The following is a 144,179-nucleotide window of genomic DNA, read 5'->3' as shown; positions in this document are numbered from 1 at the left end:
GTTTTCACCAAGAGTTTTTAAATGAAAATCTCACATATGTCATTACTGATGGCATGACAGTTATGTTATGGTAAAAGAAAGGTGCAGTTGAAGCATGCAAACAAGCTTTTCCACAAATTTTAAGTCGGCTCTCTACCAGCCTTAAGCTAGAGCTATCTGATGGTGATGATATAAAAAAGATATTCCTTAGGAAATAAATCATTTTAAATCTTTCTGGGATAAGCTCTACCCTCTACCATTAATTGCCAAAAAATGCCAGAGAAGTAAGAAGATATACAGAAGGACCTACAACCCAAATTCGTAAAATTGGCAGAGACTTGGATACTTTGTGGGTTGCCTCTAGCTTTAGAAGTGTTTCTTGGAGAAATTATGAGGCACTAGTTTCACATTTTACTAGTACTGAGAGTTTTTGACCAGACAGCACTGATAGGAAAATGTATGAAGATCTTGTAAAGAAAGTCATTAGTATTGACTTTATTTTGGATCTGGGTTTAATGATTGATGGGCTACAGGAATTATCTGACCTTTGTTTAGAACTGCAGGCTCTTGATTCTTCATACTGCCAGCAAAAAAATGAAAACACAACTCAGAGTGCTTGAAGAGAGCAAGGTAAACAGAGGTCCATGTTATAATGAAGCTCTCAAAGCAAAGAAGCAGTTATGGCTTAAGGAGATTCCTGTTGAGAAATGAAATGAAGAGAGGTGTACTCCTAGGCATAGTTGCATTGACCCAACATTATTTTATGAAAGGTTATGCAATCAAATGGAAAATAGACTTTAATGTGATGAAAATGACAGTTATTCATGCATTAAAGTACTAGATCCTTCTTACTGTTTTGATGATCCTGTCATAACTTCTGGTGAGAAAGAAATAAAAATTATGTTAAAGATTCAGATTTCCTGAAAGAAAAGTAATCGGAGATTGGCGAGAGTTCCTAGGAGAAAAGAAATATCCAGCTTCTCTACTGCCTCTGATAAACATGATTAACTGCATACCAATATATACCAGTGAATGTGAGAGGGAATTTTTACAAATGAACTTTATTTCAACCTCATTAAGAGCATCACTGCATCAGAAGACTGTTGCCAACTTGATGCCCATCAAACTAGCAGGACCTCCTTCACAACTTTACGCTTTATTTGGAGGCCTGGTTCCTAAATGGAAGACAGACAGCAAAAGTAAGGAGCAGATGCAGGAGAAATACTCATACAATATTCTGATGTCGATTCGGAACCTGCGTTAAACAACCAGCTTTATCTGGAAAGTATCTCTTTTAACCTTAGTTGTAGGTATTATATATAAATCTGAATTATTTGCTTATTTTAAAGTATGTGTTAAAAGTATGTTATAATTCCTTACAGCAATAATTTGTAAACATTAGAAATTGGCAACATGCCACTCAGAGTACCAATTAACTTTCCCCAGAAAATAAGCACTGGTCATGACAATAATAAAGTGAAGATCCTTGTAGCATCTACACTAATTTTGACATCTGTAGCTGATATTATCAAATTCACGAGAAGAAAACTTTGCAGTTTTGTTGTTAATACATATAAACTGTCGTGAATGTGATCATGGGTAATAGAATACATTTTCACCTAGAGGAACTGTAGTGTTTTGAAAGACCTAGACAATGCAGGATATTATACTGGTCATACAGTCAATGACGTGCTCTGAATTGCTCTTTTCTTGCAATCCACAGAAATTAATATGTAAATAAGTAAACAGTAACACATAGCAATATAAAACATTGTTTTTTGGTATTTGGTTTATGTTAGTTCCATAATACAACATGACACTAGCTGAAAGAAGCAGATAATTCATTATTGAGAAGCCTCTCATCTTTAACTGATATTTGCATCATATGGAATACTTTATCAGTTGTCAAATTTTCAATAAATTTTCATTAACACACAAAGAAATTATAAGCAAAGGTAGTGCATAGGCTAGTTTCAATAGGGTCACATTGATTAGTTTCATGAGCATGAGAGTGCCCTTGCTTGTAGTATTTTTCATCCATTACCACACCTTGTGGGTAAGTGTAAACACTAGTTGATCATTTCTACTGTGTATTATACTGACAGTGTGTGCTATTCTCTCCAAATGTACCACTGTTTGGTGAGCATTGCTGCATCTGGTGACATCCATTACTGAACAATTGAGAAGCTCCATCCATCTGCAATGTATATCCTAAACTTGCAGGTTTCTGTGAGATGGTGCAAAATAAGAATACCAAAGTAATTGCAAGTTATTTACAGTCATTCCTGTTTGTGCAAAATTGTTTAGAAATGGAAGTGAGAGGTTTTTGAGCATAAATAAATAAAGAGATGGAACTGAAGCTGCAGATAATGGAGGAAAATACATAAATTTATTTCTAAATTAAGGCTTAACAAAATTTTAATATTACTACTAAATTAAAAGAAATATTAATATTGTGTTTAGACATATGTGCCACTTTATTAAAATGGACCTGGTGAAAACAAAATTGGAGACTCAAATACATCTGAGAAAATGCAGCTATTGAACACAGATATTACACAAAGAAAAGTTCTTGAAATGTTAGGCTTCAGATACCACCCCACGTACTGTGTGTGTTCATAAATGTGCTGTAGCTAACATCATGAGTGACATCTGTAATTTTATATGTAGCTATTGACACCTTAGCGTAAGAGAGATCCTTGACTGGAAGAAAGAAGACTGGGTTGATAATAGATCAGTGTGTCAAGGAAAATACTTTCTACATCACTGTACCGTATTCAGAGAGTTTTGTAGTTTAACTTCAGTGTCGGCATATGCATAAATTTACCACAGCAAAACTACACATGCACATTTGTGCATGTGTAATTTCCAGGAAATGGATGCCATGTGTATAGTGCATTGGTGTCTGCCTTCTTAGTGTAACTTGTGTTTTTAACAAATGACCAGTTGGGCCCCCATGTGTGTGAGGTTGTGTAGTGTGTTGAGATTATAGTGTGAAGCAATTTATATGCAATAATGTCTGTTGACTCCAAAGGAAGCACGCTAAAATTTATAGATAATTAGAGACAAAGAAAAGTCATATGGAATGCCACTTCTAATATTATTTCAATAAAAATTTGAGATGTGATGCCCAGAGCATTGTGAAAAGTGCATATGAAATGTGGATGAATATTCATGCTGTGGCGACTTAATAGTGCAACAACTGTGGAGCCTGACATCTGAACAAAAGCAATGATCGAGTATGTGTAGCTCCTCAACAAACTATTTTATAATTCCTTCAGGAGTTATAATATGACCCAAGAATTTATCTGATTTCTTCCAAATTTGGATTTTGCTAAATTAATCGTGACTCCATATTCTAGGAATTTCTCATTAGCTCAATGTACTTCACAGGTCTCTGTGGCGATCAGTAAGTTATCAACATATACAGTGACCCGCTCTAGCAAATCCGGACCGATTACTGTATCTAAAGCAGTTATAAAAACACCACCACTAATGTTCAGTCCAAACGGCATTATTTTATATTGGTAACTGCGTCTCAGGTAAATGAACGCCGTATACTTCCTTGATTACTTAGATATTTTAGTTTGCCAGTATGAGCTTGGGAGGTCAAGGACTTCACCCCGTGAAATTTCTGTAATAGTTCTTCAGAATTCTCTGGACGAGTCCTCACAGGCTTAATAATATTATTAATATCAAGAGCGTCTAAGACTAACCGAATGTCACCATTCTGCTTAGTCACTGTCTATAATAGGCTTGAGTATTTGGACGTGGAAGTCTCAATAATTCCCCAGTCTATCATCTTTTTGATCTCTTTAGATAACTTACAGCTTCTATTTTCGACCAAGGGACTGAATACGTAGTTTTACAAAAAGTGGAATGAGGGTATGTTTCGATACAATATTCAAAGTCCTTAATTACGCCTGATTTTTTTAAATTAAATACAGGCAAAAATAATTGCAAGACTTCTCTTAATTCAGTTCGTTATTGGGGAGATAAATATTTCGATTCTCGTACTTTTTCAGGGATGCTCGATACATTGGTCTCAGCATCAGTTTGCCTAACACAATCATTATTCTTGAAATACAAATCATTTACAGGAAGACAATTAACGGTTAGATTCTGGCAATACTTTCATAAAATAATCTTCTTCTTCAACAAAGTTACCTTTAATGGTTTGCCTGTAACTATAAAAGTACACACACCTTCCTTAATATCAATCACTGCACCATAATCATATAAAAAATCCATACCCCAAATACACGGTGTTGACATTCTAGACACTACCAAGAAAGTGCATTCTATGGGTACTCCTTGTAGTTCCACTGTCACCCGTATCTGCTTAATTATGCGTTGCGCCTTCGCGCTAAACGCCCCTGACACTGTGCAGTCTGTTACTGGTAAGGTGAGTATTTTTCGTTGCTGACTAACCATATTCAAGCAGCCCATTGTCATCACACTAACAGTCACCCCTGTATCTATCAGTACATTAACCGGTAAATTATTACTCTTTACTACTACAATCGCTTGCAAAGTATGCTCTTTTTTCATTCGTTTCATTTCTTGGTTCTTTCATGAGATCTTCCAGAATATCCGGTTCCATGTTATATTCAAAAATATTACTGACTCGCGATGTTGCCTCCCACCTCAATACCAGCCACCCGAGGAAGGCCTAAAATGACTGGTACTAGTTTGACCATCCGTCATTTAGGTTCCTCGGCGGTTCATGTAACTCTACTAAATGAATTTCATTTCCTGTTGGTGGATATGTATTATCCGCAACTACATTTCTCCCATCTGTCAACGGTATGGGTCTGGTAGATCCAGAAGACGTAACTGTAGTAGTAGTGTTTGTCCAACCTACATTATTCATCTGATACGTTCCCCAATTTGATTTATTCGGTGGCTCCATAGGAGTGCAATTATTCCCACGGCCATCGTCGCAACATGGATTGTTTGACGACTGCCGCCCGCAAACTTTCTTTACCTATTTGTATTTACAACGTTTACCCGTTGAAAACCTCCTGCTCCTGGTATTTGGCTATTATTTTCAACGAAATTCCCTTTAGTGTATCTGTAATTCATATTCCAATTTTGTTTATTCTTTTGTGCGCGATCCACATGTTACTTCAGTTAAAGTCTGGAGAATGACTATTACTTTATCATTATTCCACTGATTGATACACACATTATTCCTAGAATAATAATTACTATTATTATTCGGCCATTGTCTCGCATCTTCTATCAGCATGTCGATCGAATAGATTACAGATAGAAATTGTTCTACATCACTATCGGGTACATGAGTAAGTTTCTCTCTGATATTAAAAGGTAACCTGCCTTTTAATATTCTAATAACCTCTCTACTCATAATCGGATGAGACCAATAACGTGTCTTGTTGAAATAACGTTCAAAATATTGTCTCAATGTTTCTTTCTTTGAATTGTAAAATTCAGGCTGATAAACCTCTTTACGTAATCTCTCTTGTCTACTTATTGACCCATATTTTGCTAGAAATAGTTTTTCAAATTAGGAACACGTGTTGCAGGTTTCGCTTATCTCAGAGGCCCACAATGCTGCTTCTCCTACAATTTTTGATACTATGAATTGTAGTCTGCCATACTCTGTCCAACTATGTGGAAATATCCTTTTAAAAGAATTAATAAATACTTTGGGATTAATGTTATTCTTTTCACTCGAAAAAGTAGGAAATTGTCTACTTTTGAAAATACTATGTTCTACGTTTAATGATTAAATACAACTTCTTTGAACATAGGGATCATCCTCGTCATCCGATTGGCTGTTTACTTCCTATGGTTCACCTGTATACGCACTATGTTGTACTCGCAGATGTTTTCTCTCACAGATTTCGTATGGCTACCTAAATAGGTACTTGATTGTTGCTCTGATGAGCGAGCGAAACTAATTGCCGAGTGACACCCTTTGGTGCATTCATCAACAATTTTGTCTTTAATCCGTTTAAATTCTTTAACAAAAGTTTCTTTTAAATAATTATCCCTCGGTTTCTGTTCTAGTACTTGCTTCTGTGCGCTCTCGATGGCATATCTCACCTTGCTGTCAGCTTCTATAGTCTTATGTTCTATCCATTCAGATTGATCCTCTTCTAGCTTCTTACTTTGGTCTAAGAGGTAAATATCTATTTTAATTAATGAGCTGCTCTCTAAATCATTTAGACAACCAGTTAATCCCTCTACTTTTTTGGTAATACTGCAATTATTCTCAGTCAAGGTATTAACCCTTTCCGATACGACCCCAAACTGTTCTCAAAACTTACTAACACTCTCATGGATCTTGTCTATATGGTCAATAATTTTAACTTCTTCTTTTTCTCGATTAACTAATCTGGATTCTATATTATAAATTTTGTTATCAGCGTTAACCTGCTGTTGAATAAACTTGTCCTCCCAAGCAGTGATCATTTTAGCCTGTTGTTCTGCAAATTTATTTTCTAAGGCCTGTTGTTGATCCCTAAATTTGGCATCGATAGATGCTTGCTGCTATATTATCCTAGCATCGATGTCAGATAATCTATTTTATAACATCTCCCGCTGTTAAGAGAATTTGGTATTTAAAGTTGCTTGTTGTTCAGCTACATCAGAAAATTTAGCATTTAATGTCACTTTTTGTTCAGCTAGCTTAGTATTTGAATCACCCAACATATTTAGCTTTGATAGTATAGCACTAAGTACATCTGTATTGCCTGAACCAGTTTGTGCAACATTCATTACGCATTCATTGCCTGCTTTCTCCTTGGGATCAAAATTATCATCATCTAGTTCCATAACCTTACTTTCCATTCCAGAACCAAATACACTAGGAGTAATAGTTTTGTCCGACTCTAAACGATTCTCCTCCTATGTTAACGATTGTTCTGTTAATCTCCTAATGTTCAGATTATTTACTTAGTTCATCATCAGATTCTGGAATGGTTTTGTCAAAATCGCTACATAACCTTCTACTTCGCTTTGACGTGATCGAAAATCTTGTTAACTACGCGACTTTAAGTTTCCACAAAGTTTGTTAATTGGGGTTTTCTGTCCTTGGAGCGTTATAGTCTGCAGAGAGAAAGAAAAGGTTGATGGTGCTTCGATACTGGCGGCATCAGTAATTCGGCAGGTAAATTCGATAAGAGACCATCATAATGCTCGATTCATTCACAAGACATCATTTGTGCTGGGATATCGGAGTCTCTACATAGCGGTGGGAACGTTTGTGTGTGTTGAAAGCAGGAAGTGTAACACGTGATGAAAGGGGTATCACGTTAGGACCGCTGGGAAGAGTGCATTCGATGTTGTTCTGCGCTATATTCGTAAACAGGTTCTGTTAGGGCCAGAATTTCCGTGCTTACAATCTGAGACAGAACGAAAACGCCTACAAAAGTGCATGTTCAGTATTTCTGGGACACTATGCAATTTACTAGAGTTCGGCTTGGTTATTGTTTCAGATAGCCATGTGGCTTCACTATAACATTGAGAACGTTGCTAGATGTACGAGGGCAGTTCAATAAGTAATGCAACACATTTTTTTTCTGAAACAGGGGTTGTTTTATTCAGCATTGAAATACACCAGGTTATTCCCCAATCTTTTACCTACACAACACTATTTTTCAACGTAATCTCCATTCAATGCTACGGTCTTACGCCACCTTGAATGAGGGCCTGTATGCCTGCACGGTACCATTCCACTGGTCGATGTTGGAGCCAACGTCGTCCTGCATCAATAACTTCTTCATCATCCGCGTAGTGCCTCCCACGGATTGCGTCCTTCATTGGGCCAAACATATGGAAATCCGACGGTGCGAGATCGGGGCTGTAGGGTGCATGAGGAAGAACAGTCCACTGAAGTTTTGTGAGCTCCTCTCAGGTGCGAAGACTTGTGTGAGGTCTTGCGTTGTCATGAAGAAGGAGAAGTTCGTTCAGATTTTTGTGCCTACGAACACGCTGAAGTCGTTTCTTCAATTTCTGAAGAGTAGCACAATACACTTCAGAGTTGATCGTTTGACCATGGGGAAGGACATCGAACAGAATAACCCCTTCAGCGTCCCAGAAGACTGTAACCATGACTTTACCGGCTGAGGGTATGGCTTTAAACTTTTTCTTGGTAGGGGAGTGGGTGTGGCGCCACTCCATTGATTGCCGTTTTGTTTCAGGTTCGAAGTGATGAACCCGTGTTTCATCGCCTGTAACAATCTTTGACAAGAAATTGTCACCCTCAGCCACATGACGAGCAAGCAATTCCGCACAGATGGTTCTCCTTTGCTCTTTATGGTGTTCGGTTAGACAACGAGGGACCCAGCGGGAACAAACCTTTGAATATCCCAACTGGTGAACAATTGTGACAGCACTACCAACAGAGATGTCAAGTTGAGCACTGAGTTGTTTGATGGTGATCCGTCGATCATCTCGAACGAGTGTGTTCGCACGATCCGCCATTGCAGGAGTCACAGCTGTGCACGGCCGGCCCGCACGCGGGAGATCAGACAGTCTTGCTTGACCTTGCGGCGATGATGACACACGCTTTGCCCAACGACTCACCGTGCTTTTGTCCACTGCCAGATCACCGTAGACATTCTGCAAACGCCTATGAATATCTGAGATGCCCTGGTTTTCCGCCAAAAGAAACTCGATCACTGCCCGTTGTTTGCAACGCACATCCGTTACAGACGCCATTTTAACAGCTCCGTACAGCGCTGCCACCTGTCGGAAGTCAATGAAACTATACGAGACGAAGCTGGAATGTTTGAAAATATTCCACAAGAAATTTCCGGTTTTTTCAACCAAAATTGGCCGAGAAAAAAAATGTGTTGCATTACTTATTGAATTGCCCTGGTACTTGCGATGGTATGCAGCTACGCACGGCGATGCGTCAGCCACATGCCACGCATGGTCCGTTATAATCGCTAAGGAGAAAGCAGCTTTTGCTATTCTGGAACGGATTTCTGCAGCGTCTCCGCCGGGCCGCTGGTAAGAGGGAGGGTAGCGGCGAACACACGCGCACGCAGCACAGCTTAGAGCGTCTGCGCTCTGTAGATAAGCCTTCACTCCAGTCCAGTCGCGTCAGCAACGGTGCCTAGGTGAACTCGTATTTCGAGAGGAACTTCTCAGCCACAAAGTATGAAAGGAATGTCACTTCCTCATGCGTGCAGGACTTGAACGGGCACGTGTGTGTGGTTTGTGAGCTGACGGCCGCGTCACTTTGCGGGGCTGTCAGTATCCTCCCGTGCAGTCTAGTGGACAGGCGACGGCGGGCGGTGTCTGCGTACTTTGTTTGGGTGTCTGTTGCATTATTTTGGGAGTGGGTCTCTTGGCTGCGCTATGCATTATTTGAAAAGTTTATGAGTTGTCTTCGTGTCTGCACATCTGTGTACTGCATTATTTAAGAGGAGTTTGCATGTCTGTACTGAAATTATTTCGGTATTTTTCGAGCTGCTTGCATGTGTGCAGAGCGTTATTTAGGAGTAGTTTACAGGTCTGTGGGCTGTGTGGGGTGACCTCAAACGTGTCAGAGCGTGTGTTCTGTATCAGTATGATAAATATTCTCCATCCCTAAATAAATTGTTCCAAAATAGAGTACACTCCTTCCTTACTCTTCCCAGCAGCGCAGCGCAGGCTGAGTCATTTTCGCGCCATTTTTCCCCCTCCAGACCACCATCTCCGATTATGTCACATGAGGAATTACAGCACTCTCTGGTGGCAGTACTGTGTACTAATTCAGTTGGACTCTAGATCGCATGGTAGAGAGTCTGCCTGCAAAATATAGACTCATGTCCAGCACAAGCAGAGTCTTTTTCCCATCATTTTCTCCCACCCTGGACCGTCATCTTGGGTTACGTCGTGGAACAGATGACAGCGAGCTCTGAAGGCAGTACTGTGTACTAGGTCAGTTGGACTCTAGATCTCTTGGTGGAGATACTGTCTGTCGCCATTTTCCCCCACCATCTTGGATTATGTCATGGATGAGAGCACCGTCTGGATGCAGTACTGTATACTAGGTCCAGACCTCGTGGTGAACACACTGTTTGCTGCCATCTTCGATAACGGTACTTGCGTCATCAGCTGACATCATGTCCGTCATCTTGGATGACAGCACCCTCTGCTGGTGGTAGTGTGTACTAGGTCATGTGGAGTCCAGATCTTGTGGTGAACACACTGGATGGCTGTACTGCATGGAATTGTTTAAATAAAGACTGGTACATGCAAAATAAAGACTAATGTCCAGCACTGGTCGAGTCCTTTTCCTACAAATCCCTAGGAGGAGGCGGTGCTCAGGTGACTTAAGTTAGTGGGGGTAGCCCAAGTGACCTATTTTCCCGCGATTTTCTTACGTTAGTTGAGATAACCATGGTGTGATGCATTATCCTGTTTGGAATTTGAACTTTCTGGAATTTTTCTGGGGGAGGGGAGAGGAGGAGGTTAGGTTAGTGGAGGTAGCCCAATTGACCTATCTTCCCGCCAAAATCCGTCATATTGGATAACGTCACAGCCACCATCTTGGATGACATGATGCGCTGTTGCCAAGTCTACACATCTTGTATGACGTCATCACCGCCTTCTTGGACGCATTTGGCGACATGGCAGAATGGGCCTGAACATAGGATGTCCCAGTACCAACCTCTGCTAACGTCACCCAGTAGGGAACTCGATAAGATATTTCCGCATTCCTCTCTTCCAATACATCGAAAACAAATACTGTCCTCGAGCTGGTATCGAGCATTTGTGGCGCTCCTGTTAAATATACAGGTATTGATCCACTGGAGCAGGTGACCAGTGATCGAAGCCGCTTCCCAGACCAGTGTAAGTTTTCGTCACCTGTACTATAGGAGGATCATATCCCACAGACAATCAGTCATAAGATAGGACCCCTTCGCTGTGACTACAGCTGTGTACACTGCCATACATTTTGTTTTTTTCCACCATGAGTTCGAGGTCTGTGTCAGCAGCTAAACTGACATTAACACGTTTCAGTCCACTGGCTGTCACAGAAATCTGGACACTACGTGGTGTAAACTATGCTGCTTCCACAACACAGAGGATAACTGAAATAAAACACAGGAGCTGTGTTTTTTATTGGCAAAAATGAGGAATACATCGCAGCATATGGAAACTGGAACAGTTTGCGACGTTGTGGAGCGTTTCCAAACAGCTGCTCGAAGGCGATGACCTCTAAATTTAATCTCATCTTTCGTAGCAGATGTGTAGGTGTTCCTTTTCGAAGAGACTAAGGGTATTGTTTCCTCATATTGCATCTATGTGTGCGATCACTGTTTTGGTGCTGGCGATTCCCAGATGATGTTCCCATTAATGCTCTGGCGATTCCCAGATGATGTTCCCATTAATGCTCTCTCCATCTCAAACTAGTGGTGTGAGTCAATATTATGAGGTAATCAACAGCATACCAGTGGACGAATGAGATGGAAAAGACATCGTCGATGTACTGCAATAAGACCCACAGTTGATACTGCGACAAACTTTAGCAATTTTTCCACAATTTCAACGCCGGCCAATGACGTGGCAGCTAGCTTCCCAGTTTCTGTATCATCTCGAAACCACCCCTCCACTACTTTGTGTGTACCATATACTAGATTGGGAATGTCGATAGATGACTATGCAGTACGTCCATTCATAGTTAATTCTCGAACACATATATCAAGGTATACCAGACAGCATCTGATACTGGCATAGTTAGATTGTTTACACATTTCTAGCACTTCGCTCATAGTGCCTAATTTAAGATTATGATTGCCCATCTTTCCCTGTGTGGATGGGAGACATAGAGTATTGGTTCAAATGGCTCTGAGCACTATGGGACTCAACTGCTGAGGTCATTAGTCCCCTAGAACTTAGAACTAGTTAAACCTAACTAACCTAAGGACATCACAAACATCCATGCCCAAGGCAGGATTCGAACCTGCGACCGTAGCGGTCTTGCGGTTCCAGACTGCAGCGCCTTTAACCGCACGGCCACTTCGGCCGGCCATAGAGTATTCTCGCATCTCGTGACATCTTATGAGGAAATAAACGCAACGAGCAGTAGCCAGAGGAGATGTAACAGTCTTACTGCAGTTTACCACTGCCTCTGTTAACCTCCCTCTTGCGCACAGAATTCATGGTCCAATGTTAAGTTGTATTGCTCATGTGCAAGATTATCGTTTTGCCCTGACACCACGTCTCTAGAATGCCTCCTTCTTCCTCTGTTAAGGGATGTATATGTAGCACCAGTCTAGTCTCCTCCTCAAGAATACTCAGTTTTATTGATTTCGCTCAGTACTCATTTATGGTATTTTTCTCTGATTGCATATATCCTCAATCAATTTTTGTTATTTTACTACGTTTCGCGATTATATATATTTCATCGTACTTCCCTCAAATGGCTCTAAACACTATGGGACTTAACATCTGAGGTCATCAGTCCCCTAGACTTAGAACTACTTAAACCGAACTAACCTAAAGACATCACACACATCCATGCGCGAGGCAGAATTCGAACCTGCGACTGCATCAGCAGCACGGTTCCGGACTGAAGTTCCTAGAACCGCTCGGCCATAGCACCGGCATACTTCCTTCAATCTTTACGTATTTCACATCAATTTTTCGTAATAATACCAGGTTTTCCTCGAATTTTGCCGATTGTATGTTATTTTTCTTATTTTTTTCCACAGTTTTCCATACATATCTGGACATATTTCTAACATACCCATGTGCTGTTTGAATTTGTACGAGACTTGGAAGCCAACGATGTTATTTACAATGCTATGCTCTCGCAAGCGAAAGCGATAATTCTGGTTATGAAGTGATCCTATATATATATAGCCCCTCTCTGGCACAAAATTTTGTGATAACATATTTTGTTGCCCCTCGTTAGCAGTTTAGTGTGACTGCTGACATATATACAGATGAGTTTACAATTAACAGGATACCAACTATTTTTGGTTTCCAGTTGGTTGAAAAAGATTCAATCCGCTGGATTAATCCTTTACAATGATTCAGACCAACCCATTCAGGAGCTGCTGGCAAGGAAAACCAGCAAATAAAACCTGCCAATGAGTCTGCCAACCGGTGGATATGAGATTTAGGTTACATAGTAATAAAGTTTACATTTGACAAAAGGAAAGAATTAAGTGTCCCAGATCATCAAATACACATGTCACAGAACAAATACATTGAAATAGTGGTTATTAGTTCGTTGATTATCAGTCTTTTTGATTTTAGTGTACACAATGCATATTATCGTAGTGTGTGTTTTAAAGTTCGTACATGTTGTAAACAATTGCAAGTAATACAATGACCACGATGGTGAGATGCTGTCAAAGAATGCGAAGGTTCCAGAGACGGACATCGGGATGAGGTGGTTGGTTGAGACGATGATGATGGTAGAACAATGGAACAGTGGAACCGGAGGTGGGAATGGTCTGGACCCAAGCCTCACAGCGCCAAGATTGACGTTCTCGCCGAATGAAACAGAATACAACAAAAATAAGCAAAGCCACATACTAATAATCCGACAGCCCCTAACTGAAATGAAACGGATTAGCATTCAATTTCTAATTGGTCGCTGTAGGAATCAGTAGTTTTCGGTTTGTGTATAGTTGCACCTGTTTCTGTCCACAAACGAAAAGAAAACACACACACACACAAAAAAAAAACGCGAACGAGCCATGTAATCTGAAGATATCACTTTAACAGCACCACTGTCTTTAATATTCACAGATACATATACTCCGGCACAAAAGTCTTCAAAGAAGAATTGGTACATTCACTGTACATGTTCCTCCTACCAGCTGAGCAGTAGAGCACTGTCTATGCTTAGTCACATGTCTGACAAAAAAAAAAAAAAAACACTTGCGTCACAACAACAAAATCATTGTCCACAGCATAACAGTCCAGTTGAAGGTCGTTGCATGTCAGGATAATTCAGCATCACAGGAATAAGTATTCATCGTTCATGACAGTTGACTCATGGATTACCTAATCACAAAGAACACACATAATAAAACATTTCATATGTCCAACTAAAATCATATACATTGTAACTACATAAGAAACTAAAATTTACCATCTTTAACAGTCATTTGTAAAATCGTTTCACTTCTTGATGTGGGTAAACACCTTTTCTCTTCATAGTAGTAGGACCTGCTAATACATGTGCCCCTGGATGTGGTATATTTACAATCATATATGGGCCTTTAGACATCACTTGACATTTGCAGTGCTTCTTCGCCAAGACTGAAGGTTGAACATGTGATTTCAGCAATACAACGTCACCTTCAGCATATGTTTGTCTCCTCTTCAGCTTTCTATCATGATCAGTCTTCCTTGTTATGAGTTTATGCTTCATATTCAGGTAGGCTGACCTAATCTTTTCTTCCCACATAACTTCCTTTTGAGGTAATCTTGGTAAAGTCTTGATCCATTCATTATCTTTTGTTTCTTTAAACATTAGCTCCTATGGCGTGTAACCTGTGGTTGTGTGCTATAAGTTGTTCACGATTTATTCAAAATCCTCTAAGAAGTCTATCCACTTCGTTTGTTTTGTGGCACAATATGTCCGCATGAATCTGTGCAGTTCGTGAAGCACTCTACCTATAGGGCTGGCCTGAGGATGGTAACACGATGTTCCCTCAGAGCATTCTTCCATACATGATGGGTAAACACAGTAGAATTATATGTTAAAATAGCCTTAGGTTTTCCAACGAGTGGAACATACTTCTGAAATAGTTTCTTGAGGATAGTCTTCGTAGTTGCTGATTTTCCTGGATATAACTTAACATATTTAGTGAATCCATCGTGAAATCCCATGATGTACCTCCAACCACCTCTTGAACAACGTACAGGTCCGCAGATATCAAGCAATATTAAAGCCAAAGGTTCTTCCATTACAGTTGAATACATCAGACCTTCGGTTCCTCTATTGATTGGTTTTGTTAGTTGGCAAACTTTACACTTCCTTAAAACTCTTTGAACTCTTCGTCGTAAACTGGGGAAGTAAGAGTACTCTCCTATCTTCTTAAAACGTTTTAAAACTCCGAAATGTCCCCACGTTGAATGGAGTACAGAGAATTAATTTGTCAATATATTCTTCAGGGGTGTATATGCACCAACAATCAGAGGTTGCATTTCTATGGAAAAACAAAACATTGTCAACAACTTGATAAAATTGTTTCAGTCTGCATTTCTGTGGCTGACTTAACCTCTTCAGAATCGATGAACAGCGTGTGTCCTTCTGCTGTAATGTAGACGTGTTATTGCAAAGGTCTAGATAATATCTCCTGCTCTCAACATACTTCATCAATAGTACCATATGCTCCTGTTCTTCATTTGTAGTTCCAAGATCGCATTCCATGCCTTCTACCTAGACTAAAAAGCCATGTGCACTCCACAAGTTCTCTGCTATCCAAATAGGTTCTTCCTCTGTGTAGTGCACCTCCGATTTATCATGGGGAGTCGTACAATTCTCCATCCCATAGCACAGGTCCAGAAATCTGCTGGCAAGACCATCACAGATTCATGTATCGTATGGTTGAGACCCTCTACTTAGCTCCACATCAAAGTATCCTGCTCAGTTTTGGGAATGATGCTGTAAATTGTGAGCTCTGCTTGCTACCTGAGAGTGAATCCAACAGTCTTTACTACCTCCACCAGCAGCCTGTATGAACTGATGCTGACCTTAGAACCCAACCAATAGCTTGGTCTCTCTAAAGAGTCAGCAGTGTGACATTGTATTTGACAGAATTCTGCATAAAAGTTCATCATCAATTGTACTTTGTGAGGAGAGACTGCTGGGTGAGCTGGTCGTAAAATGAACAAGGGTGCCGCAAGTCTCGGTTAGGGTTTTAACAAACAGGAAGTGAACTGACACCCACAGATCAATGTTATGTGGTCGGTGGAGCTAAAATGTCAAACCCAGGAATTGATGAATGCCACAGCAACTGTTTCAGCCAAAATGTTCTAGATGTTAATGGCCTCCAGCCTGTGTAGAAACTGGTCTCTCATCATGAGAATGGCAGGTGACCAACAATATCGAAGTGAACGTGGAAGAACTGGTGCATGGCGGGGGAAGTGGGGCAATGGGCACACGTTAGTGTACTTGCATGGAACAAAGGTGTGGGTCCAAATATGAAAGTCCCATTGAATGTGAGGCCAGAAGAAACATTCCTGGATGAAGGATGCGACTGCCAACTCTACTTGCAAATTTATGTGCCATAATGTTGGAACAAATGGCAGGATTTCGGATGGAGGGGTCATTGCGAACTCCAAGTTTTATGAAAAATTGTTACAAGATAGCCTCAAGATTCCAAAATTAGAGACAGTTTGAAATAATAATCAAGTACTTCCGTATGTGTTTGGACTGCGATGTGATTTTCTTAAACCATGTCCTAGAAGCAGCTTAAACCGGGACACCCCGGTTTTTAACTATCGTTTGCCAAGAGCCAGACGTGTCGTTGAAGACACATTTGGAATAAAGGCATAACGTTTTCGAATTTTGCATACTGCTATTAGTTTGGAAGTAAAAAATACTGTAATCTTAGTGTTGGCTTGCTGTGTATTGCACAATTTCTTAAGAAGTCTATGTTCTCAAAACTATTTATCATCTCAGATACTCGATGCAGGAAATATAGAGCGTGGTTCTGTGGTATTAAGAGCGTGATGTAATCCCAAAATTATGCATGATCAACAATTTGGCAGGTGTGGCTCGTGTTCTAGAAAGTGTAAGAATGGTAAGGGATACTTTTAAAATATACTTCAACACTGAAAGATCAGTATCCTGGCAAGACAAAGCCATCACGTAATTTAAAATGTTCATGAAACGGCGCACTTCAAATGGGTGTTTACATGTGGCACCCTAAGAATATACATATTGATCTTTGAACATCTAGACACTAAATAGAAAAAAACGCTGTAGAGATTAATTTTGTCGGTATTGCGTTACTAACTGCGCTGCACATTATTTTTCTTTTGTTGAAAATACAGAACAACCTCCTTATACCTTATAAAAATTATAGTACACATAATACTTGTAACAGTACTTACAAAAACTCATATTGTTTTATTTTGTACGGGAGACGCCATAAATAATGGTTGTTGGCCACGAAAATTAAAAGTGATTTTTGTTACTTACCTCCTTTCCGAATCTTCTATGTTTGATCGTGACATTTTCAGATATTGCTCTTCGACATCCAATAAGGAAAGTTAATCAAAGTACCACAAATAAGGTCTATAAATTTATTCTGTTCCTGCTCCAGATCGCGTAAACGCCTTTACTTTCGCTCTCTCTATGCGGTAAACTGATCGAAATGAGTTGATGTTCCTGGTGAACAATTCTTTTGTTGCTTCAGGATCCACTTTCTTGTACTTATTAAGCAAACCGGCGTATACCTGTTTTTCTTGTCTCAGTTGCTGTAATATTTGAATTTTAATTGCCAGAGGCAAGGTACAGCTCTATGAACTCCTTGAAAAATTCATGAGTCCAATGTCGTACGTCTGCAATTTTTTTTCGCCACTACACACAACAAAATAACAGTTGAAACCCTCTTGCGCCACCGACAGTACTATTTGTCCGCGATAATTTGACTATTTGACTGGTGTTGCCATCAGCTGAGCAAATCGCCACTAGTTGAAAGGGCTTGTACCCACTAGCAAATAACTTTTGGAAGTGTTTTCTGAGGTGTTTACATTAGAACAGAAACTTACTCAGGTTTACTTCTTGAAGTCGTTGGAGCAACTTAATTTCAATAACTTGCTGTAAGTACTAGTTGCAGAAGTATTCCCAGTACAGTCGCCATGTGAGATACACAAGTGGAAGTTTACAGTGTCGTGCTTAAAAACCAGAGCAGTTCCCAACGTTGTTGCATTATGAAACCAAAAATAAAGAAACAGAAAAAAAGAAACTTTAGGTTGAAGAAATGGATACAATGAAGTACATATTGATGTTACCAAGAAACAGTGTTGAATGAACTAAAATCAGAGGACTTTACTTAGCTTAAAAACTTTCAGGGGCTGTCAGATGCAAATTTAGAACATTTCTTGTCTATTGTACAATCGAATATTCGATAACAGTATACCAAAATGTTGACAGGAACATTAAAAAGTCGCCCAAAGTTTAAAGACGCCTTTACTGCCATTCGACTTTCCCTTCTGGTGAAACAAATCAACTGACAAATTCATGTCGCACTTCTGTGACTGGTGGTGCCAATAATATGTGTTTAGGGGTTCCAGTGGTACATTTGTTTCGGCCAATTGTGGACAAATAGTAGACTGCAGCAGAGCTAGTATTGAGCAATAAGAGTGACGTGCATGTGTATGCACAAACTTGTCAGCAGTCTTACATACGCACAAAGCTCCAGGCCATCAGTCTTTCAAACTTCATTCAGTTCATGGAACACTGTCAAACATCCGTCCACAAGTAGCGCTTTATTTAACAAGTCTGGCATGATCATGTAAGACTGACAACAAAACTGTGCATATGGACCAGTCTTAAAACATGGCCACAGGAAGTTCTCAGTCAGTCGGAACGAATAGCAGGATATGATAAGTTATGCGACTGTCGAAGATGGTCCTGTGGTATTTGACAGACACCAAAGGAAGTACTCTGCCCTGCAAGGTATTGCACCACAGGGGGAAGTTAGTGTCGGGAACTCGATATATTCTAGCTTCAGTATGGTGTTGATGCCTTCTAAGAATGCTGCCAGCTATCGATATTGTTCCTGCTCCTTGCCCAATTCCCTGGAATCAGCCAATGCCCACTGATGTGTGACAGGTAACCTGCTATCACACTGACCACCCTGCTCACGTGACAAATGTTGGTAGTAATCTGTCCACTGTAGTCCAAGTGTCTGAAACGACTGGGCATAGTGTTCATACTCGGATCACGTATCGCAGGCAAAGGGCGACGGTTGGCGAAACGTGTATGGTGATACCCTCGATATCCTTTGTGAAGTACTTCACTGCTCCACATAGAACAAAAAATTCGTGGTCATAGCCTGGCCATTACTGGCGCATCTCGGTCAGTTTAATAAACAAGGAACGAAACATAGGGGATGTTGATGTCTGTTAACAGCCTGTGGCAAAACTGTGCCAACAGACGTATCACTTGCATCTACCATAATGGATAAATGTGTTATTCTGATTCCATGATGCTTGAGTTTAATCATTGTTTCGGTTACTGTTGTTAGAGATCGTGTTAAATCTTCTATCGTTGCGGTGATTTATATTCCAACGCGGTTGGAAACTTTGTTCATTGGGATTGCATCGCTGACTGTGATTCAGTTGTTGCATGTTATTGCTCTCCGCTTGGCCCACCAACGATATTATTACGTTTGTTGTGCTTGCCATTCTGCCCATTCTGATAATGGAAATTCCTACTTCTGCCGTTCGACATTACACTGGTTGAATTTCGCGCACGGAGGTCTTCTTGTAATAAATCGACTTCGTCGACGACACACAAAAAGCGTTGAGGTCGGGTGCGTACATTAGTTTTTCCCTGATCTATACGGGTAACTTCATTTTGATGATTCTCAAAATGTCCTTTTGAGGCACAAAATCGTCCCAGTATTTGAATTTATTGAGGTACTTCTCAAAATACTTTCTCAGATTGATTGAGAAAGGCTCCGGGTTGTATACCTCTTTCTTTTAAGCGTTGTTGGCTGCCTTTCGACCAATATCTGTGGAGGGAATGCCTTTTCAAATTCTTCATAAGTGTTACATGTCTCCATGACATCGGTACATCGCAAGCTTGCTTCTCCTTGTACGTACCCTGCCACGAAACTTATCTTTCGAACATCTGACCATGCTCTTGGATGTACGCCACAGAATCCACGAATAAAGGTAATTGGGTTTACTGTTTTCTTTCCCGACATGAAGATCTGAAATTGCCTGTATTTACTTCTCCTCCATCAGCATCTGAGCAAATACGTTTAATGATGGAGTATTCGAAAAATTTGGGTCCGTCACAGCATGTGCACTTTGAGCATATATTCTTGGACTACCCACAACAGTTGTTGTATTCGTCGTATTCGGTATTTCTTCGTTCGAGAACACAACATGGGTGTCAGAATCACCTTCTTGCATGTTCCTTATACTCTGATTATTTTTATTTATTTATTTATTTCATGTTCCGTAGATCTCGTATTGTGAGCATGTCACATGAGATGTGGAACGAGTCAAACATACAAAACAACAAACATACAAAAAGATACAAAACAGTCTTCATTAAACATAAAAAAAATGTTCTACATAACTGCATATAGTTAATACAAAGTTTAGAGGAAAAATAGATATTGTACATATAACAGCAGATTTCTTTGAGTGTTAATACAAAATTTCATGTTTTAATTTGGAGAAAAATTGCAAGCACATTTCTTTGTTAACAAGATGGATAATTCTATCTAAATGCTATTTTCCTTTTTGCATCATAAAACGCTTCTAATGTATAAACAGACATATTTAACAAATATTCCTTTAGTTTTGCTTTGAAAAGAGATTTATTTTCTCTTAAACATTTTATCTGGTCAGGGAGATGGTTAAAAATTATTTTTTTTCCTGACCATTTGACACCTCTCTGAACAAGTGTCAGGATCTTAAGTTCACAATGAGGATTTTCTTTCCCTCTTGTATTATATTTGTGATAGTTCTTATTTGATGGAAATTGTGCAGGGATCTTAATTACAAAACACGTCAGTGAATATATGTGCTGTGATAAAGTGGGCATTTTTTGCAGATTTTTGAAACCGACTTGGCTACCTCCTCTCTTCATTTTGCAAAATCAGAGTCTATGTCCTCAGGAACAAGCTTAATTTCGTTTTCTAGTTCGGTTCGATCAGTCATTCGAATAGTTTGGACGCTTGTTGCAGTTGTTCCTGAACACATTGAGAAATTGTTTCCTCTATGACATTTACTCAGCGAGATGAAACTTCATTGATCTTTCCGACTAAAGAAGTTACCGTTGTTTGCATAGATTCCTGTCTACCATTTATGTCTTTCACATCACTCCGTATTTGCGAAATATCATTGGATATTCTTTCCTGAGCTAATTTAAAGTTTGCCATTTTGGTAGCCAGATCTATTTGACGTTCAATCAATCTGTCTAATTCACTTTTGAGATTTTGGAAATTAGCTTTGGTAGGTAATGAGTCTACTTTCTCACAGTGGCAGAAATGTTGGACTGCTCGGCAACTAAGCTATCATCTTTATTTGATAATTTTTCTTGAGCTTGAACTAAGCTATCTTGCGTAAATGAAAGACTCGCTTGTTCTACAGCAACTGTGTGCACAATTGCTGCTACTTTCTCCTGTTCAGTGATCAGTTTAGTCTGCTCATTGACTAAAGTATCTTTTTTGTTAACCATGCTATCCTACTTAGTAGATACCTCTTGTATGGTTAAACTTAACTGCTGGATACTTTGGGTTATGCTAACCATAAGGTCTTGTAAATGTATTCCCACAGAAATGGCAGTAGTGGTGGGAACTGTAGCTGACACTTTAGCTGATACTACTTCCTCTAGTAATTGGACACTATCGGTGGTTACTCTGTCAGATTCCATCGTAGACATACTATGTGTAATCATCATTAAACTATTCACAGTACAAGAACCTATCAGATCATACTTAACACTAGGACATAGACAAGAGTAAGCATAAAACTAAAACACATCTACTACTACTACTAGTGTAAGGAAAAGACTACAGTAAGAAGATTGAGTGTCACAGAATCGGAATTTTTGCAGTTGCTTGCCTGTATTCAGTAGAGCTGACCGCAGCTTTCGTTAATGGGATCAGTCAGCACATAGATTGGCCTCTCTGCATACAGTTGGCCACACAACTTGTGCAGTAGATGTACATAAAACAGAAGAAATACACAAAATGTTACAGCACAGATCACATAAATACAATACATACTTTCATATTATCATTCTTGCCCTATCAAAGAGGTCCTGATAAGTTGGTCGCCAATTTTTCTATTGACCCTCCCTTGGCCGCTAGAAAATTTATTAAAGATTCCTGATAAGAGAAAGAAGAACAAACAGACAAGCACCCTCGAAGCTTTCCGCTGCAAAATTAATTATTACTACTGTTCCCTACTCTTATTAGGTCCTCTTTCCTTCCTAATATTAAATAATTTAAATAAACCTGTCCTTTCAATTAAATATAATATATTTAGTGCTGTGGATCTTAATTACTGTCTTCCTGGCTGAAAAAGAGTAAAGCATTAATTTTGCAGTAATCCAAGGTTAAAGTTCTTCTTAGCAGCCAGCATAAGGAACAGCTTTTCAAGATCTGCGTCGTAATGTAGCTCTGAAAAATTTTTGACGCTGTTATTGAAGAGCAAGTCAGATTGATACGATTCTGAACAACTATGATAGTCTGTGTCGGTAGGGCAAGTTCCACAAATTTTCGCTTTTCACAAAAGAGAATCTGTTAATTCCAAAAGACCATGATATTGAACTGGGATCGCACAGTAGTACCTTGCATTCAAAATCCTAAGTCTTCTGCTTGCTTGCACTTTGTATCATAACTACTAAGAGAGGAAAGATGAGCATAGCCGGCCGCTGTGGCCGACCGGTTCTAGGAGCTTCAGTCCGTAACCGCACTACTGTTACGGTCGCAGGTTCAAATCCTGCCTCGGGCATGGATGTTTGTCGTGTCCGTAGGTTAGGTAGGTTTAAGTAGTTCTAAGTCTAGCGGACTGATGACCTCAGATGTTAAGTCCCATAGTGCTCAGAGCCATTTGAACCATTTGATGAGCATAATATTTACTCCAAAAATGCGAAAAATTTTACCTTTCAAGATAACAATTGTTATTTCATAAAACATTCTTCTCAGTGTTCAACTATTACAGCATATATCTATCTTCTTACAAGAGCATATACTGAAAAAAATTAATATTTTCTTATATCTCGTAGCAGTGGCGGATGTAGTTTCTTTTTGAACAATAGAAGTACACCTCCTTTGAAAATACGTCCTTCTGTAGTCAAGTCTATCAAGTCTACTACCAGAAAAAATCATTAATAAAGTCACGGAATACACAAGTGTGTTAAAAATCACAGAATGCTAACAAGCCAGTGATATTACTGTATTAACAATGCTGCGCTCTCGCAGGCGAAAGCGATAATTCAGGTTACGTAATGATACTGTAGCCTCCAGTACCTGTATGTAGTTTGGAGACACACCGCAATACAGTAGCACCAGTTCCCATACGATGTGGAGACTTCCTAACTTCCCCGATAAGAAACACCGCTGTAACTACTCATTCTATCTTTTCGACTACCTCGTGTTGCAGGAGAAAGCTTCGTTTGGCGCTGGCCTTATACTTTGTACACAGTTGGTGAAACTATTACAACGTGTTCTCATTTCCATGGAGTTGTCATATGACGATCCTGTCGCATTAACTCAGTTCACCTAGTTTCACCACATAACGCAGAAGGTCTTAGATGTAACGCTCTCTGATTTTCGCTCAGTTCCGACTTAAACTAGACCGATCACTTGGACAAAGCTGCAGGGAGAGCGAGGCAGAGACTGAAGAACAGTTACAGGATGAAGAGGGACACACTATAAAACCATACTGGAGGTTTGCTGCATAGGGTCCTCAGCAGATAGGTTCAAAAAAGGTGACTCGTTTTGAGACATGAGTGTGCCACAAATACACTCCTGGAAATTGAAATAAGAACACCGTGAATTCATTGTCCCAGGAAGGGGAAACTTTATTGACACATTCCTGGGGTCAGATACATCACATGATCACACTGACAGAACCACAGGCACATAGACACAGGCAACAGAGCATGCACAATGTCGGCACTAGTACAGTGTATATCCACCTTTCGCAGCAATGCAGGCTGCTATTCTCCCATGGAGACGATCGTAGAGATGCTGGATGTAGTCCTGTGGAACGGCTTGCCATGCCATTTCCACCTGGCGCCTCAGTTGGACCAGCGTTCGTGCTGGACGTGCAGACCGCGTGAGACGACGCTTCATCCAGTCCCAAACATGCTCAATGGGGGACAGATCCGGAGATCTTGCTGGCCAGGGTAGTTGACTTACACCTTCTAGAGCACGTTGGGTGGCACGGGATACATGCGGACGTGCATTGTCCTGTTGGAACAGCAAGTTCCCTTGCCGGTCTAGGGATGGTAGAACGATGGGTTCGATGACGGTTTGGATGTACCGTGCACTATTCAGTGTCCCCTCGACGATCACTAGTGGTGTACGGCCAGTGTAGGAGATCGCTCCCCACACCATGATGCCGGGTGTTGGCCCTGTGTGCCTCGGTCGTATGCAGTCCTGATTGTGGCGCTCACCTGCACGGCGCCAAACACGCATACGACCATCATTGGCACCAAGGCAGAAGCGACTCTCATCGCTGAAGACGACACGTCTCCATTCGTCCCTCCATTCACGCCTGTCGCGACACCACTGGAGGCGGGCTGCACGATGTTGGGGCGTGAGCAGAAGACGGCCTAACGGTGTGCGGGACCGTAGCCCAGCTTCATGGAGACGGTTGTGAATGGTCCTCGCCGATACCCCAGGAGCAACAGTGTCCCTAATTTGCTGGGAAGTGGCGGTGCGGTCCCCTACGGCACTGCGTAGGATCCTACAGTCTTGGCGTGCATCCGTGCGTCGCTGCGGTCCGGTCCCAGGTCGACAGGCACGTGCACCTTCCGCCGACCACTGGCGACAACATCGATGTACTGTGGAGACCTCACGCCCCACGTGTTGAGCAATTCGGCGGTACGTCCACCCGGCCTCCCGCATGCCCACTATACGCCCTCGCTCAAAGTCCGTCAACTGCACATACGGTTCACGTCCACGCTGTCGCGGCATGCTACCAGTGTTAAAGACTGCGATGGAGCTCCGTATGCCACGGCAAACTGGCTGACACTGACGGCGGCGGTGCACAAATGCTGCGCAGCTAGCGCCATTCGACGGCCAACACCGCGGTTCCTGGTGTGTCCGCTGTGCCGTGCGTGTGATCATTGCTTGTGCAGCCCTCTCGCAGTGTCCGGAGCAAGTAAGGTGGGTCTGACACACCGGTGTCAATGTGTTCTTTTTCCATTTCCAGGAGTGTATGATTCACCAGTGGCTGTAATCATTAAAAGACTTCAGTCTAGAGATGCAGTTCTTGAGTGATTCCTCACACAGTACAACATGAACTGTATGTGATCATTCTCACTCAACTATTCTACTCACTCAACTACACTCATGCTCATAAATTAAGGATAATGCTGATACATGGTGAAACAACGCTCTGGTGGGCGGTTTGCGGGTTTAACCTTGGGGTATGACCATGCAGTGCATTTGATCTGCAGTTGTCGCACGGTGGCGATGGCAGCAGTCAACATACACAGAGGTGTGTTGGTGCATGCCAGAGTATGGTACTGTGAGTAAGTGTGCAGACGTTTTCAGATGTGCTAATGGTGACTGTGTGTTGAAAATGGCTCAAAGAACACATATTGATGACTTTATGAGGGTTAGAATACTAGGGCGACTGGAGGCTGGTCAAACACAGAGGGTCGTAGCACAGGCCCTCCATTTGCCACAAAGTGTGATCTCAAGATTATGGCAACGATTCCAGCAGACAGGAAATGTGTCCAGGAGCTACAGTGCAGGATGTCCACAGTGTACAACACCACAAGAAGACCGATATCTCACCATCAGCGCCTACAGGTAGCCGTGCTTGGGACCTTACCGTAGCCACTGGAACAGTTGTCTCCAGATACACAGTCTACAGACGACTGAACAGACCTGGTTTATTCGCCCGGAGACTTGCAAGGTGCATTCCACTGGCCCCTGATCACAGGAGAGCCTGTATAGCCTGTTTTCAAGAACGCAGTGCATGGTCATTGGAACAGTGGTCCCAGGTTGTGTTCACAGACGAGTCCAGATATAATCTGAAATGTGATTCTCGCTGGGTTTTCACCTGGCATTAACCAGGAACCGTATACCTACCCCCTAATGTCTTTGAAAGGGACCTGTATTGAGATCGTGGTTTGATGGTGTGGGATGGGATTATGATTGGCGCACATACGCCCCTACATGTCTTTGACAAAGGAACTGTAACAGGTCAGGTGTATTCGGACGTCATTGTGCACAGGTACGTCTGCCTTTTCAGGGGTGCAGTGGGACCCACCTTCCTCGTGATGGATGATAACGCACAGCCCCACTGAGCCATCATTGTGGAGGAGTACCTTGAAACAGAAGATATCAGGCGAATGGAGTCGCCTGCCTGTTCTCCAGACCTAAACCCCATCGAGCACATCTGGGATGCTCGCGGTCGACATATCTCTGCATGTCTTCAAACCCCTATGACACTTCATGAAATCCGACAGGCACTGGTGCAAGAATGGGAGGCCATACCCCAGTAGCTGCTCGACCACCTGATCCAGAGTATGCCAACCCATTGTGCGACCTGTGTATGTGTGCATGGTGATCATATCCCATATATGGGGTACATGCGCGGGGAACAGTGGCGTTTTGTAGCAAATGTGTTTTGGTACGGTTTTCTCAACTTATCACCAATACCGTGGACTTACAGATCTGTGTCGTGTGTGTTCCCTATGTGCCTATGCTATTAGCACCAGTTTTGTGTAGTGCCACGTTGTGTGGCACCACATTCTGCAGTTATCCTTAATTTATGAGCATGAGTGTATAACCCCATTGATGTATCACAGAACCTCTGTTACACAGTCTACATGGTATCGATATAGAATGCACTACAAATACTCTTTGTTAGCAAGAGAAATATCTAGCAGCAGCAAGAGAGAGTTGCAAACAGCGGCTTAATACCATGTTCCTTGTCCGAATCACATTCTAAATTTAGTAATAGGGGTGATTTTATTAGAAGCTCACACAGCTGGCGATGTGCACCCACGCTTTCGGTCTATTAATACACACCCTGTGACCATCGTCTACATTCAGTGTCGCACTATTTGTGTGGAACACAAAGACCACTTCATTCGAAGCAGTATCATACGTTGATTTATTAAGCATGTACAGTTTTTGGCATGGATATCGTTAGCGATACTTGTGTGTGCCTGTAGAACCAAAACCGCTTTTTATGCAGGGTGACAGTAACATGGTCGTTGCGATCGAGTTTGTATCATCTGTTAGCTTCATCAGACGACTACATTGCTCTTCGTAAGTGACACTGGCACGACTCGCAGGAGAAACAAATAAGGCATGACAATCCATTGCGGATCTTCGCTCAATATTGTTTGGTGCCACCAACAATCAGTTTTTAGCAAAGTATTATACTTAGTAGGGCATGCGTGATGGATCTACTGTGATCGACAGGCTTATAAAGTTAGTGTTGGGGTGTAAAATTACTGTGGTCATTGTTCTGACATATGAAAAGAAAATGACTATGTGTGGACGTAAGGGATGTATGGATTTGATGTGCGAGACTGTGATTTCAATGCACTGATAACCGTAAGGGGAAATGAAGGATTTTATGTGGAAAATTATGTCCAGTCTTAAGAGGGATATATATATTGATATTTCCAGAGCCACAGCCATCAGGAGAAGGTATTTCCAATACTTCCACACACTGTCGAATGTCATCAGATTGGGAGTGCAACCGTAATATTTAATTGTGGTTACAGTGATAAATATGTGGCTGGTTTCCTAGGACGACGCTATTTGTGTGTGGGGTCGCGTGGCGGAGGTAGTGTGTGGCCAAAACGAATGGGCATTTCCGCATTGAGGCAGTCGTGAGCGGTGGGCTCAAAGAAATGTTCCAGCCAGCTTGCCCACAGCTGTAGGGGCAGGTTCCAGCAGCCGCACTCTCTGAATAGCAAAATAGCAGACTAATACACAGTATGTATTGGACTGCCTCCACAATCAAGTGTGTTGCTGGTATTCTCCGTGGAAAATTGAGTGATTCAGTATCGATCACTGCCATGTGTTGCCGCTGGACGTATTGATAGCATCCAAATCACTACCACTACAATCACCTCTGGATGCCCTCCATGGCTGGGGATGGTGCAATCTAGCACGGAAGCACGTCCACGGCTGCGGCCACTCCGGTAGTTTTCACCGACCTCTATGTGTTGGCGCCAGCGGCATTTGAGGTGGTTGGTGCACTGTGTATAGTCATCGCGACATGAGCGTGTGGGACGTGCCAGTTTTTCAGCAATCTCCGAATCTAGCCATGACAACTACTGCTACGGACTGGCGTGTTTAGTGCTTATCAATACATCACAGTGGATCTGTCTTGAATGTAGAGGAGAGAACGAATTTAGGAATTCTATAGTGCTTTAAAAACCCAATCGTAACATGATATCCCCAGTTGATCATTTTATTGTTTCGAATAGTTGTATTGTGAGCACACACCTGTCGATCCGCTCCTGCAAACTGTTTAAGGACATAGCATGCAACTGAGCTGAAATTTGATATTTTCAGCTGCTTCCAATGTAATGGACTTCCTACCGGATGACCTAACTGTGTCAGTACCCACTGATAGGAAGCAAGGGGAAAAAATATGGATGGTTGCAGGATCAAATCCCACCAAGTGTTTCAGTCCTAGTAACCACCATTAGGAAGCAAGGAAAAACTGTTCCACAGAGAGGATATCAATTTAATTAATTAGTAAATCAATCTGATCGAGTGAGAGAATATTTCCGAGACATCCACAGCTGTGGGTTTACCAGGTAAACACTGCTTTGTTTACAGTTCAATATCACCACAGCACGTGCAGGACAGATGGTAGCACGTGATGGATCATGACCCCCCGAGAGAAAGAGAGAGAGAGAGAGAGAGAGAGAGAGAGAGAGAGAGTGTGTGTGTGTGTGTGTGTGTGTGTGTGTGTGTGTGTGTGCGCGCGTGTGTGTGCGCGTGTGTGTGCGTGTGTATGTGTATGTGTTTCGACAGGAATTTGCCAGGAATCAATATCAAGGGGTTACCGCCACCTGACGCTTTTGTTTGGGTACTAGCGCGACATCTAGTCTGTCAGTTGTGGAGCCTGAGCAGTTGTAGTGCAGCCTGTGTGTGTGGGAGCAGCAAAGCATTCGGCCCAGCGTTGGTGCGAAAGATTTTTAAAAGTGCAGTTACGCATGGTGAGTAATGTTGATAGTATACTTGTGCATTTGAGACAAAAAAAGCGTCGCAACTGCTTAAATATTCCATACGCCTTGTGGCCCTCAAAATGTTTAAATAAATAGTATTCTATACATTGCAGTTAATTTCCTGACAAATTCTTTAAATAAATAAGTAAATGATATTCCAAACGCTGCCTTGTCTCCCATAAATTGTTTAAATATACAATACTCCACTGAGTGTCTTGTCTACCAGAAATCGTTTAAGCAATATTCCGTACTCTGCATTCGATTTCCCGCCATATTCTTTAAATAAATAAATAAATTGTATTCCATATACTGAATTACATCAAATAAATGGTTAAATAAACAATATTCCACACACTGCTTTGGCTACCAGAAATTACTGAAACAATATTCCATACACTGCAATCGATTTCCTGCCAAATGGTCAATCAACTGACTCTTTTTCCCGCCAATTTCCAGGTGAGGGATGGGAGGGGGTGGGCTGGGATTTTTCACAGAGCTTGAGGAGTTCATTAATTGATCGATTTAGTTAATTATTCAATCAAATTGATAGAATGGGAGTGGGCTATTCGAAAAACTCAGGTGTGGAAGTGTACTTGTATTGGCGAGGGGAGTTCCCAGAGGGGAGGAGATGACGAGGTGGAGGAGGGGAAGGGGAGGGGGAGGGGAGGGAAGGGGGAGGAGGAAGGGGGTGAGAGGGTTGGGGGTTTCTTGGAAGGACTGATTATTCCTTGAGGGGCATAATCCACTTAGCAGACCAACAGTTCAAGGATCTGTGAACCAAAAGAGAACAATAGGTTTGCTTCTTTATGTATGCTTGCCCCTGAATGTATGCAACCCACACTAACGAATTGTGCTCCTGCTGGCCTTGCCTTACTACTGTTGGCACACAAGAGAGGTGTGTGCCCACTGTCTGCAGTCACCTTTAAAGCCATGTCTACATGTATTATTTTTCATCAGTCTTGCTTGGTCATGCAAGACTGACGACAGGACTGATACAAATCGTGCAGCTACTCCATTCAAACTTCAGCTCAGTTTTTTCCTCAGTCATTCCGAAATCATCAGGGAGAAAACAATGCTAGTGACGACAGTTGCACTATGTGTTCTTAAGCTGAACAAGAAAGGAAAGTCTGCATGTTGTTCACGATGGTCTCAAGATTGGTTATTGAAGAATCTTCTCCGAGAACTGTGGCAGGAACCAGAAGACTGATGCAATTACTTAGGTATGGACATAGAAACATACTGTAAACTGCTCGAACGGTCCACGGGTATACTGCCGGTTCATAGTGTCCAACGGGCACAAAATTTCGGTGATAAGACATGTCGCCATCGTCAGGTGCGCTGACGAACTGAGCTCCTGAGGGCGGGCGGCCGATTTAAATCCCCTCCCCCCGCGGGCCCCTCGCTTCGCTGTCCGCGCCCGCGCGCCGGCGGTCGCGAAGACGTGGGCGTCGGAAACTGTCGTAGCGTCGATGTTCTTGCTACGTCCACCCTGGTTGCCAGTTCGTACTTCTTGCTGAGAGTCTTCTTAATTACATTTAATGCCGGGTCCCAAGCCTTTGTGAGATTGTAGCCGCAATCTCAGTTGATACGATCTTCCCTGGTGCGAATTTCAATAGCCCCCCTTATAACACTGTCCCAATATTTAGAGGTCTGAGCCAGGATCTTGGTACGCTCATAATCCATCTCGTGCTTCTCGGACAAACAGTGCTCTGCTACCGCCGACTTATTTGGATATTTCATTCGGGTGTGCCTTTGATGTTCTCGGCAACGATCTTCGATGGTGCGTATTGTTTGTCCGATATAAGTCTTCCCACACTCACAGGGAATTTGGTATATACCGGCCTTCCTCAAACCGAGGTCATCTTTCACACTTCCCAGCAATGCCCGTGTTTTATTGGGCGGGCAAAAGACGGTTTTAACTCGGTCTTTCTTTAATATACGACCGATTTTCCCCGATAGTGCGCCATTGTACGGAATGAAGGCAGTGGCTACCTCTTCTTCCTTGACTTCATCCGTCTCCACAAGTTGTGCTGTGGTGGTGGGACGGAGAGCGCATCTAATCTGCCATTCCGAGTACCCGTTTTCTCGGAACACTGTTTTGAGGTGTTCCAATTCCTGGGGCAGATTCTCTGCATCTGAGATGCTGTGCGCCCTGTGTACTAGTGTTTTTAGTACTCCATTCCTCTGAGAAGGGTGGTGGCAGCTGTCTGCATGCAGATACAGGTCAGTGTGCGTTTTCTTCCTGTACACACCGTGGGTCAGGGTACCATCAGCTCTTCTCTTGACCATGACGTCCAGGAATGGTAATCTTCCTTCTGCTTCGGTCTCCATAGTGAATTTGACGTTCGGATTTATGGAGTTTAGGTGTGTAAGGAAATCCAGGAGCTTGTCCCTACCATGGGGCCAGATGACGAACGTGTCATCTACATAACGGAAGAAACAAGTAGGTTTCCAATTGGATGACGCCAAGGCTTCCTCTTCAAAGTACTCCATGTACAAATTCACGACCACCAGCGGGAGTGGGCTGCCCATTGCGACTCCATCTGTTTGCTCGTAGTATTCCCCATTAAACAGAAAGTACGTTGAGGTCAAGACATGCCTAAAGAATTCGGTGGTCTTCTCATCAAATTTCTGCCCAATAAGCTCGACTGACTCTCGTAGAGGCACCCTGGTGAATAGTGAAACCACGTCGAAGCTCATTAGGATACCAGTGTCTTTCAGTCTGAAGTTGTCAAGACGTTTCACGAAATCCACGGAATTACGGATATGGTGGGGGTATTTACCTACATAGGGGCTAAGTAATTCAAACAGATATTTTGCCAGCAAGTAAGTAGGTGGCCTAATGTTGCTGACAATCGGGCGTATAGGTACCTCCTCTTTGTGAACCTTAGGGAGTCCATAGAGTCTTATATCGGACAAGCAATAGGCACCATCGAAGATCGTTGCCGAGAACATCAAAGGCACACACGACTGAAATATCCAAATAAGTCGGCGGTAGCAGAACACTGTTTATCTGAGAAACACGAGATGGAGTATGAGCGTACCAAGATCCTGGCTCAGACCTCTAAATAGTGGGACAGTGTTATAAGGGAGGCTATTGAAATTCGCACCAGGGAAGATCTTATCAACCGAGATTGCGGCTACAATCTCAGCAAGGCTTGGGACCCGGCATTGAATGTAATTAAGAAGACTCTCAGCAAGAAGTACGAACTGGCGACCAGGGCGGACGTAGCAAGCACATCGATGCTACGAGAGATTCCGACAGCCACGTCTTCGCGACCGCCAGCGCTCGGGCGCGGACGGCGAAGAGAGCGGCCCGCGGGAGGAGGGGATTTAAATCGGCCGCCCGCTCTTAAAAGCTCAGTTCGTCAGCGCACCTGCCGATGGCGACATGTCTGATCACCGAAATATTGTGCCCGTTGGACACTATGAACCGGCAGTATACCCGTGGTCTTTTCGAGCAACAAATATGCCGGGGAAACTGGAGAATCACATACTGTAAACTGTTAGCGCTTGTAAATTGAAAAAGCCCCCATGAGAGACTCGCCTCAACGCTATGGTTTTTACCGACTGGCAGGAACTAAAAGGACTTACAATTTATTACTATAATTTCAAAACAAGCTTTGAGCCACATTATACTAGAATCCTTTGAAGCTACATATGATGTTGTGAAAATGGAATATTTGAAGGTAAGTAAACGAAAAGTACAAATGTTTTGCCCCCTGAATGAAAAGAGTTTAGTGAAAATAAATGGACATTAACAACTTACGATTTTAAGCAAAAATTTTAAGGAAACATTAACTGCTTGAAAAATTAAACTAAAAAATAAAATACACTCCTGGAAATGGAAAAAAGAACACATTGACACCGGTGTGTCAGACGCACCATACTTGCTCTGGACACTGCGAGAGGGCTGTACAAGCAATGATCACACACACGGCACAGCGGACACACCAGGAACCGCGGTGTTGGCCGTCGAATGGCGCTAGCTGCGCAGCATTTGTGCACCGCCGTCGTCAGTGTCAGCCAGTTTGCCGTGGCATACGGAGCTCCATCGCAGTCTTTAACACTGGTAGCATGCCGCGACAGCGTGGACGTGAACCGTATATGCAGTTGACGGACTTTGAGCGAGGGCGTATAGTGGGCATGCGGGAGGCCGGGTGGACGTACCGCCGAATTGCTCAACACGTGGGGCGTGAGGTCTCCACAGTACATCGATGTTGTCGCCAGTGGTCGGCGGAAGGTGCACGTGCCCGTCGACCTGGGACCGGACCGCAGCGACGCACGGATGCACGCCAAGACCGTAGGATCCTACGCAGTGCCGTAGGGGACCGCACCGCCACTTCCCAGCAAATTAGGGACACTGTTGCTCCTGGGGTATAGGCGAGGACCATTCGCAACCGTCTCCATGAAGCTGGGCTACGGTCCCGCACACCGTTAGGCCGTCTTCCGCTCACGCCCCAACATCGTGCAGCCCGCCTCCAGTGGTGTCGCGACAGGCGTGAATGGAGGGACGAATGGAGATGTGTCGTCTTCAGCGATGAGAGTCGCTTCTGCCTTGGTGCCAATGATGGTCGTATGCGTGTTTGGCGCCGTGCAGGTGAGCGCCACAATCAGGACTGCATACGACCGAGGCACACAGGGCCAACACCCGGCATCATGGTGTGGGGAGCGATCTCCTACACTGGCCGTACACCACTGGTGATCGTCGAGGGGACACTGAATAGTGCACGGTACATCCAAACCGTCATCGAACCCATCGTTCTACCATTCCTAGACCGGCAAGGGAACTTGCTGTTCCAACAGGACAATGCACGTCCGCATGTATCCCGTGCCACCCAACATGCTCTAGAAGGTGTAAGTCAACTACCCTGGCCAGCAAGATCTCCGGATCTGTCCCTCATTGAGCATGTTTGGGACTGGATGAAGCGTCGTCTCACGCGGTCTGCACGTCCAGCACGAACGCTGGTCCAACTGAGGCGCCAGGTGGAAATGGCATGGCTAGCCGTTCCACAGGACTACATCCAGCATCTCTACGATCGTCTCCATGGGAGAATAGCAGCCTGCATTGCTGCGAAAGGTGGATATACACTGTACTAGTGCCGACATTGTGCATGCTCTGTTGCCTGTGTCTATGTGCCTGTGGGTCTGTCAGTGTGATCATGTGATGTATCTGACCCCAGGAATGTGTCAATAAAGTTTCCCCTTCCTGGGACAATGAATTCACGGTGTTCTTATTTCAATTTCCAGGAGTGTATGCAGAAAATATTTTATAGTTAGATTAGTGTGTGAATAATTTTAGGTATGATTCTCTAAATTCCAAAGTACTTAGAAATTCGTAGTAAGCTTGAGGTATCATCTATATTTATTGAATTATTGTTTGAACTAGTAATAGGCTGAACAGTGTGACTGGGATGTGAATAGCCTATTGTGCTACAGGGCAGGTTTGACTAATAATTATAAGGAAAAATCTGATGTGTTAAACTCTGTCATCCGTAAAAACCACTACAGTTAACAACTGCAAAGTCCTTTGTTAATGCTTCCAGTTCAGCTTCAAAAATAACATCATCAATGTGCTTTCTTGCAAATATATGTTGGATCCCTTTAAGATCAAGTAATTCATACACTATATACTTCCCATAAGCATTAAATTCATCGCCAGAACGAATGGCTTTCAGCTACTCACCAGCTAGGTTAAGTGCATCCAAAGTTGAAGCATTGCTTTTAAACCGGTTTCTCTTTCTCTTGCTGAAAGATCAGTCACTGGACAGTGGTGTGTCAAAGCTTGATACACTTTTCATCCAGGTTGCACTCTTTGCTCTCTTGGTGTTAGATAATGGGGAAATTCAGCATCTGTTGGCGATTCTTTTTCATTTACCAATTCTTGTTGCTCTTCCTCCCAATTAAAATAAAACAAATCTGTTTATTTTTTGCATTCCACAAAACAAAAACAAAACGAAACATTTGTTTAACTTCCACTATTGCTTGACTGCTCCAGTCTTTCTGTTGAAAATGTATGAAAGAAGGACAAATTTATTTGTAATATTTATGTTAGAATCTCAGCGATTTCTCACAACTTTTTTGCTGTGTGCATTTTCTTTGCAATCCAGTATCTTTGTATTATTATTGTACGTATCCATTCTTCCCAATATGTTGTGTGTGTAACTGTGCATCGAATAAATGTCCAAGTTCATCACGTTCGATATATTATTTGTTATCTCAGAAATAAGTAGTTCCAACAGGTTATGGGCCCAGGAACGCAAGACAGATAATATTTTGTAAAAAGTTAGCATCAGACACGAAATAATAATTTAAATACGATCGTGCCACGTCCGAGAGAAGAGAAAAATAACTTAACCTCAAGATGGAAAGTGAGATCGTCCGCATAAACAAGCTCAGAGGCGTCAAAAATTGCCTGCCTGGAAGTTTCAAGTGTGCATAGTGTTGAAATCACATAATGTTTGGAAAGTCATTGATGGTTTGTATAATTTGATTGAAGGAACATCCGGTAACGCTGCATACGACAAGTGAGTTGCAGCCTGGACGAAGTGTGACACAACAGCTCAACGAATTATCGCGATGTCAGTTGAAGAAAAAACAATGCTGCATATTATGAACTGCAACACATCAAAAGAAATGTGGGACAAGCTGGTGTGTACTTATGAACCAAAATCTGGAACCAGTGTGTACATGCTACTGCAACAGTGGTATAGTGTGCAGAAGAAACCAACAGATGACATAGTGACTCATATTGCTAGAATTGAAAATCTTGCACATCACTTGCAGGTTCTTGATGAGCAAATACAGGAGCAAATGGTTGTTACAAAAATTTTGATGACTTTACCAGTGGCATACAAATATTTTGTGAGTGCATGGCAAGTGAACGAACACTTAGTAATCTGATCTCCAGACTTGCCATTGAGGAAAATGGAAGAAATGGAAGTGATCAAGGCGAAAGCGCAGCATATGCAGCAAACAATATCTCTCAGAAAAAAATGTGGTAAAAAACACAACCATTTTGGAAAATGTTGCACTTGTCACTATCGTCATAAGCCAGGGCACTGGATTCGTGACTGCAGAAAGCGAAAAGCCACAATTGCAAACCAGTCTTCACCCAATGGAGAAGCTTTCATTGGAGAAGCAGTGTTTGGTGCAAGTGATTCAGATACAACAGGAGAAGCATGGTATATGGATTCAGGAGCAACTGACCACATGTCCAATCAACGTTCTTGATTGACCACCTATGAAGAATTTCCAGAGGCAAGACGTTCCTGCTCTTGGATCTGGAAACATTAATATTCTGGCCTATAGCGGAAAGGAACGGAAGGAGAAGCACATTAGCAAGGTTTTGTATGTTCCAAAGTTGACCGACAATCTGTTCTCTTTGGGTGCTGCCCTCGATAAAGGTATGACACATCAATCAGACAATAGAATGTGCAAATTTTTAAAGAACGAAAGTGTTGCTGCAGTGGGAGAGAGACATTACACGCTGTTTAAAATGAACTTTGAGGTTGTGACAAATTGTGAGTATTGTACAAATGTTGTTGCGTGTGAACCTCTTTTTCTGTGGCACACGAGGATGGTACATAAGAATATTGTGCAAGTTTTGTCAAGTGCTAACATAAATTTCCAAGATCAGAAGTTTCAGTGTGAAGACTGCATTATTGATAAAATGAGCAAATTGCCATTTCCATCCAATGGTACAAAATCAAAACAAATAGCTGAACTTGTACATTCAGATTTGTGTGGTAAAATGCAAGAAGTCTCTCTGGGTGGTGCAAAATATCTCTTGATGTTAAAAGATGACTATAGCCACTGGAGAATGAAGTACAATATCAAGAATAAATCGGACATAGCTGAATGTTTGGAAAATTTCGTTAAAGTGAGTGAGAAACATTTGTGCAGAGGCATAAAGACATTAAGAACAGATAATGGATTAGAATTTTGTAATGAAGTGGTCGCCAATTTGATTAACCAGCATGACATCTTGCATCAGAAAACAGTGCCATACAGTCCACAACAGAATGGAGTAATTGAAAGGGAAAATACAACTGTTGTCGAGTATGCATGCAGGTGCACTGCCGACTGAAATGTGGGCAGTAGCTGTGAATTATGCAGTATTCACACTCAACTGGACTGGAACAAGTAAAGAAAGGGTAGTTGTGCCATGCGAGCTGTGGCTACCTGAAAATAGTTTATCATCTGTAGAAGCCAACCTTCAAACTATTCCTGTGGGGCGGGATTCTAGAGAAGCATGTGAACAAAGAGACAGTGATGCACATTTTGATAATATTAGTGAATGGGAAGCAGTAGCTGATGAAGCTGTTCAGTCTGATAGGAAATGTCGATTAAGAGATCGCAGATCATTAAGATTGCCAGCAAGGTACGAGAACCATGTATCCGTTTTAGATATTGGTGAACCAGAAACATATGACGAAGCAGTTATGTGTGATGAGGCATAAAAGTGGAAAGATGCTATGAAAGATGAAATTAATTCCTTGGAAGCTAACCAAACCTGGACATTAGTGGATCTACCTGCACATCACCAAGTCATTGATAACCGTTGGGGGTACGAAATCAAGTATTCTAACAGTGATGATGCAACACATTTCAAGGCTAGACTTGTGGCTAGAGGTTACAAGCAAGTTGCAGGTACAGATTATCTGGAAACGTACAGTCCAGTAACTTGATTTGACTCACTTCGTATAGTATTCTCCATTACAGCATCCAGAAACATGTGTCTTGAACAATTTGATGGCCTAACTGCTTTTCTGTATGGAAATTTAGCAGAGAACATTTCTATGAATCAGCCAAAAGGTTTCAAAGATGGGACTGACCGTGTGTGTAAACTAAATCGAAGCTTTTATGGCCTGAAACAAGCTTTCAGGCGCTGGAACCATCATTTCACAACAGTTTTATGCAAGTTTGGACTTCAGCCAACAAATGCAGATCCATGTGTATTCACCAATCAGGAACAAATAATCCTTTAATCTTGGCAGTACATGTGGATGATGGACTGATAGCTGCTAAAGATCCCTCTACCATTAACCTTTTGCTTAGTGAACTACAAAGAGAATTTGATGTCACATTCAGAAAATTGAATACGTACTGGGGCCTGCAGGTAGAACGATTAGCAGATGTCTCTATTTTTCTGCATCAAGAAGCTTATACCATGAAGGTTGGAGGATGCTAACCCTGTAATAGTACCTGCAGACCATCATCATTAGATGTGTGCTGACCTGCATAAAAGGGGGGAGAAGGACATGTCTAATGTGTCATATAGGCAAGCTGTGCGTAGTCTGATGTATTTGTCAATAGTAACACATCCAGACATCACTTTCGCAGTCAACAGTGTCAGTCAGCATCTCTAGAAATCAATGAAAATGCATTGGAGTGCTGTGAAAAGGATCCTGAAATATGTTAAAGGCACTATGGACCATGGACTTTATTTTCCTTCAAAGCAGGGGATTCATCTCCATGCCTACAGTGACGCAGACTATGCTGGTGATGCGGAAACTAGGAGATCCATAACTGGTACGTTGTTAAAGCTCAATGAATCCACTATTACTTGGGCCTCAACAAAGCAGAGTGTGGTAGCACTTTCTACAACTGAGGCTGAATACATTGCAGCCAGTCAGACATTGAGAGAAATTGTTTGGGTGAAAAGTTTGCTCAGTGACTTGGCTTTGTTTAGCAAAATAAGAACAACTTTGAACATTGACAATTTAAGTGCAGTGAAACTTATTAAAAATCCAGAGTTTCATCAAAGAAGTAAACATATTGATGTACATTATTGGTTTGTGTGCCATAAGTATAAGGAGAATGAGTTTGCATTAGAGCATGTTCCATCCAAGGACAAGCAGGCTGATTTACTAACCAAGCCATTACCAAAGGTGACACTTCAGATGCAGATGAAGATGCTGAACATCTGAAGCATTCAGGATATTCGAGAGAAACTTCTCAACTCTTAATAATAAATTTGAGTCCTCTTTAAGTGGGAGTGTTGAAAATGTGTGAAAGAATGACAAATTTATTTGTTATATTTATGTTAGAATCTCAGCGATTTATTTTCTTTCGTTCTCACAACTTTTTTTTCTGTGTGCATTTTCTTTGCAGTCCAGTATCTTTGTATTGTTATTGTGCATATCCATTCTTCCCACTATGTTGTGTGCATCAAATAAATATCCAAGTTAATCATGTTCGGTATATTATTTGTTATCTCAGAAATAAACAGTTCCAACATCCAGCCTTTCTTTGTTTTCAGTTTCCGAAGAGCGAAAAAGAATGGACAGACATAGCAACACAAAATGCCAGTTTCCTCATTGCCTTGGTGCAGTTGATGGGGTGAGGAACATACCAAGAAGGTACAGTGGATAGTGCTATTTTAATCACAAAAACAACCACAGCATTGTGCTATAAACAGAGTTAAGCATGAGTTTGCACACAAGTAACAATGAGATGCAATAATGCAGTACTCAAGATAAATGTCAGGTAAACAGAGTCATAAAAAGCATGGAATGATGACATAATCGAATAGCATGAGTACCAAAATCAGTGTGTGAAACCACAAACATATATAGATCTTGTTACACATTCTATACACAATTTATGATCATAAACGGAAATGTCTTCCACACTACTTGCTAATTGTTCATATAAACTAACATGCATACATAGAAAGCTAGTAGATTCATTTGCAGTTGATAAAAAAATACATACTGAGTGTCAAGACAAGAAAATTCATTGAAATGTATGACTACTAACAGTGCCTAATTTTATTAGATTCTGATAATTATTTTCAACATGGTTCATAGAACATACTCCTGAACTTTCTAAGTTTTCACATTTCTGTGTTGAACATAACAAATCAGCAGTCATAGAACATCAACCATCCACAGCATTATACCTAAGTCAAACAAGATTTAAAGGTACATAATTTATTGAAAAGTTGATCCCCCTACTTGAAAAAACATACATTTACATGGAATAACACTGTCCATAGCAGTGACTTCTTTTCTAAACAAACAGTTATTTGAAATTTACAAATTTCAGTCACAAGACTGATGTAGTTGACAGTTGCTTGAGTATATTACCCAGCACCTTTGATCTCTTGAAAGTCGACTGGACCAACAAGGGTGCAGCCATACTGGAGTGTGGGAGTGAATTCACCCACATCTTTCAGTTTCCTCCTTAGATTTCTCATCACACACTCCAACGGATAGGGATCTTCCTGTCTAGCTTTCACATCGAATCCTAAAACATTGCTTTTGTACTAGCTAAGCTGTTCAATACCTCCCTCACATCACACAGCATATGTTTTGCCTATCTATATTGAAAAAATAAGTATTCAGGTTTTATGGCAGAACGGATTAAAACGTGTTCACACATATGGTACATTAATAAACAGAGTTAAATGCAATGAAAAAATGAACTATACTCCTTTCATGATAAGAATAAACCAGATGTAAACAAACGCAAACGCGATGATTGGTCAGAAGCCGTAGGACGTGTGCACTGATGTTGTTATGCTCTTGGAAGTAGGCCTACTTTTGTATTAGATATATTACGTTAAATGAAACTTTAAATTATTTCAAAAATCGTATACAGTCTCAGCCTCTGTGCTGTTATGATTTGATTGTCACACTATTAATACGCAGTATGAAAGTCGCTGAGTCTGCTTCCTGTTCCAGAGAACAGCGTCTGGAACATGGTTAAGAAGTGCCGAGAAACAGGTTATTCTTAATGTTTTCATAAACTTACAGAGATAATCGGCTTTGAAGTTCTCTGAGGGACTGTATTAGCGACAGCTGATACCGAAATACGGGACAGATGCAGAGCGGAATTGGTAGTGTGGTAGGTAGACTCATAAACAACAGCATACTCTGGTTAAAATCTCACATGAATTATTTTTCTCTCGTTCAACCTCAAATATGTACATCTCGTATTTGTAAAATTAATCATCATTTTTATGGATAATGCTCATCTTCTTGTTTCAAGTTACGTACTGCACGCGAAATTCCTGTTTCCATTTCAAACATAAATTCTTAACTATCGATATTTTATGAAAGACTGTCAATAAAGGTTGTTTAAATTAAGAAAACATAACAATTTAATTTCTTAAGGCAAAAATGAAAAACCAAATACTCTTTATTTGAACTGTGCCCATTGTTTTACACCACAGATGTAGATAAGTGTCGTAGAAGCACGAAAAACAATCATTTTCACACCATCGAATACACTGTACAAATGCTGCATTTTTACGTTTGCCACAGTACCATTGCAATATGAATCCAACAGTACTGATCTGGAGTCAAGATCAGCGAGTAGTCCTGACAAATAACAAGACTGTTAAGCTGCCAGACATCCTGGAACGCAGCTTTTTCACATGTCACTGACAAATGCTGGCGGGATATATAGTGTTGCGGACTGTCGGTGGTGAGACCCGCGACTCCAGTTGGCAGAGATGAAGCCGGGGCCCATCGCGCCACTTCTCGTTAGGAGGGCACTGCAGAGTGATACAGCGGTATTCAAAAGTATTCCTTTATCCAGCTAGTTTAAAGAAGCGTAATGTGAGCACGCCGCCTGCGCTCTGTGCCATGAGTCCAGCCGGCAACTCCTCTTATGCCGACACCACTGCTGCCGTCATCAAGGCCGCTCAGCTGGAAACTGGCTGCACTCTCCCCAGTCCCCTCCCGCTGAAGCATCGTGTCTTGCATCGCGCAGCTGCCCACGATTCCGGAGACTGCTGCAGTCCCTGGTCCTCGCCGCCCTCCACCCCGTTTGGCCTGCTATGTCCGACCATGGGATGAAGGTGGTTGTACTGGTCACCCGTGGCCCTCCGGCCGCCGCTGCTCCCAGGACAGGACCGGACTGGAACCCGCGCCTTCCTGGATGCGATGCCGCAGCTTGCCGCTAGTGATGCCACCGTCCCTAACGCTGTTTCAGCGCTGTCGTGCCTCCCGCAGCGTACGCCTCGCCCGGACCCCGGTACACCAGGTGGGAAGTGAATGTGGCCCGTCCTGGGCCCACTGCAGACCGCTGTCACTGCCCTCCTTCAGGCAGACCGTGAAGTCTCCAAGTACCCGGCTGCCGTTGCGTCTCGGCCCGGTTTTGTGTCCCTGGAGGCGGAATACAGCCTGAACAAGTACATAGAAACAAAGTACAGGTTTACACAAAATATTTACAACATCGCTGCCAGACTGACCCCTATAAGTGTAGACCAGCACAGGTCCGACCCGACTCTCGACTGACATGGCACAAAACTTCTCAAGCTAAAAGTGCCTGACTATTTATACTGCTTTTCCCCTCGCTTCTGACGTAGTATCAGAGAGAGACAGGAACTATGGCAGGGGTAAATTCCCATACATCAGCCACTTACATGTCGCCACTCCCAGCTCTTACCTACCGCCTCGCCTCATACATCGCAATAACTCAAAGCAATGCTACAGTTCCCTGCCCCGCTGTTGCTAAACTCCAAACAAATCTTACGTGCAATACGCCGCTGCAGCTCTGTGCCATATTTACTCTGCCTGGCCTACTGGCTGCCGACTATTACCACACACTGCCAGAGCAGCCCCAGACTTCATTGCTGAATTTTAACAAAATTCCCCTTTTCTATGATTAAGACTAATATTAGCGCAGAAACAGGGTGTACAGATAGTCCAGGAACACTTTCAATTATTTATTGCACAAGAACCAAACATTGTACAGATGTCATACATATATCATTTTGAAGAGAAACCCTGAAAGTTTTTTTATGTATACTGCCACAGCGTAGTTCGGTAATTTGCCAATAATCAGCGCTAGTCGCAAACATGGCGAATTCAGGTGCGGAACGAGCTTTCTGTGTGTTGGTGTTCGACAAAAACAAGTGTGATACAGGTGTTCAACGGATTTTTAAAATTAAGTACGGTAAGAAGCCACAAACAAGGAAGATCATTTACCATTGGCACAACAAATTCGGTACGATGGGTTGCTTGTGCCTGGCAAAGAGAAGTGGACGTCCCAATGTGAGTGAAGTGAATTTGGAGCACGTACGAGAGGCATTCATGAGGAGTCCAAAGAAATCGGTGCATAGTTCATCCTGTGGACTCAAAATGGCGCCAATGACAGTGTGGAAAGTCCTGCGACAGAAGTTGTCTATGAAACCATTCAAACTGGAGATAGTGCAGATGCTCAATGATGACGACAATGACAAGCGTTTTGAGTTTTATTCACAGTTGCAACAATTGAATGAGGATGTGAATGGCATTGTTGATAGCTTAATTTTTAGCGCCGAAGCCACTTTTCCCACTAATAGGAAAGTGAACAGGCGTAATTGTCGAATCTGGGGTACAAATCATCCACACAAATGCATTGAATTTGAGCATGATTCGCCAAAGGTAAATGTTTTTTGTGTCTTGTCATGTCGAAAACTGTATGGGCCATTCTTCTTCACTGAGACCACTGTCACTGGATATTCGTAAATGGACATGTTGCAGTATTGGCTGATGACTCAAATGCAATCAGACTCTCCATTCATCTTTCAGCAGGTTGGGGCTCCACCCCATTTTCATCGTGAAGTTCGTGGAGACCTGAACACGGAGCTGCCGCATTGATGGATTGGCCGTGCTACAGAAGGGGAGAGCTGTTTTATGAAATGGCTTCCCCAATCACCAGATCTCACTCTGTGTGACTTTCTTCTATGGGGACACATTAAAGATCTGGTGTGTGTACCGCCTCTACCATGTGATGTAGAGAGAATACGGGAGAGAATACGGAAAGTGACTGCCACTGTCAACGATGCCATGCTGGGACAGGTATGGCAAGAATTCGAGTACCATATTGACATCTGCTGGGTCACTCATGGTTCGCATATCGAATGTTTGTAAAAAGACTTTCCGAGTTCCTTTTCAAAATGCGATGTGGATGACATATGTACCATGTTTAGTTCTTGTGCAATAAATAATTAAAAGTGTTCCTGGACTTTGTGCACACCCTGTAGAACCACACATCATAAAATAAGAGGAAAATGTTGGCTTCATGGATTCCATTGTTGATCGCTTCGTTATCAATGTAGCAGACGACAGTTCCAGAACTGAAATGTATGTCTCGGATTCGGATAAACAAGGAGCTAAGAGATTATCAGACACCTGACTGTAATTAATACTTTCAGCAGCTTCAGTATTCAACAATACTTTGTATTGCCTGCAGTATCCTTTTGCATCACATGTAGCTCGCTCAGAAAAATTACCCTGTGTTAAAGTTAGGAATTCTCATCAGTCTTATTTGTAATTAGAATCTATGTCAGGTGAGAACAAGAGCATTTTGTGCTTTCCATTTGGTCACCTAAGAAGTGTGTGCGGTAGTGCTGGAGTTTTGTCGAAAATTATTTCATGCTCTTTAAAAATTAAATGACATTTTAAGCTATATTCTTTCTTTGCTCGTCTCGTTTTATGTCTGAACTGCAACTGCTCATATCATTGAAGGTTAGTTGGGCTGACCAGTGCTGTCCAAGTTTATTGCGTCAGTAAAGCTGTTGTCCCACATTACCTCTCAGTCTATGTGCGTGTAACACGGCATAAAACGTGTCCTTATGATAGTACTTGACTGTGCTGGTCACAACTTGCCTTCCGTTCCATGTGAAACGAATTCCAATAAGATTCAAGCAAATGTTGAAGCATACATGGCGTAATGTTTACATCAGGTTTATTCTTATGATGAACAGAGTATAGTAAGGTAATATACACATACATAGTAAAGATATCCCAAAGGAACATTCACTTGGAAATTAGCAGATTAAAAGAAATTATGTAGACAAATAAGACTAGTTGGGCTGCACTGACACAGCATCCGACAAATGCCTACAAAATGAGGTATGGACCATAGTTCATAATGTACTGACATAAGAATTCTCTGTTTAACATACGCATGTGTTTGGTTTGCACATATCAAATTTCAAGATACTATTCATAATATTTACCGTACATATAAATAAAACGAGTCTTCACTCAGTTTGCCACAAATTGAACTCCCTGTATCAATCAAACAGTTGCCTTCCCACTGACCAATTTTAATTTTAGTGCAAGGACACCTAAAATCTGAATCATACTCTCTGTTGTCAGACATTTCATTCACTTCATCAAATGCTCCATCCACACTGTCTTCACAAAATTTTATCGTCTTTACAGGTATCATAACATTACTTTGATTACTCATGTTGTCAGGTAAAGACTGAACACAATGAATAGATTCCATGGCACAACTAACGTCACTTGTTACAGATGGAACACAAAACACATTACTGTTAAAATTACACTTCCTGCTTAGATTCTCTTTCGCTTCATTCCACCAATTGGGATACAAATTCTGACTAACCACAGCTAACTTGTTCCAGAATGCACCTTTATCTAAATTACCATCAACCTGGTCCCAAACAAACTTCAAAAAGTTTCCAACTTTATTCTTCAGGCTCACAGATACCCCACCTTCACTGTTTGGATCATTACTCTGCTTTTAATTAATGAAAACTGTTTTCACTGGACTGGTATTCCATGGCCCTCACTTACATCACATACACCACTTACCTCACATGTATTGTCAACATCATTCACAAATAACTCTGAAACTACATTATTCTTAAGTTCCACAAATACCTGATATCATCACCATCATATTCCTACAAAATTACTTCGTCTACAACATCACTGGAAATACAAGTCTCATCTCCACAAAGTCAGTTACCTCACCTACATTCATTTGCAATAAGCCACCAGTCTCAGACTTACCAACCTCAGTTACTTCACAGCTGTCATTCACATCTACATCAAAAATAAAACCTAGTTCAGATCCAATACAGTCATCACCTTATTTACATATATCAACAATTCTGTTTTCCACTCAAGAGAAGAAATCATTAGTACATACTACACCAAAATTCACACTACTCTCATATTCTGGTTTGTGATTAGCACTTACATCACCATAATTAAACATAGTATTCCAAAACTTTTGATCAAAACATAAATTAAAAATCTGATATTCCTTCTCTTCAATTTCAGATACATGTGCCATATCATTAACACTGTTATTACTGTCTAATTGAAAGTGTAACTTAGGGGTCATGTGCTTGTTACGTTTCCTCATCCAAAAACTATGGACCTTCATTGAGGCAAACTGCCATTTACCAAACTCTTACTTCTGTGATTGTTTCTTCTCTTAAAGTGCCCATGATTATTCCCATTATCCCTACCCTACTGCTGTTCAGAATATCTCTCTCCACTGCCACTTTGATCCTGATGGAAGTTACCATTATTATTGTTTCTGTGATTTCGCCCATTGTGATTTCTATCATTCCTATTATTATGGTACATACTTCTTTCTGATGCCCTATCCACACTGCCTACATATTGTAAAAACTATTCATGACATTTGTCAGGTCTGTGTGCCTAATCCCTCTGCAATCTTTCTGGTAATCTCTTTTTAAGTGCACCAGTCAAGGTCATTTCGTCCAATGGTTTGTTAGAATGTGCTAATTTTTTAAGTTGGTTCTTACATAACTCTTTCAAAGTGCCATCCTTATTCCTGTAATTAGGCTCATTCAAAAATTCAGTTTTGATTCTCCCCTGTTTTGCTTCCAACCAAAATTTATTTTGAAAACTTTTCTCAGAACTCTGATATGTTTCCCACTGACTTAAATTTACCTATGACAGAGCTTCACCTTCAAAAAATCTTTTACCAAATTTAATTTTTTGATTGTCATTCACACCAGACACAAAGCTATATCTGCAGTGGTGCAGAAAATATACTGGATGTAAATTATCTGAAGGAAAACTTTTGATAGTAGCGTTGGACTATGCAATACCAGTCTTTGATCCCAGATTTTTGTTAATACATCTTTCCTGAACTTTTTTGATCTAAAACACATTTTTGCATATTATCCCCTACATTAAAATTTTTTTGTTTAAATTAGCGACATTTTGTTGGGTGGTAGATCCCAACTCACACAGTTTTTCCGCAATGGTCTTCTGTTCAACTCTGATATCATCAACATTCTTTAATTTTTTCGCTGACTCAGCCACAAGCTCATTTTCTAAAACACTAAATTTATTTTCTAAAACATAAACTTTTTCATTCACACTTTTTAACCCCTCTGAAAACCCATTTTTTTTTAACTCTGAAACTTGATTAATAAGTTACTGAGTTTTCAACTCGTTGAATTGTCCTTGTAGTGAAGTTTGAAAATCATTTAACCTTTCATTAACTGCACTACATTTGCTGTTGTTATCTGTCTTCGTTTCCTCTAGTTTTGCCAAAATGATCTGCAAAACACCAGTCTTTACTGTTTATTTAAAGTCTACGATTTCACTCGGCTCAAACATGTCCTGACTGGATCCTGCAGCTTCCATTTCTACCTCACTTTTGCTTTCATCCCTATTCATTTTGTTAATAAGCACACGAGTCTTGACAAATAGTTTGTACTTATCTTTCCTTTTTCATGTCTCTAGTTGTAGGTGTAAAATCTTCCTCACTTTCATTAGATCCGATCCATCGTTATTGGTAGTGCATCGTCACTGTTGGTATAAAGATCCTTTGTTGGGCAGCCTTCAGTTTTGCTACATGGCGAAAATTTATTCGTACATAAATTTCAAAAATCAACGAAATAAAACAATTTCTGCAACAGACAAAACTTCATTATTAGTCAATTAATCGCAGATGACGCTCACACTTGTAATCTACCCTCCTTCCTTCTTCCATCTATTGTCCACATTACACACTTCCCAGTCCACATAATTAATTAGCAAAGTCTTATATGAAGATTTGAGAGGAGCGAAGATTACAATAAACTTTCAGGTTTTCTTAGCTTTTCATGTTGAGGTGGACCCAGTTCTTTATGTCTAGCGGTCTGTTTCTTGAAGCTGAAAATCTACCATTAGGTACTCACAGTTGGTTTCACCAATATAAACTGGAAAATTGTTGTTGCAGAATTTGTTATGTAAATATATTTTCCACTGATTTTTTCACATTCTACTATATCATATAGTATTTTCATTTCTCACATTAACAAAGCCGAAATTACATTGTTTGCACCTATTACACAAAAATACATACAATCACATCAGAGGTAAGTTTGTGAATCTCACAGTCTGCGGAAATAACAGTATTCCAAAGGACTTACAATTTTTCTTAACAAATGAACTCCTATTAGTTTTCGTTATATTATAATTTCGATTATTACTTCATAAATTAATCCAGAAATAAACATATTAAACAGCACAGGTTTGTGTAATCAATAATAGTAATTTTAAATGTGCAAATAATTTGTAATTTCAAATGTTTCTAAAAAAATATTTTAACTTTACATTCCGAACTAGTACTTATCGATTATAACATCGAAACTAAAATATTTTATCAAGTAATTCGTTTTTATAATTTTTAACTTGAAATATAACACTGTGTATAAAATTATATTGAAGTTTTCAGAAAGGCAACTGAGATAATATTGACTTCTCTGAAATTCGAAAACTAATACTGGTATCGATAACTACTGTTGAGGACCAAGTAATACTAGAAAAGTATGTCCCATTTCAGTACTTACTGTTATTGTCATGGAGGGGGTGGCAGACATGAGCTCCACCCAGGTGGTGGAGCCTTGTCTCCTGCAAATTGATTACATAAATAATATGCATCAATATATTATTGGTACTGATTTGTATTTCATGCCATGAGATGCTTCCTCTCTAGCACAGAGTGAGTCTGTTTCACACTGAGTTTTTCAGGGAGGGTTGGTGATGTAGGGTTAGAGGGGTGCAGGGTAGGACATCCTCTGGTGGTGGAATTGTGCACTAGCTCAGTCGATCCCTGCATGTCAAGGTGAGCACACACACGAAAATTTTCCAACAATAAAACACCTCCAATGTGCAGCAGTGTAATTACATAATTAGGTTGTGTAGTTGCTTGATGTGAGCTTCTCCCACCAAATAAAGAGACTGAATCTCTGAAAATTGAATTTTGTAAATAAACAGCATATATCCTCTGCTATGTAACTGACATTGACTTCAGTTTTGTATCATGAGATCCTTCCTCCTCAGCTCCTTACTGATCTACGTAACTAGCCATTCATATGAAACAGCTACTGTGCTACAGACTGCATGAATCTATACTTTATAATTACTAAAATGTAAAATTATACCCCTTAAAAAACACAAAAGTAATTTAAGAACTAAACTAATAAAAACGGCAAAAAGGCTATATACGTAACTTATTGCTCTATTGTTCCTTCTTTTACATCAGTTACAAGTTATAATGGTGCAAAAAATCAGCCCCTGTTAAAGAGGTTCATTAATGTCAGCCACCATAAAGGTTCATGTAAATATTTTGCTAAGACCTACGTCGACAGGGAGGTAGTGGAACCATATGTCATTATAGGTGAATCATTCGCAGTCTGGGGCTATAGCAGAGATCTTTATGTGTGAGAACTTACAACTTTTCTCAGGATTGTGCTTAGCTTGGAACCTGAGTCTACTAGCAAAAGTTAGTCTCTACTCTTGTTGAGAACACAGATAAGGTTGTTGTGTTTCAAAGTGTGAACCAAACTTACGTGGTTTCAACATAGGATTGTACAGCCAACTTGTTATTTGGTTTTGCATGTAGTGCCTAATCGTTTATTCTTGATTCTGCAGTCTTTGACGCCCACTGAAGATCACAAGCAGTGTTTGGGCGTTCACATACTCAGGAGCATTGCAGTGCAGCAATGTCAGAATGTGAGTGAAACCCATGCTAACAAGCACTGTGAGTCACCTCAATAACCCGCGCAGAAGTGCAATCGGAATCATGAGGTGTGTGGTCACAGTAATGTACTGATGCACGAAAATCAAATGCAGGTCCAAGAACACCTTTCACTCATTCTTCCATAAAGAAGTCCATAGGATCCAAGGAAGAAAACACAGAACTTGATGCTTGTGATCCACGTCTTCTTGCAAATGAATGGGAGGAGTATTGTGATCACTCTCACTTATACCTTCATACTTATACTGATCCATATTGTTCATTGCATCACACAATCAGTGGAGGAAAAAGGTATGAGTAGCCTTTGATGAATATCACGATTCATTGTATGGCAGGAAGGTAATGCTGCACATTTCCTGAGTCCCTAGAAACTGTATGGTTGTCACAGGACACCAGTGTGAGTTTTCCGACGTGGTGAGTTAGTGGAATAAGGTGCACATATTGATTCCACAAAACGTAACCACTTTATTAAACAGGAATAATCATATGGCATGAGACACATTCACTAACACAAACAGTTCAAGATGAATCAGGCAAATACCCAGAATAATACTTAAGACATTAAACTCATATAACGTTCTTAGGGCTCGATTTTGCTTGTCCATGTCGACATCTGCAGGTCAGTATCACCACATATGTTTGGATTGATTACAATACTAGTTCCATCTGCAAAAAGATCTGCTTGTTGTATTTTAGATGGAAGGAGATTTACATATTTGGGAAACAATAGTGGACCTAAATTTGAGCCCTGTTGAACCTCATAAGTGGTTTCTCCTCGATCAGAAGAATCTCCCTTTCTTAAAGTACAACATTCTGTTTTCTTCTTGTTAGTATGGCATTTGTTAGCTACATCATCAATTCCATGAAAGCTCAGTTTGTCTAGCAGAATATTGTGAGTCACATAGTCAAATGCATTAGATATTATTTTGTTATCTAGTGCCTGTAGAATCTGGTGAGTGAACATACAAATCACATTATCAATAAACAGCTCTTCTGATATCCGAACTGTGATTTACTGACATTATTCTTGCTCAGATAGGATACTGTCCCAGAGTACATGACCATCTCAAAAATGTTATAAAATGATGTCAGTAATGAAACGTATCGGTAGTTATTGACGTATGCCCCATCACATTTCTTATAGAGGGGTTTACCAACGGCACATTTCACTCTGACTGCATTTCACAGTGGCTTGCAAAGTGTAGCTGTAGATGTAAAGCCCATATATGATGTGGTGAATGCTTCCAGAAAGCGCCCAGTTCATTACCATCCACATTAAAGTCAGGCAAAGAAGATCGTTCACTCGAGAAATTCGTCTCCCGTCCCATCTAATAAGCCTAATCTTGAAGATGCAAGTCCGTAAATATGCTCCTGTCAGTGCGACATTTCAATTCTTCTACTCAGACGAATGCTTGCAAAACTTTTATTCTAACTATAATGGATTATTACGCGCCTGTGTGGAATCGAATCTCTGTTTTGTGAACGCCACCTGGTGAAGTTCAGAATGGGGGATATCGAACTTGTTCACGCAAGGGCAGCGTCGATTATCACGTGTGTTGTAGGTTTGCCGAACTGAGTTGATAGACGGCCGAGAAAAAAATACGTATTAAACAATAAAAATTTGCTGTTTAACATTCAGTGAATGAGTTTCTGGTAGAAATCGCACAATTTGAGTAACCCCTGCATAAGGATAAGATCAAATTAGTACCGTAACACTGTAATGTTATTTTGCCGACTTTCGGTTTGCCTTATACTTCTCAGTGAGTTGGAGAGTATGAATGTAGATGTACATTCTAATTTACTAAGTTAATTGCAACCATTTTCCCTGTATCAACATCGAAAAACATTAACGCGCTCACAATAAACAAATGAATAGCTGTGCTCGCCATATTGCGCGCTGCGTCGTAGGAAGATTATGTTCATGTCAATAAAAAATTAGAAATTCCATTAGCCGTCTGACACACAAGTCTTTACGCATTGTTTCAATACCTTCCTTTTTGTCGTGATTAATTTGCTTAAGCATGCTTAATACTTAAATTTTAGTACAGGATTCGATTATTTTTTCAAAACTGGTATTTGCTTCAATAAGGAAGAAGCTATGTTAACAAAAAAAAAGGCGTTTTATTTCATTATTGAAATATTTAGGAGCATATAACGAACTTTTCTAAGCACCTTTATTGCGTGCGACCTGACGAGTTTTAGGTGTGTAGAGTTTAACGTAACAGAAGTTGACAAAGTTGTGCAGTATTTTATTGTTTTTTTTTTTTTTTAAGGAATGTTATTTTAAAAATATTTTATTTTCCTGTACAGGAAAGGAGATTGTCATAATATTTTTTTCTTCTGTTTTTTTAACTTCGGTAACCCGTCGTGCGACACGCAAGGAGTTTCAGTTTTGACAACTGGTTATGTATTACGTCTGAAGCAAGGACGGCCGAGATAGCAGAAGTTCGCATTTATTACGATGGTGTATGTTGTTAATACATGTAATATTTCAGTCATGTGAAAGACATGTTATAAAATGTGAAGCAAATGTTGCGCTGGGTCGTTTCGTCGGAAGAAGACACCATTAATTAACGAGAACACTGTATAAAACTGTACTTATGTCATTCAGTGTCTGTAAGCGGCCATTGTGAATTGTGACGTTTTGTTCGTAAATTGAACATTGACCGACTTGAACAATTGCTGCCTGATGAGAGATCTGGTTTATCATATCAGTATTAGTTTCTACCCGTGGATGGGTTGCAGATATTCTAATTTCGTAGTTCGACAGGCTAGAAGGTGGTTGCTTCATTAGCGTCTGCTTCGAAAGATGCCTGTTGTTCTGTCGAAATACATTGATGCCACAGCTGTTCGATATAATGTTAAAAGAGAAAACGTTACCAGGAGCCTTGTTGCGTTGACCATTTTTGTGTACGGCTTAAGATTAGGTTATCCATACTTACAGTCGCTGTGTAAAATTAGAAGACATGGAACGGAACAGTGCGTTATCAATGGTAAGGATTCAGATGCTGTTGCACAGGCCAAGAAGGACGAGACCGCTGAAGACGATACATCAGCTGACAAGAAAAGGAAGGCCTCCAAGAGTAATGACAGACATCCATCAGTAAATCTTAAATTCCTTTTGCAATTACACAGACTTGTAAAATTAATGGTCCCAGGTATATGGACAGCTGAAACTGGATTGTTGGTTGTGCATTCGCTAGCTCTAGCAGCAAGGACTTTTTTGTCAATTTACGTGGCATCATTAGAGGGCCAGATTGTGAAATATATTGTCCGACGAGATGTGAGAAGCTTCGCGTTTATGCTATTGAAATGGCTGGGCGTTGCTGTTCCTGCAACATTCATAAATTCGATGATCCGCTATTTGGAAAGCAAACTTGCCTTGGCATTCAGGTATGATATACTTTGTCGTTGGTTGAAATATTCCATGCTTAGAGTTATGTTGCGTCGCTTTTGTGCCAGCTGACATGTTATCAATGAAGAATGTGACAAAACTATTCCATGTTAAAAAATTAGTTTAACGTGCTTGCAATGTTTAAAGGTTCATTTTGAATTTTAACTCCTGCCTTGTAACCAGATTGCCGCAGTAACTATAGTACTTGCCTAGCCCTTTATATAAGGCTTCCCCCCGTAATTGATTTTGGAGCTTTTTGCTTAGTTTGTTGTAGAAAGTCTATACACCTATTTAAGGTTTTTGGTGCTTGAAATGGAAAATTTTCATTTGAGACAGGTATACTATTCAACATACTTGGCACTCAAGGGTGATGGGGAACATTTATTTTTTGTGGCACACACCTTCTTCTTTGTTTTTTAAACAATTGCGAAACTCTAATGAAAGTTGCTCTTTATGAACACGCATTGATCTGTATTGCAGTATAGATGGAACCTTTAATTCTGTGTGAAGTGCAAAGTTTTCTTGGTATCCTGCTCTTCTTTAGAGGTAATTAAATTTGTATTTGCAAGCAGTAATTTGTGAAAAACCCATTTACTGGAAAGTATGTAAAACGGAATTAGTCCCATGAACGGCTCACAGTAGGGCTACATTCTTGCTGAAATGTCTGTTGTCTTTGCAAAAGATTTGAGTCCAAACATAGCAAAAAATTGCACAGTTATTGGCATGTACATTATTCATTTGTGATGATCTCCTACTACCTAACTGTAAACATACTGACTGATATGCACACCCTTTCATATTCTAGGGGTTCATTGCAATGCTGTCATAGTTTTGGTAATTGTCTTTCTGATGATTATATGCATTATCACCACAGTATCCTGCATCTATTGCATTAGGAGCAAGATGTTTGACAGTATTTGTTTCAAAACTTTTAAAATACTGTAATTATTTGGTGAGATGCCACAGATAATTATCAGGGAATAACCATTGAGCCATCTGTAATATTTATATTTGGTACGTGAAGGAAAGCAATATTCTGCCAATATTGTGTGGCAGATTAAAATAACCTGAAAGACCAGTTTAGTTCTCAAGTAAACACTAGTAGCAATCAATATTAAAACAGCTTTTGGTGGTTAACAAAGCTTTAATAGAGTTTGCATTATCTGTGGAAAACACATTTAATGAATATGTGGTCTAGTACCTCTTCTCAGTTAAACTACTTAGCACAGAAACCAACACAATAGAAATAGAAGGCCCGAGGGATTTAGGTGGATGGAACAGAGCTGGAATAAGTATAATTCACTAGATTCTTAGGTATAAGTGTGATTAATCAGCTAGGGTGGAAGCAGCATATTAATGCTGTCTGTAGGAAACTTAGTTGCATCACATTCATTATGAAGCAGCTACCATAACATGCAGCCAAAACTTCTGTGCTGAGTATTACTGTGGACTGTTTGAATAATACCTGCAAAATAATATGCAAATGCTAGTGTGCACACCCACAACACTTGGGCTAAGAATGAGGTACAAAGCCTACCACATTGACTGACAATCCTTGAAAAAGGACCTTAGCACTTGTGATATCAAGTTACTTAGTAGTCCACCCAAAAATGTACATGATAGTATACATGATGCCAACTTCCCAAAGAAACACAACAACTATCTGACGTAAAAGCAATTTTGCAGTGTTAAACAGTACCTTTCTACTAAAATTTACTTATCTTGCACACAAAAGACAACGGTCTCAGTTTTGAGTCCCAATCTGGTGCACAGTTTTAACTTACCTTTAAGTTTCATCTGTATTGTTCTTTATAATCATTGGTGTTCGAAAGTGCAATCAAAATGCTTGCTCCTTAGGAAAAATGTCATACTAAATGTTTGATGTGTGCTTGCTGTACACAATTCAGTCTTACAGAATCCAATAAAATTTGATTCAGTGCAGGAGAAAGAGCAGTGGCTGCAGTAGGTTGGACATATTGTAGCTGCAAATGAACTGTACACTTATTACATTTGGATTGTAAATGGAAGCAGCTGGTAATATAATTACTTCTGGAAATTGTCCGTGTAGTTGAAAACTGTCGAGTTTGAATCACAATTAATCTGTATGTCAAGTTGTAACTGTCTTGGTGAGTTCATTTACATGTTAGAGGTCCTATCAGATAAGCTGGTGTGAAGTTCTAAGGAACACCTGATATGGTGATCACCTTACTTTACTACAAACAAAGGGGACTAAAACATTGGTAATGCTGTAGAATTTTGAGTTTGCTTGTACATAGATTACCATAATAGTGCTGGGATGCTTAAAATGAGGAAGGCAAAGATCAGACATCTATTTTTTTGAGAAATGGGAAAAACCAAATATCTCTCTTGAAATTGTTTCATTCTGAACACACAGAAATTGTCAGATGTGAAAGTAACTTCATTTGTACAACAAGGATATGTTACTGTTCACAGTATGTGTAAATGACCTGGTGAGCACATTGGAAGCTCCATTAGGCTGTTTATTAATTAAGCTGTTGTGTATGGGGAAGTTTTAAGACTGCAAAATTGTAATGAAATGCACGAAGGCCTTAAGAGTATCCACACTTGGTGCAGGGATTGACAGTTGTCCCTCATCATAAGCAAATCTAACATATAGTGAATCAGTTGGCAGGAAGACCCATTATTATTCAGTTTCACATTTATCAATAAAACATGAAACATTTGCAATAGTGAAATATCTAGGAGTATGTTTTTATTTGAAGTGGAATGACCTCTTAAGAAAGGGAAAGGAAGATGAAGGAATAATTCAAAAGCTAAGATCGCTTAAATACTGTTATCCTGTAAACAGTATTTAAGCGATCTTGGCTTTTGAATTATTTCTACAACAGAGTGATCACACAGAAAGAGGTAGCTTTTAAAATACTTATTGGTTCAAATATTGAGCAATGTTCTTTAATCTGGGATCCTCACCAGGTACGCTTAGTGCAGCAGATAATGATCCAAAGAAGAGCAATACATTTTGTCATTCAGCATGCATAAGAGCGACATGGGAAGAAAAAAAAAAAAAAAAAACATCTGTGGCCAGGCCCCTGAAAACCACGTGATGAGAACCAGCTGCCATGTCATTTGCTGTGATGTTGTGTCATGTGGATGAAGTTTGGAAGGGCACAGGATCAGCACACCACTCTCCCAGTCGTCGTCAGCTTTCAGACCATGGAGCCACTATTTCTCATTCAAGTAGAGCCTCACTTGGCAACATGAGCCTGAGTGCACTCCATTCCAGTCCTCCCGCCAATGAAAAATCCCTGGCAGTATCAGGAAATGTTCCCGGATCCTCCACACGAGGGTCAGACATGCTGACCATCTGACTACAGATATGGACTTCAGAGAGGTTTACTGTTTACATTTTGAGAACCTGTTTTTCCAAGATACGTCAGGCAATGTATTACTCCCACATATATATATTTTTTGACAACTTGTCATTATGGTAAAGCCAGGAAAAATTTCGAACTCATTGTACCTGCTCAATCTTCATGTATGGAACTGGAAAAAGGGGGGTGAGGAAGAATGATCGTGGTATCCTGTTTCAATTAAACCCCACCATTCATGCCATAAGAGAGCTTGTTGCATATGCAGGTGTAGGCCCTACATATACTAGCTGATCAAAAGTATCCAGGCACCTGTTAGTGGACATTAATATGGAGTTTTTCCTCTGTTTGCCTTTATGACGACTTGAACACTACTGGGAACACTTTCAATGAGATGTCTGAATGTATGCGGAGGAATGGCAGCCCAATCTTCCTCAAAAGATAAAACCAGAGGAGGTAGTGATGTTGAAGCTGTAGTCTGGAGTAAACTGAATATTCCAACTCAACCACAAGGTGTTCCATTGGGTTCAGGTCAGGACTCTGGGCAAGCCAATCCATTTCAGGAATGTTATTCTCTGCAGACGATTACCTCACAGATGCTGATACAATCATCATCTCCAAACTGCTCCTCTATACTGTACTCAGTACACAATGCTATACAAAACCTGTTCATATCCTTCTGCATTTAGCATTTTCTTATGCACAATAATGGGACCACACCCTAACCACAAAACACACCTCTGTATCGTAATGCCTCTTCCTCCGTACTTCACTGATGGCACTGCACATGATAACAGATAAAATTCTCTAGGCATTTGTAGAAGCCAAACCCTTCCATCAGATTGCCACAGTGTACAGCATGATTCATCACTCCAAATCACTCATTTCCAGTTATCCACTGTCCAATGACATTGCTCTTTACACGGCCTCAGGCATTGCTGATTACAGAAAAGAGTAGCTTATGGAACTGCCCTACCATTGTACCCCATTTTTTTAAACTCCCTATGCACAGTCATTGTCTAGCTGGATAGCTGGTAGCACTTTGGAACTCATGAGTGATTCCTTCCATTGCTTCAATGCTAGTTTTTAAAACCACCTTCCACAATACTCAGTGGTCCCTGTCCGTCAGTACATTAGGTCTGCCTGGTCTTTGTTAAGCTGTGGTTGTTCCTTCGCATTTAGAGTTCACAATTGCAATCACCAACAGTCTATTTTAGCTCCTTTAGAAGGGTTGAAGTGTCCATGATTGATTTGTTACTCAAGTGACATCTAATGACTAATCCACGTTTGAGGTCACTGAGCTCTCCTGACCAACCCATTCTGCTGTTAGTGCTTCTCCACTAATAACGCAATACTCCCTGCATCCTTTTATATTGGTGGAGCCATCTCTCATTTCATCAATTTGTCAATTCAGCATTACATGGGGTGTCTGAATACTTTTGAACATATAGGGCAGATGTATGAGAGTGAGAAACATCTTATAGAAAAAGCTTTGCAGACACATTTTCAAGCTTCTACTGTTCTGAAATGCATCATTGTTCAGCTCTTTGCTGTGTTCTCCCCAAAACATGTCACTAATAGATCAGCAATTGCTACTGCAGTACATAAAATAGATAATACGAGCTTTCAATAAATAATCTTTGATCATCCATCTGCCAGTTACTGTAAACGTGATGTTGATGGCTGCCTTATTACTGTAGTGCAAAGGATGATACTCGTAAGTGATAGTTGCTAGGTGTGGAATTCCTCCCATAAGTGCATTTGGTAATCATAGTACACCTGTAACCCCTTTTAATCCTTTTAAAAATATGCCATTAGCATGTTCTTCCTCCACACTCCCTCATTTTAGACACTCGGCACCTGACCTCCCCAACCATTCTGTTGCCCCACGCCCGGGTTCCCGGGTTCGATTCCCGGCGGGGTCAGGGATTTTCTCTGCCTCGTGATGGCTGGGTGTTGTGTGCTGTCCTTAGGTTAGTTAGGTTTAAGTAGTTCTAAGTTCTAGGGGACTGATGACCATAGATGTTAAGTCCCATAGTGCTCAGAGCCATTTGAACCATTTTGTTGCATTTTTTCCTCTTCTCTCCTCCGGCTCCCACTTCCCTGAACTCAGTTCTGCCTTCATAAAGTTTTCTCTGTTGCATGATTCACATCATTGTTCAGTTCTCTCAGTCAGACAATATCTTCTGCTTTTATACTTTCCTTTGCACCTGTTCTCCCCCTCCACACTGTTCCCAACAAGAGTCTGTCATACTGTGTTGCCTACTTAAAAATGGAAATTATGAGCCATTGACATGTAGTGCTTTTTTTTTTTTTTTTTTGTAACAGCTAATGAATTTTTAATGTTGGATATTACTTGTTCACTAAAGATGAGTTGTAGGCCTAATTGAAACACCTTATCTGTTGGACTAAAAAAGAACTGCAATAAGAAGCTTTGTAATTCATGTCCTGTGAATTGTTGTTGTTTTTGAAAGTAATGATTTCCTTGCATTATTGATCACCACACAGATTATTCTTGCTGTTGCAGATCCCGGCTGGTTGAATATACATACCGTATGTACTTCAAAAATCAGACATACTACCGTACCGGCAACTTGGACTGTCGAATAGAAAATGCAGATCACCGCTTAACAGATGAAATTACAGCATTCACATCTTCAGTTGCACATCTGTACTCTCATATTACAAAACCTCTTTTTGATTGCCTTTTGATAGTAATGGCTTTAGCCAGAACAAGCAAGAAGATGGGAGCTGCTGTTATCCCAGGTACGCCACCTTCGTATAAGATTTATTGTAATTAAGAAATACTTACTCCTGTACTTAATTTTTGTTCACTGGTTTTGCTGTAGCTGTTATGTAAATTTATTTTGACATTTGATTTGTGTTGTAACTGAACATGAGACACTGCAGACTCATTTTGCTGTTAAACATCCAATTTCATTAACCATATCTTTCCATTCCGTAGTGTGTTCATGAGTGGGGAGATAAGTGCTAATGTAGTATAGTCATTATGTACTCTTAGTCCAAATTTTGAAACTCATGAATCCATCTTTTGCACCAACTGAAGTTGACTGTAAGCTTTTTCGTAGAGAGAATACTGCAGTCAAAAGATTTCTGCAGTTGAAACGTGATTTTGTTGGTGTTGCCACTTATCCCTCCTTATATACACATTGCAAGCAAAAGATTTATCAGGTAAAGTAGACAAGGAGATAAAAATGGACACTCTAAACAATAAATATTTGGCTTGAGAATTTGAGTCTGAGGCCTAGAATGTGTTGATATCCTAAGCTAAGCTAAAGGAATTTGCCAAAATAAAGCCTGTTCTGTGACACAGGATAATGCCTACACGAATTAAATATGGTTTATAAATTGTAAGATATAACATAACTAAGAAGAAAACTTCAAAGCAACTTGAAGAGATGATGTTATTGCTTTTATGCACAATAATTTAAACATTCTGCCAGCACTCCCTTAAGTACATAATTAGTTTTTCAAGAAAATTTTATTATGAGTCTGAAAGTATGGTCCCAAAACATGAAATACTGACATCATTTGCTGACTGACATTTCAGCTTCTTTATACAAATACTGAGAAATCTCTGTGACAGACATTGAGTATTTTAGACTTTTCTTACTTTCAATTCTTCACCTAACTGTGCTAAAACGCTGAGATAGTAAATTCTATTAATTGTAATTCTGTGATTGTAGCACACAATGTAAACTTGTCATTAATGCAACAAGTACAGTATCACTTTAGCAGCTGGTCTTTGTACCACTTGTATTTTGGGAGATTTCAGTGAAGTTGTGTTACCAGTATTTGTTAATTTCTTTCATTTCTTGGCAATAAAGATAAACAAAGTTTACACAAACAACTGCCAGTGATCTGAGTAGGATGGAGAAAAGAGTTTCATTCAGCTCTCAGCAGCTTCACATTCCTTGTATTGTGCTGCTTCTGAAATTCTTTCGAAGAAATTGATGAACATTGGTGATATTGTTCACATCCACACTTTCTGCCAGATTGGTGTGTTGTGAAAGGTGATACAAATGGTGTTATAACTAGGAACGATTACAGTTTTGAAACTTCCAGTGGTTATCCATCTATCTTGCAATACTGTTAGCCTTTTGTTCATAATTTTTGATTGCAAGTTTCTCTGACATAGGAAAATGGGAGGAGTACGTTGTTACAGTTTTCATTTAAGTGTCACCACATAAATTGGACTTTCCCCCAGCTGTCCTCTTGCTCTGTATTTGTTTTACTGAAAATTTGTTTACTTGAAAATGCACAGACCTGATGACAACTAACATCTTGAGTTTTGTCAACCATAAAACCTTCATTTCTTCTACTATTATACATATAACACACTTAATACTGGCTTTGTGTATCTGTTCTATAAAAGATAGTGTTTTAGTGTGGGAAGAGAGTAGTTTTATACTGAACGATAGTCAGGAAGTGTTCCAAAATGTCCTTTGATCTCATAATTTACAAATTATATGAGAAAATGCTGAATTTACAGAAAGTCATATAAAATGTGGAGGTGACTGCTTAGGCCTTTAAACCCATTGTTGGGCAGCAGGGGGATACACCCATTTAGTTCTTAACCCATGATCTATGTTGATAGAATGTTAAATCCTGAAAAATATTTGAAACTTCAGATTCTTTTTTGTAAGTTAGACAATTTAAACTTGTAAAAGTACCACATACATTGTTTACTGTGTTGTGAACATGGTTAAGATAGAAATTCTATCAACACAAGTAACTTACAAGTAGGTATCCTCAGAGCAGTGAAGCAACTTAGGAGCAGCTTGTGGGCTCTCAGCACCAAGGTTATCTGCATGAAGCAACTTGAATCACTTAATAAAGGCATCTCTTCTAGTCCAGATTGTATACCAGTTAGGTTCCTTTCAGAGTATTCTGGTGCAATGCTTAAAAATCATATACAACCTCTCACTCAATGAAAGATCCGCATCTAAAGGTTGGAAAGTTACACAGGTCAACCAATATTCAAGAAAGGCAATAGGAGTAATCCACTAAATTACATTAGGCACTGGACTCGCATTCGGGAGGACGACGGTTCAATCCCGCGTCCGGCCATCCTGATTTAGGTTTTCCGTGATTTCCCTAAATCGCTCCAGGCAAATGCTGGGATGGTTCCTTTGAACGGGCACGGCTGACTTCCTTCTCCATCCTTCCCTAACCCGATGAGACCGATGACCTCGCTGTCTGGTCTCCTTCCCCAAACAACCCAACCCAACCACTAAATTACAGCCCATATCTTTTAACGTCGATATGCAACAGGATTTTGGAACACCTCAAAGAGAATGGTCTATTAATACATAGTCAACAGGGATTTAGAAAAGATCATTCTTGTGAAACACAACTGGCTATTTACTCACATAAAGTGTTGAGTGCAATTGACAAGAAAGCTCAAATTGATTCCATACTTATAGCTTTCCAGATGGCCGTTGACACCATAGCTCACAAGTGGTTTGTAATCAGATTGCATGCTTATGGAATATTGTCTCAGTTATGTGAGTGGATTCATGATTTCCTGTCAGAGAGGTTACAGTTCGCAGTAATTGATGGTGGGATTTCTAGCATTCCTCGAGGTGTGTTATAAGCCCTCTGCTGTTCCTTATCTATATAAACAATTTAGGATACAATCTGGGCAGCCATCTTAGGTGGTTTGCAAATGATGCTGCTGTTTATCACCTAGTAAAGTTATCAGAAGCTCAAAAACAATTGAAAAACAATTTAGATATGGTATCTGTATGGTGCGAAAATTGGCAGTTGACCCTAAGTAATGTAAAGTGTGAGGTCATCCACATGAGTGCTAAAAGGAATCTGTTAAACTTCAGTTGCATGGTAAATCAATCAAATCCAAAGGCCATAAATTCAGCTAAATACTTAGGAACTGCAATTATAAACAATTTACATTGGAAAGAACACATAGAAAATGTTGTGGGGAAGGCAAACTAAAGATTTTGTTTTATTGGCAGAACACTTAGAAGATGCAACAAATCTAATAAAGAGACTGCCAACACTGCGCTTATCCATGCTCTTTTTGAGCACTGCTGTGTGTTGTGGGATCCTTACCAGACAGGATTAACAGGTACATCGAGAAAATTCGAAGAAGAACAGCACATTTTGTATTATTGAGAAGTAGGGGGGAGAGTATCGTGGACGTGATACAGGATTTGGGGTGGAAATCATTAAAACAAGGCATTATTCACTGTTGCAGAAACTCCTCACAAAATTTCAATCACCAACTTTCTCTTCTGAATGTGAAAATATTTTGTTGATGCTGACCTACATAGGGAGAAACAATCATCATAGTACAATAAGGGAAATCAGAGATCACACAAAAGGTATAGGTGTTAGTTTTTTTCCACTTGCTGTTTAAGAATGGAATAATAGAGTATTAGTGTGAAGGTTGGTGGATGAACTCTCTAATAGGCACTTGCATGTGATTTGAAGAGTAGCTATGTAGATGTAGATGAATATTTTGAGAAGGCTCCACAATCTGTTTAGTCAAAAAAACACTTTCAGAGATTCTCCAGCAAACTGGAAGAAGCAGAGAGTGAAACTCCACTGGTAAAACTGGAGACAAGTGCTAGAGAAGGAAACAGTCATGTCATTCACAAACTCAAAAATATTTAACAGGGTCATCCATAATTACTTAAGCAATAGAAGCAAACAGTGGGAGTGCACATGCTTTCAAATAGTGCCTCACCTTGAAGATGTGCAATAGATAGCTTTCCAACTGACAAGCAGAAATGCTTTTATCACAGACCTCTAATTGGCTAAAAGGAAAAAAGAAATATGTTTCTTCATAATATTTTTATTAATGGGATCCTCTAATAGACACTAAAATCCAAACAACTGAGTAAGGAATGATGAAGGGAAAACTGCACTGAAATTGATGTGTCCACATTACTTACTGGCAGTCTCCCTGAGTTAAGTGTGGTGAGTTATTTAGTTTCAAAACATACTTACTGTGGAGTCCCCAAGTTAAGTGTGATGAGCTACTTAGTTTTGAAACATTGTAGCTATGACTAAAAATGAAAATCTAACCAATTAATTATTGAACTGCAGTGTTAGACTGTAAGATACAAAGGAAAGAGTTTTTTAACAAAATATTTTCCTTAAAATTATTTAATAAAGATTGCATGGTGAATAAAATACATGAATCCCAAATTAACGGTTTTTAATTTTTTATAAAGGAAGGAAAACATTTACCAACAAGAACCATATCTGGAGATCATTGTAACTTTGCTTTATTTCCATATGTCTCGTTCCTATCACTCGACTCATTGAGATGTCAGTCACAAAGTTACTTCACTAAACATGTTTTACTGTTTCTTTATATTAACAATTTGAAATGACAGGTGCTACTCACCGGACAAGTCCTTCATCGTATGTAGACAATGGAACATTCACACACTCATACAAGTACAACTGAGACACACACACACACACACACACACACACACACACACTGCTACTATTGTCTCTGAGTGCTGAGGCCCAATTGTAACTGCATCTCAGGTGAACAGCTATTTTTTTCTGGGGTGGGTAATGGGGTTTCATAAGAGTGTGGGGCAGCCAGGGATGCAGGGTAGACGTTGGGGAAGATGCCAGTGCTGCCTGTGGGAGCATGCAGGTATGTGCGGCATCGGGATGCTTTGCTGGTGTTGCAGCATCAGGATGCTTTGCTGGTGTGTGTTTGGGGGGGGGGGGGGGCACAGCAGTGCAGAGAAGTACAGAAGGTGACCGGATTATGTAGGTGTGCTGGTGGCACTGGTGTATGTAGGGCTATGGTAGGAGCAGTTTTTGAGACCAGGGGGGTTACATGAACGAAGGCTATGTGGCAACTCTCTCTGCAACACAGCCTGCATTTCAGTAACGACCCTGGCCTCAGCCTTCACTAGTTCCTGTCCTCAACCTGCATCTGCCCTTTCCTGCTTCCACTAGCTCTACCTACACTTTCTATTACAGCAGTGAAGTTGGGTAGTCCTCTCTCCCCTGTATTTCTGTCTTCATCCCAGTAAAGCATCTCGATGCTATACCTGTCTACTTCTTCATACATGCACTGCAAAATACCATACGGTGCATGGTGGAGGATACTTTATACCTCTACTAGTCATTTCCTTTCCTGTCCCACTCGTGAATAGAATGAGGAAAAAATGTCTTTGCGAGCCCTAATTTCTTTAATCTTATCTTCATGGGCATTACATGAAACATACGTTGGCGACAGTAGAATAATTCTGCAGTCAGTTTCAGATGCTGATTCTCTAAATTTTCTCACTAGTGTTTTGGGAAAAGAACATCATCCACCCTCCGGGGATCCCAATTTGAGTTCATGAAGCCTCTCTACAATACTCACATGTTGGTCAAACCTACTAGTAACAAGTCTAGTGGCTCGCCTCTGAATTGCTTACTCAAACAGTACTCAGCAGTGTGTTGCACTAGTGTTCTATTCACAGTCTCCTTTATAGATGAGTTACACTTCCCTAAAATTCTCCCAATAAACCAAAGTTAACCATTTGCCTTCCCTATTCCCAGCCGTATATGCTAATTCCATTTCAGACTGCTTTACAGTTTTACACTTAAATATTTAACCAATCAGAGTGTTTCAAGCAGGACACTACCAATGCTGTATTCATTTATTTTTATTTATTTATTTATTGTTCCGTGGGACCAAATTAAGGAGAAGTCTCCATGGTCATGGAACGAGTCAATACATGAAATCACAACACGATAGTAGAAACAGATAAAATGAAATATAAAAAAACTTATTGAGGTGACAAGTTGTAACTTTAAATGAAGAAAATCAACAATGTAACACTGGAATTTGCTTAATTTTTTAGCTCTTCCAGGAGCCCCTCGACAGAATAGAAGGAGTGAGCCATGAGGAAACTCTTCAGTTTAGACTTAAAAGAGTTTGGGCTACTGTTAAGAGTTTTGAGTTCTTGTGGCAGCTTATTGAAAATGGATGCAGCAGAGTACTGCACTCCCTTCTGCACAAGAGTCAAGGAAGTGCATTCCACATGCAGATTTGATTTCTGCCTAGTATTAACTGAGTGAAAGCTGCTAACTCTTGGGAATAGTTAATATTGCTAACAACAAACGACATTAAAGAAAATATATACTGTGAGGGCAATGTCAGAATTCCCAGACTATTGAACAGGGGTCGACAAGAGGTTCTCGAACTTACACCACATATAGCTCGAACAGCCCATTTTTGAGCCAAAAATACCCATTTTGAATCAGAAGAATTACCCCAAAAAATAAAACCATATGACATAAGCGTATGAAAATATGCGAAGTAGGCTACTTTTCATGTTGAACTGTCACTTATTTCAGATACTGTTCTAATGGTAAATAAAGCAGCATTTAGTTTCTGAACAAGATCCTGGACATGGGCTTTCCACAACAGCTTACTATCTATCCGAACGCCTAGGAACTTGAACTCTTCCGTCTCGCTTATAATATGCCCATTCTGTCTGATCAAAATATCGGTTCTTGTTGATTTGTGAGTTAGAAACTGTAAAAACTGAGTCTTACTGTGATTTAGCATCAAATTATTTTCCACAAGCCACGAACTTATTTCATGAACTACATTATTTGATACTGTTTCAATATTACACACAAGATCCTTCACTACCAAGCTGGTGTCGTCAGCAAACAGAAATATTTTTGAATCACCTGTAATGGTTGGTTCAAATGGCTCTGAGCACTATGGGACTTAACATCTGTGGTCATCAGTCCCCTAGAACTAAGAACTACTTAAACCTAACTAACCTAAGGACATCACACACATCCATACCCATCACCTGTAATACTAGAAGGCATATCATTTATATAAATAAGAAACAGCAGTGGCCCTAGCACCGACCCTTGGGGAATGCCCCACTTAACAGTGCCCCATTGGGACTGAACATCAATACCACTCTCAGCATTGCGGAGAATTACCTTTTGCTTTCTGTTCTTAAAGTAAGAGGCGAACCAATTGTAAGCTACTCCCCTTACTCCATAATGGTACAACTTCTGCAGTAATATTTTGTGGTCAACACAGTCGAAAGCCTTCGTTAAATCAAAGAAAACACGTAGCATTCGCAACCTTTTATTTAATCCATCCAAAACCTCACAGAGAAAAGAGAATATAGCATTTTCAGTTGTTAGACCATTTCTAAAACCAAACTGTACATTTGACAGCAAATTATGTGAATTTAAATGCTCCAGTAACCTTGTATGTACAACTTTCTCGATAACTTTAGCAAACACCGATGGCATAGAAATAGGTCTAAAATTGTCAACATTATCCCTGTCTCCCTTTTTATAAAGTGGCTTCACTACCGAGTACTTTAATCGGTCAGGAAACCAACCACTCCTAAAGGAAAAGTTACAGATATGGCTAAGTACTGGGCTAACATACATAAAACAATACTTCAGCATTCTGCTAGATACCCCGTCATAGCCATGAGAGTTCTTTGTCTTTAGTGACTTAATTATTAACTCAATCTCCCTCTTGTCAGTATCGTGGAGGAGCATTTCAGGTAACAGTCACGGAACACTTTTTTCTAAGAGCGCTATATGATTCCCTGTTGGGACTAGGTTTCTATTTAGTTCACCTGCTGTATTCAGAAAGTGATTATTAAATACTGTACATATATGCGACTTATCAGTAACACGGACATTCCCACTACGCACTGATTCTATATCCTCGACCTGTCTCTGCAGACCAGCAACTTCCTTTACGACTGACCATATGGTTTTAATTTTATCCTGAGACTTAGCTATTCTATCTGCATACCACATACTTTTTGCCTTCCTAACAACTTTTTTAAGCACCTTACAGTACTGTTTGTAATGAGCTGCTACATTTAGATTTTGATTGTTTCTAACGTTTTGATATAATTGCCACTTTGTTCTACAAGTTATTCTTATCCCTCTAGTCAGCCACCCAGGCTGCCTGTTTGTGCTAGTACCCTGTTTTGAACGCTCTAACGGAAAGAAACTTTCAAAGAGCACGAGAAAAGTCTTGAGAAAAGCATTATATTTATCGTCTACTGTATCAGCGCTATAAACATCTTGCCACTCTTGTTCCTTGATAAGGTTTACAAAGGTCTCTACAGCAACTGGATCAGCTTTCCTAAACAGTTGATAACTATATTTAACATGTGTTGCAGCACAAAAATCTTTTAGAGTTAAAATTTGTGCATCATGATCTGAAAGGCCATTCACCTTTTTGCTAACAGAATGCCCTTCTAGTAATGAGGAATGAACAGAAATGTTGTCTATGGTTGTTCTACTTTTCCCTTGCACTCTCGTTGGAAAGAATATGGTTTGCATAAGATTATATGAATTAAGGGGGTCTACCAGCATCCTTTTCCTTGCACAATCACTTATACAATTAATATTGAAGTCACCACATATAACTAACTTTTTGTATTTCCTATAAAGTGAGCCAAGAACCTCCTCTAGCTTTAGCAAAAATGTTGTGAAATCGGAGTCCGGGGATCTCTAAATAACAACAGTTAGAAGTTTAGCTTCATTAAATTTAACCACACCTGCACAACATTCAAACACCTTTTCAGTGCAGTACTTTGAAACATCAATTGACTCAAATGGGATGCCGTTTTTCACATACATGGCTACTCCCCCACACCACAAAGAGCTCCTCAAAAAGCTGCCAGCCAACCTGTATCCTGGTAAAGGAAGCCTCTGAATTATCTCCTTATTTAAGAAGTGTTCAGATATACCAATAATTTCAGAGTCAACATATATAAGCAGTTCACTAACTTTATCTCTAATACCTTGTATATTTTGATGAAATATACTAATTCCCTCATTACTTGGATACCTAAGCTTTGTCAAAAGTGGTTCCTTTGTTAGAGAGACTTCCCTTAAGCAGGAATACCTATCAGCTGACTTCAGTCTAAAAAAGGTGCAGCTCTAACTCCCACTACTGCAGGAATTTTCCCATGAGTGAGCCCACCACCATCACCTATGCTGTCACCTATAAGCTTTGCCGACCTCCCCTTCCCATACCTGTTGAGGTGCAGGCCATGTCTAGTGAAACCCGTCCTGCTGATAGACTCCACCGACACCACTGAAATGTGACCCATGCTTTCTGTCATCAGCGCACCCCCAAGTCTCGTGTTATTACGCTTGACGGCTGTGTTAAGATGAGGCCGATCGTGACGCTGAAACAGTTCCACGAAATGCACATTCATGTTGCCAGTCGGAGTGGCTATCTTTTCCAGGTCACCATCTATGTCATACTCCCCATCCCTATCAATACTATTACCAGCCCCACCCACAATCACTACCTGATCCTCCTTAGTAAAATCCCTACATAACCCCCCTATGTTAAGTCACTTGAGCCAATCCTGCATTAGGCTTCACAATGCTGGTGACCTGGTACTCACTCCCCAACACTTCCTGCAACTGCTGGCCTACACCTCTACCATGAGGACTACCTAACAGCAGAACCTTCTTCTTTCTCTTCGACTTTGCAACTGTCCTAGCCACCATAACTGCTGAGGTCTGCTGCTTACTTCCTACATCTACAGCTACTAGAGATTCCTCTCCACTAGACTCTGACAGTTGGTCATATCTATTGCAAACACCAATAGTAAAACTATCTGAAAATTTTCTTCTCCTAGCAGATCTCTTGCCAACAGCCAGCTCCCATTCCCCAACCCCCTTCCCCCTCCTCATCGTATCTAGCTCCTCCTGTGCGTTTTTCAACTGCACCTGAAGGGCACAGATCTTACGCTCCTGCTGCTCTATCAACTTACTCTTGCTACATAACCTGCAGTTCCAGGAGAGGATCTCACCAGAATGTCCACTGGCTTCCCCATTGCATTCCCCCCAGTGAAAATACTTCGAACAAGTCTCACACTGCAATCCACTACTCACGAACCTACGGCAAAGCCCACACTTCTCACTCATGGTAAAATTTTACAGAAGAAAACTACTTTATCTAAGTTCCGCTACTACAATAAGAAAATGTTAAAAACCTGACTACAATAATCACAAACTTACTCTACAAGGGAAGTAACTACTATTATTAACAGTAGTAATCAACAGCAAATGAGAATATAACAAAAGACTAATAATTCAAACATTATGTTGTTGTTTTTTTTTATTCATCTGCATTAATTTATATTTTTCTACATTTAGAACAAGTTGCCATTCATCACGCCAACTAGAAATTTTGTGCATGTCATCCCTGCACACTCTTACAGGCAGCTCTGGCAAGTTCCCCACCTTTACCCTGACATTACTCTCTCTTCTGTATCCCCATTACCCAGCCCAGCAAAGGTTGCTGCTCATCCCAGATGCAGTTGCAGTTGGGCTTAAGTTCCCTGAAATGATAGTGACCATAGTTGTGTGCTTAAATTGAATGTGTGTGAATCAGTGTGTGTTTTGTTGCCTGTTTCTGATGAAGAACTTGGTCCGATAGCTGAATATCATGTAGCAGTCATTCTCATAGAGCCTGTCTGCCACTCAGTGCCTCCTCTATGTGGTGACTAGCATCTGTCCTTGCTGCATAATTTGGTTATTCCATACTGGATTTTCCATTTTTTCATTTCTTTATATTAGTTAAAGGTGGTTGGGAGAGCAGCAGTTTATCGGTTACAAAGCAGTTGAAGCATTTGCATATAACTGAATGTGACCATTCTTTCTATCAAAAGAGTATCAAAAAATAAAAATAATGGGTGTTTAATAGAAATGGTAGAACATAAGTTAATACAGCTAAAAATATTCACAGTATCTAAACAACAGGTGTTAGCACAAATAATTTTACATACTATTCTGAAATCTTTCATACAAGTATTACTGTTGAATTTCAGGTCCACTTCTGGCAGCTATTGTTATTGGGGTAACAGGGCAGATCCTAAAAATGGTGTCACCAAAATTTGGAAGTCTTGTTGCTGAGGAAGCAAACAGAAAAGGTTACCTTCGCTACATACATTCGAGAATTATAACAAATGCAGAAGAAATAGCATTTTATGGTGGTGAAAAGGTAAGTTTTTAAGGAATTACAATTGTATTTATGAAATGTTATGATTATGTGAACTAATTTATCTAAGTATGAAATGTCATTTACATGATTTGTGTACAAATAAAGCCATATTTTATACAGACATCTTGTAGGTGAGTTGTAAACATTTTAGTGTAGTGAATTTCCACATTGTCCAGAGATGAATTGGAACATTACATGTTGATAACCATTAACGTATAGCTGTTACAGTGTTTTTAGAGTTCAAACTTAGCCTGTTGAGGAAACAAATATAAATAATTCTGTAACCAGAAAATTTGGTTGTCCTTAGAAACTAAGATATTTAGAAGTTATAAATTGCTGTTTATTGGTAAATAATTAAAATTTTAGAGACAATTGAGGGCCCCAATGGAAAAGGGGCACATGCCACCAGAGTATGCTGTGCCAGGAAATGGGAACTAAGGAAATATGATTTTGTATAGTAGTGTGAACTCCTGCTGTGATACCAACAGTTGTTACAGTAACTAGATGGTGTTTTGCAAATACTATTAACTATTATGCCACTTTATTACAAGTTAAAGTACAGAAAATGAAATCCTTGACATGTAGACACATTACATAGCATGTCATTAATAGTCAAACTCCTCATCAGTGTTTTCCTGTTCCATTGTATTGTCACTACCATCACTTATCAATGACTGATAAAAACTTGAATATATTGAAGGCACAAAGTGCAGTAAGCTTTGAAGGTCCTTGAACTTTGCTGCCTTAATTTGACTTCTGTAAACTAGCCCACACAGGTTTCTCAGTTTCATTGTGTGAATATTTGATAGGTACGGAATGTTTACTGCTCACTAATCTAAACACCATTGTGTTTATGATGTCTGCAGGCTTTTTGTCAGTAGTAACATTACGTTTGAAGATACTGTTCCTAATAGACAAGAAAGACAGGAAATCGTCTGTCTTCATTTCAACCAAATGAATGGGTTCTTTTGCTTGCTCTTTCTTATAAGTTCAACCCCTTTTGCTGGAGTGTACACAGTCTGTGTCTTTCTTTTCAGCATCTCAATAACTACAAAATCCCTGTCACATGGCAGGAACGTGTGACCAGGGAGGAGAAATTTGTGCTCAACAACATCAACACATTTTTTATTTAGGAGATACAACCACAGGCTTAGGATAATATAGTTTTTATTTTGTCCAACACACGAATCAGAATAAATGATAAGTCTTCAATGACGTTCTTCCTTCACCATGTCTAAAGCCTTTAAAACACAGCTAGCTACTTCATCGGCCCCTCTAGATGCAACATTCTCAGACCAGACACACATCTCTGCTTTCTCATCACTACAACAGTGAATACAGAAATTATATGTCCAAAGTTGTCTCTTATAAAAAAACTGTTTTTTGGCAATGCTTGTTGGTAAGCCCATGCACAAAATGAGTGCATAACTACCATCCTGTTTTGACTCATTTGAGTCACTTTTCAGAGCATTATATGTAGCTTCAGCTTTCTCAGGATGTAGTTTGATGTCTATGGATTCTGTGTTACTACTTGCCTTAGCATAATAACAAATACGATATGTATCACTCGACGATAATTTAAAACCAATATTATATTCCATGTTGAAAATGGTTTCATACACATGTTGTTTTGCTGGGACTTCATCTGTATTTTTAAGATCTTCACAGTACAAATGATACATTCCAGCAATCAAGTGAACAGAGGTTATGTAGGACTCATTCGAATTCTGTGTTCTGCTACAATGTGATGTGTACCTGGGAAACATTTCAGTGTGATTTGTAACCTTATTTTTTCTGTCGTTATCAATGGCATGAGGTCTGTTAGAATACTTGCCTCTTCTATTCTGTCTAGATGTATGTACAGATACATCTGTTGTAGATTCAAGACTCTCAAAGGTTTAACAGAAATGGCATGAACAGCTAAAAATGCAGTCCGACACACTTCGACCTCAGTAACTGGAGTGTCACAAATAAAATACCTGCAAGAAACCTTCCTCTGGCTTACTGTTGGAACCGTCCTCTTCTTTGGATCCACTTTTTTGCACTTATTAGGCCACACTAATCCAAATAAATGAGCATTTTGCTTATTATAACCTCCCAACCGATGAAACTCAATAAATATCACCTCCTTCTGCTCTTCACTCAGAGTTGAGTATTTGCAGAAATTAATTTTACAGCATGGATCACCGGCACTATGAAACACTTTCTTGGGCGCAATCTTATTTTTTTCAGATTTATATTCTTTTCCATTGTTCCTTAACCTCTTCCTTTCATTATCTTTCCACTCATTTTCTTTACGAATTCTTTTTTTTACGTGTACTGTTGCATTTCTTCGTGAGTAACTTTAATAGCAACACCTATTGCTGCCATCTTGGAAACATATGAACAACATTTGAGAAATGCTTTCTGCTTGCCTTTCCAAAACCAAGTCAACCAATGAGACGAATCAACTCATGAGATGCAGAGATACTATTGGCATGGGCCTCTTTTCCAATGGGAATGTGTTAGTCCTGAATAACAGGAAGTATAATATGCTCTCTTTAAAGGAACAGGCGTATGCCACTGTGTTAGAAGTTCCCTCCTACAATACTAGATGGCATCGGCTGTCTTCCTGTACCAAAATCACAAAATCACTGCGCAGGTGGCATGTGCCCCTTTTCCACTGGGCCCCTCAATTGCAAAGCATTTATTGTTACCTTTTTGGGATGAGGAGCAATAAACAGCAAGAGGGACATAATGTACTTGTTAGTGTAATTAATGTCTGTAAGTAATTAATGTCTATATAGAAGTAACATACAATGTCTGTACTAACTGAAATGTTACACATCATATCTAGAAATCACAATTATGATTCATGGATCATGCAGCTAAATAACTATGAGAAGTATATAAATGGGATCAGCTGATTAATATTGTAAATGTCACATTAAATGCTTGTTTTTCTTTTGGTCTTTATGTTCCATTGAAGAATATGGTAGATGTGAGCACCTTGTATTGCTTTTTTTTATAACTCATTTGATTATTTTTTGAAAACATAATAATTAGCCAAAATGTACGAAAATACTTAGGATAGTACTGAATAGCTATTTCTCTTATCACCTGTCAGCTGATAATGCACCTCCCCCCCCCCCTCCCCCCCCCCCATCCCCCTGGCTTATCCTGTTTTATTTAGTGGATAGTTAATCCATTAAAATGATGATGCTTTCTGTATTTTACAAGGATTGGCAAAATAATCAATTGTGGCTGTTAAAAATTTCATCAGTCATGCACGTGGAATGCTTTAGGAAAACTGTGAGAACTTATAAAGACTTGGGCATTTACTTCATATTCTAACTTTGCCACCTCAGAATATGGTCAAGACATTATGTTATTTATATATAGGTGATGCTACACATCATGATGATACAACTTTGTAGAGCAAGACTTGTGTCTCTCTCTCTCTCTCTCTCTCTCTCTCTCTCTCTCTCTCTCTCTCTCTCTCTCTCCCTTTCTTCTTTCTGTGTCTGTGTGTGTGTATGTGTGTGTTTTGTGTTATTATTTTCAAAATAATAATGCAATGTAATCAAAAAATTAATTCTCAATTTTAGGTCGAGTTACACCATCTACAAAAAGCTTTTGCATCTTTGAAGAAACAAATGAATGTTATATTCTCTCAGCGTCTGTGGTATATTATGTTGGAGCAGTTTCTGATGAAATATGTGTGGAGTGGTACTGGAATGATCATGGTTTCTCTGCCAATATTAACTGGATCAAAGAAGGAGGGTAAGGAATAATTTGAAATTATTTGTGTATTCATGTATAATTTTGTAGACTGAAAGCATCTGCAGTGAAAAATTGCTCAAATTTTTTTGTTGTATTCATAATCCGTGCAAAATATAAATCTTGCACGAAAGGAACCTAAATTTACAATTTACATAAAGTTTCTTTTTCACATCTATTGCTTTTGTTAATTGACACTGTTATGAAAAGGATAGATTGCTACGCACATATAGTGTGCTGAAAAACTACAAAATCGTGTTTACTGTGTCCCTCTAGATTGTTTGGATTTGGAGATGACTTGCGTAGTGTGTCAGTAAATATCGGAGAGTAAAATGACAATTTAAGAAGTAGAGTATTATAAAATCTTGTAGTATATTACAAAAAGACTAAAAAATCAGGAACATCAAATGACATCTAACATGAAACAAATTCAAACAAACAATCAGAACTAGTAGAGAAATTTTATTTTTCTGGCACTGAAACAATTCTGAGTAATGTGATCCAGTGACTGCTCCCTCCCTGGGAAAAACTGCATTTGCAGATGTTTATTTATTTATTTTTTCTTCTCTTTACAGATGTCATAATGTTACTGAAAAGAATGTGCCAAACATCAAAGTGCTCAATTCAAAGTATAAAACTCCAGTTAAAATTAAAAACAGATATCTAGTGATCAAGTACCATAATTTTTTTTAAGTATACTGATGCACTGAGCTAAGGTATTAAAATGTGTGCACACTTACTCAGTCATCCTCTCTGTTATTTTTGTAATAAGTTAGAGGGAAGAAAGTTTCCATTTTCTGATGGACTTAAATGTACTTTGGTAACATCATTCTATGGAAACTATTTCCCAAAAGGATTTAAATGGACTGTTTGTGATTAGGTGTATGATCACATTATACAAAAAAGGCTAGCTGGAATTTGTTAAAATTCTCAATGGAGGAAGCAAGATTCAAGATTATTAATGAATGTTATTGTAATCTAAGTGATAAAAGTTTTCCAATAAGAATTTTCTGCAAGGTTTTGAAAGTACTTGACAGTGTAAAATAGAAATTGCTACTCTAGAAATTTATGTACCACAACAGTATACAGTCTTGATTAACAGGAAACCCAGTCAGTGAAACAATATCTGCAGTTGATTTAATTCTAAATATGTATTTTACCATACCTTTTGCTAATGAAGGTTAATATGAATATGTAGTCCCTCAAGATTTGATATTTGAACCATTTTTAAATATTTATTTTCATTGAGGTTATTTTTTAATTTTAAAAAATCTGTATCAGCCAAATTAGAAATACAAAATGAGTACAAGGAAGACAGTAACAGAGTGGTTCACAATAAATTGTTTAAATCTGATGGATGCACCTCTTCTTCCATGGTTTGCGAGGTATTAAGTTGCTTTTAGAATCTGCTTCAACCTTCTGTGCATGGTAGATTTAATTGTACAATATGAAGACTGGTGTTGATGATGAAACATGGATGAACTAATTTTATACAGCAGCACAATGACGACCTGAATGTATCTTTTTGATTATGCTTCTCAAACAAAAGTGGAGAGAATAGAGAGTTTAGGCGAAAGACTTAAATGCCCTTGATTTGCTGCAAGTGAGCGTGCCACCACAGCCACTCTGAAAGAAGATAGGATAGAGACAGACTGATAGACAGGGGTATACATTTCTGAAATATGAGTTGTGGATTCCTGTTCTGCAGCAACAATTTGCCTGCTCACTGCATTGGCAAACCACAGACATTCATGGAGAAGTCCCAATCCCGTATAATTGTGCTTCTCCTTGATACCAGAGACCCATATAACGTCTTTCTGTCTCCAGCAGTGATGGAAACCATCCATGGGCATCTTTAGACATTCTAGAGGTGTGTTTATGTGGTTCTGAAGTTTACAAAACCAATCTTCTCAAGAAGACCATGCAATTAATATTTTGAGAGGATGCAACAGTGACTGAAACTCTTAACAACTTCTCATTATTTTAACTTATTCAGACTCTCTCTGTATAATGTGCCACCTTTCTGCAATTTCTTCAGTCTCTTTCACATATACAGCCTTTTTTCATTATTTTTAAACCAAGTGTTAGCAATGATCAAATTGTGCTCAGTGCAAAATTCTGCCAGGTGCCTTCCCTTTTGATTCCTCATCTGCCCCTCTGTGTTTCCCTACAATTTTTCCTTCTCGTCCTTTCTCTGCTATCGAATTCCAGTCCCCCAACATTATTAAATTTTTGTCTCCCAGAACTATTTCAATAATTCCGTTTATCTCGTCATACATTCTCTCAATTCCTTCATTATGTGTAAAACTAGTAGGTATATAAACTTGTACTGCTGTGGTGGGCATTAGCTTCATGTCTGTCTTGGCTACTGTAATGCATACGCTGTGCTGTTCATAGTAGCATACCCACATTCCTGTTTTTTTATTCATTATTAGATCTACTTCTGCATTATCCATATTTGATTTTGCATTGATAACCCTATACCAATCTGACCAGAAGTTCTGTTATTGCTGCCACCACATTTCGCTAATTCCTGCTATATCCATCTTCAACCTATCCATTTCCCTTTTTAAATTCTCTAACCACCTTACTCAATTAATGGATCAAACACGCTACACTCCAACCTGTAGAATGCTGGTTTTGTTTCTCTTGATGACAATATCGTCCTGAGTAACCACCACCTGGGCATGCAAATGGGGGACTATTTTGCCTTTGGAATATTTTACTCAAGAGGATGCCATCATCATTAAGCCATACAATAAATAGACTTGCATGCCCTCGGGGGAATGTAATGACTGGAGTTTCCCCTTGCTTTCAGCCATGTGCAGTACCAATATAGCAATTCCATGTTGGCTAATATTACCAGGCCAGGTCAGTCTATCATCGACATCCTCAGAAACCACTTGTATGTCTGGCCTCTCCAGTCTCTCCGCAGATGCCCCTCTCCCCCAACCCCCCTCCCCTATCTGTATCATACACACACACAACCTGGGGGAGGGGGGGGGTTAATTATCAAGGAAAACTGACTTAACATTTTTCTGAAGTTACAATTCTGGATTGCTGGGAAATACAGAGAGTTTATGATTTTTAGAAAAATTGTTGTAGAACATGGTCTATGAATTTTCTCTCATACAGTCAGCAGTAGCATCTGCACACAAATTTTAGATATAGTGTTAACTGCAACTCACCTTTAATGTTTCCCTAAGGTATTTCTGATATTGGGATTGATTATGATCATATTTTCAATGTATGGCAACACTACCTTTCAAGAAATCTTTATTTGACTCACATATTTGATAGAACATTGTGTAATTACATTCGTCAGTTGATTTAATGGTGGTATGGAGGCATGAGAAAATTTTAAGCTAAGAAACATGACCTCTACATGTCCAGTATAGTTGCCTAGACTTCACTTATAAAGGGTGAAAATTGGTACACACATTTGGCAGATTTTAAAGGGGAAGGGGGCTTAATTAGCTCAAAGGAAAGTGACAATACTGATTTATAAAAAGTGTTCCAAAAATAAACTGTAATCTCACCTCGTTGGTGTAAGTCTGAAGCTATGCAGGCTAGTCTTACAAGCCATTATGAAAACCACATGGAAGACTGGAAGACATCACTACTTGAATACAAAACTAGTGATTTTAGTTGCTTTTCATTTTTATATATGAATACCCTTGTGTGTACCTTCCTCAGATGCATGCAGGGGAACCAGAGTAGGATAGTCCTCAGTGAAAAAATTCTGAAAAAATGACATTTGAGTGCCTGGCTTTGCTTTGATGTTACAGATTTTGGAATTAGTTTTACCTATGAGCAACTGAACAGAAAATTTTCTTCTCTTGACTGATTCCACATATGGCTGAGACTTTTCCCCGTGATATAATTTTGCATTTGTATTAGTTGGCAACTTTTTACACAAGTTTTTATGATAATCTTCTTTTCAGTTAACTTCTACTCATCTTTTATGACTTAATTTTAACTAAGAGTACAGTGTCCATTGTTTCCTTAACAGGATTCTAATGTTCATATGAAACCATACTAGATTTTTCCAATGGTTCACTACCTTTCTCAGTACATACTTGCTGAATGTGTGTCAGATACTACTCTACAGTTTGAGCCAAACATCCTGTATTGTTTCTCAATGTTAAGAGCTAATTGCACAGGCATTTTTGATTGTAGTTTTTTAAACATATGAGATAGTGTACAGTTTTCTCTCTTTCAAGATTGTCAGGAGACTTATCTCACCAGTGCTGTTTCTAAAGATTGAGTGTAGAAGGATAACTCCTGCCAACTATGAATGAATTTTAAAATGTGCACACTTTTACAATGCTTTATTTAGTAAAAAAATAATTTATTTTGGTTTCAGTACTTAAGTTTACATGACATTTAATGACAAAAATTATGATTGTGGTGGTGGTGTTAGTGGTGGTGGTACTGTTGTTGTTTTTAAAAATAATATAAATTACCCCTATTGTTATGCTCATGTGGTATTTTGAATCTCTGTCTTATAGGTCAGAACAGTTCTCCAGATGGGGGAGTTAGTGAGAGAACTCAGTATTTTACGACTGCAAGGAATTTACTTGGTTCTGGAGCAGATGCTGTTGAAAGACTCATGTCATCATACAAGGTATGTATTTTTGTGTTATTTGTTTGCTGCCATGTGTGCTAAGTTCTAATATTGTTCTGGTCTTCAATCCAAAGAATGGCTTGATGCACCTCACACTCGTCTATCCTGTGTAAGCCACTTCATCTCTGCATAAGTACTGCAACCTACATACACTCGAACCAGTTTACTGTAGTCAAGCCTTGGTGTGCCTCTGCTGTTTTTATCCCCCACCTTTTCCACCATTACCAAACTGACTGTTCCTCTGTGCATTGGTATGTGTCCAATCAACCAATCCGGTCTTTTAGCCAGGATTTGCCATATACTTTAATTCTCCCCAATTTGATGAAATGTTTCTTCATTAGTTAACCAATTGACCCATCTGATATTCATCGTTCTTCTGCAACACCACATTTCAAGAGCAGTATCTATTCTTTGTTTGTCTGTACTGTTTTCTCATTTATTCTGCTGCCAAAATAGCAGGACATGTCTACTTTTAGTGTCTCATTTCCTAATCTATTTACTTCAGCATTGTCTGATTTAATTTGAATACATTCCACTACTCTTGTTTTGCTTTTGTTGATATTTGTATTATAACCTCTTTTCAACACACTGCTATTTCTGACAAAACTGCATAGTCATCAATAAATGTCAAAGTTTTTATTCCTTTAATTCCCTTTCCAAATTTCTCCTTGGTTTCCTTCACTGTTTGCTCAGTGTACATATTGAATAACAGCAGGGAGTGGTGACAATCTTGTCTCACTTCATTCTCAGCCACTGCTCTCCTTAAATGTCCTTCGACACTTAAAACAGTACAAGTTGTAAAAAAACCCTTTGTGTCCTGTATTTTATCCTTGCAACCTCCAGAATTTCAGCACTGGTATTCCAGTCAACATTGTCAAAAGCTTTCTGTAAATCCACAAATGGTCTCAACATAACTGTACCTCTCTTCAGCTTTTCTTCTAAGATAAGGCATAGGGTCAGTATTGCCTTGCATGGAATCCAAACTGATCTTCCCCAAGGTTGGCTTCTACCAGCTTTTCCATTCTTCTGTCAATAATGTGTGTCAGTACTTTACATTCCTGGCTTGTTAGGCCGACAGTTTATTAACATTCACACTTGTCAAATGTGCTTTCTGTGGAATAGGAATTCTTCTTGAAACCTGAGGGTATTTCATCTATCCCCCATATCTTAAATACCAGACAGAATCGTTTTCTCGTGGCATGTTCTCACAAGGATCTCAACAATTCGGAAAAGGATCTGAATAATTCTGACGAAACATTATGTGTACTCCAGGGGACTCATGCTCATTTACGCCTTTCAGTGCTCTCTCAAATTCTTCTCACAGTATCACATCTCCCTCATCTACTTCCTCTTCTCTAGAACTGTCTTTGAATTCATTTCCCTTGTATAACTTTTCTACATATTCCTCCCATCTTTTCATTTTCTATTCTTTGCTTAATACTGGCTAGCCATCTCGGCTAATACTCATGCAGCCACTACTCTTTCCTCTGAAAATCACTTTAATTTTCTAATAGGTGGCATCTCTTTTTCCAGTTGTCCTGAGTGCTTCTTCAATCTATCATTTCTCCTTTAGCCATTCCTGCTTTGACATTTGCAGACTCTATCAGTCTAATTTTTTTAGGTTGATTCTTTATTCTGTTCTTTTTTCCCCTGCATTTGTCAGTTAAATTCTGTATCTCTTGTGTCATCCAAGGATCTCTACTGGACCATGTCCTTTTGCCTAATTGATTCTGTGCTGCCATCACTATTTCATCCCTCAAAACTACCTGTTCATTTTCTTTTGCCTTTCCCCTTTTTCAGTCAGTTGTTATCAATAATTCATCAGCTTCTAATACCATATCCTTTTAAAGAGGCTGGAGATCTGTCTTGGTAGGCAGATGTTTATTGAATGCAAAAACTGTGACGAGAGTTGAGCAACAGCACACATACAACCCCACTGAGTGGATTCGATAGCCAGTGTTCTGATTTAACAAAGACCGTAATGAGATGATACAGCTACAAGTTTGTCAGTAGTAACATAGGTCTATACCAGGAGCGAAGTGAAGGGAAAAAATGGTTTGGCAACCTTTGTGTCACCACCATGGCTAATGGCACAGTCTGCATCACTCATTCTTAAGATTGTCATATGTGGTGTATGTGGTTCAGCGGTGCCACCTGAACGTTTGCAGCTTTCAGTGATTCCTTTGTGTCATCATGATCAATACCATCAGATATTACACCCTGTCTCACTGGAATAGGTGCATAAGGGTGGCAGTTTCCATGTTTGTGTCATCTCTATAGCATTGGAGGGTGGATGACTGAAGCCAATGTCTGTGTGCTTATTGTGGAAAATCTGATGGCGTAGTCTGATGATGCTTTGAATCCATTTTGTCAGGGTCATCTGAATTTGCACTGGTGAGTCAGCGTGGGTTGCCGGCGGGCTGTGTCAGGCATCTCATGGTGATTGGCTGTGTGCCTCCTTATCGCAATGGCAGTAGGCCACTGAAAACTACCATTCTTGGTGGTGACCATATACATGAAACTGCCGTGCCTAGCCTCCATCATGGCAACATGATAATGGAGAGACCATACCCAGACTAGGACACTTGTGCAAATATATGTGCAAGACAGGCGAATAAAGGAGGAAGAGCAGAGTCATGGGTTGCTTATCGTACAGTGATGGGCTTCTGTCATTCATGATTATGTACTTGAGGAGGACAGTATGTATGCTGATTTTCAACATGCACACTAGGGATCCATTTGCCAGTTACTGTGCAGGTGGCAGTGAGTGAAGCCAAATGGTAGATGCTGCTCTAAACATGGAATGAATTGTCGAGGTGCAACAGCACATGCAGCAGTGATGGATCCCTAAGTATATCATGTCTGTTTATATGTGAAGTGATGGGGAAAACTTCCAATACAGTTTAAAGGTACTTTTCCAGATTAAAACAGATGATTGTCTGCTCATTGAATTTGGGTTCCAGGTCCATTGTTAGGTGTGAGAGTATGCTACTATTGTCATGTCACCTTGTGATGTATTTTGTGATAGTACGAAGTCAAAATATTCATCCAGATTACTTGTGTACCACAGCCTTCAAATTGTATCATAGACACACTGAACTGTTTGCTTTCTTTATTAAAACTAACAGTGTAGCACAATTGCTTTGTGCTTCCAGACTGTGATGTTCCAGTTTGAGATTAGGTTTAACCATGAAAGGGTTTGGCTGAGCATGAGAGACCCTGATAGTTGCTGCAGGATTGTAGCATGATGTGCACCTGAAGCGTGATGCAGCCAAAAGCTGCTAAAAAGTATCGGTGAGAGAGAATCTTATGTCAGGGCTTTACTTCAAGAGATGAAAGGAGAATATGCTCTGGAAATTTGTTTGTTGATATTATCTGAGAGGTAGTTGTAGGTGAGGGAAGACTTGGTGAAGTTGTTGGTGTAAGTGTTGAGGGATTCTGTGATGGAACAGATGTGTTTGCCAAGGATTTCTAGGCCACAGGGAAGGGAGTGTTTGTTGTGCCAGGGGTGGCAGCTGTCTAAGTGCACTTGTATTTGCTTTTTGTTGGTTTTTATGGGCTGAGGTTTGGAGTAAGCTTCACAAATGCAAAGTGAAAGCACTATAGAGTGCAGCTATTTTATTTTCTTTTATTTATTTATTATTTTTTGAAAGAAAGTGGGTGTTGAACCTTATGAGTATGCTTTGCTAATACAAGCTGTTGTACAAAGCATGTTGGACTTGGGTCGAAACTAGATATTCTGACAGATTGGCATATGATATCGCTGCATCAGCTACACTGTTGCACCGCAAATAACTGATCAGGTGCAGCTGAGCTAAATTAGGACACCAGCCAATGCTAATGCAAGGGGCTGTGTAAACGGGCCAGTCTGAAGTTGACCGAACATTATTAAAACCAGAGCTGAAATATCACCAGTTCAGCAAGATAGCAAAGCCATTGCAGCATTGGTGGCACAGTTACTTCACATCCAACCCACAGACTTCTTGTGGCTTATGTGATCAAAACCAATGCTGTAGCAAAACAAGTATGGGCCAAGACTGTATAAACACACATCATTTTAAGTCAAATGTGTCACAGTCTGCCAGCCACCATTCACGAGGGAAGACCTACACCTGTCCACGAGTCTACATGGCGCAGTCACCTTCTCCAGGCTCTGCCAATGCTAGCTGCAGCACTGTTGCTGGTGTCAAGTCCAATGCTGTGGAATTAACACCCTCTAAATGGTGGGCCACCTGGAGACCAACTTGAGCAGTTGCCGGCCTCATACCCTGCTGATTTTGAGCTCGAGCCTGGGGCCATGCGGCTGTTCCATCGCCAACGCCTGTGCAGCAGACTCATTGCTGCCTGCCTCTGCACGAATCAGCAGCCACCATTGCTGCCGGGAGCCAGCCCATCCAACCTTGGGTCCCAACATGTTTCTGTGCACTACAGCCGGGGCTGTCGAGCTGTCTTTGGTCTGCATTACAAGCTGTCATGAGCTGCTGCAGTCGGCATCCTTACAGAATCACTGGCGTCATGACCAGTTGTTGCCTAACAGTGCAAGCTGTCAAGCTACATGCCACCAGCTGCTACTCCTTGCAGCTGTACACAGCTTATGTTCTGAGGGGTGTTGACTTGTCTGAGTATCATCACAATTTTTGTAGTTGGTGAACAATAAATAACTATTTTAGCAAGGATGTTTAATGACTACACACTGGACAAGTACTAAGCGTCACTCACCACTCTACTGCTACTGGGTGGTGGACTGTTGGTATCATGACCTCCAACTACTCTGTTCCTGCACCCACCATAGAGGCCTATCACTGCGGCCCTTATAAGCAGTGAGAGAAGTGGTAACTGGCATCCTCAGTGGGATCCAGGACCACATCTCCGGTCATCATCTGCAGTTCAGTAGTATGAATTTGGTGAGAGAGTTTTTAATGAAACAAGAGAAATGTACCAACTTTTCACAGTTTAAAGGGAATTGTAAAGAATATTGCTTGTGGCCAGTGAGATGCCAGTATTGTAATTTAGCAGGTCATGAATTATTGCATACAGTGTCAGCCAACAGTGCTCAGTGTCTCAATAAGCTATGATCCACTGTATGAATTAGTGTCATTGTCTTGTACCTCTGCAAGAGTGTTTGTGGTAGATGTACTTAAAGTATATTGTGTTGTTAGAAAGAGGTTGCACAAATGCCATAAGCATGAGTATGACAACACAGGAAGCAGTCAAAGTTTTGTCGAAACAGTTGCCTGAACCAGTGGAGAAGGTTGCCGCATTACAAAAATGGGTAGACACATTAATGGCAGATAGTGAGCATAGACAAGACAGAAGAGTGGAGGCAAAAGCTTCAATCCTATTACAGCTAGTTTAGTGATTCCTTTTTTAAATAAACCAGCTGATAATGTGTCAGGTTCTGTTGACAGTCTGGAAGCTGCCACTAGTGTGGGTAAGATGTGATTGGTAGGCAAGACATGTACCATGATAGGTTAAATAAAGCTTGTACATTTGAACAACATAAATATGGACTTGTATCAGCATTATTGCAAACATAATAGTGCTAGATCCTTCAGGGAACAACTTAACAGGATGTCTCAGAAACAAAACGAGTCGGTGGAGACATCCTGTAATATCAAGAAAATTGATGTACATGCCTAGGAGTTGACACAGAGTGAAGAGATGGAGAAAAGAGAAAATCAAAAGGCTTTAGCTGTTGCCATTAAGGTTGCCATACATATTGAGGAAATGTACATAACAACTCAGGAGCAAGATAAGCCAAGTGTTTTCTTGAGGTAAAATGCTACGGGTATGGATGTACGGGCGACATTCAGAAACAATGCTGCCAACAATGTGGGGTGGTGAGGCATCAGGTGCGAGACTGTCAGAATAGGAAGAAAAGTGAACAGCATCGTGGTAAGCACTCATTAAATGCCAATGGGAATTCCTCAGCCACTGGGCAGTGTTGCTGGTAAAGCAGAATGTAGCAAAAGCATATGCATAAGCAAAAGTAGAGTGCCGGTTGGTGGGCATGGTAATTGGTATGAAACATAGGTTTTTAGCAGACATAGGGGTTCATGTGTCAGTAACTGGTCTGGACCTCCTGGGTAGGTAGACACTAAAATCCCTGTGATATAGATTACGTTGAGTAGGGAACAAAAAATACCGCCATAGAGAGCAGCATTGCTTAATTTCTGTATTAGAGCAAGGAATTTTCAGTAATATGTGGAAGTATTGCTCCATATTGGTGAGGGCTACTGTGCAATCCTAGGGCTGGATTTTTCTAAATAAGCATCACATAAAGTGCTGATCGACTGAATGATGTGTTGTGTGTTATAGAGCCATCAGAACAAAATGACACATTGGACACATTGGGCACTTAGCATTGTTTTGTAGGTAGAAGCATGGGAAACGTGTAAGAAATAGCTGGGTATTGCGTGAATAATAGGTAATTCTGGCTCTGACAAAGTACATCTGCCAAAAGGGTTATTGATTGTAAGGTTGGGCATCCTAGATGAGGGTTATTTGGATAAGTCAACTGGAAACCTGCCCAAGCAAACTCAATGCATCTGCATTATGCAAGAAGTTCAAGCATTTGAAAGGAAAGGATAAGTCAGCAAAGGAAACTTTGTTAATGATATTCACAGATTTGTTCAATCATAGTGGACCATTACCAGCAACACCTGTGACTCAGCATAGAATTCCGACAGGTAATAACCCCTCAGTACACAAAATGCCATATAGAATATCAGGGCACCTGCAACCTATATTGCAAGATTTCATTGATTAGCAGTTGGCTGATGGCATTATTGAAGAAACTGATAGTCCCTGGGGAACAGCTGTTGTCATTTTTCTAAAGAAATCATCAGATGAAACAAAGAAATACTGTTTTTGTTGCAATTATTGATACATAAATGAAAGAACAATCGTGGATGCATATATTATACGAGGATAATCCCAAAAGTAAGGTCTCCTATTTTTTTAAAAGTACATAGACCTGATTATTTCTACAATGGTTTACATCAGTTTACAGCTTGAACATTTAGCTATTTTTCGACATAATCATCATTTCTGTCAATGCATTTTTGTAGATGCTGTGGCAGTTTTTGTATGCTCATGTCATACCAGCTTGCCGCCATGCTGTTCAGAAAGTTATGCACCTCTTCGTTCACCTCGTCATTGGAGCTGAATCGCTGGGACCACAATTAATGCTGACAGGTACTGTGAGACTCTGAAAAAACTCAAACGAGCAATTCAGAACCAGAGAAGAGGAATGTTGAGCAAGGGCGTACACATTCTCCATGACAACGCTCGCCCACACATCACTCGGCAAACTGTTGCTCTCCTGCAACAGTTTCAGTCGAACATAATCACACACCCACCCTATAGTCCTGACTTGGCGCCCAGTGATTATCACCTGTTCCATAGGTTAGAAGAACATTTGGCCGGGAAGCGATTCATCTCCGACGATGAGGTGAAAGAAGAGGTTCATAACTTTCTGAACAGCATGACGGCGAGCTGGTATGACATGGGCATACAAAAACTGCCACAGCGTCTACAAAAATGCATCGACAGAAATGGTGATTATCACGAAAAATAGCTAAATGTTCAAGCTGTAAACTGATGTAAACCATTGTAGAAGTAAACATGTCTATCTATCTATAAAAAATAGGAGACCTTACTTTTGGGATTACCCTCGTACCTAACTTAAATTGGACTTTGGACAACTTAGGTCAATGTAAATATAACTCCATGATGGACTTGAAGAGTGGGTGTCACCAATTTGAAGTCATTCCAGAAAGCCATCCAAAGACCACATTTACTGTTCCGTGGGGTTACTATTAGTATTTACAGATGTCATTTGGGCTTAAGAATGCACCACAACGTTGCAGAGGTTATTGGATTTATTGTTCAGGGGATTAAAACCACATCAATGTATAGTCTATTTAGATGGTGATATTGTGTTTTCTAAAGACCTAGAGGAGCATGTGCAACAACTGGAGCAAGTGTTTAAGAGGTTGCAATTAGCATGTTTATTCAATTTCTTCATGCAGAAGGGGAGCATTCATCACAGTTTCTTCATAGGATGGAAGAGGTGTATGGAGAGCAGTGTCTTGCACGGTGTACAATATTCCAGTGGTGAAATGGGCATGTAAACATCAAGGGCATGCCACACCATGGGCTTGCACACATTGTCACCACCAGTGCTATGAATTCAGCTGTGGAGGAGCTCATACATACAAATCATTGGGTCACCACATATTACATTGCTGTTGAACTGTCAATCAGCAAAGGAACTGTGCATCACATAAGCCTTAAGAACCTTTGTTACAGAGAAGTTTGTGCACAGTGGGAGCCCGAAAATCATTCAGAGAATCAGAAGATGGTGTGAATAGATATTTGCCTGATTCACCCGTTGAGGTACTTGGAGCAAGGAACAGATTTTATTGCTCAGATTGTGTAATATGATGATGATAGGTATTGTTACCACTTTGACCCCACCCCCAACTGGATGAACATGAAGTAGTGGCATCCAGAACCCCTGCTCCAAAAAAAGCCCAGTCTCCCCAAAGGCAAATGTAATGCTCAGTTTCTTTTATGATGAAGAAGGACCTCTGCTCATTGACTGGCTACCACAGGTTGCAACAGTTAATGCTGAGCAGTATTGCAGCACATTCCGGAGGCTCAAACAGCCCATCAAGAACAAATGCAGGGGCAACCGCTTGAATAGGATAGTGTTTCCTGAAGACAATGCTAGGCCACATGATGCCAAGAAGATCCTCAGGCTCCTTCAAAAATTTCTATGGGAGGTCCTGGATCATCTTCCCATGCAACTCACATATCTTCAACACCTTAACAGTCTCTGAAAGACCAGAGCTTCAGCTATGATGAGGATGTGCAGGACACTGTTGAAAACTGGATCTGTCAGCAACCTAGGAGTTTCTACACTGAAGCCATCAACTCCTTCCCTGCACACTGAGATCGGTGTATCATTGTCAGTCGCAGTTAAGTGTAGTTATACTTTTCCACATGAACTGTAATTATAATATTGTTATTAAAATTTCTTTACATAAAACTGTAGTCTCCTTTTCATTTGGGCACACTTTATATTACAGAAAATTTGCCAAGGGCTTTGCTGAAATTGCTAGATCATTTACTCATTTGTTGGAAAAATGTATGAAATTCTGGCCAACTTAACATCAGCAAAAGCAAAACAAGGTTATGGAATGTAATTGACTTAAATCAGCTGATGCTAAGCGAATCGGATTAGGACACAAGACACACAAAGTAGTAGATGAGTTTTGCCATTTGGGCAGCAAAATAAATGATGATGGCCAAAGTTTTGCCATTTGGGCAGCAAAATAACTGATGATGACCAAAGTAGAGAGGATATAAACTGTTGACTGGCAATGGCAAGAAAAGCATTTCTGCAGAAGAGAAATTTGTTAACAGTGAATATAGATTTAAGTGTTAGGAAGTCATTTCTGAAGGTATTTGTCTGGAGTGTAGCCATGTATGGAAGCAAAACACAGACGATAAACAGCTTTAAAAGAGAATAGAAGCTTTCAAAATGTGATGCTACAGAAGAAGAATGCTGAAGATTGGATGGCTCAGTCATGTAACTAATGAGGAAGTACTGAATAGAATGGTCAGACAAGAAATTTGTGGCACAGCTTGACCAAAAGAAGGGACTGGTTGATAGGACACATTCTGAGACATCAAGGGATCACCAATTTGGTATTTGAGGGGAGTGGGGGGTAAAAATCATAGAGGGAGACTAAGCAAATTCAGAAAGATGTTGGTTGCAGTAGTTATTCAGAGATGAAAAGGCTTGCACTGGATAGAGTAGCATGGAGAGTTGCATAAAACCAGTCTTCGGACTGAAGACCACAACCACCACCTTCTGTCATGCACTTCATGGTGGTTTGCAGAGTATAGATGTAGAAGTAGATATAGATGAGTGTCGAATTACCACTGACTGAATGTTCCAACATGTACAGCAATACTGCAGTGAGCCACAACATTATGACTACAAATATCTCAGTTTCTGGTAATGGAGCGGTTCTGGTTTTGCTTGTGAGACCTGCGTCTACATTAGGTGGAAAACCATGGACACCAATGAACTCCCCGTGCAGTAACTACCAGTGGATTGGGTAAACTGTAGCGTGTAATGACTAGTTAAGCAAGAATAAAAAGCTGTGTGGTAAACAAGCAGAACTGTGAAGCATAAGGAGTCGAACAAGATTGTTTACTGTGGAAATGTTTGTGAGGAATCTGTCAAAATGGGAGAATTCAATAGTATTATTTTAGTAGGCTGTAAGTGATAATTCAGTGGGAATATATTCCTGTAGGGAAGCAAGATAGTCCAGTGGACTAAACATAGAAAAACGATGTTTAGAATTAAGAATACAGCCGATGAACCTTGTGGTTTAAGCTGAGCCAATGTAAGAGGAAAACTAAGTGTACTGTTTACAATTGTCAACTTCTAAATGTATGTCAAGATTCCATAGAATTACCATGGACAGAGATACAGAGGCCAGATTTTCTGAAGGAAGGCGGCATGTTGCGCTGCAAATACACTGAAGGTCCAAAGAAACTAGTATAGGCATGCATATTCAAGAACAGAGATACGCAAACAGGTAGAATACAGCGCTGCAGCCAGCAATTCCTGTATAAGACAACAAGTGTCTGGTGCAGTTATTAGATCAGTTACTGCTGCTACAGTGGCAGATTATCAAGATTTAAGTGAATTTGAACATGGTGTTATACTCTGCGTATGAGTGATGGGACACAGCCAAAGTGGGGTTTTTCCCATACGACCATTTCACGAGTGTACTGTGAATATCAGGAATCAAGTAAAACATCAAATCTCTGACATCACTGCAGCCAGAAAAAGATCCTGCAAGAATGGGACCAATGACGACTGAAGAGAATCGTTCAACATGACAGAAGTGCAACCCTTCCACTAATTTCTGCAGATTTCAATGCCGGGCATTCAACAAGTGTCAGTGTACGAACCATTCAATGAAACACCATTGATATGGGCTTTTGGAGCTGAAGGCCCACTCGTGTACCCTTGATGATGCACAACTCAAAGCTTTACGCCTTGCCTGGGCCTGTCAACACCGACACTGGACTATTGATGACTGGTTGGATAAGTCTCATTTCAAATTGCATCGAGCCAATGGACGTCTACGGGTATGGAGACAACCTCATGAATCCATGGACCCTGCATGCTGCAGGGGACTGTTCAAGCTGGTGGAGGCTCTGTAATGGTGTGGGGCGTGTGCAGTTGGAGCGATACGGGACCCCTGATACGTCTAGATATACTGTGATAAGCGACACACATGTAAGCTTCCTGTCTGATCACCTGCATCCATTCACGCCCATTGTGCATTCCAACGGACTTGGGCAATTCCAGCAGGACAATGTGACACCCCATACATCCAGAATTGCTACAGAGTGGCTCCAGGAATACTCTTCTGAGTTTAAACACTTCCACTGGCCACCAAATTTCCCAGACATGAACATTACTGAGCATATTTGGGATGTCTTGCAACAAGCTGTTCAGAAGAGATCTCCACCACCTCGTACTCTTGCGCACTTATGGACAGCCAGCACTACTTCAGACATTATCAAATCCATTCCACACTGTGTTGTGGCACTTCTGCGTATTCGTGGGGGCCCTACATGAATTAGGAGGTGTATCAGTTTCTTTGACTCTTCAGTGTAATTGAATGAGCACAGCTGAATAAAATTAGGACACCTGTCACAGCTAATGCAAGAGGCACCATAATCAGGTCAGACTAGAGCTGACCAAACATTATTACATGGGGGCCTCTTTGCTAATACATCAGGAACTGCTGTTATAATACTGAACAGTTACTACATTGCCAGGCACAGCTGAGGGGCCAGAGTTGAAATTTCACCAACTCTGCAACATGGCAGACCCATTGTAGCGTTGGTGGCCCAATCACTTCACATCTGAGCCACAGACTTCTTGTGGCTTATGTGATTGAAACCAGTGCTGTAACCAAACAAGGATGCGCCAAGACCATATAAATATTTGTCACTTTTAGCCAAAGGAATTTCAGGTTGCCAACCACCATTCCCGAGGGGAGACCAATATCACTACATGAGTCTATGAGTCTACATGGCTCTACCAGTTGCGCTCTCTAGACCTTGCTGCTGGTACCAAGTCAGATGCTGTGGACTTAATGCCGTCCAACTGGCAGGCCATCTGGGGACCTACTTCAGCTGTTGCCGGCCTCCTACCCTAGAGGTTTAGATCTCAAACACAGGCCTGTGCAGCAGTTCATCTGGCATCACCTGTGCAGGCCAACTTGTTACTGCCTGCCTTGCTCTTTGCACAGCCATTGTTGTTGCTGGGAGCCATCCCATCCACCTTGGGGTCACAACATGATTCTGTGCACTATGTCCTGTGTTACCCGGCAATCTCTAATCTTCATTATGAGCTGCCACTTGTCACCGGGAGCCATCCCATCCACCCTGGGGCCACAACACGATCCTGCGCACTGTGTCCTCTGCTGCCTGGCAATCTCTAGTTAGCATTCAGAGCTGCCGTGTGGTGCTGCAGTTGGTGTCCTCGCAGAACTGCTGCCCCATCATCACCAGTGGCCACACAACATTGCAAGGTATCTGGCTGCCAGCTGCACCTCCTCGCAGATCATTCACAGCCTATGTATCGGGGGAGTTGATTCTCCGAGTATCATTACGATTTTTGTAGTTGTTTAACAATACATCGTGGATGTTTTAGCAGGTTTTGATGACAGCACGTTGCATCACTACCAGGCATCCACTCTGCAGTTCACTACCCTTCCCAGGATGGTGAACTATCGATGTCCTGACCTTTAACTACCCCTTTCTACCAGCTCCATAGAGGTCTACCACCACGACCTTTGTGAAGCTCTTATACTTGAAGAAAGGAATTGAGGAAAGTAACAACATGTAATGGCATCATGCTGTATAACAGAAATGCATAGTTTTGTATTTATGCTTATAAACTGGACCACAGTGCCACAGAGGCAGCCAGAAAATCAACAGATCACAGCAGACAGACTAGCTAACACCCTGGTCAGATATGGAAATAGAAACAGTAAAAATTAACAATGTGGGTATTAACTGACAGTCGTCAACAGGAACAAACTGAGAGTGCATACTGTGTTGGCAACTGTAGAAAACTTACTTACTGACAGGATATTGAAAATTATGTAGGTTGTTCACAACACTTCCTGAAGACAAACATGTCATATATGTTCAGCATATCCTGTTTAGATGAAGGACAAATTAGTTTCTAATCATTTTCAGAAGTGTGGATTGTGAGTAGTTAGTCTTAAATATATGCTGATGAAACAAAACATTATGCCTGCCATGAGACTGAATGCCACCTGGTGGTGTTATGGGCACATGGCGCGGTAAGGAAAGTATATAAGTGGAGCAGAGAATTCATTCTAATGATGATGAAGAATGCAAATGTAGATACCTGCTTATATATGTGACTTTGACAAAGGGCACATATGACAGCAAGAATCTCGGAAATACTAAAACTTGTGGACTGTTCTCGTGCTATTTTTGTTAGCATTGTGGAAAGTGGTTGAAGGATAGTGAAACTTCAAGTAGGTGACAGGGTGTTGGACATCCATGCATCATCAGATGTTCACCTGCTTGCCCACTCTGTAAAACAGGATAGGCAGTGATCTGTTACAGATATGATGACAAAACAATGCAGTTGCAGGCACAACTGTTTCAGAGCACACTGTTCAGTTCAGATTTTTTAACATGGGGCTCTGCAGCAGACGACCCAGCAGACGACCTTCATGCGTTCCCATGTTGATGCAATAGCATCATCAATTACGATTGCAGTGTACGTGGGCTCATCAAGGTTGGACCGCAGATTAATGGAAATGTCACCTGGTGAGATGAATCGCATTTCTTGTTACACCATGTCTATAGCTGGGTTGGTATACGCCACCATCTAGATGAATGACTGCTCGAAACAGGCACCACACCATGGATGCAGGTTGGTGGAGGCAGTATTGTGCTGTGAGACACACGCCTTTGCTTTCATGGGATACGCAGTAGTAATCAAAGGCTCAATGACAAATGTGGACTACGTGAACATTATTGCAGACCACCTGCATTTTCTCAAGCTTGATGTCTTCCTTGATGATAATGACATCCTCTAGCAGGATAACTGTTCATGTCACATGGTCGAAATTGTGCTACAATGGTCTGAAAACCATGGTAGTGAACTTACATGGACATCTTGGCCACCAAATTCATCAGATATGAACCTGATGGAACAGGTCTGGGACATTATCAGGTGCCAGATCCTTGCTCACAAGTCACTGGCTTATAATTTATGGGAACTGTGTGACCCGTGCATAGGTATATGTTGCCATATACCTCCAGAAATTTACAAAGGACTTGTCAGATCCATGCCATGTGGAACTGCTGCTGCATTATTTTCCAGATGTGCACCAACACTCTATTAAGTATGTGATCATACTGTTTTGGCTAACCAGTGTGTGGTTTCTCACAACTAGTCACAAAAGACTAAATTTTGCTTACATGTTTATCACATATGACTCTTGTTAGACTTAAGGAAGACTGCATTTGCTATGCACTGGGTTAGGAACTAAAGGAAACTGAAATAGAGGTTCTGAGCATACCATTAGCTGTAGTTGTACAACTTGAATTGTTTCAGAAAGTGGGAATTCCTGTTTATCATCTAGATCAAAGGGAACAATTAAAAACTTAGTGCAGTGTGCTTAAAGATAAATGTTGTTAAGGAGAAGTGCTCATTAACATGCGTTTGAAAAATCACCTTGTGGTAGGGCTTACATGGGCTTCTTTCCTGAATTTTTTAGAATGGCCACACATACTAAATTATGTATATTGTTACATGTGTTAAAAGCTAAACCAGATTATAGTGGCATATAAATGGCAGGCAGCTTTTGAGCATACATGTTCACGCATGTGAAGTATTTAATGCAGTAATTTTTCCGACATAGTCTCGTATTAGATCAGCGGATTTTGTTCAGAATTCTTTCAGTGAGTAGGTTGCACCCTTGAAGTGTGATTTTGAAAGGTCTGCAAAATACCTGTTTGTGGACATGATAATGTCTACATTTTACATGAAGTGTTTTCCTATCACAAATTACTTTACATGTGGAAGTAGATGAAGGCCAGTGTGTGCCATATCGGATAGTTAAAATGTCTCAGATTTCTTATTAACAAAACTCATTTGTGGGCAGATACCTTGTCCTGATAAAGCTTTTTTTTCCTGTATAATCCTGGACGCACTGCCCATATGTATGTTTATTTTCATTTACTTGGCGCAAAAGGATTATGTTGCATTCACCAGTTATTGTTTTACCCTAAGCAAAGTAAACAGTAAGAAGATTCACTTTTGCAATAAAAAACTGAGCTCAGTTTTTCTCATGGATGAAATTGGCTTTGTATTTTTTGATGCAAGGGCACTGTCTTCCACCCACTGATTTGTTACTGTTTCATTTCTGGCATGATGTGTATCTTATCGATTGTAAAAAAAATTCTCAAGACACACAGCCAGGTGCATTCTTTCTGAATGGTTACAAACATTGCTGAGGAATTAGTTACTATATTTGATTTTGATCAACATCGAACAAATGTGACACTAGCCTTGCAGCAAGCTTTCTCATAGTTTATTGTTCACATAAATTCTTTTATATTTTTCCTTCTAATGTGCCAGAGGTGTTAGTTTTTCATACACCAGTAATTACTAATCGCCCAATACCTTATGTCTACTTTCTCATTATTTTCATATGTAGTTTAAATTTTGAGACATCCTGCTCATGGATTTCTTCAATTGAAATATGGCCATGTTTGAATTCAGCTGTCCTTTCTTTAATTACAGAATATTACATAGAAGACTCATTACAAACCAACCTGAACCAACTTTGGATGAATATCCATTAGTGATAATATGTGCAAAATAAGTGACTATGTAGCATTCCAGTTTGTTAATTTTAATTAGCAGACAACATGACTACTTTGAAACCCAAATAATTGAAACTGTTTTACAAACTGAGTTCATTTGATAGGTACCAACACAAACAAAATTTCATTGTTGTCAACAACATGACAAGAACTTTTTATTTTTCACTTGCAGTGCTCATCTCCACAAGCATTTATTAAATGTTCAGAAGATTGATGTGAGATATGGAGTATCCCTCTTGTGTGTGTGTGTGTGTGTGTGTGTGTGTGTGTGTGTGTGTGTGTGTGAGAGAGAGAGAGAGAGAGAGAGAGAGAGAGAGAGAGAGAGAGAAGCACATCCATACCTTGGATTATTGGATTAAAAGTGACTCCGCTGAACTTCCTAACCTCATTAAAACTTTTAAACAACACTAACAGTGTTGCTTTTCAGTATAAACTCATTGTACCAACAACTCCACAATGCCTGTAGGTGCAAATATAATTTCAGAACTACATTTGGTAATAATAATAGTAATAATAATATAGAATTGTTGTCCTAAAACAAGTGATTCATAGGCAGTTTCCAGCAACTACTATGGCAGCAAAGACTCAAATGTTATCAATGAATGATACCATGACACATGACACACTACTTCTTACATCTACATCCACATAGATACTCTGCAAGCCACCGTACAGTGCATTGTGGAGGGCGTTCTTAGTGGGAGTAAGTTGTAGACAAAAATAATAAAGGTGAAACATTACAAAACTCTCCTGTACTCATCACAAAGACACAGAAAGACAAAACATGAAATAGGTTTAACTGTTCAGTAGAATGTATCAAAGCAAGTGTCACAGCACTCAGTATATTGTAACTGTTGTAAAGTGTCTTCTTTTGTGGATTGTAAGTCAGCTAAGCAAAAGATGTTTGATGGGATCAAGTTTTGGCAGTGTTGCCCCTGTATGCTTCTGCAGAAGTGCAGTCAGCTTACTTGGACATAATGTTGTGATGAAGAACCAATGTTTCAGCAACTGCACGTGATTTTCCTTCAGCTTTTACTTAACTTTGTGAGACAACTTGGCACATACTTTATGCATCTGCTATTTTGTCATTATGATTTCATGCACAGTAGATTTTATGTCTTGGCATGATACTGAACACACATCAAGATATCTGCCGTCTCGGGCAGTGTGCTGCCAGTTGTGGATGGCAAGAAGCCTGTGGCAAATTAATGGCTTGAGCTGGTTCATGAGTCATGCCCAGATAGTACACTGCCCTCAAGAGGTAGTTATTAAAGTGCAAGTCCTGGAATGGCACACAGTTTTAACTTGTCACCGATTGTCAGTATAAGATTGAATGAGTGTGCACAAAGTTCAGTATAGTGTATTTTACTGTCTCATTATTAGTAAAAACTACTTCTCACTGAGTTTTCTGTATCAGTGAGCTACACTTTACTTGGAAATAATGTGTCACTGAACAGGAATGCAGGTCACGTTAAAATGAAGTATACATTTTCTATCTTCCTTGTTGGATTTCATCCTTAGGCTGCTGCCAATGTTATTAAAGAATAATGTTATTAAATGTTATTATAGAATAACAACATAAACGTATTTTTGTCTAATTTTTTAAATTATTTAGTTATGAAATAATCAGCTGTCTATATGTATGACTGGCAGTTACCAAACTGTGGTAAGTAGTATACTCAAAAACCCAACTCCTCCCCTCAGTTTTCTGATGTAACCCATGTTCAGTACACATTTTGGCTATAAACCTGTACTCAACAAAGTGGCATTGTATTAACTAAAGGGTCATACAGTCATTGAAGCCTTTTCATTGCTAGTGTTCCAGGTATCTTTATGATAAATTTCTGAATGTATATTAAGAGACAAACATGAAATTAGCCATTGAAAAATTTGTTCCAGAAAATGCAGCAGAAAGTAAAGGGACTCACAATAAATCATCTTAGTATGAAAATATAGGAGGTCTTGTGTTGAAAAAGTTAATATAGTGAAGCAGTTCTGTGCACTTCTCATGATTGTCTCCTCTTCCTGCTTTTGATTGCTCTCCCTTCTTTTGATGCTATGTTTCGCTAAATACCTATATCATAAAACAACCGTCCTCCCTGCAGTGTTTCAAAATCACAGAGTATTGTTTGGTTACGAGTTTGTCTACTATAAAACACTAGCAAACCTTTACCTAACTCAATGAGTGCTCCCTGTAAGCCTTCCATGACTTATTGCTATATTCTCAGCCTTCAAGGTCCGGGCAATCACAGAGGGTGGGCTTATTGGTAGTTGGGAGCTCCAATGTCAGGTGCGTAATGGGGCCCCTTAGGGATATGGCGGCAAAGCAGGGGAAGAAATCCAGTGTGCACTCCGTGTGCATTCCGGGTGGAGTCATTCCTGATGTGGAAAGGGTCCTTCCGGATTACATGGAGAGCACAGGGTGCAGCCAGCTGCAGGTGGTGGCGCATGTCGGCACTAATGACGTGTGTCGCTTTGGATCTGAGGAAATTCTCTCTGGATTCCAGCGGCTATCTGATTTGGTGAAGGCTGCCGGTCTTGCTTACGAGATGAAGGCAGAATTCACCATCTGCAGCATTGTTGAAAGAACCGACTGCAGACCTTTGGTGCAGAGCTGGGTGGAGGGTCTGAATCAGAGGCTCAGACGGTTTTGCGACCGTGTTGGATGCAGATTCCTTGACTTGCGCCATAGGGTGGTGGGTTTTCGGGTTCCGCTGAATAGGTCAGGAGTTCACTACCTCAGCTGGCGGCTACACGGGTAGCAGAGGCTGTGTGGTGTGGACTGGGCGGTTTTTTAGGTTAGAAGGCCTCGGGAAAGTACGGGGTGGACTGCAATCTCAAAGAGTGCATGGCAAATAACAGGACGTGCTTGGATCAAGGAACAGTCGGACTTGTATTTGTAAATTGTTGTAGTTGTGCTGGGAAAGTCCCTGAGCTTCAAGCGCTAATAGAAATCACAGAAGCTGAAATCGTTATAGGTATAGAAAGCTGGGTAAAGCCTGAAATAAGTTCTGTGGAAAGTTTTACGAAGTCTCAGATGGTGTTCAGGAAAGATAGATTAGGTAGAATTGGTGGTGGAGTGTTTGTGTCTGTCAGTAGTGGTTTATCTTGTAGTGAAGTTGATGTAGATACTCAGTGTAAATTGGTATGGGTGGAGGTTATACTTAACAGCTGAACTAAGTTACTAATTGGCTCCTTCTACCGACCCCCAGACTCCGATGATATAGTTGCTGAACAGTTCAGAGAAAATTTGAGTCTCGTAACAAATAAATACCCCACTCATACAGTTATAGTTGGTGGGGACTTCAACCTTCCCTCGATATGTTGGCAAAAATACTTGTTCAAAACCGGTGGTAGGCAGAAAACATCTTCCGAGATTGTCCTAAATGCTTTCTCCGAAAATTATTTCGAGCAGTTAGTCCACAAATCCATGCGAATTGTAAATGGTTGCGAAAACACACTTGATTTCTTAGCCACAAACAATCCAGAGCTAATAGAGAGCATCATGACTGATACAGGGATTAGTGATCACAAGGCCGTTATAGCTAGGCTCAATACTGTTTCTTCCAAATCCACCAGAAACAAATGCAAAATAATTTTATTTAAAAAAGCAGATAAAGTGTCACTAGAAGACTTCCTAAGAGACAATCTCCATTCCTTCCGAACTGACTATGCAAATGTAGATGAGATGTGGCTCAAATTCAAAGATATAGTAGCAACAGCAATTGAGAGATTCATAACTCATAAATTGGTAAGAGATGGAACTGATCCCCCATGGTACACAAAACAGGTCCAAACGCTGTTGTAGAGGCAACGGAAAAAGCATGCGAAGTTCAGAAGAACGTGAAATCCCTAAGATTGGCTAAAATTTACAGACATGCGAAATTTGGCATGGACTTAAATGCGAGATGCCTTTAATAGGTTCCACAACGAAACATTGTCTTGAAATTTGGTAGAAAATCTGAAGAAATTCTGGTCGTATGTAAAGTACACAAGTGGCAAGACGCAGTCAATACCTTCGCTGCGCAGTGCCGATGGTACTGTTACCGACGACTGTGCTGCTAAAGCGGAGTTATTGAACGCAGTTTTCCGAAATTCCTTCACCAGGGAAGACAATGGAATATTCCAGAATTTGAAACATGAACAGCTGCTAGCATGAGTTTATTAGAAGTAGATACCTTAGGGGTTGCGAAGCAACTCAAATCGCTTGATACGGGCAAGTCTTCAGGTCCAGATTGTATACCGATTAGGTTCCTTTCAGATTACGCTGATACAATAGCTCCCTACTTAGCAGTCATATACAACTGCTCGCTCACCGATAGATCTGTACCTGCAGATTGGAAAATTACGCAGGTCGCACCAGTGTTTAAGAAGGGTAGTAGGAGTAATCCATGAAACTACAGACCTATATCATTGACGTCGGTTTGCAGTAGGGTTTTGGAGCATATACTGTATTCAAACATTATGAATCACCTCGAAGGGAACGATCTATTGATACGTAATCAGCATGGTTTCAGAAAACATTGTTCTTGTGCAACGCAGCTAGCTCTTTACTCACACGAAGTAATGGCCGCTATCGACAGGGGATCTCAAGTTGATTCCGTATTTATAGATTTCCGGAAAGCTTTTGACACCGTTCCTCACAAGCGACTTCTAATCAAGCTGCGGGCCTATGGGGTATCGTCTCAGTTGTGTGACTGGATTCGCGATTTCCTGTCAGGAAGGTCGCAGTTCATAGTAATTGACGGCAAATCATCGAGTAAAACTGAAGTGATATCAGGTGTTCCCCAGGGAAGTGTCTTGGGACCTCTGCTGTTCCTGATCTATGTAAATGACCTGGGTGACAATCTGAGCAGTTCTCTTAGGTTGTTCGCAGATGATGCTGTAATTTACTGTCTAGTAAGGTCATCCGAAGACCAGTATCAGTTGCAAAGTGATTCAGAAAAGATTGCTGTATGGTGTGGCAGGTGGCAGTTGATGCTAAATAACGAAAAGTGTGAGGTGATCCACACGAGTTCCAAAAGAAATCCATTGGAAATCGATTACTCGATAAATAGCGCAATTCTCAAGGCTGTCAATTCAACTAAGTACCTGGGTGTAAAAATTACGAATAACTTCAGTTGGAAAGACCACATAGATAATATTGTGGGGAAGGCGAGCCAAAGGTTGCGTTTCATTGGCAGGACACTTAGAAGATGCAACAAGTCCACTAAAGAGACAGCTTACACTACACTCGTTCGTCCTCTGTTAGAATATTGCTGCGCGGTGTGGGATTGACGGGAGGACATCGAAAGGGTGCAAAAAAGGGCAGCTCGTTTTGTATTGTCACGTAAAAGGGGAGAGAGTGTGGCAGATATGATACGCGAATTGGGATGGAAGTCATTAAAGCAAAGACGTTTTTCGTCGCGGTGAGATCTATTTACGAAATTTCAGTCACTAACTTTCTCTTCTGAATGCAAAAATATTTTTTTGACCCCAACCTACATAGGTAGGAATGATCATCAAAATAAAATAAGAGAAATCAGAGCTCGAACAGAAAGGTTTAGGTGTTCGTTTTTCCCGCGCGCTGTTCGGGAGTGGAATCGTAGGGAGATAGCATGATTGTGGTTCGATGAACCCTCTGCCAAGCACTTAAATGTGAATTGTAGAGTAGTCATGTAGATGTAGATGTAGACGCACCCATAATACCAAAATTACTAATCATTTAAAATAGTACCAAAAAAGAATCATACTGAATCCTAACATGTTCTGTTATGCTGTGCAAAATCTAATTCCTGATTATCATGCAAATAGTGTTGCAGGCAGTAGTTGCCTAAACAGGAAATAACTTGAAGCTCTTCATTATATTTCTCTTTAATGATAGTTCAGATTCTGCATCTACCTTCTGAACTAAGACTTTTATGTGGATTTGCACATGGTGTGGGTGTGGGAGTGCATGTGGTTGTGACTGCATGTGCATGCATGTGTGAGCACATGCAAAACACTACTTTTTTGATGAGTTTGAGACACACAAAACTGATAAGATTTGAGTGTGTATCTAGTAAGCTGTATGAATTATCTTCAGGGCCAAAGGCAGTAGAGGAGCATTCACGGCCAAACAGCCAAATAGAGGAAGCTCTAAAATCTGGCATTGTCAGTGCTAATCTAATGTATTATATTTGCAGTTTTTCCAAAAAAAAAAAAAAATAAAATAAATAAATAAAGAAAGAAAAGAAATTTTTTCTATCTGAATGTCTAATAATTTCAATTTTATTGACAGGAGATTGTAGAACTTGCTGGTTACACATCTCGTGTGGGAGACATGCTTGATGTATTTGAAGATGTAAGCAAAGGAAAGTACCTTCGGGGAGTTGTTGCAGGTGCTGATACAAAGAATCAAAAAACTGATGATAAAATGTTTCACCTGGAATTTAAGAATGGACAAGCTGTTGTAAAAGGTAATTAATTACAAAAAAATCTTTATTGCTTCTGTGAGAGATCTAATGTGTTTACAATGAACCCCTAAAGTACTGATTAAAAGTACCTCTATACTTTGCATCTGCAGTCTGGCTCAGTTTTTTTAGACTCAACAGTAATAATTGTTTAAGCAAGTTTATTGTGAATCATAAGAAGGGCACAAATGAAGTGAACCAAAATTTTACTTACAAGCTGTGTTACTACAGTGTGACAATATTTGCATGATGAACGGATATTTCAGCAGGCCTGATTTTGTTTCACAATTTTGTCAGTGGAAGCTATCAGTTTCAGTTACAATATGTGGTAGTGTGTTTGATGTAGTCTCATTGTCCTGCTAGATATTATGTTGGATAATTTGCATTTTAATGGATAATTAAGTGTCTTATTGGCGTATTTAAGCCACTGTGAAAAGATATGCCAAAACCTGTGTCTTTGGCTGGATGTGAGACAGCCAGGTTAACAAAATTGTGGTCAGGAAATACAGGGTGGTTATAATTAAACTTTTGCTACTTGAGAAAACCCTCATGGAAAACAAGTAATCATAGGACAGTAAATAATGAATAAACCATTGAAAGAAAAACATTTTAATTTCCACATGAGAGGGTGATGTGTTAATAATTGCATGCCATGGTTATGTTCCCTGTTACAAATGTTGCACAGTGTGTTGACCATCTGCATCTACAACACCTTGGAAGTGTTTACAAATATCATTTCATAGTCATTCACAGCACTTTTCAAATGGTGGACAGTGGAATGTTCAGCTGTTGTGATACAGCTCATGCACTGCTTGAAGATTGCACATTGCATCTAGCATTCTCGACCCTGGCAACAGTAAGTTCTTCAACAATTTGTGGCACAATTGGCTGTTGGCCTCTCTGAGGACCAATTCCCAAAATTGCCAGTTGATTTGAACTTCCAGATCATGTTCTTCAACTCTGGAGTGCAAAGAGGACCTCTCTGTATTCATTTAATGCATTGATACTCATGAAGAGCAGCAGCACTGTTGATGTTGTTTTGATAAAACAGCTTTTTGAGTAAAGCCCTACTCACCTTGGCCAGACCCATGTTGACTGTCAGCAACTGTAATGCACACTGATGTTTCAGCCCTGTGCTGCCATATCAGTACAGGCACCTCATGGTAAGTTATAAACCAACACTACTGACAATGGAAACCCTGCAGCACAAAGTCTGAAGATCAATCCTATAAAGCTGGGTACCCATACGTAAATAGTTTCCCATCTACACTGAATAAAGTAGCAAAAGTTTAATTACAACCAACGTGTATTTTGTCATATATTCTTATTTGGAAACTGGTCTTTGAAATTTTGAAACCAATTTATCCTTTATAATGAAGTAGAGTGAGATATTGACAAAAAGTATCCACTTTACTTGGTTAAAAGAAATGATTGGTGCAGGAAGATGGAGACAGTAACGTCAGGCAGAATTTAATGTCATCAAAACCAGTAACTGTCTAAGGGAGAAGGCAGTCAGTCACATGGTATGAAACAGATGGGAGATAAGAGGAGTGTAGTATAACACATTATCAACAGCAAAATCATTGTAGAAGAAGCACTTGCTTGGTTAGACATTGCTTGGCCGTGGTACTGGTAAAGTGACCTTCCCAGCATCAGCACAAAAGGATTTCATGAAATGATAATCATGGAAAAAAAAGAAAAGAAAAAGGGAAAAAAAATGAAATGAATAGACAGACTGGGATTTGAAGCTGATTCTTCAGTTATTTACCACTGTCAATTCATACTGAGTTGTGTATTTTGCTGTGCTGTCATGTAACTCTCCTTTTCTGTGGCATGCTGTTAACTGCTTAGGTACTTAATTAGACCTATCTCTTGTTTGTTCACTTACCCTCTCTTTTTACCCCTTCCTTGGTCTGTGATTTTTGTCCTTAAGATTAACCATGTCAGTGATCACATACTGTTAAAGCTATTTCTGCTTTGGTTTAGTATATAGTGTCTTCAGCCTTAAGCTGTTTTGTTTTACCCCATATGACAAAAGAGTTGTGTGATTTTGAAGCTTTCTAGCTTAAACTGCTATCAGGAAACTTTTGTATGTTTGAACCAGTTACTGGCTGTCTCTTATTTTCTGCAAACATGTGTATTTACAAATAAAAGAAATTCTGATGTATTTACTTTCAGGAGTTATCCATGAAACAAGGGATAATACTATCAGTTTATTGAATGTACCCATTGTGACTCCAAACTGTGATGTGGTGTGCAGTAGATTAACATTGAAGGTGGAACCAGGAATGCATCTCCTAATAACAGGACCAAATGGCTGTGGCAAGTCATCTTTATTCAGAATACTGAGTGGCTTATGGCCTGTTTATGATGGGGAACTTCACAAACCACCTACGTCTGATATGTTTTACATACCACAGAGGTACAGTAAATTTGAATGTTTCTCAGAACTAATGGAAACAATGTACCAATGAAATTTGCATGAAGGCAATTGTTTAACATGGCAAATTGCAATGTTACTGAGGTATGGAATAAAAAAATTGTATGTAACACATTCCTTTTGTGAGAAATGGAAGTCATATCCCTTCAGTATATGAATTATTTACAGAAATGTAAAAGTGTTCAGGACTCATTTAATTGTTGTTAACAACAATGTAAGAAAAGCTAGATTGCTTCTTACCATAAAGAAGACATGTTAAGTTGCAGACAGGCACAATTAAAAAGACACTTACACAAAGCTTTCGGCCACAGCTTTCTTCAGAAAAAGAGAAACACACACCATCCATACACACAAGCAAGCACACATCACGCACACAGGACCACCATCTCTGGCAGCTTGTGCCAGAATGCAGTTATCTCATGGGATAGAAGCAGCAATCTGGAGGGGCCAGGGAAGGGAAAGGGACAGTAGTGTATGGGTAGGGGGAGAAAGGAACACTGTCTGGTGGAGTGTGCAGTGACTATAATGCCAACAAGTGCACCATTAGGAGGTTGTGGAGCAGGAAAGTGGGGAAAAACAATGTGGGGAAAGATAGGCAGGTGCATTGGTAGAGAGAGCAAACAAAGAGGGTTGGAGACGAGAATGGGGAGAAGATGATAGGACAGAGGGGGCGGAAACTGTGGGGTGGATGTTGTGGGGACAGTATGTTATCGTAGGTTCATTGATGATACCTTCATGATCTGGACTTTGGGTCAAGACACTGTATCTTCATTCCTTCACAACCTCAACACCTCCTCTCCCATCAATTTAACCTGGTCCTCCCATGCCCAGTGTGCCACCTTCCTAGATGTTGACCTCCTCCTCTCTGATGGCTCCATCCACACCTCTGTCCACATTAAACTCACCAGCCACCAACACTACCTGCATTTTGACAGCTGTCATCCCTCACACACCAAAAAATCTCTCTATACAGTCTAGCCACCCAGGAATGTTGTATCTGCAGTGAAAAGAACTGCCTTGCCCGGTATGCTGAGGGTCTGACCAAGACCTTTACAGACGGGCACTACCCCCAGACCTATTCCACAAACAGATCATGCCATTTCCACTCATAGTCCCAATCCTCCCACCGTCCCCAAGAACCAGCCTCAACATTCACCGCTCTCATAATTTTCCCAGCCTCAACCGTCAGTAACATACTGTCTCCATACCCTTCACCCTGCAGTTTCCACCCCTCTGTCCTGTCACCTCCTCCTCATTCTCACCTCTGACCTCTTTGTTTGCCGCCTTCTGCCAATGCACCCACCCATGTTTCCCTGCTCCTCTCCTTTTTTCCCCACCTCCTTGCCCCACAAACTTCTGATGCTGCACCTGTTGGCATTCTAGTCCCTGCACACTCTGCCAGACATTGTCCCTCTCTCCCACCACTCATACACTACTATCCCTTCCCCTTCCCCGCCCCCTCCAGATTGCTGCTTCCATCCATGAGACAGTTGCATTCTGGCCCGAGCTGCTGTAGTTGGGGGTCATGGGTGCATCAGGTGTGCTTGCTTTTGTGTATGATGGTGTGTGTTTCTCTTTTGCTGGTGAAGGCTGTGCCTGAAAGCTTTGTGTGTCTTTTAATTGTGCCTGTTTGCAACTTAATTTGTCTTCTTTATGGTAAGTAGCAATCTACTTTTTACTATATTTTTGATATTCCTACCTGGAGTTTCCAATGTTCAACAATTATTTAAGTTGGGTAGCCAAATGTATCGTTGTACGTACAGTTTTTAATTGATACCAGAACAGAGAAAAATAGTCTGTGATCACTCACAATTCCTATTAAAATCAAACATAAAGATGTACAAAGCTGGCTCACTGAATTATTTTTATAAATTTTTAGACAACTTGCAATCATGATGTATTAAAATGACTGTTCGGTAGTGTAGCACATTATTGTATATAGAAGAATTAGTTTTAATGCAATATAAAATACACGTGGAAGCTATAATGGCCCCCTATGTTCCACAAGACTTGTCACATCAATCATAGTGTTCTTTATCACTTGAGGACAGTTTAGGTGCGGATTATTATTAAATACCAATAGTAGATTGCACATTACACTGAGCATATGTAAAAGAGCTTAAGGATGAATGAAAAGATAATTACCAGTCTAGTTCACAGATTTAAATTTGAAGCATATTATTTATTGGGGGCAGTGCATATATATACTATGTGATCAATGGTATCTGGACACCTGGCTGAAAATGACTTACAAGTTCATGATGCTCTCCATCGGTAATGCTGGAGTTCAGTGTGGTTTTGGCCCACCCTTAGCCTTGATGACAGCTTCCACCCTCAAAGGCATATGTTCAATCAGGTGCTGGAAGGTTTCTTGGGGAGTTGCAGCTCATTCTTCACGGAAAGCTGCACTGAGGAGAGGTATCGATGCCAGTCTGTGAGGCCTGGCACCAAGTCGGCATTCCAAAACATCCAAAGGTGTTCTATAGGATTCAGGTTAGGACTCTGTACAGGCCAGTCCCTTACAGGGATGTTATTGTCATGTAACCACTCTGCTAGAGGCTGTGCACTATGAACAGTGCTCGATCATGTTGAAAGTTGCAGTCACCATCCCTGAATTGATCTTCAAAAGTGGGAAGCAAGGAGGTGCTTAAAACGTCAGTGTAGGCCTGTGCTGTGATAGTGCCATGCAAAACAACAAGGGGTGCAAGCCCCCTCCATGAAAAACACGACCATACAATAACACCACCGCCTCAGAATTTTACTGTTGGCACTACACACGCTGGCAGATGACGTTCACCGGGCATTTGCCATACCCACACCCTGCCATCGAATCGCCACATTGTGTACTGTGATTTGTCACTCCACACAGGGTTTTTCCACTGTTCAGTTGTCCAGTGGTTATGCTCCTTACACCAAGCGAGGCATCGTTTGGCATTTACTGGCTTGTTGTGTGGCTTATGAGCAGCCGCTCGGCCAAGAAATCCAATTTTTCTCCCCTCTCGCCTAACTGTCGTAGTACTTGCAGTGGATCTTAATGCAGTTTGGAATTCTTGTGTGATGGTTTGGATAGATGTCTGCCTATTACACATTACAACCCTCTTCAACTGTTGGCGGTCTCTGTCAGTCAACAGATGAGGTCGGCCTGGATGTGTCCCTTCATGTTTCCACTTCTCAGTCACATTGGAAACAGTGGACCTAGGGATGTTTAGGAGTGTGGAAATCTCACGTACAGATGTATGACACAAGTGACACCCAATCACCTGACCATGTTCAAAGCCCGTGAGTACTGCGGAGTGCCCCATTCTGCTCTCTCACAATCTCTAACGACTACTGAGGTCGCTGATATACTGCCTGGCAGTATGTGGCAATACAGTGTACCTAATATGAAAAACACCACTAGAGGCTGCCCACAAGGAGGAGTTTTGTCCCCTGTATTGTGGAATCTAGTGGTGAACGAACTCATTGTGAAATTAAATTCCAGACAGTGCTTCTGCCAAGGATACGCAGATGACCTTGTCATAGTAATACTTGGCAAATTTACAGATACACTTAGAAATATGGCACAGGGAAGTTTGTACATTGTGCAAAATTGGTGCATTAAACAGGATTTGAGGGTTAATCCTAAGAAGACTGTTGTGGTGCCATTTATGAAGAGACATATTCAACTTTCAAGTTGAAATCTAAAGCTCTTCAATGAAACTCTACCTGTGAAGGGGATAGTGAAGGGGATAGTGAAATATCTAGGGGTAACCTTAAATGAGAAGCTAACATGGACCCCTCACATTAAGAGTATCTGCTCCAAGGCAAAAAGTACTCTAGTGAGTACTAGAAGGGCTTGTGGCAAAAACTGGGGCCTAAGCCCCAGGAATATGCACTGGATATACACCACAGTGGTCAGACATAGGATTTCCTACAGGGCCGTAGTGTGGTGGAAGAAAATAGAACAGTGGGTTGTAGCTAAAGAGCTTGCTAAGGTGCAGAAATTGGTGTGCTTAGCCATGACAGGCTGAATTAGCAGCACACCAGCCGCTGGAATGGAAACCATGCTGGACCTGCCTCCACTACACCTTTGGGTCACAGACTTAAAACTGGCAAAAACTGGGTCTCATTCAGATATCCAGAATCACACACTAATATAGTGAGTGAGGTAAATATAGGAATGGCTGGGGAAATGCCTGCCAACTATATAATCACTCCCAACTGCTTCGAAAAGCCTTACAATATAGTAATTGGAAGCAGGGAGCAGTGGTAAAAAGCAGTTCGACACCATACGGGGGACATCTTTTGGTTCACTGATGGATCGAAAATAGACCAAGGTGTTGGGGCAGGGGTCTATGGGATTCAGCCAAGACTGGAGGCCATCATCTCTCTAGGAAAACTGGCCTCTGTATTTCAAGCTGAAATTACTGTAATCAGGGCATGTGTGGAGGGGAATATGCGTAGGTGCTACAAGGACCATAACATCTACATCTATTCAGAGAGCCAGGAGCTCTGAAATCATTGGCAGCTCCTGCAACAAGATCTACGATTGTTGCAGAATGCTACAGAGCTCTGGTGGAGGTAGGGGGAAGCAATAGTGTAAACCTAATGTGGGTCCCTGGCCACTCAGGGATCTGTGACAATGAACAAGCCGACAGATTGGCTAGGATGGGGGCAACCTGTCCTGACAGTCACCAAGGCTATGATTAAATTAGAGCTACAGAACTGGCTTAGGAAACAGCACGTAGGATATTGGACCAAGGTCCATAAACAAAAACATGGTAAGGTAATGATGCCCAAGCCATGTTTTAAAAGAAGTTCTGTAATCCTGGCATTGAACAGGAAAGAGATCAAACTCATGACTGGACTGATGACTGGCCATGGGAATTTCAAAGAACACCTACACACAACGGGTATAACGGAATAGGACCCTAAATGTAGGATCTGTGATGAGGGTGAAGAAACTGCATCACACCTAAACTTCAAATGCGTGGCATTGGAGAGTAAAAGATACAGAATCTTTGGGACAACTAGACCTGCAGAAATTGTGTCTAACAAAAAACTGGTAGAGGGACTCCTTGCACTATTTAAATTCACTGGTTGGCTTTACTAGATAGGCAGGGAGCAATACTGCACAATAAACTTAGTTTTGGTGCGGGCAGTGGCGGGTTAGACCTATGCTGTTTTAGCTTCCCTGTTAAAATCAAATCAATATGAAAAACACATGTTTTGGGGGGTGTCCGGATACTTTTGATCACATAGTGTAAGAGACCATCTTTGACAATGTTATGAACTTACAGAGGGCTGAGAAGATTTTAATTCAATGTGCAGTTGAACATGGAAGAACACCTTGTGATAAGAAACTAAAGTGTTTAAGGACTGAAAAGAGAGAGAGGGAGGAGAGCTTGGAGGAGGGGTCTATATGATGCCTCTTTCCTCGTGCGCTACTGCATATGCATGTGAACAAAAATGCATGCACAAAAATTAGTGGATTGAACATACTGTACTCAAACACACTATTGTGTCCACGTGTTTGTTCTTTGTTCAAACAGTCCGCTATGCATCCATTTCATTTGTGTATTTGTGATGAAAAGTAACAAAAAAGAAAACACATGGGCAGCTATGGATGAAATAACTGCTTCTTCTCTAATTTCCTACTCTGAGATTTATCTTTACAGTAATATGATTGTCGAGTATTAGATAAAAAGTATCCACTCAAGGCACATATCAAACTTTTCTTCAAATAATTTTTAGATTTGATGTTCCATATGACTTCTTTTTGTCTGCAACCATCTATAAATGTTAGCATGCTTTCTTTGTCCTAACAGACATTATTGCACATAAATTGCCTTAAAGCATAACCTCAATACACTACACAATGAAGCACATATGGGCCTCAGTTGCCTGTCATCTGCTAAACAGTGCAAGAGATTCCCATCTAACATGGGAAGCAATACACTTTGATTTTTGCCCTCCAATTGGGAGAAATTACGCATGCACAAATAAATGAATGTGTGTGCTGTTGCACATGTGCAAAGTTGAACAGAAAAAAGAAATCATGTGGAGGCACCTAGAGAGAGAGAGAGAGAGAGAGAGAGAGAGAGAGAGAGAGAGAGAGAGAGAGAGAATATGCTTGTTCTGTGGATCACTGTAAAACTAAGTGACAAACTTGCTAAACTGCACAAGTCTTCCATGGTATTGTCATTCTACAGAAAATCCTGAGGACAATGCTAATTTTTATAATGTAATTCTCTGACTGATCAGCAAAAACATTCAATGCTACATTAACATTTCCATGGATACACGAAAAAACAGTTTTAGTTATATATAGTGGCAAGTTAGCTGTTGAAAGAGCATCAATCAAAATTCAGAGCTAATGTTAAACCTGGATGCCTCTCTAATTTGGTGCAGTTTTGCATGTACTAAGTTTCCTCTTCTTCACCACACAAATAAATTAGCAGGACTGAGTTGCACCTTAAATTATGACATGTTTTTGTTCACATTCAGATACATATTCAGTTGTTCCTTTTTGATTTATGTAGAGTGGTCCATCTAACATGAACACTGTAAAATTTCTGCCACTGTTGAAGATAGTGAAATGCACTTTTCTTTAAATGGGAGTGTGTTAATGTTCAAGTATTTTGCTTCCTGGTTAACCCTCAAAATGTGTTTCATTTACTGGATAGGGAAGCAACAATATTTTTTTTAATGGAACTATGTGTTTAAAGACTGAAAGAGTCTGCAAAACTTGGTGGATGCTGTGGTAATCGTCAGACTGAAGTCTGTAAAGACAGCACTTATTCAGCTCTACTTCCTTGGTAAATATAATGTAACTGGTCTGAAACTGCACTGTGCCATATATGTGTAATCAGTGTAGAAATTTTAGTGTGTCCACATTAGATACACAGTCCTGGATATCAAGTTACAACAGATAAAAATGTAGTTGAAGATATAACCATTGTCGGGAATATAAATCCTAATGTCATTTCAGTAGAAGATGGGAAGGGAAAAAATCTTGAATACAATAACAGTAGATGGGCTCACACTATTCACTGTAACTCGCAATCTGCATGCAGGATTGTGAAGAGGAGGGTTGTGGTCAACGAGTACCATCGTATTTGTTAATCTAGGTTGAATCTGTTGACCATGAGGTGGCTGTTGACCCGTACTGTCATTTCGCGAGTACAGGGGGCATCCACAAAGACACTGACAGAATGGATGTCTCCAGACACAATAGTGCAGCAGCTGAGTACCACCCTACTTCCAAGAAACTGTAGTGCTCACTGGGATAAAACCTGGCATGACAGTACATGGTGCAGTGGTGTGCTTGGATCAGTAGACCAATTTAGATGAAGATGCATGACAGTTGCAGTGATATTGCAGCTGTGGCTCTGTCGGTGGAGACATAAATGCAAAAGAATTCTTGGCAACTTCCAATACAGTAAAATCATTGACAGCTGTGTTAGTGTACTTTAGAGTGATGCAATGCAGTGTTGACACACTTTTACTCCTTAACTCATAAACACAGTTACACCAGTCAACTGACCATCATTACAACACTACATACACACCTAATGCTACTATATTTAAATACATATGTAGTTTACTGCACTACCTTCTGCTCACTGATACAGTTGGATGGCCCTCTTACTGTAGCTGTCCTTGCACATACACCAAAATAAATACTGTTCAAGCCATCCTTTCGGCTTCCAGCATGTAATGGATTATTTCACCAGTATCTGTCTAACATTCACTGAGGATCCTTTATGACTGCAAGTGGTCTTGGATGAGGTTTTACCCAGAATGCATTGCGTCTACTTTTGATGACAGCTCCAGCCTTCTTAGATGAGAAAAACAAATAAATATAAAATATCTTCTTTCACATTCCATGCAAATCAGACAGTTTTATCAGTGAATTTAGTATCTTGCAAAGTGCATATTTTCTTCTTTACTCCAATGACACTCCTTTCCTTCAAACCAACTTCATGAACCTTCTCCTTCAGATCACTGTTAGCCATAATCAGCTGCAACTGCATAATTTGCTTCTGCTTCACTCTTCTTTGCTACTTGCATTTTAAATATCACTTCATCCCCATTTATGTCACATTGCATCTGCAAATTATTACCACAGAAGTTGACCAGAGTTTCTCAGTTGTTTAACTGCTCCATGTCCATGTCCAAGACAAGGCATATACACAACTATGGAACCACAAAATGCACTATTATCATATTCTCAGTACTGCAAGCTCAATCTTAATCTTTCCAAATGCATATGCAATGCATATTCCACGTATAGGAAACATAGGTAGCTTCAGTATATCCTTCAGTTTTTTTCTGAAATTGGAATGAAATAGTACTTATTTGTCTCACTGTTGAGCAGTGTATCTTGTTTGCAGGCCATTAAGTTTGCATCAATTATTGGTAATAAAATTTATTTTGTAATTGATTCCATTTCCAGTACCAATACATTTTCCTCTTATTCCATTGCCAGTTTATGGTACTATTTGTAATTGTGATGGCCCATTGTTCTACACTATTTCTGGCTGATTCACATCGAAAACTTATTTTTGTGGGCATCTTTGTACTCATTCACTTCTCCACATTGTACCCATTGCTCCTCTTACACTGTTGTGGCAATAATTTTTGCATAAATACTGCTTGTGCTGACATAGTACTACTCTTTACATAACATGCTCTGTTTGTGCCCCTTCCAGACTATCTTGTGGTGAATACCCTTGGTCATGCAAACCTTCATTATCAAAAATTCCTTGCCCAACATTCCTAATTATTATAGCTATCTTTCCTGTGCTTGAGACCTGTTGTCTCTGTTTTATTCAGTAATGCACACTTTCACAGTTTCTCTTTGAGGAATTTGTTTCATTTTGTTATGTTGGAACTACAATCAGGTCCAAATCTGAAAGCAGAGTCATATTATGAACACCAATGTATGGCCAGAACATAACTGAATTCCTGGACCGAAAGTGTTTGTATTTATACAAACATAAAATATTCCAGAATCTAAATAGTGAATGAATGTTCCAGAAATGATGAAACCCAGAGCACATCAGCCAGTTACTCTACACTGCATGCAGCACAGCTCGCAACAATATCATTGCAAGATGTAATTTAAAATGAGTCCTTTACAGGACTATCAAGGTATACATTTTTATTCCAATATATTTTCACATAATCCACCAGTATTCCATTGTATCTGGAATACAATGGATGGGTTCAACTATGTTTATTTTTTTGGATCATATTGTTTGTTCAATGTTTATTCTATAGATAACCTAAGACAAAATGAGTTTCATCTTTTCATTTCATGTGACAGGAAATGCACTTACGAATTTCTTCATGAAGCCTATTAGATGCTCGTTAGTCAACAAATTAAATAACCAGAACTGATGTGTGCCCTGCTCAAACAATTATAAACTTGTCTTCCAACTGAGGAAGCTGCCAGTTCTCTTTTATGCTCTTCAGTGCACATCATTCAAAAGATCCTTCCCTACTTTGTTACAAAAATGGATCATTCTGGGCATTTTGTTTGCCAAATCTACAGATCTTGCCCAGTTCATTGCATTTGGTTGGTAGCGGCCATTTGATATCATTGACTAGACCTGTAAAGTTTTCCCCAGCAAGCTTCACAAATTCTCCCTATTTCTCCTGCGGCAGTTTTTCATTCTGCTCAAATACATACCTCTCTCCTGTACATTACCAGTGGTTGATTCCCCTGGAGTTGCTTTGATGTCTTCAAGTTTAACATCTATCTGTTTTGTCCCATGTGACAGCCCATCAGTAGTATTCTGCAGTTCTTGTTCCTGATGTAACTCTTGTTTCTTTAATCCCACTAATCTGTGCAGCTTGCAGTTAGATACTAAGTTTCTCCTTAAGGTTTCCACTTATTATTTTTTTCCTACTGCCAATTAATAGCAGAATCTTTCTTCTACCATGTCTGTAGTCCTAAAAACATCTCTAGTCCATGGCAGTCTCTACTTATATTCACTTCACAAATTGTGTAAGCACACCCTTAACAACATAGTAACTTGTGAAATTAGGTACGACTGCTTCACTACACACTTACTGTACATATCAATCACATGTTGCTACCACATATCACTATGACAAAACTTCGACTCCTGGTGTTCAGCTCCAATCAGCAATAAGCCAAATGTGAGATCCCAAGATGGTTGTCAATAAATCACACAAATTTCAGTGAAGTAGGTATGAATTGGTATGCATTGCTTTAAGCAACACAGTAACTTCCATGAAACTGGAAACAGATCTCACATCATAATTGTAGTGAACAGAGCCACTGTGTCCTAGTCATGGCAACCCTGTTTATATTGTTCATGTGCTGCCAATTGGACATTCTCAAAAGTATTAGCTGATGCTGTCTCCAGCTGCTAGTCAACTTGAATTCTGCAGATGTTAAAACATTGTTCTTTAAATGTGATATGTTATTTTCAACATTAAAATGTAAAGTACAAATTAATGGCATCACAATCTCAAATGGAACTATCTGTCACCTCACAAGCTGGTTGATGGTCATGTCCACATAAAATACTGCACAGTGGTTGCAGAAAAGCTGGTATATGACATAGCTATTTATCAGGTGTTGGTGCCTCTTGTGGGTAGGTTACATTAGCAACAGGACTGGTGTAGGTTTTGTTGGGTGAATGCATCGAACGAGTCTTGCACTGGGCTCTTTTAAGTTGATATGACCCTTATGGCAGTGGCGTAGTAGCAGGAATGGCATATGGGTGGAACAGGACATCGAAAAGGTTGGGCAAGCTGCCAAATACCATTGTGGAAGGAGTAAGAGTCATTTAGGGAGAATATTTCTTGTTATATGGCCCATCACAAGGAGTTTGAAGGCCTGGCAGAGGATGGGATATATGCCAATTCAGTTTTTATTGTGTAGTTGAATATTCTTCTACATCAAGTTGACTGGTTTGGTTGGAGTGTCAAAAGCATAGGAACATAGGTAGCAGTCAACCACCGCTGTAGTAGCCCTTGGGCAGCCTAAGCAAGGCATGTCATCGACAGTTCCTGCCTCTCTGTATCTCCTCCATCGCTTTGGTTCACTCCGAGATGGCTGGACACTTCCCATGTTGAGAGCCCTTCCTGGCTCAAAGTAACAATGTGGATGCAATCGAACCATGGTATAGACTGTCTAGGCAGGGTTGAACTACAGCCAACATGAGCCGTGTACCTCCTTCCTGGTGGAATGACTGGAACTGATTGGCTGTTGGACCTCATCTGTCTAATAGTCGCTGCTTATGCTTGGTTGTTTACACCTTTGGGCGGGTTTAGTGACATCTCTGAACAGTCAAAGGGACTGTGTCTGTGGTACAATACTCACAGTCAACGTCTGTCTTCAGGAGTTCTGGGAACTGGGGTGATGCAAAACTTTTTTTGATGTGTGTATATCCCTCAAAGGAAAAATAGATAAAGATAAGAATATAGGTGGTAGATCAAGAACTGACAGGAGGTTGGGAAATGTAGTATTGAATGATACCTAGATCATAGGCATTGGCTATAATGTATAGGGAGATGCTCTGAAGGTAGTGGAGTAGCCACTGTGGACAGGTGGTGATTGAATTAATTGCTGTCTTTAAAACAGGAAGCAAACATGTTAAATACTTTTAGCTCATAAATTTCTATGCAAGTTTGAAAAATTTTGCAGTAGAGAGCTTCTTCTTCTCCTCCTCCTCCTCCACCTCCTCCTCCTCCCTTCTTCTCACGGCATTACAACCTTGTGTTGTTTTTAGCTTCCATTGTGCCCTCTCCAGCGCAGATATCTGCCATCCTTGGACTCTGAGAGATTTTATAACTTCTTCCACATCATCTATCCATCATTTTCATGGCCTTCCTCACTGTTTTCTTCCATTTGGCCTCCATTCAAAAATCTTTTTAGTTGTTCTTCCAGTATCCATCCTGAGGACATGTCCAAGCCAGGCTATTCTTCTACTGCTTATAATTCTTACAATGTCAACTCCTTGTATGAGGTGGTCCAGCTTAGCATTCGTCCTAGATCTCCAGAAACCATTATTATCCTGAACTGCTCCACAGATCTTGCACCACACTCTTCGTTCAAATATCTTGAGCTGCTGCTCATCATCACTCGTAAGCGTCCATGTTTCGCATCTGTAGGTTACAATTGGTCTGATCGTGACCTTACATAGTTACAGTTTCAGCTGCCTGTTTAATAACCTAGTGGCCAACAATTTCTTAAACGTGTGGAAGCATCTATTACCACTTATGATCTGCAGTTTTATTTCAGTTGACATGGAATTTGTGCTGTTTAATGTTAGAGTCCAAATAATAAAAGTTCTGCACATGTTCAAAATTGAAACCGCCTGCTGAAAGTCTATTCAAGCTATTATTTTCCTTCATGTACTTAGTCTCTGATTCATTTATAGAAAGGCCTCTAGGTTCTGTGGCTTCTTTCAGCTCGGCCACTGTGGACAGGTGGTGATTGAATTAATTGCTGTCTTTATAATAGGAAGCAAACATATTAAATACTTTTAGCTCATAAATTTCTATGCCTGTTTGAAAAATTTTACAGTAGAGAGGTACTATTTTTAAATTATGTTTTTAAATGATGATTAAGTAGATGACATGCATGTGTAGTAGATAGGGTCAACAACTCCTACACTGGATGTAGATAATATTTGATTCTATGTGCAATACCTTTTGAAGAAGACAGTGTTAAAACTGTCAAAACCATGTTCAAGGTTTAAAAATGTGTATTTTGCATCTGGTTGGCTGTTATTTTCAGTCTCTTGAAGTTCAGTTCATTTCATTAGTAGAAAAGCACTTTTACACATGTATGTGATTCCCAATGTACTGAAACTAGAGCAGCTATTTTAAACTACCGTGTGAATTGTTCACAAGGAAAATTCTTGTAGATTTCCAAATTTTAGGCAGTCCAATACCTCCCCTCCTCATACGATTACACTGACAGTCAGTGAGCTGCAACTGAATTTCAGGAGGTACATTTTTAATATCTGCCACAAAAGGAGTTTTAAAAATATTAAAATCAAATTCAAACCTATTTAAGTCACAAAATTTGCTGTCAAAGTTTTCACTTAGAGCCTGTAAACACTGTAACAAAAATTCATCAAAATGTTCATTAGGTGTCTGTTTTGTTATACTTTTTTCAGTCACAATTAGTCTAATATGTGGAAAGGACACGCACACATGAACTTCCTGAAAATTGTGTTACGCAGAACAGCAATTTTCTCTTGAAACCCAAAATGGTGTCAAGTACTTTGGTTGTTAGTTTATGTTTGCCCTATGAAGTTGTGTTCAAGCCATTCAGGTGCTTGGTCAACTCAATCACAGGGGGCAGGATGAGATACCTGCTGAGAGTCATCAAAGTCTGTTGTCCTTGAGTAAGTTCAAAAATGTTTGAAAACAACACTTTACTCTGCTGGTGTTCTTCACAAAAATAAGGCACATTGCCATATTCACATTTGAGTTCTGCGATGAAAGATATGAACTACTCATGCCCCAGACCATGTGATATATTAACTGTCTTTACAGCTATGTCAATGGTGCTATTTATTTTGGCACATTTATCCAGCAGATTAACACAGTAAGAACACAGGGTATTGGTGGGATTTCCTACTGGATACCAACTTCTTTCAACTCTTTTTTCCTCATGAAAGCAGTGACACTAGACTTATGACCAATCATTCCAGCAGCTCCATCCACTGTGACTAACAAATGAGTTTCCCAACAAAAGTCATTTGTTGGTTATGTTTTCTATGGCAAATTTAAGGAATTCTTCCATCTATTTGAAATCAGCTCAACAACTCTCACAAACACGGCAAGATGAGGCACATCAGTTACATTGGTGCTTTCATCCTAACACAAAAAATTGAAAACAATATATTTATTCCCTGTCAGTGAGCTGTGCTTCCACATTGTTAACAATTTCTTCAATACATGTGCAAACCGTTCACCTTGAAATAGGAACTGTTTCAAAAATTCTCTGTCACTGAAAGGACATGCTGCTTTTGCTATTTTAAGAGCTATGTGATAGTTCAGCTTTATTGCAGCATCATTATGAATTGCATGGTTTTCTTTCAGTACATACATTACAATAGGACAGATTGATACTCCTTAAATAGGAGGCATATTTGAAAGTAGACTGTTGGATATTACTAAGCTGTCATACCAAGTCCTTTCATCTGATGTGCGCACGCGCACACACACACACACACACACACACACACACACACACACACACACACACACACACATTGTTGTCTCCAGACACTAAAATAAGTTGTGACACAGTGCCTCTCTCTTTCTCTTTCTCTCACTGTGTGTGTGTGTGTGTGTGTGTGTGTGTGTGTGTGTGTGTGTGTGTGGGCGCGCGCGCGTGCGTCCATCTAATGAAGGACTTAGTTGTAATTCTATCCTGGATTTTTCCATCATATGGGTACTTACTTGTTTGCCTCCGTTCTGTCTTGGCTCAACACGTTTGTTTTTTCATTTCTTCAGTATTTGAATTGATGACTAATTTATCACAAAATAGTCAGTCATGTTTCTTCACATTATACTTCGTCAATATTGATAATTTCATATTACGAAAAAAAAAAGAAAAAAAAAAACAAGGAAAAGAAAGAGAGAGAAGAGAAGAAAAGGGAGAACATGCTAAGAGTCACTTTGTATTTCGAGAGAAAGGTAATTTTGTTTGCACTGTGGACTGAAGCATATGGATTCATTTGATGTTTGTTTTGAAGACCTTAACTCCTGCTAGGCCTTTTTTTTCTCACTACAAGTAATTCTGTCATATTACCACAAATGAGTCCTTAACATAGACAATCCTACCATGCTCAATGAAACTTCAGTTGATTATAAATCATATATACAGGATTGTTACAGTGAGTAACTTGTCAGAGCTGAGGAATGTTTGTGTACCCAGTAGATCTGTAGCTTTACCAAGATTGAGTGCTGTGTGCAATCGTGAAAATGAACCTAAAATTTGCCAATAGGTGTTATGCAAGTATACACAGTTACATAATGCGGTATGTATAATAACAAAAATAACTGCAATAAAGATTAAAGTATATGCAATAAGAACACAGACACAAAGAAAATATAGGAAAGTATATAGGAAAAAGTTTGAAATTGCCAAATTAGGCAATAAAGAATTGGTGGGTAATGTTTAATGCAAAAGGAGCACACTATTTTGTAATATGACCTGTTGTGGGAAAATTACAATAGATGGTTACTAATTTATTACACATGTCAGTATAGAAAACTAAATAACTAAAAAACAGCGAGGAAAGAAGACTACCCTGATGTCGATAGAGTGCCATCTCCTTTGACATAAAGGCAGAAAAAGCCACTGTTGGACATTAAAGGGGCACTAGATGGTGGTAGATGACAGTGAAGCTCATGGTCTTTGAGTCAGAGTTGTCACAGCATGTCTGCTGTGCAGGTTTGCCAATAATAATTAAAGTAGTTCATCAAAAATACTAAAGAAATAATACTGATTAATAGACCGCAGATTTTAGGTAAAAACCTATTTTGTTCCTAAGTTCCTATTTGCATAAAAATTTGTACTTACGCATTTCATGACTATTTACACTGAATAGCGTTAATTCTATAGGACCTAAAAAAGCCTATTTCGACATTAGTGCCTATTTTTGCCTATTTCGGCTTTAATATCTCAAAAAGTGCCTATTTCATCATATAAGACAGTGGCTCCAAGTTTTTCCACACTATATGACAGATGGAAAAAAATATTTTCTGCCCAGCGTGCAGCAAGGTGGCTAGTTGATATGCGCTCATGCTTCGTATTTGCCTAACACTTCGGTCTTTTTTTATTTTTTTATATCGCTATCCCTGTTAATAACAAATACTCTTTATAGGTGTTTTATTATTCATATGTAAAAAATAGATCACAGATCTTTAGGTTAAAACCTATTTTTTTGCCTAAGCTGCAATTTGCATATATGTTGGTACTTATGCGTTTCATGACTAGCTAAACTGAATACCGTTAGTTCTATAGGACCTAAAATTGCGTATTTCGACGTTGACGCCTAATTTTGCCTGTTTCGGCATCAAAATCCTAAAAAGTACCTCCTATTTTGTTAATCTGACATAGAGTTCTTGTGTTTTCAAAGATTAGAAAAAGGAAGTAAACTTAAGGCTTTACGTCTTGTCGAAGGCGAAGGTCGTTAGAGACTGTTTACAGTTCCTTTGCTTGCCTTACTACCAACAGCACTCGGTATGGTTGAATGGTCATCCATCCATGTACGCGCCGAGGGCGACAGTGCTTAACTTCGGTGAGCGAATGGGAACCGGTCAAAGATTTGAGTTACACATTAGAATCGAACATGGAAGTACTAAATGTTATATTTGAAAATATTTCGTTCGTAGGATTCTGGTCAGCTGTGTATTTTCGCAAAGAAACGGTTTCATAGGCCTTAAGCTGAGCACGGATTAAAAAATCACAATGTTAATCGTAGACGCCCTCTATAGCTAAATTACTGCTCTTCGCGCATTTTCTCGCTGCTGTCTACAGGCAGTACTATCAAACTACTCTGTTTCATGAAAGGTATTATACGTGAATTTTCCGGTTCGAAAAATAATTTGCCAGTAGTGAGATGTTTTCATCTGAAGCACCGGTAGACTTCATTCGCTTGTTCAGAAGGGGCGGCCACCTGTCAGGTGCCATATGTGCTGCAACGAGTACAGTACTTCCCCTACTGCTCCCATGCACTGCAGTAAAAAAAAAATAATCTGTACATTGTGTAGCAACCGACGTGTTAAGTGTTACTGACGTTCTAAGTGCAAAATAAATTCTAGTTTCTGTGTGAGAATACTACGCCATGCCGAAAACAACTAGTTCAATGTCTGCTCATATAAGGCAGTGGCTGCAAGATTTTCCGCATTATACAACAGATGGGAAAATTATTTTTTGCCAAGCATGCATCAAGGAGGTTAGTTGATGTTTTTCTTAGACTTCTTATTTTCCTGTCACTTAGGATTCTTTTTTATCGCTATCCTGTAGTAATACGAAATACTCTTTATATGTGATTCTAAACTGCATTTCCCTTTTGTCTCGTATTAGGTTTTGAGTGTTAAGAAATCTCACTTAACTCAGCATGTAGATGGAATCGCACATAAAGCTAATGATGAATGAAAGTCAAAATTGGAGCAAACTCTTTTAACCAATAAATCTGGTGAATCCTCCGAAAAAACAAGTTCTGCAGTGATTTGTGTCATGCACTTGTGGCAGCAAACATCCCCTTTCGGAAACTAGAAAACCCTATTTTCAAAGGTTTTTTGAGAAGTACTGCCATCAGTCTATTCCTGCAGAGTCAACTTTATGTAAGAATTATGTGGATTCAGCTTACAATGCTGCACTGCACAGAATCCGAGAAGATGTTGGAGAATCTTGTATATGGATTTCTGTGGATGAAACTACTGACAGTCTTGGCCGTTACTTTGCAAACCTGATTATTGGCAAGCTAGATCCAGATGCTCCATCCAGGGCTCATTTGATTTACTCAAAACAGCTTGCAAAAACTAACCAACAAACAATAGCACAGTTTTTGAACAATGGGCTTAAGGTGCTATACCCAAACGGAGTGGATGAGAATAAGGTGCTTCTGGCCGTCACTGATGCTGCTGCATGTATGATAGCAGCGTTTCAACTATTAAAAGTATTCTACCCATTGATGCTGCACGTAACTTGTGTAGTGCATGGGATCAACCGCATAGCAGAGCAAGTAAGGCTACAGTTTCCTAAAGTAATTTCTATGGTGAAGAACATTTTTGTTAAGGCACCATCAAGAAAACAGGCATCCAAAGAACAGTTTCCAGAGTCCCATTGCCGCCAGAGCCTGTTGTCACCTGCTGGGGCATGTGGCTGATAGCAGCAGAATACTATAGTACGCATCTCTCAGCTGTCCAGAAGGTGGTTGAAAATGTACCGGAGAATGCTGCATCCGTAACTGCAGCAATGGAGTTACTCAAAGATTCTTCTTTAAAACGGGACTTATCTTACATTAGGGCCCACTACACATTTATGGCAAGAATAATTTCACAATTAGAAGGCTCAGGGAGACCTATCTACGACAATATTTCTTTGCTTGAAGAAGTCAAAATGGAAATTAATGAAGCGCCAGGTGAAGTAGGGGAAAAAGTATGGGCAAAAATGCAAACGGTTTTGCAGAAGAACACTGGCCTGAAGGAGTTGTGTGCAGCTGCCGACATACTTAGTGGAAAATCCAGCACTCCTGACTGCAGCATTCCTGTCCAACATCTGCCGAAAATGAAGTACGCCCCTGTCACATCTGTTGATGTAGAACATTCTTTTTCAGCGTATAAATTGATTCTGACTGACAAGCGCCACAGTTTTTCACTAGAAAACCTAGAAAAGATTTTGGTTATTTATTGTGAAGCCAACTATGGTCAGAATATGTGAAACTACGAATGTATTAATTAAACCATTGCCACATCTTTTTTACGGAGATCTTTATCTTGCAGGAACTCAAAAATATTTGGAGCTATGTTCAACATTAATGTTGTAGATTGCTGTGCTCTGTAACTGTGTAAATATTCGTTCTCCTTGTTTTAATGACTAATAAGATGTTCATACTGTCAACACTGTGTATTTTAATTTATTTTTATTTTCTCTGCATCATTTTTATTAGAGCCTATTTTAGGTTTTATACAGCCTAAATGAACTACTGAAGGAGCCTATTTTAGGTGCCTAAAACACACTTTTTTATGACCTAAAAATCCGTGGTCTACTGATTAAACTCTCTCTGCCTGTTCAATACACAATCTGGGGCTCTCTTCCTATGGCTGTAAACCTCTAACTCCTCCAAGAAATATAATTTCCTTAGTTTGGGCACATCAAACAGCACCATCATTTCCTGTGTAATATCTTGCATTGCGTGTCCTTCCTTACCAATGTGCACACCGAAGGTTGTCTCTTTTTTGGGTGTATGTTTGTTCTCTAAGGTGCATATCGAGGGAATGGCCTATTTGGTCAATAAAATAGCAGTCATAGTCATTACAATTTATCCTATATACTCCCAGCTTATTAAACTTATCCCAATCGGGGCCTATTCAGTGATGTAGAAGAGTTTTTAAAATATTCATTGTCTGAAAACCAATCCTTATATCTGTCTTATGAAAATATTTATTCGATCTTATGTGAAATTGGACTGTTATAGGCCATGGCTGTGAAACTAGTTTTCGTTTTACAATTGCTATCATTACTAGGCAAGGCATTATTATTATTATTATATGTTCATTTTTTTCTGTTTTCTATTTTTTTCTTGTTCTCAGATCTTAAGATGGTTGCTTAATGAACTGAAACAAGTCGTCAAATTTTTATGCTTATTATGTATGCTATCTAGACAGTTAAACAAAAAAACAAAAAATAATTTGTAACAAGTTTTTGTCTTCGTTCTCCCCATCAACCTGACTATTCAATCCTTATCTTTAGTTTTTGATTACACTATTCATTTCTCTTCCTATTATTCCACTTCTTACTTCTTACTAAATTCTTATCTCTGAACTGAAGATGGCATGATACTTGCCACTGCTCTATGTTAGACCACCTCCTCAATATGACGTTACCCTCCCCTTCACTTTCATCTGCGTCACCTCTTTTCCTCAAAGCAGATGGGTTCCTCTCTCTTGGGACTGAGTAACCTACCTTTCCTTTGATCTTCCCCAACGTATCTTTCTCTCTTCCCCGAGAAGGGAACTGTAGGTTCCAAAAGTTAGGATAGGGTGTATTTTTATACATGTCTATCAGCAGCACTGATATTTTGTCTCCTGAGTATAATTACTGCCAGCAGTTCTTTCTCATGATTTTATAATTTTCTCAAGTGAATATTTCTTGTGATACAATTATGTTTTAATTAGACCAATAAGTACTCTTAACAGCTTTTGTTAGAATTCATGCTGCTCCACATTTTCAGCTGAGTGTTTGCCATTTTCTGAATGCCTTGTTACCAGAATGCTGATTTATCTATGCTGTTAGTCTTCATGTACTAACTATGGTCAGGCCACTTAAATTTTCAGAATTAACACAGAGTTATGGAAATTAGTGATGTTGCTGACAAGGGAACCTCCCCATCGCACCCCCCTCAGATTTAGTTATAAGTTGGCACAGTGGATAGGCCTTGAAAAACTGAACACAGATCAATCGAGAAAACAGGAAGAAGTTGTGTGGAAGTATGAAAAAAATAAGCAAAATATACAAACTGAGTAGTCCATGCGCAACATAGGCAACATCAAGGACAGTGTGAGCTGAGGAGCGCCGTGGTCCCGTGGTTAGAGTGAGCAGCTGCGGAACGGGAGGTCCTTGGTTCAAGTCTTCCTTCCAGAGAAAATTTTAATTTTTTATTTTCAGACAATTATTATGTGTCCGTTCGTCCGTCCGATGCGATCACTTTTTTGCGAGTGATTATCACATCCAAAAGAAAACCTAAATCGGGCAAGGTACAAGAACCTTTTCACCCATTCGCCAAGTGTACAAGCTAGGTGGGTCGACAACATATTCCTGTGACGCACATGCCGTCACCAGTGTCGTGTTTTCCTGTGGAGGAATAGGTTGACTTATGACCTTGCGATCAAATGTTTTCGGTTGCCATTGGAGAGGCACGTCCTTTCGTCTACTAATCGCATGGTTTTGCGGTGCGGTCGCAAAATACAGACACTAAACTTATTACAGTGAACAGAGACGTCAATGAACGAACGGGCAGATAATAACTTTGCGAAAGTAAAGAAAGTAAAGTTTTCACTCGAGGGGGCACTTGAACCAAGGACCTCTTGTTCCGCAGCTGCTCACGCTAGCCACGGGACCACGGCGCTCCTCTGCTCACCGCTTCCTTGATATTGCTTATGTTGCGCATGGACTACTCAGTTTGTATATTTTGCTTATTTTTTCATAGTGCCACAAAACTTCTTCCTGTTTTCTCGATTGTTCTGTGTTCAGTTTTTCAAGGCCTATCCACTGTGCCAACTTATCACTAAATCTGAGGGGGGTGCGATGGGGAGGTTCCCTTGTGCGTATCACTTAATGTTACCATAGGACAATAAGAATCAACCCATTTCTAATCTTGAGTAAATTCTGGGAAATACCTGAGAAACAGTCTTATATCATTTCACATTTTTATTGTTTTTGTTTACAATTTCAATAAAAAATCATTCAACTTTGATTTTGTTGCATTATGTGAATAATAATACCATGACCTGTATTTCAGTGTCCCACTGTGCAACTCCTCATAGGATGACAGAACTATATTGATTGGCTTCAGAACCTTGGGCCAGTGGTTAGGTTGTATTAAAAGTTATCTCAAGCTAAAACTGTCTTGAAGAATCATTTTATTTTATTATGTCCACTAACCTGAAGTGTCTTTCATTGTAATTAGTGTTCACTTGTAATTCTGAAACAACGCTGCATCATTTTTCAACAGAATGCCAGTAGATAAATTTGTAGTGCAAAAATGTGGAGCAGCATGAATTCTAACAAAAGCTGTTAAGAGTACTTATTGGTCTAATTGAAACATAATTGTATCACAAGAAATATTCACTTGAGAAAATTATAAAATCATGAGAAAGAACTGCTGGCAGATGCTTAAATGCAGTTTCCTAAAAGTGTACCATAATTACAATTTTTTCTGAGTATGACACAGTTTTATCAGATAGGTGCACCATCCGATCATAGTTTTCTGCTCATAATGTATTTAGAGGAAGGAATTTAATAGTAGAAGCCTCTGTACTCAAGATTTTCTAATGCCACCAGCAGCTGAATAATCCTTGGCATACGTATTACTCATTTTCAGCTGAAAAGACACACTATGTATTCATCCATGCTAATAAGAATGAGTACTTAAGCTGCACACAAGTTTTTGATTGGACAATGTTTAGACAATTAAAATTTAAATGCCATTCCTTATTCGAGTCCCAGTCCAGCACACAGTTTTCATCTGCCAGGAAGTATCAAGATATGAATTGCTTATAATTATGATCACATCAGTGTGATGGTGTCATTCCATTGATGTAATATATTATTCTGACATTATTTTGTGTGTACTATTATTTTAATTGTGTACATGATTTTTTTCAGACCATATATGTCCATTGGTTCATTGGCTGACCAAGTCATTTACCCCCATACTGAAAAGGACATGAGAGACCGTGGGTTTACTGTGAAACATCTACAAAAATGCTTGGAGCTTGTTCATCTGGACTACATTGTAGAACGAGAAGGTGGCTGGCATGTTGTACTCGACTGGAAAGATGTTCTTTCTGGGGGTGAAAAGCAACGTATGGCAATGGCAAGACTTTTCTATCACAAGTAAGTTTTGACAGAGCTCATTTTGGTTATAGGGATTAAGTGGTGTCTACTGTATATAGGGAATGCAGTGCCTGGCCCTTGCACATTACCTGAACTCCACAGTTGAAGTTTTGTCACTGTCTCCTTCATAGCTGAATTGCACCACATTACTTTCTGTAATTTAAGAAGTTCCCCATCTTGCTCTCTTTAATTCAACCCAATTACAGGTGAGATGGAGTGGTTTGCTTATAGAAAAATATGCCGGTGGATCTTTGATGGTCTGTGTCTAATTTACTCCTAAATAAAATGGGGAAAAACTGTAATGAAATGTAAACTTTGAACGGCACTGTACACAATAGGAAAACCTAAGATAGAACAATAATTCTGGATAGTGTCATCAGTCAGATGTTTATGCTCCATTCTTCTGTCATTTCTTCTGTCTAATTTTGCATAGTGCACGATGATAGCTTTTTGCACTGTGGCATCGGAAGACATACTTCCACTATATAAAATCTGTTTATTCCAGATTAGAGAGAGACATGTTTCTCCTTCCAAGGTTAAAAAATGAGTATGTTTACTATATTTTGCGCTCATCAATATATGACTTAAGGAACCCAGTTGTAGAGTGTATACCAACCACTTTTACCTCTGCAAATTCTTTTGATGCAATGCAATAGGTTAATTAATGTTGAACCAGTGTAATGATTATGACTAATAATGAAAATACAACCATTCTAGTATCAGGCTATAGTGTGAGGCTTGAAATGTACAAAGAAAACACACAAACTGAAAAACAGTCAAAATTCTAATTTTTGAAATGTATCTTACATTTCTTTATGTATTTAAAAAATTTTGTTACAGCATGTTATACAAAATCCGACAGTAACTGACACTGCTTACCATTAACGCACCTGCTGCTCGACTACCAAACCTCTGTGCTTAATAAAATTAGACCCCTCACCCAACTCCCATACTTCTCATTTCCCAGCCCACCCTTCCTGTTTCATCACTGTTGTCATTCCTACTCCTCCTCCTATCTCTTCTGAGGCCATCCCATCACTCAACACTGCTTTTCTCTCAGTGTACTCACTTGCCCTTTCTCACCATAGGCATGTTCCTTGTCCTTCCCCCTCCCTTCCCCAGCTTCTGATCAGCCCATTTATTTGAGGTTGCTTTGCCACACTCCCCTCCCTTTCTCAATAGCCTTCAACTCACCCCCTCACCTCTTCCAGTCTGTATAGTTCAATAATCCTCTCCCTCCCCCCACAGTTTCCCACTTACTTGACCATTTCATCACTACCTCTCCATAGACCCGTTGCATATCTCCTCCTCCCCCCCCCCCCCCCCCGGTCTCTCTCTCTCTCTCTCTCTCTCTCTCTCTCTCTCTCTCTCTCCCCCCCCCCCCTCTCCCTCCCTCCCTCTCCCTCTCCCTCTCCAACCGAGTGCGGTGGCGCAATGGCTAGCACACTGGACTAGCATTCAGGAGGATGATGGTTCAATCCCAAGTCCAGAGCCATCCTGATTTAGGTTTATCCGTGATTTCCCTAAATTGCTCCAGGCAAATGCCAGGATGATTCCTTTGAAAGGGCATGGCCAACTGCCGTTCCTCTCCTTCCCTAATCCGATGAGACCGATGATCTCGCTGTCTGGTCTCCTCCCCCAAACAACCCAACCCTCTCTCCCCCCACCTCTTTTTTCTGTAGTTCCGTCCCACACTGAAGAGCCACAACATTATGATCACTTACCACCTCAAAACTCAATGCTGCCTGTTGGCATTACGAACATGTGACACATTAAGGAAACTGTATAAGTGGAGCAGAGACAAATGTGGAATCATTCTATTGACAATATGAGCTGCTGACTGGGGAAATCCATTTACATAAGTGACATTTCAGCTAGTCAGCTGTTTGTGCACTACTTTTTTGAGCACCTATGCAAAGTAGTTGAAGGATGGTGAAACCCCAAGCAGGCAATAACATATTGGTCATCCATGCCTCATCACAAAACATCCAGGTTGGAGGGTTGCGGGACAGGCAGCAATCTGTGGCAGTGTGCAAGGTGAGCATGCATAATACACACCAAACTGATTTATTTCCTTGCACTTTGTTCGTGAGTAGCTCGTGAAGTTTTTCATAATCTGCAGCAGGGCCTGTGTTCACTGTCACCAGATATTAGCCGAATCCCAGCCACTTCACACTCTGTTCACGCGATATATGAACTTGTGCTGTCAAGGTGACACCGTGGCTGAGCATCACTGATGCTGTCAGACAAGGAATTGTGCAGGATGAAACCAATTGTGGGAATGGACTCAATCACTTGGGCCCCTGTGGCAAGCTGAGGAGCATGGACGAGTGAAGTTTGGTCACTCTCTTGTCAGCCAGCTCTCGGAACATTCAGATTTCCTTCTGCTCCTCTCTGACCATGAGGCCCCCAGCTTCTATGAAAGACTTCAGACTTCATTTCTGTATCCCTTAAGGACAAACAATAAACCATACCATGATTCAGTTTTAATCGGAAACTGTGACTTTTCTAATTTCGTACCTTGCAACTATTTCCTATACGCAGGATGGCCATCTGCTCGTGACGTACATCCTATCAGCCAAACCTTTATGCACTTGCACATTAGATTTAATGACAGAGTACAGTTCAGGTGCTGGCGCAAGTGTTTCATAGCACACCATTCAATGCTCTGGAGTAGACAATTCCTGTGTGTTCCCATGTTGAACCAACAACATTGTCAGTTAAGATATATGGGATGGGATCAATAGGAATGGGCTATGGCTCAGGGCTCAGTGGAAATGTGTTACCTGATTGGATTAATCACGTTTCTAGTTACATCACATCTATAGTCATGTCTGGATATGCCATCTTCTCGGTGAACAGCTGCTTCAAACATAAGCTGTGCAGCAGATGGGCCACTGGGGGCAGTATTATACTATGGGAGACATTCACCTGGGCTGCAACCTGTGGTAATAATCCAATACACAATGACAGCTTGTAATTTACTGACCTGTTACATATGCCTCTGTCTCATCAAATTTCTTCTTTAATCTTCCATCTGTGATTATCGACTGTGACAAAATGTTATTAAATAATGTACACAACACCAAAGAATTTGCTTTTCATTCTCATCACATTTATCAGCACCAAGTTTATTTTCATTGATCAGCCTTTAATAACTTACGTGCATTGATTAACACAAATCAGTAAGCTACACCAATTAAAGAAATTTTGAAAAGTTCACAAGTGGCAGTGATGAAAACTAGATACTGAATAAAGATTGTTCACTTGTTGACTACCAGGTGTAAACTTACTCATAGTAATTATACACTTTAATTTTCCAACCACAACTTGGAACTGTACATGCTGAATACTAACAGCAGACTCAATAAAGTGAATAACATAGTGCCTGAACTGTTTGAATGCTTCCCACACTGACTATAGCTTGTGCGAGATGTCTGTGTGCACATGTATTGCAGAAATTATGAATTGGTAAAATGGAATGCTGTTACTTTCATGTATAACCATAAAAGACAGAAAAAAAGATACAAAGAAAAAGTAGGCAGTGATGTAAATTTGTTTCGCCAAAAGCTGTACAATTAGGAAATGGCAAACTTTAGGTACTATTTTATGTAAGGGAAGTTTTTATGTGCATGGGATTTCCTGATGTTCACCAAAAATTTTTGAGGAGGTGAAATTTTCTAATTTGAATAATTAAAAAACTAACATGTTATTTAATTAACAGTTTCAATTTTTGGAAACAGAAAAACCAGAGCTGCAAAACTAAGGCAGTGAATTTGAGAAAGAATATCTTTTTAGAGTGGAACATTCTGGAAAACAAAATTTTGAATGTAAGTGACTTTTGAAATAAGTGAAATGTTTGAAGCAAGTAGGAGAGTGAGGGCTTTTAAATAAGTTATGTTAATATAAAAACAAACAATATTTAGCTGTATTGAATTCTGATGTGCCCATGGTTTGCATGTACCGTAAATTATGAATATTTTTTTAAATAGAATATTTCCATATGAACAAAATATATTCGTGATGTGAGCTGGCTGTAAATTATATTGTGAATAATAAAATTTGCTAAAATACTCCACATATAAGACTTTGACAATTTAGTGTACACATGGTATATGCATTATGTGTATAATGAGAAATAGAGGTGGGAAAACTGTTTATTTATTTAAGGTATTGAATTGTAGCAAGTGGAGTTATCTCACTTTGCAAAATCTCAAGCTCTGGATTACATGAACATTATTATGGACCATGTGCATCCCTTCATATTTGATGTCTCCTCCATCAGTGATGATATCTTCCAGTAAGATTATTGTCAATGTCATAAGGCCAGAATCATGCTCCAATGATTTGAGGAACCAGATAGCAGACTCACATTGACATCATGACGACGAAATTTTCCTGATCTGAACACAATATAACACTGCTGGAACACTATCAGGCACCAGGTCTGCACCTAACAACCACCAGTCAATAATTTGTGAGAATTTTGTGACCTTTGTGTAGAATCTGGTGCCAAATACCTTTGGAAATCCACTAGTGACTTGCCAAATCCACACCATGCAGAGTCACTGCTGTATTGTGGTACAAACATACACACATGTGCTCTTAAGAAGGTGATCTTAATTTTCTGGCTCATCAGTATATACTGTTTCTCATCTGCTTAAAAATGCATTTTTTTTATATTCTGATCGTAAGTAAAATTTTTTATTTTTCACTTTCAGTTTACAGTATCCAATAATTGTGTTTTACGTTGTCCTTTCTTTCAGACCTAAATTTGCCCTATTAGATGAATGCACAAGTGCTGTGAGTATTGATGTTGAAAGTGATATATATCAAGCTGTAAAAGATGCAGGAATTACATTGCTGACTATTACGCACAGGCCATCTTTGTGGTAAGTTCTGGACATACTTGTAAACACGGAAGTAGTGTACTTTTTCTTTTTTAAAACAGTCATGTTACATACATTACCTATCGAATACAAGCAGCTAACAAAGCACTATTTCCAGCTTGTAGCTATCATTGTAGTTACAGCACAGCACTTAAGCAACTCCGTGTGAGCTGTCACTGTGTAGTAAACAATTGAGTACATATTCAAACATTTTCATTTGTTGTAAATTACCATTTTTTCTTATTAAATATTAAATTTAGAAACCATAATTATGGAAATATGAAAAAAGTCAGTTATGTAATGGTGTCTCTTGATGACCCAAAAGTTTGGTGAAGACTGAATATGGAAACATCAACCACCTCAAATTTGCACACAAGTCTTATGCATCAATAGTAAATACCATCTGAAACAGTGACTGAACAACCTCTAAATAAAAAGTAAGAAAAAAATCAAACAATGGAAAATCCAGGATGGAATAATGACAATATTATGAAAAGGATAGATTGCTACTCACCATATAGCGGAGATGTTGAGTCACAGATAGGTACAACAAAAAGATGGTCAAACAAATAAGGTTTCGGTCCGGAAGGCCTTCATCCAAATTAGACAAACACACACACACACACACACACACACACACACACACACACACACACACTCATGCCAACACAACTCACACATGTATGACCACAGTCTCTGGCTGCCAATGCCAGACTTGTGTTGTTTGCATATCTGGCCTTGGTGTCCAAGCTGTGGTTGTATGTGCATGTGTGTGTGTGTGTGTGTGTGTGTGTGTGTGTGTGTGTGTGTGTGTGCGCGTGTGTGTGTGTGTGTGTGCGAGGAGAGAGAGAGAGAGAGAGAGAGAGAGAGAGAGAGAGAGAGAGAGAGAGAGTGTGAGTGTGTGTGTGTGAGAGAGAGTGTTGCGTTTTGTGTGTGTGTGTGTGTGTGTGTGTGTGTGTGTGTGTGTGTGTGTGCGAGGGAGAGAGAGAGAGAGAGAGAGAGAGAGAGAGAGAGAGAGAGAGAGTGAGTGTGTGTGTGTGAGAGAGAGTGTTGCGTTTTGTGTGTGTGTGTGTGTGTGTGTGTGTGTGTGTGTGTGTGTGTGTGTGTGTCATTCAGATGAAGGCTTTCTGACCAAAAGCTTATTTGTTTGACCATCATTTTGTTGTGCCTATCTCTGTCTCAACATCTCCCTTATATGGTGAGTAACAGTGACAGGGTTTTCTCTAAAATCTGAATGAGTAGTATGGTGCTTCCATATATAATAGTTTCCCTGTTTATTTAATGCAGTTGTGTTTCCTTGACCCTCAAAAATGGTTTAAAATCAAAACACAAATTTCTTTGTAATACAACTGTGGAATAGAACTCTACTATCTTGAAAATACTCTGTGACTTTTCTGGTCCACATTGATGTTGCTCAAAGACAAGTTGTCTTATTTTGGTCAGACTGCAAGAGCTGCTTCAATGTTGTCATCAGTTCTGTTTGACAGGCTCATCGGAAAAAAAAGAGTTGATATGACACTATTAAAATTTATATAAAATATGTTTTTTTTTTTTAGTTGAATAAACTTGGAAAGATCTGTGCAAAGTGACAAGCATGGACAGAAAGTGTAAAAAAAACTAGGCTGGACTGAACAGATAAGTCTCATGGCTATTTTTACTGCATGTTCAAGCCTAAGTCACTCTACGAAGTCTGTTCAAAAAATTCCAGAAAATTCATAATTTTGTGCCAATGGTGTGTTGGAGAAAAATATGGTTGGTATCCCTGCACCCACTGGTGTTTAATGTGTAACTGTCAGAAGTTTCATTGTTGTATAACTGTTAGTTATTGTTCAATGATGTATTGAGTAGAACATTGTGTCGCACAGTTAGCAAATTTTGAGATGGCAGAGTTAGAGGAGCAATGCTTCTGCATTAAATTTTGTGTGAAACTTAAGAAAATGTTTACAGTGGCACACCAATGATGCAGGAAGCCTAGTGTGATGAGTGCTTAAGCTGTCCTTGGTGTTATGAATGGTGCACACAGTTTAAAAATGGACGGACAGAAGTTAAAAGATGACCCTTGTTCAGGACACCCTTAAACATCTACCGACAACACTCATGTCAGGAAAATCAATGAAATTGTGCACGCCAATCGAAGACAGACCGTCCAAGAGATTGCAGAAGAATGTAACGTTTCAGTTGGATGAATTCCTAACACAAGATCTTGGAATGCATCGTGTTGCCACAAGTCTGTCCCATGGATCATGAGTCAAGTTCAGAAAGACTTTCACCTCGCAGTCTGTGAAGACCTTTTGGATCGCACAAGTGAGAACAAAATGTTCCTTAAGAGAATCATAACTGGTGATAAGATGTGGGTCTACAGTTATGATGTTGAGACCAAGGTTCAGTCTTCACAATGGGTGGGGAAAGGTTTTCCAAGACAAAAATAAAAAGTTTTCATGGCTCTTACATCATGATAACACACCCGCACATTCGTCCCTGATGGTGCATGACTACTGCACAAAAACTGGAATCATTGTGCTGCCTCATCCGCCATACTCTCCAGACCTGGCCCCTGCGGACTGTTTTTTATTTTCAAAGTTGAATACCCCATTGAAAAAATGAAGATTTGCAATGAAAGATGAGACAAAAGAAAATTCGCGGACAGTGCTTCACGCAATCCAGCAAGAGGCTTACCTAGAGTGGTTCCAGAAGTGGGAACGATGTTGGGAGTGGTGTACCAATTATGGAGGAGAGTATTTTGAAGGGAACCATGCACAATAACTAAAAGTAAGCATAGAAAAAATATGTGGACAAAATTGCGGAATTTTTTGAATAGGCCTCATATCAGGTATCACTTCAGTGATGCCACCATCACTAAAGACTTCATTGTAACTTGCATCGCCAATTGGGGTGGGGGATGCAAGAATTTTACAAGTCTTTGTTGTGTGTGTGTGTGTGTGTGTGTGTGTGTGTGTTTACATTGAATTTGGAGTCATTTGCCTGTTTTGAAATGGATCAGTATCTTATTACTGAAATAAACACTTATCGTAATCATATATGAATGTGTTAAGTAAATTCACTAACTACAGAGAAAATGTCCAGTATGGAAGCAGAGAAAAAAATATTAAATGAAGCTTTGATTCAATATCACATCAAGACCTTCTAAAGAAAGTAATTCATATTCATTATTGATTCAGATTCGAACTGGATAGAAAAATTTGTGTCAGGTCTCGTGCAGCACATTATCCTGGATAGAGAGTTGTGTAAAGACAAGTAATATTTGGAATGGCCCAGGGGAGTGTAATAGAATCAATGCTGTTCATGGACAGTCTTGAGGTTCTCACAGATAATGCAGTTATCTATAAGCAAATTGTATTCAGTAAACATTGCAATAATACCCAGTCAGATCTCAACAAAATATAAGCCCAGGGCAGGATCATTTCATGAAACATATCATATGACTACCAAATTAATGAATGATTTAATTAGATAGTTAAAAAATCTACTCACCAAGCAGCGGCGGAACACACACATAAAAGACGGTTGTAATTGGCAAGCTTTCGGAGCCAGCGGCTCCTTCTTCAAGCAGAAGGGTTGAAGGGGAAGACCTCTCCAATCCTTTTCCTTCACCCCTCTTCCTTCCCCTTCAACCCTTTTGCCTGAAGGAGCCACTGGCTTCGAAAGCTTGCCAATTACAACTGTATTTTATGTTTGTGTTCTGCTGCCACTTGTTGAGTAGATTTTTTATCTATCAAATTAAATAATTTTGTCAATAATTGATTGTTTTCATTATTAAATTAATGAATGAGTCACATGTCATGTTGTACACATATTTTGGAGAAACAATAGGTAGAGATATAGAAGTGGAAAGATGAGTTGTAAGCAAAGCAAGTGCAGGCTATGATTCATTGGTAGGATACTGGAAAATTGCAATTGGTCTACAAAAAGAGTTTGTGTACAAACCACTTGTACAACCCCTACTGGAATACTGCTTAAGTGTATGAAATCTATATCATGTGGAACTTACAGGAGACATCAGATGTATAGAGACATAGCAATGCATATGGTCGAAAGCTTGTTTGTCTGCAAAAAAGTGTAACAGAAATGTTGGGAAATCATAACTTGCACAAACTTGAAAAAATATTACACCTTGTGACAATCTGCCTAGTAAACTTAGAGAAACATTGTTCATGGCATAATCTTTTAATATTATTCAGCCCCCATGTATCTTTCTCATGGAAATTATGCAGATAAAATTAATCAAATAACAGCTTTCACTTTGGTTCAGTCTTTCTATTTTTACAGAACTTTTTGTATCTCACCAGTGATTTTGGTCTTCTGAGCCACTGTCACCCTACATTGCAAGTACTCACAAAGTTTTTTTCCTTGCTGTTGTGTGAGACATCAAAATTCAAATTGTTCTTACTGGTAAATTTCTGATTGTGTGCCTTATCAGCAGTCTTATGCTCTTCCCCCCAAAAATATGATGGGACATCTTTAGAGTTGACTACTTCTTTGCATTGTTTCATGCAAGTGATGAATAAATCTGATTGCAACAACCAACCAACTCACCCACCATCAACCCAATTATCCATATTTCTTCTTATTTTAACTTCTTCAAGACAACTCATCTTTCATTGTTAAAGCTGTTTGTGCCAGACTGATTTCCGTAAAAGTTAGGGTACCAAGATGGAATCATTGGCTTCAAATAGAATGTTTAAAATATTACCACACAGTTTCATTTTAATTGACAGCTGGTGCCCATGCTGTACCTATACTACAATCAGACAAACTGCTGTACTAACATTTCAAAGACCATTCTCTAGCTGACAGATGTCCACTATGTTGTCATGTCAGATTTTTTAAAGATAGATTTATGAACATTTCTGTAGTTGCATTAAATTTTGTGACACTGAGGGTCAGTGGCATGCATATCTATGTTAATGATATACATTAAATTTTGTGACACTGAGGGTTAGTGGCATGTATATCTTTGTTGGTGATAAATGATGAGAGAAACCTTCAAAACTGTGTACAACTAAATTAATTTGTCATGCACTGATTTTACAATCAACACCTTAAAGCTGAAGCAATCCAGAGGTGTATGACAACTTCTGTGTGGGGTAGGGTTGTGGCGGTGTGCCGGGGCGAGGGAGCAGGGCACTGGTAGCTTAGATAATCGGCATCAAAAGTCAAAACATTTTATTAACACTCATGGGCTCATAGTGTCTTAGTGGAGGCAGCAACCATGCCCCGTCATGGCACGTAGCGAGCTGACAGCTACTGAGCCATGACGTTGGCACCCAAGAATGTTGTCTCCAGAAGCTCACACAGTGATGTGCATCACAGTTAGTGGGACACTGCCACTTGCTGGTGGAGCCAGCAGCACTGACGTCTGCTAGGTTGTGTGCAGGGGAAGCCAGCGCATCCAGCTAGTAGTGGATCCCACCCCTGCAAGTGGCACATGTGGTGCCTAGTCGCCTCCACCAGCATGGAAGGGTGAATGGCTGTACTGCCCTGGTCTTGGTTTGCTGCCCTCCAAGGCAGGAGTCAACCTGCCAATGGAGGAGAATCAAGTCCAAGAAAAAGATTTGACACCAGCAGAAGGGGTAGTGCTGAAGGTCCAAACTTGTAGCAGCTGTGTACTGTCCCATATTGCCCAGTCACCTGGCATGGTCCTGTCTTCCCCACAGACACTGCTGGACTACTCTCCCCTCAGCTAAAATTAATGTAAAATTAATGGGTATTTATACTGGTTTGTGACTCACTTGTCGCAATGCACTGTTTTGAGTCATGCTCAGAACAACAAACCCGAGGCCTGGTGGTGTGGGGACAGCGTCACTCATCCTGCAAGAGCTCCATTTGACCGCTGCATTGCATTATTGTGGTGCCTTGTCTAGTCCACCTGCATCTGTCAGGCTGACATTTTAGTGCTCACTTGTGGCCTTCAACTGCTTGTTTCTGCAGTAATGAGCAAAAAATAGTGGTAGTGCTACGTTACCTACCGTCTCTGGAACACCCCCAAGTATCTACGCCTAAACTGTCTGCAACAGAAGTCGGTATACATGGACACAATGCACAATATTTATAATTTTTTCTTCTTAAGTGCTACACAGCATGAATTCCACAAGATTCAGAGGCTACGATTTGCCCTGCTATGTTTAGTTCATTAGATCCTTACTTGCAGTTACAAGAGAAATGTCATTTTTATACTAATTAACAGTTCATCAGTTCTCACAAGGATATACAACTAGTATCTCTTGACAGTTCTCCATATACTGCTTCACATCATCTGCTTCAAAGGTCCTTATGATTTCTTAAACACTACAAAGTACATTTTTTGACATTACTTGCACTGTAATGTCCACACATACAACAGTTAACTTCTCCATTTTCAACTTACAAACTAAGAATGATACAGCAGATCTCTTTCTCTCTCCCTAAATTATCCTGGACAAATCTCCTTTAACAGTACATGGTCTGGTTCCATTAAACTCTTATACTCGGAATCTTCTTTTCTAGCTGGTGGTTTTTCAACTCATTGTTTAGGAACATCACCCAAGACTGTGTCATTGTGACAAATTCCATTTATGGTTTACTAGAAAACATATTCCCAAACCTATCCTTGTACATGAATCACGTATAATACTACCATTCACACTACATTCAGCACGTAGGGTCATTTAGCTCTCTCACTGTAGTGCTAATCGCAGACTGAATTCTTCCTGAAATGCTTGGCTTTCTGGTACCCCTGCTCACCCAAATCAACTTCCTGGTGCCTTGTGGCACGATATCATATGAATTAAGCCTTAGTGATTTTGTTAGCAGTTTAACCAGCTTGCCCCTTAAGGTGGTCAACCTTGTGACAGTTTCCCATAGCTGGAATTTAGTCTCTCTAAGATTCCCCCTGTGTCACCAAAGGTTAAATTATGGCATGATATCCAGGCAGAAAGTTTACTCTGAGGCATGCCTTGTGCCCTTCACCTACATTACACTTGTCAGATTGCATGTTGGTTGTCAACAGCTTGCAGTGCACGTCAGCTATTACTGTTACATTCTGAACCTCTGATGTACTCTCCTCAACAATCTGCCGTGTTGGTTCGATTACTCACTTTACAAATCTCCTCTTCCTTTTCCTACACTTACCCTACTTTTGAGGGAATGTAAGTGTCTGTTTGAATTTTCTCATTATGAGGGTATTGAAGGTTGATCTGTTTTAATTGTTAATAACAATTCAAAAGCCGAGACTGCATAAAATATTTCTTTATTTAAGACAGCTGGTTTCAACAGTCTTCGCTATCATCTTCAGATCTTAAACATTTTTTGTAATAAAATATGTTTATTTTACACTGAACCTCATGCACAAGGTGTCAAGTGATAACACTCGGCACATTAGCACATTGTAAACACATGTCATCGCTAAAATATTTTAAAATACACAGCACCATGTTAAAAAGCCATGTCCATATACATATTGTTCACAGATGCTGGTTACAGGATACAAATACAGTACACAATATCATATTTGTATCATGTAACAAGCATCTGTTAGCAATATGTATATGGACATGGCTTTTTGACAAGGTGCTGTGTATTTTTAAATATTTTAGTGATGACAAATGTTTATAATGTACTGAGTTTTATCCACTTGACATCTTGTACATGAGGTTCTTTGCAAAATGAACCTGTTTTACTATAAAAAATGTTTAAGGCCTGAAGATGACAACTAAGCCTGTTGAAACTGGTTGTCTTGAATAAAAGAAAAATACTTTATGCAGTCTTGGCTTTTGAATGGTTTTTAACAATATGTGTAAGCACTGTTTTTCCACATCTGCAACACAGCTAGTAACGTCAGCAGCTTCTTGTGCAATCCATGTAATATCTACAGTAACATCATTGCATGCAGCTCCACTCCGCATGAAACAGAAATCAGTGCCACAGGTATTTCTCTGTTCAATTCGCCCAGGCTCCATAGCATCTAACCAGTGGCCATTATTACCTAGTGGGGTCGATACTACTGCACTTAAATCACCCATCTTGCTATCCACACTCTTATTTGGATTGGTACGGGACACACTCACTCCACAGTTCCACATGATATCGGAGCTGATACTTCTACACTACTCTTCAACATTAGTCTTCCGCATCTTGCATAAGCTCTCAGTGATTTGCTCAGCACTAGTACTCTGTTCATTAATTATCTTAATTTTCCCACTCAAAAGATTGTTCTGCCAATCATAAAGTTTCATCCTGCTGTTGAGAGGGTTGACAGGCTTGACTACATCAATGATAATTGGACATCTTGCGGGAACAGGTAAACTAGATACAAGCCTGTTCCTCACCTTTTAACTTTCTCTTTCCCTTCTCTCCATCCTCTCCAAAATCTTCCCTATTCCTCACATCGTGAGGCCCGTTCTAACCCACCAGTCACTGCGTCTTCTCTGCACCCCTCTACATACTCCAGAGAACTGCTAAATGCTATTTCCTCTCTCTAGCCCGAAGTGTTTCCAATCTCTTAGACAACTTTGCATGCTACATTTTCACCTTATCTATTTTGGCTGCACAATTTTTAACACCACCTCCGTGGTAGCCCCATTCCCAGTGATACTGACCACGGCATTCTTTATCAATCACAGAAACACAAATGACAAAATCACATAATCATATTACTACTCCAACACTCCTCATATTTTACATGCTTTATCAACATACATTTCCACACTTCTCAGACTCTGCCACCATGAAAACTCTATGTAATAAATACAGCACAGCAAAACAAAATCAAATCATGAGGAGGACACTTAATTGTAACAAAATCATAATACTTCATACTGCACCTTAAACATGTGTAACAATTCAGGATGGGAAGAATAGTTAACACCTTACATACTCCTAGACAATGAGCCATGCTCATGACGCCACTTATTGTAAAATTAATATGCTTATTTACACACCCACAGAACATTGGGCTTACCTATATGATTACACACTTGGCACATGAACCATTGAATCACCATGGTTCTCATGGTAAACAAACAAACAAAACAGCTTCACTCACTCCCATATGTTGATGAAACTGTAATCCTGCCACAGTTGAGTCTTCTTTTTTATCCACAGATGGTGGTTGTAGACACTGTCTATCCCTCTTCTGTCACCGATTGAGGTTGGTGTGTGATGAAAGGCCCACTGAAGGCACTAACTGAAGCGGTCCAGGTGTGCAGGACCACTTCTGTACAGAGTAGGATCATGGCGGTATGCCAGGGTGAGGGAGCAGACTACTGGTAGCTCAGTAAAACAACATCAAAACATTTCAATAACACTCATGTGACCATGCTCCTAGCATCTTGGTGGAGGCAATGGCCATGCCCCTTCACAGCACATATAAAGGATGGTGTGTGGTGGCAGCAAGCCCACAGCTACAGAAACTTACACAGCAGCATGCACCCCACTTAGGGGCACTGCCACTTGCGGATGGAGCCAGTGGTGCCAAACATTGTCGGGTTGCTGGCAGGGAAAGCCAGCCACCCGTGGTGGATCTTGCCCCTGTGAGTGATAGTGAGTGGTGCCTAGGCAACATGGAACGGTATATGGCTATGCCGTCCTGGTCTGATTCTACTGCCCTCCAGGGTAGGAGTCTGGCTGGTGCTGGAGTGGGCCAGGAGGCAACCCACCAGTGGAGAAGTACAAGGCCCAAGAAGGAAGACTTGGCACTAGCAGAAGGTGTGTTGGAGGTGGTCTGAATTTGTAGCAGTTGTGTGTTGTCTCATATTGCCCAGTCATCTGGTGTGGCCCTCTCATTCCCATAGGCACTGATGGCCTGCCCTCCCCTCTACTAAAATTAATGGTTATTTACACTGGTTCATGGTCCACTTGTTTTGCCAACGTGTTTTTTCCAGTCATGCTCAGGACAACAAATATGAAGCCTGGTGGCGTTATAAACAGACTCATTGCTGCAACCAGCATGCTGACACTTTTGCACTCACCGGCTGCCTTCAGTTGCTGTGGCTGGTCTGCTAGTTTCTACAGTAATGCCCAAAAAATAGTGGTGGTGCTACAAAACTGTTCCTCCTACTTCCATAAGGGAATTAAGCAATGCTTTGCCTTGTGCATGAATATAGTGACGCCTCAATACAGTTTTTCCGTAATTGTTGCAAATTGTTCTCTAAGAAGTTGGCTTTTCTATTGTTTTAGTGACTACTCAGTTAATCACCAAATTGTTCAACAAGATGTAAACTTGAGTGCAATCAGTAAATAAACTTTTGGTCTCTGCTGTGAGGGAGCAGTGGTCAGATGTGATAATGGTTTCTTGGGCCAGGCCACCACACAGTAAAATGATAAATAATGTTACAATAATGTTACAAAAATGTTACCTCAATTTGCAGTCATCAGATCTTTAAATGTAATAAGACCTAGTAACTTTGCCATCATTGCTGCCAGCAATGACACAGTTGAGACATTTATTTACTTAAAAATGTTGAAGTTACATAGACACATCAAAACTTGCTGCATTCAGGTTTTTATTATTATTATTAGCATTATTTTTTATTTTACAGAATTGCTTCTGCCATCCATTTATGCATCAGTTGCTTCCTACACACTGTGACCAAAGTAAGGATGGCAGAACCAGCCAACATGTGGCCCATTTTACACCTGTCTTCTCAGAGCTTTTTCCTATTGAATCACTTATGGCATCACTGCACAGTTCACTAAATTTACTTCACATTTCATTTTGCTAGCTCTCTTTGTCAGTAGTATCCTTGTTGCTATATTATGCAATAAAATTATCTGTCTGCAGCAACCACATCATTCCTTTTTTAAATTATTTTTGCATTTTCATTTCAGGAAGTTCCACACGCATTTGCTGCAGTTTGATGGAGAAGGTGGATGGAAATTAGAATCATTAGATTCCAATGTACGGCTTACTCTCAAGGAAGAGAAACAAAAGCTTGAAGCTCAACTTGCTGGTGTACCTGATGCTCAAAGGAGGTTAAAGGTTAGTCTCATAAACAGTGTTCTGATAGGAAAATTATATTGATAAATTGAAATGCATTCAGTTGCTTGAAAGTTTGGGTTTTCTTTATTTGTGTTTAGTGATCAAATGTCTGCAAATATTGAGTATTACAAAAGTTGGTTTACTAGAAATGGTTATAAGAAAGAGTGATAACTACTGAGGTCATATTTGAATTCATGCTGCCATCAGTCACCAGTATTAATCATAAACCTGCAGCAGCATAAAACATGGCAGTGTAATGAAAACAACTGGACTACCTGGAGCATTCCAATTGCTCAGAATAGTTGGGTACTCTGTTAGGCGTGTCTCATGGTGTGGTCAAATTTTATTTTTTGATTGTGGCTTGGTGGTTTAGTATCTGATTACATATCTAACAATTTGGGGTTTGTTCTCAGTTCTAAAGATTTTTCTGTCTCATATTTCACTTCTGGCAGTGTGAAACAGTCCTAACTGAGCTGGCTATTATGGCTTCTAGTTTGTCTCTTGCAAAATGTGTTCAGTGTATTGATATGAAAACCATAAAGTAACAATCTACCCTACTTTTTACATCATTTTTTGAGTACATGACAAAAAATATAATTATTCCTTTATGATATTCACACCAGTTTGTTTTTTTATGGTTTTGTTTACCTTACTTTTTTTTACTTCCCAGGAACTATGTGAAGTGCTTGGAGAGAGTATGGAGTCATAAATCAGCTTCAGAAGCTGATAGAAGCAGACATGTGATATGAGACTTCTGTTAAATTTTAGAATGTCTTAAGGAATACAATTAGTGAACGTGCCAAATTTTGGATCACACATGTTGAAAAGTTTGCGTGTCAATGGGATGAGTGGGTACACATCTTCTTTGAGTTTGAAATGTGATAAAGAAACTGTATTAATACATGCAAGAGTTCCTTGTTTATATATTTGTTCAGGTTTTTGTACTGTTACGCAAAAAATAAAAAAAATAATTTTGTTACAGAGTATTCTTACTATAAGTACACCATTCTTCTTTAGGATTAACTACTGCAAATGTAAATCAAAGAGACCTCACAAATGTTCAGAAGTATAGCATAATTATAGTTTATATTACAGACTGAGGCCTAAATGAAAATATATGCTTGTTAATGAAGAGCATTCAGTGAAGAGGAAAACAAGTAGTCTGATGAGGCATTATCCAAAGCAGGCATTACCTTAGCATACAGTAAGATGTAGGAACCAGAATCTGCAGGAGATGCTATTCACCAGTATGACGTGTGGTAAACACCACTTCCCTCTCCCCCACACTTTTTTGCAACTACACAGACCCCAGAAAAAAATGTGATAGGCTTTCATTGAGACTAGTGATTCATGATCATCCACACTACACCACAAGTCCAATTGGTCCTAGTTCTGTGATATTTAGTGACAGTTGAAATTTATGGCAGGTTGAACCCATATTTGCTGCTTATTGTGAGCAGTCATCTTGATCCTTAGGTTATTTATCTGAGCTGTCTGTGATATGTACTGGAGTAAAATAAATGGATTGATTAATGGAAAATAAGGTAACCCTCACTTTGGGCACCAAAATGTAATAAAATAAATCAAAAATGATAAGTATGTGGAAACATTTATGTACATTATCGTCATCACTCACAGAACAATACAAATATAATCTCAAGGCTAATTTGACTGTGCACGATTCAGTAACTGCGCAAGTGGGGTAGGGAGGTGGTTGTGAGTAAGATGAACCGAAGACTGTGATTTGTTAGCAGGTCATGTAGAAGATGCAACAAATCCACTAAAGAGATTGCCTACACTATGCTTGTCTGCCCTCTGCTAGAGTGGTGTTGTGTGTAAGGAATCCGTAACAGACAGGATTGATGGAGGACATCTAAAATGTTCAGTGAAGGGCAGCTCGTTTTGTACTTTCGTGAAGTAGGGAGAGTGTCATGGATATAATACATGGGTTGGGGTGGCATTCATTAAAACAAAGGTATTTTTGTTGTGATAGATCTTTTCATAAAATTTTGGTCACCAACTTTCTCCTCTGAATGTGAAAATACTCTGTTGATGCACACCTACATAGGGAGAAATGATCATCACAATAAAATGAGAAATCAGTGTTCGCACAAAAAATTATTTGTTCATTTTTTTCTGGGCGGTTTTCAAG

At 40.0% G+C, this 144,179-nt stretch overlaps 1 protein-coding gene across 1 annotated transcript; it reads left to right on the top strand.

Moving 5' to 3' along the window:
- The first annotated feature begins 52,214 nt into the window (after window positions 1–52,214).
- Window positions 52,215–143,006, top strand: LOC124555220 (ATP-binding cassette sub-family D member). Its single transcript, XM_047129074.1, has 11 exons — window positions 52,215–53,209; window positions 59,088–59,326; window positions 70,423–70,595; window positions 74,183–74,357; window positions 78,866–78,981; window positions 101,222–101,399; window positions 103,572–103,815; window positions 125,933–126,163; window positions 130,930–131,055; window positions 141,877–142,027; window positions 142,698–143,006. Exons 1-11 carry the CDS (start codon window positions 52,626–52,628, stop codon window positions 142,734–142,736), a joined length of 2,256 nt encoding a protein of 751 aa, XP_046985030.1. The 5' UTR covers window positions 52,215–52,625; the 3' UTR covers window positions 142,737–143,006.
- Window positions 143,007–144,179: the final 1,173 nt, after the last annotated feature.

This window comes from Schistocerca americana, chromosome X (genome assembly GCF_021461395.2).
Source record: "Schistocerca americana isolate TAMUIC-IGC-003095 chromosome X, iqSchAmer2.1, whole genome shotgun sequence".
NCBI lineage: Eukaryota > Metazoa > Arthropoda > Insecta > Orthoptera > Acrididae > Schistocerca > Schistocerca americana.
The sequence above is the reverse complement of the archived record's forward strand: the minus strand, read 5'-3'. Positions and strand labels throughout refer to the sequence as shown.

What these genes read in the sequence shown, in the direction of transcription:
- LOC124555220 (XM_047129074.1), top strand. Translation starts at nt 52,626, where the DNA reads ATGCCTGTTGTTCTGTCGAAATACATTGATGCCACAGCTGTTCGATAT. An exon ending in AACTGGATCAAAGAAGGAGG is followed by an intron (nt 74,358 to 78,865) that starts GTAAGGAATAAT and finishes TCTGTCTTATAG; the next exon opens with GTCAGAACAGTTCTCCAGAT. An exon ending in GACTCATGTCATCATACAAG is followed by an intron (nt 78,982 to 101,221) that starts GTATGTATTTTT and finishes TTTTATTGACAG; the next exon opens with GAGATTGTAGAACTTGCTGG.